Source organism: Hydra vulgaris, chromosome 12 (genome assembly GCF_038396675.1).
Source record: "Hydra vulgaris chromosome 12, alternate assembly HydraT2T_AEP".
NCBI classification, from domain to species: Eukaryota; Metazoa; Cnidaria; class Hydrozoa; order Anthoathecata; family Hydridae; genus Hydra; species Hydra vulgaris.
Window position 1 is genome coordinate 2,522,100 of NC_088931.1, and position 144,179 is coordinate 2,666,278.

The 144,179-nt window shown below is 28.0% G+C and overlaps 5 protein-coding genes across 6 annotated transcripts; 2 read left to right on the forward strand and 3 right to left on the reverse strand.

Annotated features, from left to right (window-relative positions):
* Positions 1–4,223: 4,223 nt before the first annotated feature.
* LOC136087768 (uncharacterized) lies at positions 4,224–20,049 on the reverse strand. Its single transcript, XM_065811234.1, has 2 exons — positions 15,627–20,049; positions 4,224–6,719 (listed from the first exon to the last, which is right to left on the reverse strand). Exon 1 carries the CDS (start codon positions 19,915–19,917, stop codon positions 18,886–18,888), a length of 1,032 nt encoding a protein of 343 aa, XP_065667306.1. The 5' UTR covers positions 19,918–20,049; the 3' UTR covers positions 4,224–6,719; positions 15,627–18,885.
* Positions 20,050–28,898: 8,849 nt separating this feature from the next.
* LOC136087873 (uncharacterized) lies at positions 28,899–29,839 on the forward strand. The gene is made up of 2 exons (XM_065811489.1): positions 28,899–29,212; positions 29,305–29,839. The coding sequence occupies exons 1-2, from the start codon at positions 28,899–28,901 to the stop codon at positions 29,837–29,839; spliced, it is 849 nt and encodes a 282-aa protein (XP_065667561.1).
* Positions 29,840–30,372: 533 nt separating this feature from the next.
* LOC136087874 (uncharacterized) lies at positions 30,373–31,655 on the forward strand. The gene is made up of 2 exons (XM_065811490.1): positions 30,373–30,824; positions 30,959–31,655. The coding sequence occupies exons 1-2, from the start codon at positions 30,373–30,375 to the stop codon at positions 31,653–31,655; spliced, it is 1,149 nt and encodes a 382-aa protein (XP_065667562.1).
* Positions 31,656–44,591: 12,936 nt separating this feature from the next.
* Positions 44,592–94,738, reverse strand: LOC100215348 (MATH and LRR domain-containing protein PFE0570w). Of its 2 annotated transcripts, none has more exons than XM_065811235.1 (17): positions 94,584–94,738; positions 83,681–87,435; positions 70,162–70,748; positions 69,972–70,049; positions 68,212–68,394; positions 67,629–67,838; positions 64,405–64,825; positions 57,849–57,961; positions 57,632–57,756; positions 50,615–50,706; positions 49,124–49,197; positions 48,593–49,004; positions 48,300–48,513; positions 46,759–46,845; positions 46,438–46,657; positions 45,797–45,971; positions 44,592–45,634 (listed from the first exon to the last, which is right to left on the reverse strand). In XM_065811235.1, the coding sequence occupies exons 2-17, from the start codon at positions 87,426–87,428 to the stop codon at positions 45,174–45,176; spliced, it is 7,200 nt and encodes a 2,399-aa protein (XP_065667307.1). In that variant the 5' UTR covers positions 87,429–87,435; positions 94,584–94,738; the 3' UTR covers positions 44,592–45,173. The 2 variants fall into 2 exon arrangements, with proteins under 2 accessions (XP_065667307.1, XP_065667308.1); XM_065811236.1 differs by lacking the exon at positions 94,584–94,738 and adding an exon at positions 89,159–89,206.
* Positions 94,739–123,007: 28,269 nt separating this feature from the next.
* LOC124808305 (class A basic helix-loop-helix protein 15) lies at positions 123,008–123,436 on the reverse strand. Its single transcript, XM_065811491.1, has one exon. The coding sequence runs from the start codon at positions 123,434–123,436 to the stop codon at positions 123,008–123,010; it is 429 nt and encodes a 142-aa protein (XP_065667563.1).
* Positions 123,437–144,179: the final 20,743 nt, after the last annotated feature.

A 144,179-nucleotide genomic window follows, 5' to 3' on the forward strand; every position in this document is an offset into this window, starting at 1 on the left:
CTTTCTATTCATTTTTTTGAATTTGATGAAAAATAGTTGTAAAAACCTTAAAATACTTTTTTATGAACACTTATTTTTATGAACACTTATTTTTATGAACACTCATTTTTATGAACACTCATTTTTATGATAACACTTATTTTTATGAACACTTATTTTTATGAACACTTATTTCTATGAACACTCATTTTTATGATAACACTTATTTTTATGAACACTTATTTTTATGAACACTTATTTTTATGAACACTCATTTTTATGAGAACTTATTTTTATGAACACTTATTTTTATGAACACTTATTTTTATGGACACTTATTTTTATGAACACTTATTTTTATGAACACTCATTTTTATATAACACTTATTTTTATGAAAACTTATTTTTATGAACACTTATTTTTATGAACACTTATTTTTATGAACACTCATTTTTATGAACACTCATTTTTATGAGCACTTATTTTTATGAACACTTATTTTTATGAACACTCATTTTTATGAGCACTTATTTTTATGAACACTTATTTTTATGAACACTTATTTTTATGAACACTTATTTTTATGAACACTTATTTTTATGATAACACTTATTATCAAAATAAATCGCAAAGCGTTATTTGCAAAAATTAGGGAAAAAAGACTTTACAAGGCAAACGAAATTTGCCTAAAACGAGAGCATTTACTTTGTTGTAGTTAAAAAATCTTTTTAAGTAATTTTTTTTCTTCTCTAATGGGAATTAAAAAAAAAAAATTTTAATATCTTTGCGGGAGTTAAATTCATTTAGTTAAGTGTTTTATAGTTAAGTTTATTAGAATTTTATTCATTTTGTTTTTTTAACTATATTTTAAAAAATTCATTTATTAAAAGTCTTTTAGATAATATTTTTTGAAAGAATTTTAGTTTCTTTTTTTTTTAATATATAAACGGGTACACAAACGCGCACAAACCCCAAACGCGCAAAACTACCGTCAAACGATTGCTGTACGCGCCAAACGCGTACATATGGTCACTTTAATTGATATAAAAAATCTGAAACCATACTTTAAACATCCAGTAAGTGAAGTATTTTTAATTCTTGATGCTTGCCATATGTTAAAATTAGTTAGAAATTGCTTTGGTGAAAAGAAATTGCTAAAAGACAGTAATAATGGCATTATTAATTATGGTTTCATTGAACAATTGTACGAGCTTGAATCAAAAGAAAGAATTCATGCTGCTAATAAACTGAAAAAATACCATATTAAATGGAAACAACAAAAAATAAAAGTGAAATTGAAAGTGAAATTAAAAGTAAAATTGAAAGTGAAATTGAAAGTGAAATTAAAAGTAAAATTGAAAGTGAAATTGAAAGTGAAATTGAAAATAAAAATGAAAGCACAAACCTTAATTCAAAGTGTTACAGATGCTCTTAATTTTTGTGCAAACAAGTTAAAATTAAAAGAGTTTCAAGATTGTGGACCAACTATCAATTTTATTCAGCTAATAGACAAAAGTTTTGATTTATTAAACAGTCGGAATTTTATTGGTAAAAATTATAAAGCTCCTATCTCTTTAAGCAATTTGGAAAACTGTACAAATTTTGTCAATATGATATGTCAGTACTTGTCCACTTTGACAGACAGTGCTGATAACTTAATTTATAAAACAAACCGAAAAACTGGCTTCATTGGATTTATTTTTAGCCTCCAATCAGTAATTCAACTTAGCCGATACTTGATTTTAACTCCAGAGAGCCAATTTAAATTCTTGTTGACATACAAACTGAGTCAAGATCATATTGAAATGTTCTTTAGTGCTGTTAGAAGTCAAGGTGGTTTCAATAACAATCTATCAGCAAAACAGTTTTTGACAACATATCGGCGTTTGTTAGTACATCACTCATTACGAAACATAAAAACTGGTAATTGTTTAGCTCAGGATGCTACAGAAATACTTTCTGTAACAAAAGGAATTGTGAATCATCAAGAATGTAAACCAAATGACAATGATTCAACTGTGTTTATAGCTAGTGAGGATATTACACCAGTAAGTATTATGGAACCATCGCAATTGTCTGAATATTCTGAAGAAGTAGTGAAGTATATAGGTGGATTTGTTAGTCGAAAACTAAAAAGATCTATTAAATGTAAAGCCTGTACTGCATCTCTAACGGATGATAATTCACAAAGTTTACTTGTTGATCAAAAAAGCAGAGGTGGTCTACTTCATCCATCAAAAGATATTATTGTAATTTGTTGTTTTGTTGAAAAGTTTATAATACACGGCATTCCAGACAAATCAAAAATCAAAGAACTACAACTTTTATGGAATCTATTCCACATTTAAAATTGACTATCCGCCGACATTTATTTTCTAAAGCAATTTTTAAATGACTTACAAATCACATTCAGGAACATCCAGCGGAAGATAATCATTCGGTTAAACAACTTGATTATAAAGGGCTATTTAGATGTACGTTTATACCCTGTCTCATCCTGTGCAACAAGTTATATAAAAGGACCACAAGTTCGAAACAAACTAACCAAACTTATGTTGTTCAAAAATCAGTGAAAGAATATAATATCTACATTATATATATATATATATATATATATATATATATATATATATATATATATATATATATATATATATTATAAAATAACATATAGTATTTTTATTTTAAAAAAAACACTGAAAAAAAACAACCTTGATCCAACAAAATAAGTACTTTGTCAATACGCGATATTCGAAACATGTATTTTATACATAAATATAGGTAGGGTAGATTAGGGTAATATGAGCACCTTAAGCAAAAATTGGAATAATTTCAAAAATAATTAGGCTGGATCCAAAATTTTTGCGAATAAACAATATTAAGGGATCCCTTCTCATAATCCACCTAGACATTTGGGCATCCGAAATTTTTTCTTAAAAACACAGAGGTTTTAAAAAAGTCACAAAAATGCTCATATTACCCAGACCACTTGGTAATATGAGCACTTTAAATTAGCTCACAAAAAAACATTAATTTTGTAAAAAAAATACCAACCTGACAATTAGAACTAATTTTTGGAATATAATGATACGTTATTAACAAAACTTATCATTAAAAGACCATATTTTAAGCCACTTTTTGTTGAAACAATACTACTATGTTTTCCGCAAAAAAAAAAAAAAAAAAAAGTTCGTTATTTTTTTAATTTTATCAACTTAAACCTTTGAACGATAAAAATTCAATTTTTTTGAATTTAAATTACAGAAAAATATTTAGTATTGTTAAATTATAAAAAGTTTTACTTTATTTTATTTTTATTCAAAAAATCAATTAAAACCACTGCTTTTTAGGACTTTAAATTAGGTAATTTCAATGAAAATCACTGGGTAATTTGAGCATGCTCATATTACACAAAAATGGCATCTTTAAATAAATTTAAAACTAACTAGTTCTATGCATTGATTTTCAAGCCAAAAAGCATTGGATTTTTAGCTAACATATTTTTCTTTATGAAAAAATCAATTTCATTATTTTAGCACCAAAATTTCGCGCCACAGATTTATTCATGCGTGATGATATTCTTTTAAAAACGCAAAAAATTTAACAGCGTTTTACTTAGATGATACCTGCTAATTACTGCATATAGATTTACGCTAATTGTACTGATTCCTGTAATCACCACATAAAGTTGATTCGAAAAATACATAGCAGCTTTAACTTCACTGCTTACATCTAAGAAATCTTTAAGTATGCTCATATTACCAAGGTGCTCATATTACCCTAATCTACCCTATATATTATGATAAATATAATATACATAGACATAGATGTAAATAAAAATGATTAGTTAGTCTTCAGAAAACAACATTTTTTTGAAACCAAGTTAATATTCAATAAAAGTATAAAGTTAAAATGTAGACTGTATATTTTATTTGCTAGAACAACTTCACTCTAATAACTGTTTATTATCAAATCCTCAGGTGTCTTGACTCAAGTGCTGCTGATAAATTGTTTAAAGCCTCAATTCATGAGCCTCATAATTAAAATTATACAAGCTCATTAAAAAAATTCTCTTGAAACTTATTAATACATATTACTTTTAATAAACTTTTTGTAACAGTAGCTTCATAATACATGTATTATATTTCATATTACTTTTATTAAACGACTATTTACGAATTTGTAAAAAATTGTTTTTCCTCACTCTACATCACTTTTTTAACGATAGCTCGGCTTCAAAATATTTTCCAAAATTATATGGTCAGGCATGCTTATGCCGTATCCAGTAGTTTATATATCTATGGCTTTAACGATCGCTTTAAACCGTTTTTACGCCGCTTAAGTGCAGGATAACCTCTTGCGATATTTCCACTAACATAAATTATTCACTATATATATTATTAGCTTAGCACCTCTTCACTCTATCAACTTTCTTTTTGTTATTCTTCTTCCCAAGACGGCACTCTTTTAGATGAAATTTCTGATCAGATTGATCATGCCCTTTCTCTTTACCCCTCTTCCAATATGGTTGCTATTAGAGACTTTGATGCTCATTACACTGAATGACTTGGCTCTAAAACCACTGACTCTGCTGGCAATAAAGCTCCTAACTTCTGCATTTCTCAATCTCTTACTCAGAATATTAACTTTGTGACTCGTTTTCCTAAACACTTACCTTCATTTCTTGGTTTACGTCTTGTCTCTGAGCCTAGTTTATGTTTAGTTTCTCCTTTTTTTCCCCTTAGGTGGTTCTAACCATGCAAGGATATCTATAAATCTTTCATTTCTTTGGACTCTACCATTGCACTACTTATTACTTCATTAAAACTGACTGGGATTCTTTTCGTGATTTTCTTACTGATGGTTCTTGGGCTGATGTTTTTTCAGATGATAAATGCGCCTCCTGCATAACCTCCAGGATTCCGGAAGAAATGGAAGCTTTTATTCCTTCTAGTCTGTTCCAAGTCTAGCCTCATTCTACTCCATAGTTTTCACCCTCTTGTGCAGCTGCTAGATCTAATCGTAATCACTTTTTTCATCTTTTTCAAAAGAATAACTTTCTTGAGAACAAATGCCTATTTATTATTGTACGAAATCGATGCAAAAAAAAATGCTGTCTGTTGCTAAGCTCCACTATTTCCAGTTCACTAAATCTTGTATTTTATTTCAGAAATTAGGTTTATTATCAAACTGTTTATTACTAAAGCTTAGTCTAACATTCCATCTCTAATTCATGGGACAAAAAAAGAAAGAACTTATTTTCTAATTTGAATCTTAAATCTTATGGTCATACCCTTCCTGCCATTCCATTAACTCATTGTTACACATTTAAATCATTCAATTATTTCTCAATTAAAATTTTTCTACGGCTTGTGGTCCAGACAACATTCTTGTCATAGTCTTATATAATTGTTCTTCAGAACTCTCTTCAATTCTCTCTATACTTTTTAATAAGTGATTGACTGATTCTTGTTTTCCTCACTGCTGGAAAATGGTGTCTGTTGTTCCAATTTTCAAAAAAATCCTAAACATTCTAACCTCTCCAATTATCACCCGATCAGTCTTCTTTCTGTTATTAGCAAAATCTTTGAGTCTTCAATCAACAAATTTCTCACACCGCATCTTGAGTCAAACAACTTACTGTCAGATAATCAATAGAGTTTTTAATCCTCTTGCTCTACGGTTGATTCGCTTACTGCTGTGACTGAAAAATTTTATTGTGCATTAAATGGGTGGAGAGTCTAGGGCTATTGCTATTGACTTATTTAAAGCTTTAGACAAAGCTTGGCATGCTGGTCATCTTCATAAGCTTGTTTTTTATGGTGTATCTGGGTAAATTTTTGAGATTATCAAATTGTTTCTTTCTAACTAATTTATAAATGCCATCCTCGAAGATCAACACTCTTCTTTTTTTCCAATAACATCTGGGGTTCCTCAAGGTTATACCCTTGGTCCTGTTTTGTTTCTTATCTATAATGAATTTTCTAACAACCTTACATTTTAATTGGTTCCCTTTGCTGACTCAACTTTTTACGGGAGAGGGAAAGTAAAGAGAAAAATAATCACGTGGGCATGCGTAGAATAAGTTTCAATTTTTCCGAAGGAAAACTACGCATGCTTACGTGATTATTTTTGTCTTGACACAAAGTCTTCTCTTTTAAACCCCTCAGAACAGGCAGCCAATCTTGAAACTGAGATCACTTCTGTAACAGATTAAGAACAACAAGTTTTAACTCCAATAAAACTCAGGTATTTACTGCAAACAACTATCCCAATACTGTCGACATATCTATTTTTTGAAAGCGGACGGCTTTTTTAAGGATTCGTTCCTCTTCATTTTAACCTTAAAATGCCGCTGTACATATCATTTAAAAATGTGCAATTCTTGTCAACAATTAATGATTATTATATAAAACGCAACAATAAAAATGTAAGGTGTGACTTTGGTCAATAATTAGCTGATTAATGATGCAAATTAAAATCATGTCTTTTAAGTTCGTTTCGGAAGGTTTAAATAGTGTCGAATCGTACTCGTCATCAATTGTTAGATCTTCTTTTTTGTTTTTACGACAATGCTGCGACGAATGAAATTTTGTGATAACGTATGCCCGTTGACTTTGATCTTAGCCATTAGACCATTATGCAGTGCCACTATACTTCTTTTCAACCACCGTTGTGTACGCAGCATCATATGCTCGAGGTTTATAACCACTTTATCGTCAATTTTCCATCCTTTAAACTTAAAAAAAATATATATATATATTTATTTTGATTTTAGTGAAATATAAAAAGAAATTTTAACAGTAATCCAAAAAAATAAATAACTAAGCTCAAAAACGTAAACTTTTCAAGTCTTTAAACGTAAACTTTTCAAGTCAAGTTTCTATGGTTGTTTATTTTGAGATCTCTATATAAAGTTTACAACTAGAGTATTAGAAAAGGTTTTAATGTAATAGCAAGACCATAGACAAACTTTTTTGATATTTGAGTTAAGCAACTTTGAAATATGAAGAAAACTCCATATTTAAGTATGTTTATATATATGAGGAATGAGGATGCAATGTAAAAAATTGCGGTGATTGGAAACTGGGAACAACAAAAACACTAAAACGTTAGCCCCCCAGCCCCAAATAGGAGGGCAATGAGTCAAATTTATTATTTTTTTTTTACAGTCTTAAACTTAATTTATATTCACCAACGAATTTCAAATTTGATTCAATAATCACTTGAATCCCAGTTGTTTTTAAAGATTTTTCAAATAGAGTATAAATTTTTGAAAGTACCAATAGCTAATAACTGCCAAAAAATCCTATTTTTTTATAATGATCAAATTTTAATCAACACTGTAAGAAAAAAACCGTTATACTTTTAAAAAACATAACGCTTGATTTCGTATTTTATAACGAATTTCCATTATAGCCTTTACAATTACTCTGACTTCAACATAGCTTTTATTAGGGTCCAACAAATATACCAACCTTTAATTTTTGCCACAGATAGCTTTGAAAATATGAGACGAATTTTTACCATAGAAACCCAGACCAAGAAAACCAGAACCTTTATGGATATACAACATGGGATATAACCCAATTTCTTAAACTTTTTAAAGCTAAGCAAATTACAGTTTGCAGTTTTTATAAACAGACTTCTTGTATTTTTTTAGTAGTTCATGACATCACAAAATGTTTTCATTACTCTTTTAAGTTTTTCTGAAATCACCACAAACATTCGATTTGAATTTAGAATAATTAATTTTTTCAAAAAGTTCTTTTATCTTATTATTGTCTTATTTCTTCTGTACCAAATATGCAATAGGCAAAGATGGGTATTTAACTCCGTTGTGGATTAACAAAATGTTTTCTTTAAGCTAAGTATAAACAGTCGTCATTGTGTAGGCTCATGCTTGAGAGAATAAATAAATAAATAAATAACATAGATCATTTCACAAGCAATAGTAAATTTCAAATTCTTTATGTTATTTCCACGAATGTTCTGCAGGCTTCGCCGAGTAGATTTTCATTCCATCAGCCTTGATGAAGGCTAAATGCGTATTAGTTACGTAATTAGAGTAGCTAAAGGTGTTTTAAAAACAAATTACTTTAGTCTTGAGCGTAAACTTTCAATACGTAGTTGATAACAGGCGTATGCGGAAACGTATACCTTCGTGTTTAAGGTTCCTATTTATGACGTATTTCTCTGTCTACAATATAGGTAACCCACTATTTTATCTTGGTTGTGAGAGAAGCACGCTAACAAATTCTCATAAAATGTTTTGTGAGGTACTAACAATGTATGGGCGCTCAGTGCCGGTTGGCGATGAAAAAGTTAGAACTTTAAAGCGGTCAATAATCCAAAAATTATTTTTACATATTTGGAATTAGCATTAGCATTAATAAATTAATTAATAATGGATTTGGTAAAAATTTATATCATTGTGTTTTCTTTGTTTAAAGTAACTGATATGGGTGTGATGCTAATTTCTGTTTTTATATAAAGTATTATCTTAAGTATCATCTTGATTGATATAATTGCGAACGCCAACAACAAAAAGTTCAAATCAAAGTATATCCTTACGCCTTTTGGTTTTTTTTGTAGTTGTAGTGCCAAAATGTAAAAATGTTTTTTTTTTATTAAAGGCAAATTTGTTTCTTGACGAGAATTATTTCTTCCAACGATAAAACTTTTTAGATCACCAGTACTGCTTCTAGAGTTATAGAAACTTTTAGACTTTAATATAAAATTGTATAAAATTGACAGTAAAATTGTTGAATAATGGAACTTTTCACTTTGTATACGATAATCAAAATTTACATTTAGGATTTGATTTGGTTGGAAGATATTCCAATTTAGTTCCGAAATTTATTCTTTTACTTTCACGAACTTTAGCGTTTTGGAACGATTTTTATGTTTTCCTGGTTAATACAAAATACAGTTTTTAAAGTCATCTTAATTATTTTTGTTATTCTTCTTTTTCTTTATTATTTTTGTTTATCTCCATTTTCTGTTTACTTACAACTTACTTGGTAGTTTAGAGTAAATGTTTCGTTTTAAAAACATTTACTCTCTTCAAGGTAAATGCAAAGTTGTAAATGTAAAATTGTTTTAAAAAAAATCTCTTTTTTAAGAATTGACGTTGCAAAAAATCTTTTATGCAATTTTAAGCAATTTATTGTTAAAAGGTTTTGTTTATTTACATTCAACATCATCTTTTAATACTGCAAATTATTTATAACCGAATCTTTTAGAACCTTGTAGCCGAATACGTTACATGCGTTTTGTGCTAATTTTGAATAACTATTACAGACTTGAGTTGGAAACTCTTTGATATATTTAAATCTAGCTGTAGTTTGTTTGAAGCTGAAGCATCATTAGTATGAGCAATGATTTTGCAACCATCAGCATACAATTTACAAGGGAAGTAATTGAAACTGATGACAATTCGTTTATATAAATAATAAACAAAAGTATTCGTAAAAGACTACACTGTGGCCAAGGGCAGATCCATTTGTGGGCATTTTAGATAATTTGAAAATAATTTTTCTGTAAACTTATATATGGAAAATGGAAGTAAATTAGTAAGACTGTTTAAATGTGATAAAAACTTTTGTTTGTGTGGTGCAAAAAACAAAAAAAATTGGAGTATTGGGATAAGGATATATAACGTAATTTCATATTTAAATAGATTAAAATAGTGAAAGGCTAATATTCTAAAAAAATTATTTAAATAACCTAAAAACCATTTCCCCCTACTTTACCATATAGTTTGGATCAACCATATCAAACCCCTCCACCTCCTCATTCTTTCCTAAATGGTCTGGACGGACCGAATTGAAAAAATTTTAAAATTGTGCCCTCTACAGCACTAGTTACGTCAGCCCACTTGGACTCGCCAAGAATAACACTCTGCTTTCTATTAGTTAGAAAGTCACCGATCCAGTAAAGCAGTTTTCCAGTGATACAAAATACTTCAAGTTTAGGCATAAGAAAATATTTTTTCTTATGCCTAAATATAATTCGCAGCACAGAACAGTGTCAAAAGCCTTAGAAAAGTCAAAAAGATTATATCGGCTCATTGTTTATGTGTCAAAGATGTAGAAATAATATCCATGAATTTCAAAAAGTTAATGACGCATGATTTTTTTCTAGCAAAATTTTGTTTTGCAAAATGGATGGGTGCTCATCATTTTCACCTGGAACTTTATTTTGTACAAGTTTGCCAAGATTTGCAATTACTTTTTCTAAATGAACTTGAGCATCTGAAATATTAGTTAAATGAATCAACTAAAATTGTAGTTTGATCACCAAATTTCGGTGTTGGAGAAAAAAGATCTTTGTTAACTAGAACAGATTTAACTTATATGTTTAGAATATTACTTAGCTCGGGACCTCAAGTAATAGTATCACTATTGAAATCATTCATAGCTCTGATTTGCTTTTTCTTTTTTTGCTTTGATTTTATGTAACTAAAAGCAAAGCAAACTTGAATTGTTGTAAACTATTTTATTTTCAAAGTTTCTGATGCATTGCTTAGTGTTATTCTATTATATAGATATACGAGAACATGATTTATACGAGAACCTGCTATATTTATCAAGAAATGGCATAATTCGGGATCTGGTTTTTTACGATAAGTATTCATTTATTGCATAAATAATTGTACTTATTAAGAAAATTTTTGTAACATTGTGTTGTGTTCTTAAAAATAAACAAAATATCCAGTTAACTTTTTTGATATCAAGATTCATATTTATATTTCATATATTCATAACTTTTATACTTGCTGTTGAAATTTTACCCTTTGGAAAATATGATGATCTTTAAGTATATACACAAACTGATGATCTAATAAAGTTAATTTATCAAAAATACAACTTTATCAGATAAATAAATCTAAAAAAGTTGCCCATATTATCTTTTTAATATTGAAATCTCTGGCTGTGAAAATAATACTAAATATTTATTTTGACTTCATCAGATGCCAAAACTAACGATGCAAACATTGCTTGCTCAAGGTTTAAGCGCGTGATCTATTTAAGGTGTGTCATCGTTGTGTTTAGGAGGTGCTCTATAAATACACCCAAGCAAAATTTTGTCTGCTTTTAATGTTACAGTATGTACATGTTACTAAACTTGTTAGACAGCTTTACAATTTAACTGATGCTTATTTACTTTAAACGATTTTAGTTTGCCATTTACCCAGATTGTAACACCACCTCTGTTATTGTAGTAACAGAGGTGATGTTACAATCAATAGCCATACAAGTGCAGTGTACTATTGATACTAGCCAAAATTTCAGTTATAAAAGTATTTGTTAGAGCTTCAAGTGAATACAATTTGTTAAATATTATGATTAACATTATTTTTTACTGATTGGTTTTGAGAATGCAGGGCAAAATTATATCCAATAGTTTGCTATTTCAGGAACACAATAAACAACCTTTTTTCATTTTACGTTTAATCGTTACAATTGTTTTCATAATTATGTTTTCTGGAGTTCACGCCATCTCTGTTATGCAATCTTTAGTTGTTTTTTTTTTAATTTTGTTTTCCTTACAAAAAGGCTCATTTCAATCAACAAAATTTTATATTAGAAAATCTTCAACAAAGTATTCTATATCTGTTTAAAAACAATGATAGCCAATATGATTATGAAAATAATGAAGTGAAGTGAACTTATTTATGCGAACAATTAAAATGGTTTTTTTTTATTTATGTGAACAATTAAAATGGTTTTTTCCAAAATAATAATCGTTTTAAAAAATTTTTAATTTTATTGCATGTATCTTTTTCATTGTTTAGATTAGCGCTTTCATACTTTTTTATTTTGAAAAATATTTCAGAATATTATTTTTAAGGCTCTAAAATATCGTCTTTTGTTTTAATATTTATCATATAAATGTAGCCGTTTGAAAAAACATAAATAGAATTAAAAAAAACAACCGAGAAAAAATGTAAATTCCGAGTAAAAATATTTTATTTTGCAGACTTGAATGTCATAAAAGTTTCTATACTATTCTCACGGCTTGTAGATTTGGGGTCTTAATATCAATGAAAAACCCTATGAAAATCCTTTTAGTTGGTAATAGTACATGTCTATGGGAGTTCATATTGAGGTGTTTTGAAACCCTCATTAACATCCAAATGGAAATTTGTATCTCTAAGTATTTATAAACTAAATGATCTATATTCAGACTTTGCTAATTTCATACAGTAAACATGCTCTGTGAAAAAAATTAATAAAGTAAGAAATGTTGCCAATCAAATATTTAAGTTTTCTTATTTTTATAAATATTTTCAAAATTTGATTTATTACATTGATTCAAGAGCATTTTTGAAAGCTTGAACCTTGCGTCCGTATCCAGAGTTTTTTCCGGAAGATGAAGTTGTACAAAACAAAGAAAATTGTAAACAAAGCTTTTGTGAATATATTTGTTAATTTTGAAGATGCCAACGTTTGCAAAGACCCATGAAGAATACAAAAAATCTGTTTGTGTCATTTGCATGGAAAAAGGTGACCAAGAGCTGATTGAAAACTACAAATCAAAAATCCTTCAACAAATCCAGAAAGATCTCAATTTCAATGATGAGAGAGTGCCTTTGGCAACTTGTATCTCATGCCGATCTCAGATTGGAAAGCTTTGTAATGGGAAAACAACCGTTGTGTCAAAACTTTACCACATTGAGACAATTTTAATCAAACCTGCAACTCGTTTTTCTAATGTTTGTAAGTGTTTACTCTGCCAAATTGCCAAGCTCAAGGGAGAAGAAAAGCATCCATTCAGTAAATTTTAAGACTCAGAGCCTAAACTCCCACAGCAGGCTTCTCAAAGTGCTGAAAAACGTTGTACAAAGTGCTGGTCAATTATTGGGCGTGGGCTTCCTCACAACTGCACTTTAGGAACTCGCCATAAAAATCTGAGGAAATTTGCAGCTGCAGATCCCGTAGGAGCAGAGCAAGTTGCATCAGCAGTTTTGGCTTTCAAAAGAGCCTCTCCAAATGGAACCATCAGGCTTAGTCAACCAAGTGGAAAGATGTTGTCTTTGAGAAGAGGCATGCTGTACTAATTTTATATTGTTAATTTAATTTAAAAAAACGTTTGAACTCGTCAATCCAATATTTTAATAGGGTTAAATAGGGAGAGGCAAAATTGAAGTAAATTAAAAATGCTTCTTCAATATTCTTAAATGATTCTAATTTAATTTACTTAAAAAATATTCTTATTATATTTTGTTCTAAATTATATTCTCCAATCTTTATCTAATTTAATCACTTGATTGATTTTGAACTTTCTATTTTTTTTGTTTAGGTATCATCAGCTCAGCAAATCTTTAAAGAACCTCTTACAACGGAAAATATGGTTCAAATACAATAGAATACTGGACTGTCCAACAATGAAATGCGAAAACTTGGCTCAACCCTGAATCAAGTTAGTCCTTTAAGATTGGTGGAGCCAAGTTTCCCGCTAAAGTTTGCTCAAGCTGACCAAAAGCTTCATGATCAGTTTATTGTCAGCAGCATACCTCTGGCAGAAAATAAGGAATCATGCCAGGTGGTTCATTGCCAAAGTCTTAGCAGTCTCAGTGAAGCCTTTAAATCAGCTCGAAAATTAAGAGAATCTGCCATTTTGAAGTTGGGAATTGATGGAGGAGGCTCCTTTCTGAAAGTAATCTTCACTCACATTGTTTTGGAGGAGGATGAAACGCCACCAAACAGCCCAGTTCAAAAAACTATCAAACTGATGTCTCAACCTTCAACCAAAGCAACAAATGTAAAGCAACAAATACTGATTGCACTTGCAAAATACACTTCAGAAAGCTACCATAATGTGAAGGCTATTTTGAATCTCATTCAAGTTCAAGAATAATGTCAGAAAGATTCTCTCATCATTTATTGCAACCTCAAGCTAGCAAACATTTTATGTGGAATACAGTCTCACAGCAGCAAGCCTCCAAGTTGTTGGTGTGATGCCTTATCACCAAATCTCCAAAACTGTGGCCATCTCAGAACTTTTGGTGAGATCAGAAAACAACTTTCCGAATTCATCAGAGCAGGATGAGATTTTAGAAAATCAAAGGACTTCAAAAATGTTGTTCAATTGCCAATACTCAATTTTCCAGATGAAAAGTTCGTCCTTGAGGCTATCCCACCCATTTCTTCATTTGCTACTTGGTGTGGTAAATCACTTGATCAAAACTCTTTCTGATCTTTGGCCCAAAGTCATGGAATAGCCCTTATCACTTCACATTCCCATCCAGCTTTTCCATGGTGGTCATTTCAATGGGAATGACTGAATGAAGCTCTTGAGAGGTGTGAGCAAACTCCAACTGCATTCAGAAAATGAAAACTTTGCTCACGCTCATGGCTTTATTCAAACACGCTATTCAAGGATGTTGTGACTTCTTGCTTTGGCCAGAATTTGGCCTGACTACGAATCCAAGATTGCTCAATTCCAACAGAGCTACATTAAACTTCCGATTTCAGTTACCCCTTAAACACATGCAGTGTTTTTCCATGTGCCTCAGTTCATCAAGACGAAAAAAATGGGATTGGACCTCTTCAGTGAGCAGGCAACAGAAGCTTTGCACTCAAACTTCAAGGTTCATTGGGATAGGTAGAAACGCAATTCTTCCCACCCTGATTATGCCAAGCATCTCCTAAAATGTGTATAATAGCAAGAAAATCTAAACTCTGCACTAGAAAGATTTTTTACATAAATTATTTCAGAAAAAAAAGTTTGAAACATTTGCTTTCTCATGTGTCTTTCCTTGAAGAGTATTCTAATCAATTATCAGAAAGAAAACTATTATTTATCTCGTAAGTGAAGTCTTGTAGAAAATAAATGAATAAAAATAAAAAGTCTTTATTTTTACAGATCATGTCTTATAAAAATTTTACGATAACAAATATTTTGGACATAAAAGTTATCTATAGCGTATATGAAAGGAACACTTTTAATTAAAAACTTAAATACCAAATAAGTCCGTTGGATTTTAATGCAGGATTACTCATTTTGTGCTACAATTAGTATACACAATTACCACCTAAAAGGATTTTCATAGGGTATTTCATTGATATTAGGACCCCAAATCTATTACCCGTGTTCTATTCTAAACAGACTTAAAGTATAAACATTGTTACAAAATTTCTTAGATATAGTTGTGTTACCATTTTTTGTCTATGTTACATTTTTAGTTGTGTTACCTTAATTTTTTCATTAAGTTATAGTTTATGCATAGATTATAATTAGAAAAAAACTTTCGATTTGCAATAAGAGAGAATTTTTAAACAAATTATATAAAGTTGATTTATAATCAAATTATTCACATAAAATAGTAGAAAAAAGTTTCAAAAACCAAGATAGTTTCATAATAAGTAACTTTTTGACATGTCCATAGTTTCAAATGTTTAATATAAGTTAGAAACTCAAATATAAGAAAGTATGGGATATTATAACTTTTTCCTTATTGAGCAAAACAAACAAATACAAACGCTTTTAACAACATTTCAAATATTCAAAAATTTAAACTTTTTAAATTTTTAAGAGCGGAAAATATTTTAAAAAGAGCTATTTTGAGCAAATTCGCTAAAAAAAATTTAAAATATTTTATTTGGAACCTGGTAAAATAGAAATACCTCGAAATTACCTAGTGCAGCTATATTATGAATAGTTTGCGGTTTCCCAACTTTTTTAGACGTCATCTTTTGCTACCTGGTTGAAGTAAGTTTTAAGTAGACCTAAAATTAATTTTTCTAGTAGTCATTGTAACTGGCATTTAAATGACGCTTCACCATGATGACATCATTCTTCTTTGCTAAATGTATTGCAATACAGACTTTTGTGGTTATTATGTTGCACATTGGTGAGGTAATCCTTAAAAGATCAATATAATTTATGAAAAGTGCTTTATTAAGATTACAAATGTTGTTTAATTAGACCACCCCGACAGATTTACAGCATTTACATATGGTGCTACTACAACTAGCATGTTACCATGTGCTACTACAACTAGCATGTTACCATGCTTCTTTGTTTATAAAAAAGAATCTTTTCATAATACATTGGTTACCATGCTTCTTTGTTTATAAAAAAGAATCTTTTCATAATACATTGGCTACCATGCTTCTTTGTTTATAAAAAAGAATCTTTTCATAATACATTGGTTGTAATAGCAACTTAGGGTAGTTTTGGGTGCACTAAAACAGCACTAAAAAGTTTTTACTTTTTTCCTTGACAAATTTTATTGCAGTCCCTAATATCGTCTAATATTGTGTAAAACTAATTTATTCTTACCTTTACTTTGTAGCATCTTAGCATTATCAAAAAATAAAATATTTTTTATTATTTAAAATTAAAAGCATATATTTTGAAACTACAAGTAAATGTAGCTGTTCAAGGTACAGCATATGTGTTGTACCTCAGCCATGTACATTGGGCATGTAATCTAGGGTAGTGATCAAGCGAAACCTGTTTCGGTATCGGTTTCGGCCAAAATTTCAATTTGAACCAATACCGAAATTTTGGTTTTGGTACTTTTTATAAATTCGGTAAAAACCGAAATTTCGGTTAAAAACATAATACCGAAAACCGATACTTATCTTATTTAGAAAAACAGCTATTTTTTTAAAATTTTCACAAAATATTTTTAGAATTTTTACAAAAATATGAGAAATTTTCACAAAATACCTCGAAAAAATCTTGTTTTGCGGAGAAAATTTGCCAGTTGTTAAATTTCGCTATTAACTTATATCGCCGACTTATGCATTAAATCTCAATTTGGGATACACGTGTAATTAATTTTAAGATAATACGAGATAAAAAAACAAAAACATGTAAAATTACATTTTTAAACAAATTTTGCTATTAAAATAAATATTGACGAGCCAAAATTTCGGTATCGGTTTCGATAAAATATTTGCCGAAATTTCGGTTTCGTTTTCGGGATCAAGTTTGAGTACCCGAAATTCGCTTTCTTTTGGTTTCAGCTTTTTTTCTGTTTCGGTCGATCACTAATCTAAAGAATATAAGGTAAAACAAAACTTTTATTTTAAAGGTCTTGTAAATTAATGTAAAAATAAATTATTCGGATTTTGTAGTTATCTATTAACAGATTACAAAAAATAGTAAATATAAAGAGTGAATGCCGTTAGAATAGAGTTCTTTTAGTTTTAAATTAAAGAACTGATTAAGGTGCTGTTAGACGTCTCCTCATTTTCAAATTTTTCATTGCACAAGCTTAGTGGTTTAAACAAATAACAGTCTATTGGCGCTTAGCTGGGCAAACAAAGTGGTTAGGTAAGTGAAGCAAAAAAGTCAACACTTTCCAGCCATGCTCCAAAAAGTTCTGTTGTGTCATTTTTTCAATGTAAGGCGTTATTATGTCAAAATTAAACTTAATTGTGCTCTGGGAATTCTTTAAATTTTCTAATTTATGCTTGTCGAGTTGAACTCAGTATGTTGCTGCTGTAGTTGTAGAGTTAGCCAGAAGCAAGTCCCAGTAAACGTCCAATCAAACTGAAAGCAACATCTTTTCAATGTGTAGGTTGAGTTTCAGAACTGATTTTGGAGGTTGTCTTTGCCCAAGTTACCGGTCTTTTCTAGTGTGGTTTAACAAAAAACAAAACCAAGATTCAATTGCATATATACCGACACAAGGAATCGAATGCGATTGAATATGTGAGGATGAAAAGACTAATACAATATAAATTTGAGCCAACAGTCGCACGTGTAACTCATAGAAACTTATAGAGCGGACAGAGAAGTATATGATCTTTATTGTTATTTGTATTTCGTGATATGCAGAAGTTATAATGTAGAAATTTTATTGACTTTTATAAGCCAATTTCCAACACACCCCTCCTAATCATGCATACTAAAATTCTAGAAACCTTCTAAAGCTTCTAGAACTATCTGCAAATTTTTAAAATTACTCGTTACTGTTTATTAACCCAACACATATAGCCTTTTGAAAATTTAAAAAAAAAGATTTGTTTTTTAAATTGTTTGCAATTATTTAAATAAACAAATATACATAAATATATATTTTTAAATAAAGACATATTGGTTAATTATGGCTATTGCAATGGATCAAGTAAAAAAAAACGGTACAAAAACTGTTTAAAGAATTTAAGAACGAAATAGACGAAATGATGAAGCAACAGGAAAAAAACGTATTAAACATATTAAGCGCAAACACGAAAATTATATACTATAGGTTAGATAAAGTACATCTAAAGGTTAATCATCATGCATAACAAATAAAGATAATAGAAAAAGACGTAGAAGAAATCAAAAGCAGCTTAAATTTATACGAACACCTTTTTGAAGAAAAAATTAAGACAGCTATTACTTCTCAGGAAAAAAACAAACATCTCACATCGAAAAGCAAAATCATAATTCCGACTATCTTAAAATAAAAAGTAAACTAAGAGAGATGGAGGATAGATCTCGCAGAAACAATTTAAGGGTTGACGGGTTAAAAGAAAACGAAGGTGAAACGTGGATTGACAGTGAATTAAAAGTCAGTAAAGTTTTTGAAGAGCATTTGGGGTTAACAAATATTAGGATTGAAAGAGCTCATAGACCTGGTCAGAGAGATTTGAGCAAACCAAGTACCAGGGCCGGATTAGGCCTTTTTAGTGCCCAAGGCACAAACCCACATCGGTGCCTCTTTCTGCCCGGGGCCCCTGGTTTTTTGCTGACTGTGACCGCTGGTATGTTTAATATTATGCAAAGAAAACAGTTGTTAACAAATATGTTTGTAGTTTGTACTACTATCACTCATATAAAACCTACAATAAAGTATTTCTGTATTAAAATTAATAGTTAATAAATTTTGAAATAATAATAGACAAACTGTATTTTTTTATTAGATAAAAAATCAAAAAGATATTGTCATTTACATTTTAAAGTTTTTTTTTTCTAGATTTGCATCTACCAAAGTCTTTGAGTATATCGTCAAAGTTAATTTTGCGCAACATATCTGCCTCAATCATAAGCAGAGATAAGGGATCGAGCCTTTCTTGTTTCATTGTTGATCTATTTGGATTTTTTGTACGTTTCAGCTGAGAAAAAGAACACTTAGTTGAACAGTTAAAAACCATTAATGTTAAAAATATGCGGAAGGCGATTTCAACATTTGGAAAGGCACACTCAATATTGTCTCTAATTATTACTTGGTATAATTCTCCATGATTGAACGTGTTGTTTTCCGATTTTGATGCAGCTGGAAACTTGTGTCGAATATATGAATGAAACTGTTGTAGTTCAGTATATAAATTATTGTTTAGATCTTTAGGATAAGCATTTATTAGTTCTTTACAACACTGAGATGTTTGTGATAATGATCCATCGACCAAACAAGAAAAGCGAACTGTTACATCATTATATACTTGTCCTCGTCTAATCATTTCTGCCTCAAGTTTGTCAACAATGGCGTAGAATGCAGATATAAGAAACTTGTCTCTGGCATTCAGAGATACTTCAGGGGCATCACCATCATTGAACACTGTCTTTCGATTACGATTACGGGTCAAAGTTGACTTATAATCTACACCTGGTGTCATTATTTTTGCAGCTTCTTCAAATCTTTCAAATTCATTCCTAGATTTATGCAAGTGATCTGCTAGTGAAGAATACAAATCAGTACACGTTTTTAAGTTCACATGCTCTTTTTGGAGAGCCTGACTAACCCTGTGAAAATGCTGTAATATCTCTTTCCAAAAAACAAGCATGAAAGCAAATTCTAATTCTTGCATCTTCTTTGCAATGTTTTCTGCTTCTCTTCTGGTGTCTCCTTTCTGTGACTGATCTTCTTGTATACATTCGAATGCTTTTAAAATCTGAGGATGAGACTTTAGGATAGTTTCAGTTGCAACAGCATGTGCATCCCATCTGGTATCGGAAAGAGACTTTACCAGCCTTCCAGAATCTTCCATCTGTTGGTTGAAGCTGAGAAAAAAGTATAGATCAGCTGCACTGTATGGAAGAAGTTTACTGCCTCTAAACAGGAGTCAACGGCACTTCTGCCTACAAGATTTAGTGAATGGACAGCACAGGGTATGTATATAGCAAACTCATTTTCCTCTAGAATTTTTTTTTGCATGCCCTTGTAGCACCCGGACATATTAGCTACATTACTGTAGGCTTGACCTCTGCATTTCGAAAAATCAATATTGCAAACTTCACGTAAGTACTGCAGCACTTGCTTAGCCATACCTTCACCATTGTGATTTTGAAACTCCAATAACTGAAATAACCGGAAGCCTTTACTTCATCTACAATTACTTCACGGACTTTTTTGGACATAATTTCAATCAGTTTTTCACATATAGCTTTGGATAAATAAGAAGTATTTCCCTTTCCAGAATTTCCATACTTCGCAATGTGTGATACTAAAAATGGATCAAACTGACTAACCAACTCTAGCAGCCCTAAATAATTTCCAGTTTGTAAAGATCCAAATTTGTTCCTCTGAAAGCCTGACCACGCTCGGCTATAGTGCAAATAACCGCTATTGCTCGCCTCAAAACATGTTCCCAGTAACTATACTCTTCATTTATTTGCTCTTCTAGCATTTGTAGTACACCGGAGCAGTTGCATGCAGTTTTTATGAGTAGCGCTTTGTTCGTGATTTTCAACATAAATGTTATTTTTTCAGTCACTGAACCCGTTTTTATCAGCAAAATTTGTGGAACCTGTTGGTGCAAAAAGTTTACAAACAAAGCAGTACACAAATCCCGTGGATGGTGAATACAATAACCACTCTCTCCTGTACTGCTCACCATTTGCTTTTGTGCCATAGAAAAGTTTTTAGGAACAATATCTTGTTATTTTTCCTCCAGCATAAATACGGCAAGGTTTATCAAAGAGACCAAAATGATGCTGACAGTTAGTAGGCCCACAGTCAACCCAGTAAGCCACATCATAAGCGGAAAATTCAATCCACAGTCCTGGATCTATTGCTTGATTAATTTTATCATTTTCATCTTTATCATCATTTTCAGCAGATTGAAGAGGGTTACACTTACAACAAATTTCATTATCAAGCTCTATTGCAGTGTCTGGATTTGCAAAGCAGCCTATAGTAGACTTATCAAGAGGGCCGATAGTGTCAGTAAAATCCTTTTTTGCCTGTTGCTGATCTAAAACTAAATAACTTGTTAATTTTCTGCTCCTAGCTTTCACAAAAGAAATAGTGTGCTTTTTTTCTTTAGCTTTCTTCTCTTTTGTGCACAACTTAACTAAACGCGTTTCGTTTTGGGGTCTGAAATTGAAAAAAGTATGCGAAAAAATGTAAATGAAAATGATTAAATGATATAAAACGAAAATATTACAAATTATTAAAAATTTACATAAAAATTAAAAAATTATGCAAAATAAGGCTAAAAAACAACAAACTTAAGGTGTAAGTTCCTATAAATAATTCCTTAATATCAGAATCAATAAAAATAATAAAACAAATGATAAAACAGCTTTAATAATAGTTTCACGCTTTTAATAAAAAAATATCTTTAAGTGAAGTCGTTAAAGCGCAAAAAAAAAAAGTCATTAAAGCGCGAAAAAAATAATTAGTTTAAAAAAAAGCTAAATAGAAAAAACCGGCTCATTCAAAGCTTAATTTTTAAGCATTCAAGATTTTACCAAACTTAAATGTGAATTTTTATTATAATGTATTTCTTCATTTTCATTGCACTTGTTCTATTTTCAGTTGTTTCTGGACTTAAATTTGTTTAAAAAAAATATTTTTTGAGGACTTAAGGTGCCCCCAAACGCTTGGTGCCCAAGGCAAATAGTAGTAGAGAAATGTATGTTCTGGCCCATTTTTATTTTCGACCATTTATCCAGCCACAATTTTATATATATTTTAAGATATAAAATTGAACACAACTTTTATGAGTCTTTCAGACTTACTCTGCATGGGTTCGAAGAACCTACTTCTTATGGATCTGAAAGATCTATCAATTCTTTATTGTCAACCCATGAGTTAAACGATTCAGGATATCCATACCACTTTACTAGTGATTTATTTTTGAGTTTGCAAATCACTTTTTCAATTCTAAATATTTCTTGATTCGTTTTTTGCAGTTCTTGTTCATAAAAAGTTCCTTGTATTTCTTCACCATTATTGTCAGTTATTTTATAAGTTGGAGGATCTGTGTACTGAATTTGTGATATAGTAAAAACTTCTTCAATCCATCTTGGTGTGTATCCTTTTTCAAATGTTGTCTTCTTTTTAGTTATCCTGACTCTATCATTAATTGAAAACTTTGGTCTTACAGACTCTGATCGTGCATTTCCGTTCAAGTTTAACCAAACAATATTCTTATTCTTTTCATCACTAGCTTTAACTGGTGTCATTTTAATTGAAGAATGTCTTGTGTTGTTGTATTTATTTACCATTTCATCTAAGACGTCAATATATTTTCTAGTAGAATTAGCTGAAAAGTATTTGAACATTTTCTCTTTCATTGTTCTATTCCAACATTCAACTACACAAATTTTTTCTTCATTTTCAGTTGAGTATAACTCAATACCTAGAGCTTTAATATGCTTATTATAAAATTCTCGACCTTTATCTACCCACAATTTTCTGCACTTTCGTTCTTTAAATAAAATATTTAAAGCATTTGCAACATCAACTCCAGTTTTATTCTTGGAACAATCCATCCATACTTTGAAAATACATCTATTACTATGAGTAAGTATTTTATACCGTTGTTGAATTTAGAGAAAGATTGCATGTCGACTAAATCAGCAGCCCATATTTCATCGATTCCATTTGCAATTACTTTCTTTTTCTGAAATGTTTTATAACGGGTCTATGAAGTTCGTTCGCAAGTTCGTCAGACCATTTCACTTTTTTTTTTTGACTTTTTCGCTGATCGATTGTAGTTTTTTTGAATACCGACTTTGCATGGGTCTTTCAGAACGATTCCAAACTTTGCTTTAGAAGCGATGATGGTTTTATAATGCCTCTTTCAATTTTTTTGCGTGTAGTTGGATTTTTTTATAGCGTCCATTTCTTCAATCATTATTCTGTCGGCTAAGTTTCTATTTGCAGTATCTGTAAAATGTTGATATGCAAGATCATGATGATAAGCAGCATTATCAACTCTATCTATAGGTTTACTCCATTCTTTATATGCGTCAGTAGAAGTGAGTCTCTCATCTAAATTAATACCAGGACCAGCAAAGTTCATTCCAGGTAAGTGCATCTCACCTGGGAATTTTGCCCATGGTAATTTTAATTTTTTAGTTATTGAATTAATAGAGTTGACTAAGTCCTCATTTCTTAGTGGATCTGACAAAACTAATAGAGTTGACAAAGATCCTCCTTTCTTAGTGGATCTGACAAATTGAGTTTTTGTTGTTCCGCAAATGTCGCAAGTTCCGCGAATCATATTTCTATTGTTTTTGCTGACAAAGTTTTGTTGATTTAGTGTATTTGTATTTTTTTTGCATTTGACACAGTACATTATTTTATATATAAAAAATAATTATATATAAAAATGGATGTTGTCGATTTATCATGGAACGTAAAAAGAAATAAACAAAATAATAGTAAGTTGTTACCTAAAAGTATAAGAGGAATTATTGTTGGAAAGTCAGGTTGTGGAAAAACTACTTTATTATTAAATTTACTTTTAAGACCTGGTTGGTTAGATTATAATAATTTACAAGTTTTTGGAAAATCTCTATTTCAGCCTGAATACAAAATATTAAAAAGATCTTTTGAAGAAAAATTACCAAAAGAAGTTATTCTTAATTTGTTTAAGTATCAGGACAAAATAGAAAATCCTGAAGAAGTTATTGAAGAAGTTTCAAAAACGTTTAATGAGAAAAATAGTTAAGTTGATATGGAGTGTAAATTTTTTGAGACAGCAGATGATGTACCAGATCCTGAAGATCTCGATGCTAGTAATAATAATTTAATGATATTTGATGATTTGCAACTGACAAAGCAAAATAAATGTGAGAAGTATTATATAAGAGGGAGGCATAGTAATGTAGATTGTTTCTATCTTGCACAAAATTATTTTATGTTGCCTAGACAGACTATAAGAGAAAATGCAAATTTTATTTGTTTATTTCCACAAGATTCAAAGAATTTAAATCATATTTTAAAGATCATGTAACGAGTGATATGTCAGAGAATGAGTTTAAAAAGTTATGTAGAACTGCATGGAAGAAAAAGCATGGATTTGTTGTAATAGATTTATCTTCTGAAAAATATGATGGAAAGTATAAAAGTGGATTTGATAATTTTTATATTACATCTGACTATTTTAAAGATCCTTAAGATCTATAGAAAGTTCTTTGATTTTTTTAAGATTCTCAATAAATAAATTTTTTGATAAATAAAAATGCCTTACATATATGTTAACGGAAACAGTAATGAAATAATAACTAAATTTAGTTATAGTATTGAACTGGATAAAAATAAACAATATGAAATGGCTCTTGTTGGTTTAGAGACATATTATAGTTTTCCAAATATTGATTTATCAAATAACAATTTTAGATTCAGTCCTGATAATGGGATGACTTGTTTTGATGTTCTACTTCCAGTAGGAGCATATGAGATTGATGATATAAATAAGTATATTGAATTATTTTTAATTAAAAACGGTGATGTAATATCAGGAGTTCCAGCTATAACAATTGGAGATAATAACAATACATTACGTTCAACTTTAAATATTCAGACAGGATATAAAGTAGATTTTACAACTACAAACTCAATTAGGACTAACGGGTGATGCGGAAGTTATCGGACAAAATAAAAACGTCAATAACTTATTTATAAATAAAAAAAACAAACTACTATTATATTTTTTTTAAATACAGCATTTATCTTTTAATAAAAATATATTATTTTTTATATGAAAAAACACCACCATCTACAATTGATCTCAATTTTGCTCTGACGCCTTTCATATGCGACAGTAAAAAGTTTAAATCAATTTCTTGTAGTTTTAGTTTAACGCGATCAATCAAAACTTGCTCTGTTGAAGCTTGCCAATCTCCCTCGTAAACCTTCTGTGCCAAATGTCTTCAAAAATTTTCAATTGGTCGTGCTTGAGGCACATTTGGGGGATTGGATTCTTTATCAACGTAATAGACATATCGGTCCATCCAATTTAGAGAATTTTTTGAATAATGAGAACTTGCTAAATCTGGCCTTAACAAATAGTTAAAGTCTCCATGATACTAGTGAATAAATGGAAGAAGTCGTTTTTCTAAACATTCATTAATATAGATTGATGAATTGATCGCTACAGCCTTGGAAGTGCGAAACAATGGCTCGGACATACCACGGTCAGATATGGCTATCCACATTAATAATTTTTTTGGAAATTTCTCTTTTCCTATAAAACGAAAACTTTCTGGGCATGTCTTTTTGTTGTTTGTGTAGTATCCAGAATTTCCAGGCATGTTGTCCCCTGCAAAACAAAAGTATTTTTCGTCATCGATGACTAGAAGCGATTTTGTGTTATAGAGTTGGGTAACTAGTTTCCTGCTTCTTTTTTTTGCCTTTATTTGTTGTTCTATAGTGTATTTTGGAGTCTTTTCACGTTTTCTATATTTAATATTCATTTTTTTTAACTGACGTCCAATTGTCGATTGATTTACACCGAATTTAATACCTATTTTTCTCTGACTGACCCCTTTTCGATTGTTGACAAGTCTCGTTAATTCGGCTTTCTTTACTCTAGTCCAGGATGTCGGACGACCAGGGTGCTTTCTATCAGAAAACGATTGAAAAGTTTCAAGTCTTTTTAGGTTATCGTATATTGTACTTCGAGCAAATCTTTCCTTTTCAAAATGATTTACGATTTTTTTTTTATATATTAGGTTTATTTACAAAAAACATTTTTAGTCGCTTTCGAAAATATTCTCGTTCAGCTGCATTTAACCTCATTTTAAATTATTGTGTTTCAAATAATAAAGTTTATATTTTAAAGAACGTTTATGTCTACGCATAAAACCACAAAAACTAATTATTATGCTCAAATAATGAAATTAGGATTTGTCCGATAACTTCCGCATCACCCGTTATTTTTGGTTTTAGTTATCAAATATATTCAACAGGTTATTATGAACCTGAAAGTATTGTGAAAATATTAAAAGGGAATACTATACACGTTACATCTAGTATAGTAGAAGATTCATATGTTGATGGAAAAACAAAAAAAATTATATATTCATTTTTTCCAAATGTCGGTCCTGGATATAAAATTGTTCAAGAACCGAATAATTTAATATATCAACGTGTATTGTTAGATTCGATTTCAAAATTAGTAAATCCAATAGTTGATCAAGATGGAAATCAAATTAATTTAAGAGGTGAAAAAATTCCTATTAGATTTCACATAAGAGAAAAAAAATAATCTTATAATAAAATGACAAATTATACTAATGTTAAAATACATCTTTCAGAAGGACAATTGAAAAAAATTAAAAAAGCAATCAGTGAAAAGACTGGAGTTAGTATTGAATTATCACATTCAGATTTTAATGGAGAACATGCATTAGCTGTAACAAATACACAGATTAATAAAATTTCAAAAGCATATGAAGATGGTAAAGGAGTAATGTTAAAATTAAGCAAAAAACAACTCATGTACAATGCTAAAATAAAGAAGGGAGGATTTCTAGGAGCACTTTTACCTTTCTGAAGGAGGATCAGTTGGAAGTTTTTTAGCATCAAAAGTAATACCGTCTCTAGCAACAGGACTTCTTACAGGTGTAGGAGCTGCATCTGGGAACAATCTGATTAATAAAATTGCTGGAAATGGTATTGGTAAAAAAAGATTTTATAAAGTTAGAAATGGAGAAGGAATTAAGTTCACTAAAATGGGAGGTGGATTATTGATGAGTCCATGGAAAAATGGAGGATCATTTGGAGATGGACTATACTTAAGTGCTGGAAATGGTTATGTGAGAACTGGAGCAGGTCTATTATTAGGGCCTAATTCACCATTTGCTAATATACCTTTTTTGAATTTGATTTTGTAAAAAAAGAATTTAAAAAATCAAAGATTTTTCATGAATTTAAAAAAAATCTTGATATATAAAAATGGTATATCATCCTCCGATACATAAATTTATAAATAAAAGACAAAGAGCTTTTTGGTATGAGAGGCCACTTCCAAGTTGTATTATTAATACTCCTAATTATGGATTAGTAGATACTAGTTCGCCTTGTACTGTTATAAAAGACCCAAAATCTTATTTTGTATTTAATAACACTTTTGATAATAAGCAGGAATTAATAGTTGATGGGTCTAAATGTAAAACATTTGCACAGGAAGATATTAAATTAGCATTTATGTCACATAAAGTTATATCTTTGCAAATAGGTGTAAAAATTGATGATCCTAGTTTTGTATTAATTTCTTTAGAAAATAGTCTAAAATTAAAAATGCCAAGTTTAGATAACAATATTGTATCAGAATCAGTTGATGATATTGTTGTGATTATTAAAAACAATAACTCAATTGAAGTAACAATTAAAAAAGGTGATGTATTATGCTATGTTATTTTAGTAAAATAAATAATTTTATTTTGCTTTATAAAATGGAGTATTTAAATAATTCAAATATGAATAAATTATATCCGACTTTACCAAATAAATATACTGAAATACAGCAGATAGATCCTATTGCTTACCGTCTGAATAAGATTAGTGAAATTCAAAAAGAAATAGAAATTGAGAGAGAAAAGAGATTAAAATTAAGTAAAAAGTATCATAAGGCAATAAAAGTAATTTCTGCAGTTGATGTAGCATTAATTGGAAGTACAATGGCGCTAGAAACTGTTGGAATTGGTTTTTTAGCCACAATAGTAGCAACTCCAATTGCTATTGCATGTGAAAGTGCAGCATTAGCGATTGGAGCTCTTTCATTGATAGCAGGTCAAGTGAATAAAAAATTAAATTTAAAAGCAGAAAAGCATGAAAGCATTAAAATACATGCTAGTTCAAAATTGAATACGATAAGCGATCATATTTCTAAAGCTTTAGTAGATGGGAAAATAGATGATAAAGAATTTGAGCTGATACTTAGCGAATTTGAAAAGTTTAAAGTTATGCTTGAAGATATTAGGACAAAAATTAAAAAAGATATTGATGAACAAACTAAGATATCCTTGATTAACCAAGGATGAGAGGACGCAATTAATTTATTACAAATGAGGTTTAATAAATCCGAAGGACGAAGTAAATCTGAAAATATTATTAAAAAAAAAATAATAACTTAAATTAATTCATACTTGTTAATAAATACGTTTTATCCTTTTTTTTTAGAATTTAGTAAGCGTGAAGAAGATAAGAATAAAAAAATATATTTAGAACTTTTAGGATTTGGAAAAGCAGGAGCTATTATTAAATCCGAAAGATTAATGCGAAGTAAATCATGTGTTACTGATTTACTTCGCATAGGTCCTTTGGATTTAAGGTATGATTCAAAATGTCAATATAATTATAATCTTATTACTGAAAAAGGTAATTTTCAAATACCAGATACTTATAGTGATGGTCAAAGAAATAAACTTTATAAACTTATTTGGAATAAAGATACTGATTTTTATAAAGATACTGATTTTTAAAAAGTAGAAAGTGAAATTAAAGATCATAATAAACAATAGAGTAATGTTAAAAAGAATTATAAATTGAGAAAAAAGATAAATATGTACTTCAGTTAGAGCGTGACTTTAAAGAAAAAAAATTAATAAAAAGTATTTTATCAATTCCAGTACTAACAGGATTATTAGAATCAGATGAAGTCACTTATAAAGACTATGAAATTAAAAATATAATTTATATTGAAAAATATAAATAAAAACATAGAATTTTATGTTAACATAACATAAAATTCTATGTTGTGTTATGCTTTTTTATTTTTGCATATTAAAAATGTCGTTTTTAAAAATTACTGATCCTGAAAAGAGAAATCAAGCTATTGAAGAATACAAAGCTTTGAAAAAAATAGTACAACAAAATGCTCTTAATGAAAAGATTGATGAATCTAATTTTAATCAAGACTTGCCAAAGTTGTATAGTCCACTCATTGAGAGTCAATCTGGTATAAGTAAAGGAATATCAAAGTTGAAAGATCAATTAGCACTTACTTTTCCAAATACTGAGATACTCCGTATGGATCAAAAGGATCTACTCCGTATGGATCAAAAGGATTCTTATGCATCTAAGATTGGTTTTGATAGTTCAAAGTTATTAAAGTTAGGAAAAATTGCAACGGATTATCTTAGATTATATACATCAAGCAAAAGTCTACAGATACAGTATTTAGAATACATTCTAGAGATGGAGAGTTATACATTGGTAAAAAGCCAATAACTATTGATGAAAATAATATAAATATTGATGGAAAAGAATATATTGGTACAAAACGTCTGTGGGAATTGATAACAAAATTTAAACCAAATAAAGAAGTATATAATGATGAAGATATTAAAAACTATAGAGATATATTACTACAAACAGATGCAATTACTTCTTGTAATCCAAACAAACCAAAGTCGTCAAGAAGTGAAAAATACAATGAATTAATATCCCCAATTTGGAAGGATATTAAGGAAGCAAGGAGAAAACTAGAGTATGAGAGAAAAGAAAGTGGAGTTGGAGATAAGAGAAGAAATAAAACTGTAATTCAAACTGTAATTCTTCCAAGCGATCCTAACGTATTAGTTGAAATGTTAGGATTGCGAATAGCTGCTTGGGAGGCTGGTAATAATTCATCAAGAAATGAAGCTGTAGCAATTAGCGATGAATTACTAAGGCAGGGTATATTAAATAGTGAAGAATATAAAGCAATACAAAATATTCTAGCAGTATGAATAAAAAAAAATTGTGTTTATAAAAATGATCATCAATAAAAATAAGAGATATATTAAGAAGCATGTTATTGGAGGAAGTGGACTTTTCGATACTCTAAGAGAGATGTTTAGACAAGCAGCAGCATCAAATGTAACTAAAGTATCATCAGGTATGGTTAAAAAGCTTGCAGCTACTGATTTAGGAAAAAGTGCATTAACTGCTGCTAAATCAGCAGGAAAAGAACTATCATTATCAGCAATAGAAGCTGCTAAAAATACTGCAATAGAAAAAGGAAAAAAATTAATTGATAAAGTATCTAAACCAAATCTTGATAAAAAAGTGAAAAGCTATTATCAAACTTAATTAGATCTGGAACACAAAGTAATGAAGCAAATCTTAGTAATTTAGCATATAGATCTTCAATAAAACCAAAGAAATCAATTCGAAGTGAAAATGCTATTAGAATTAAAGAATTAGTTAAAAAAGGGAATGGGCTCAGATTATTTTAAAAATTCATTATCAGATAAAAAAAAATTTTTATTTTATATAAAAAATGACAACTTCTCAAGTATTTAATTATGATGAGCCAATGAAAGATGTAGGCATTAAAAGATGTCATTATTATGCCTATAATCCGATAATTGGTACAAATCTAAATAGCGGAGACATAAGAATTATAATTGATCAAACTGATTTATATACACTACCATGTAAAGCTTATATTTTAGTTGAAGGGACACTTCTTAAAAATGATGGGACAGCTTATGCTAATACAGATGTAATATTTTTAATAAATAATGGTATCATGTATCTATTCGATAGGATATCATATAAATTATCATCTACAGATGTAGAGACAATTGATAATCCAGGTGTAGCTACAACAATGCTTGGATTGTTAAAATATTCTAACAACTTTCAAGTTTCAAAGGGATTAAATCAATTATGGTATAAAGATTTCTCAACAACAGCATCGCTAACAGATAACGTTGGATTTGCAATTAGGCAAGGAGTAATAATACAAAAACCAACTACAAAGGGAGCATTTTCATTTCGTATACCTTTAAACCACATTTTTGGTTTCTGCGATGATTATGACAAATTTGTTTTTGGATTTATACAAAATTAACTCTTACTAGAGGAAGTGACAATAATGCCATATTTAGAGCTAATAATGTAGTTGCTGGTAAAGTAGTTCTTGATAAAGTAGCATTATACATTCCACAATTAGATCCATCATTTGAACAAGAATCTAAACTTCTCAGTATGATATCATCAAAAGTAACTATCCAATCAGCTTACAGAGGGCGTCGTCTTAATAGTATGGCAGTACCACAAACTACATCATTTAATTGGCAACTTGGTCCAAAGGCATCTTCTGAAAGACCTAGATATGTCATTGTTGGATTTCAAACAAATAAGTTATTAGATCAAACAACAAATCCTTCATTATTCGATCATTGCGACTTGCAAAATATGCAATTTGTTGTTAGTAATAAAAGTTATCCTGAACTTAACTATAATCTATCATTTCCAAATATGAAGTATTCATTAGCTTATGGTACTGCATCTGATTTTAGTGAAAAATTTTATGGAACTAGTGACTTAATTACAAACGGAAACATTCTATATACTGAATATAGAGATTTATTTCCAATTATGGTTTTTGATGTTAGTAATCAAAGAGAAAGATTAGATTCATCAATAGTAAATACATCAATTAATGCAACATTTAATACTGCAGTACCAGCAAATACTATGGCATATGCTCTTGTAATATCAGATAAATTATTAAACTTTCAATCAGACGGAAACAGGCTTACTCAAATTCATTAATTTTATATAAAAATGAATTAAATTTTTTTTTTCTTTATATAATAAAAATGTATTATACTAGAAAAGATTTACAAAATCTATTGAGAGAAAATAATATAACAAAAACATCAGACAATTATGTAACATTATTAATGCTAGCTATAGATAATAAGTTGATAGATAAAGATAAAATAATGTCAAAAGCAGTAGAATCAACTGATGAAAAAAGGCCTGCTGGTCGTCCTAGAATTCATGAAGTAAAAGGAGAAAATGTAGATAAAAGACCTGTTGGTCGTCCTAGAATACATGAGATAATAGAAAAGAAAAAAGAAATAGATCCAAAATATGAAAGATTGAGATCAATTAAGAAAAAGCCAGTCACTATTAAATTAACAAACGTAGATACAGGGGAAGAAATAGTATACAAATCATTATATAGAGCTATGAAAGAAACTAAACATGGATATGAATATTTTGAATCGCGTGATGGAAAGGTTATAATGGATATAAGATTGAAGTATTCAATTCTGAAAAGTTAAAAAAAATGTAAAAAAATTCTACATTGTAAAAATATATTTTTTTAAATTAAATAAAATATTTTATATATAAAAATAATGGCATTTATAACAATTGAATCATTTGATATTAAAAATTTATTTGTAAAAGATATATTCAAAGCTGATAAGCCAGTTCCATATCAAAAATTATAACTTGCATTTAATTATCCGACAGGTGCTGGTCCTGTTCTCATTAAAACATTACCTTCTTTTTCCTATGGTGTGTGTGAAAATAGAGATTTTAAAATTGATAAACTTAATGGTTATTCAATGTCATTTGTATGTGATAAAGAAAAATCTGATGAACAAGAAAAGTTTATTGTAATGATTGAATCTATTGAAAAATTTTGTAGAGATAAAATTGAAGTATATAAAAATAAGATAAAAAAATCTAAAGTTAATCTTGCTAATTTAAAAATTTTAAGATATAATACAGATAAACCTCCAATAATATATGGAAAGTTTTTTACATGTAATAAAGATTTAGAAATAACTACAGTTTTCCGTCGTAGAAAAACTAAAAGTGAAGTAAATCCTTCGGATCAATGCAAAGTAAATCCGAAGGATACTGTAAAATCACTTGTTATAGCTTCACCTAATGATTATATCAAACAAAGATGTGAAGCTATTGGATGCTTAAAGATTGAAGGTATTTTTATTGGTTCAATGATAGAGTCAATACAAGTTAAACTTCAAGAAGTAGTTATTGTTAAAAAGATTTCTAATTTTACTAGTATAATGAAAGATTTAGATTTAGGAAGTAAATCAGATGATGAGTTGTAAAATATTTAATAATCTAAGGATTTAAAAAATATATAAAAATGGGAGATAAAGCTATGGAATTTTATAGAATGTATAAGCCTACAACATGCCGTTTGTATTGGAAAAGAGAAGAAATAAATAATAATTTAAAAGATTTAAAAAAGTCTTGCTATATAAAAAATGGAAAACATAATTCTTATGAGTCTGAAAGACCTACTTCGCATGGGTCTGAAAGACCTACTTGACGAACCGATTCTATACATATCATCAGAAATATTAACTCCTGAACCTTTTTTATATAGAATAACAACTGTTCAAAATGAGAGACAACTTGAAAAACTGCGAACAGTAGAATATTACTGTAGAGTTAGAGGATGGGGGTGTGTATAATATTTTATATGAAATTTATCATATGAAATATTTTAACAAGAAAAAAATTTTGAAAAATGATATAAATAAATTTTTTATAATAAAAAATATCTTTCAGATATAAAATGGAAAACGATATGAATAGCAAAAATGTAAAAGAATTAAAAAAACCCGCTAAAGAGCGAAAAATTAAATATTATTATGATATGCGAAAAAGTGATCTTATTAATGCATTATCTCAGAGACCAGTTAATGAACCGAGACAATCGCATGTGACTAATATACTTGATGAACCAATTCCATTATCAGTTCAAGCACCCTTTTTAGTTCCTGGACTATTTTCAAAGTTGACAACAGCTGCAAAAAATGTATCGCCTTATGTCGTCAACAGTTATAATGATGTCTTAAAGTGGGTTAAACCATATATTCCAAATCTAATTAAGAAGAAAGTAGAAGATACAGGATCTGATATTAAAAGAAAAATAGAATCAATAAAATCTATAGTTTTTAATACAGTAGACAAAAAACAAATAGAATTTGAATTGTCACAATCAGCAGTTAAAAATGTGACAAAACAATTTACAGTTAAAGGTATAGATGGATTTGATGTTTCTTCATTCATTAAAGATGATAAGAAAAATGCAATTAAAGTACTAAATAAAAATAGAGGATCGAAAGTGATCACTTGTGAAATGGAGAAGACGAGTATTACAACAGGAGAAACTATAACTGCAGATGTGCCGTTTACAACTAAGAGTTTAAGAGTATTAGAATCTACAAATTTAGATGAGTTTTATGAAGAAGCAAAGTCTAAAATTTTAGAAAACTTATCATCATTTCAACAGTTAGGATCAAATTGGAGATTTGTTTCTATTATAAAGATGGATATAAATATGATAGAGTATAATCCTATTAAAGCTAAATCATATATTCCACTTGATGAAAATTTAGCAACTAAAAAAGCAATAATTAATATAAAAAATGAAGATGATCAATGTTTTAAGTGGTGTATCGCAAGAGCATTAAATCCAACAGATAATCATCATGAAAGAGTAGATAAAGAAATAATCCTCAATGAGTAATCCTCAAAGAGTAGATAAAGATCTTAAAGATCAAGCTGAAAATATAAACTGGGATAAAATAGATTTTCCAGTATCTTTAAATCAAATTACACTATTTGAGAAAAATAATCATGATATCAGTGTTAATGTATATGGATATGAAAAGGACTATAAATACGAGAATTCAGTTTACCCTTTGCGCATTTCAAAAGATAATGATCGCAAACATTTAGTAGATTTATTATTAATTTCAGATGGAGAAACGAATCATTACTGTTTAATAAAAAATTTAAGCAGATTACTTTCATCACAAACATCAAAAAGAACAAATGTTAAACACTGTTGTAGAAATTGCTTACTTGGATATAACTCTGAAGAATCACTATCTAAACATAAATTGTGTTGTAATACACATGATTCAGTTAGAATTGAACTTCCTAAATCAGGTTCAACAATGCAATTTGTCCATTATAATAGATCAATGAGAGTTCCATTTGTAATGTATGCAGACTTTGAAAGTTTTATTAAACCTATTAAGACTTGCGCGCCCAATCTAAATGAATCCTATACTAAGCAATACCAAAAACATTTACCTAGCTCTTTTTGCTACTATATTAAATGTTTTGATGAGAGTTATTATCAAGGTAAATTAGAAACATTTACCGCAAATAATGAAGAAGATGATGTTGCGCAAATATTTGTTGACAGATTAGAAGAAGATATTAAAAATGTTTTTAATAGGATCAACTTTGAAAAGGACATGATATATACTCATGAAAATAAGAAAGACTTTAATGAAGCAACTGAATGTCACATTTGTGGAGAAGATTTAGGAGAAGACAAGGTGTGAGATCATTGTCACATTACTGGAAAATATAGAGGTGCTGCACATAATAGTTGTAATTTAAAATATAAAATTCCAAAATTCATTCCAGTACTATTTCAAAATTTATCAGGTTATGATAGTCACTTATTTATAAAGAAGTTTTCTGGAGGAAAATTAAGTTGCCTCCCTAACAATGAAGAAAAGTATATTAGCTTTTCTAGAGAGATTAAAATTGGAGAATTTACTAATAAAGAAGGTAAGAATGTTGAAATTAAGCGTGAATGATATGATACTAATGATAAAAAATAGTATAAGAGGCGGAATCAGTATGATATCAAATAGATTAGGAACGTCTAATAATAAGTATATGGATAACTATGATAAAACAAAACCACCTACATTCATACAATATTTAGACGCTAATAATTTATATGGATGGGCAATGAGTAAACCACTTCCAACACATGGTTTTAAATGGATGGACGAAAATGAAATAGAAAACTGGAAATTAATTCCATGTATACTAGAAGTAGATTTAGATTACCCTGAACATCTACATGATGATCATAATGACTACCCACTTGCTTCTGAAAAGGTGAAATAGGATAAAGTCGATAAATTAATTCCAAATTTAAATCATAAGAAAAGTTATGTGATACATTATGAAAATCTAAAATTGTATGAATTAGGATTAGTTATTACAAAAATTCATAGAGGAGTCATGTTTGAAGAAAGCGCTTGGTTGAGCAAATACATTGAACTAAATACTAATCTTAGAACTAAAGCAACAAACGAATTTGAAAAAGACTTTTTTAAACTGATGAATAATTCAGTCTTTGGTAAAACAATGGAAAATATTGAAAACAGAGTCGATGTTAGATTAGTAACGAACAGAGATGAAGCTGTTAAGTTAGCATCAAGACCAAACTATGAAAGTAGAACAAAATTTGACAAAATTTTAATAGCGAATCACATGAAAAGAACCAAATTAATGTATAATAAACCGATTTACTTAGGAATGTGCATATTAGATTTGAGTAAAACTTTAATGTATAAATTCCATTACGATTACATAAAGAAAAAATATTCAGATAAAGCAAAACTATTATTCACAGATACTGATTCATTAGCATATGAAATAAAAACAGAAGATTTCTACAATAATATTAAAAATGATATTGAAAGAAAATTTGATACAAGTGAATTTGATCCAAAACATCCATCAATAAATAATGGATTTAAAATTGATTGAAATAAAAAAGTAATTGGAATGTTCAAAGATGAAGCAGGTGGAGCACAAATTGAAGAATTTATCGGACTCAGATCCAAGTTGTATTCATACAAAATTCATAGAAAAGAAAATAAAAAATGTAAAGGAATAAAAAAGAATGTTGTTAAAAAGTATATAACACATGAAGATTATAAGCATTGTTTATTAAATAAAGTAGATCAAGTTAGGAAAATGAATGTAATAAGATCCCATTCACATGAAGTATATACTGAAGAAATAAATAAAATTGCATTAAGTGCAGACGATGATAAAAGAGTTATTTTAGAAGACGGAATTCACACTTTAGCATACGGACATTATAAATTAAGACGATAGGCATTAAGACGATAGGCATTAAGACGATAGGCATTAAAGAAACACCCCCTCCCTTCACTCAAAGTCATACTAAACAAGATACAAAAAATGACATAAATATTTTTTATTTATTTAAAATGAGAATAAATAAAAAACGAAAAGTAACATTAAAAACTTTATTATTAGGCGATCATAAATTAAAATTAATAAAGATATATACAAATAATATTAAAGAAATTAATCAAGAAATAATAAAAGCTGTAAAACAATATTACAAATACTTCGGTGAAGAATGTATTAATAATGTTGATATTTCAATCTATTTCATACAAAACACTGATAAATATGATCCATTTTTAAACTAGTATAATATTATAGAAGTGTACATATAAATTTACAAAAAATTTTTTAAAAAAAAATGATATAAATAATTTTCTTGCGTATATAAAATGGAAAATAGAGAATTAAAATTAAAAACTCTTTTACTTAGTAAAAATAAAATAATTATATTTGCTAATAGAGCTGATAAAGATTTAATAAACAAAGACATAAAAGATATAGTAAAAGACGCTTACTGTAATAATGATAACGTAAACTTGGAAATCCATTACATAAACATTGATAAATATGACTTAATTTCATATTATGATGATATTATAATATATAAAACTTGACGTATTAGTAAATATAAAATAGTTCGTAAAGAATATGAAGAAGAAATAGAAAAGTCAGATGAAAAGTCAGATGAAGAGTCAGATGAAGAGTCAGATGAAGAGATTGAAGAGACTGATAATACTAATGTGATTATGAATATTGTAATTAATTCTAAGAAACTAAAGAATCTCACAATTAATCATTAATATATATAATATAAAGTTTATTATATATAAAATGGACAAGTTTATTAATGTTGAAGGATTAGTCTTACCAAATGAACCTCTAACTAATTTTCAATTGATAGAAGCCGCAAAAAAACTGAAAATAAAAAATTTTAGAGGTGTATTTTTTAGAGATCAATTACCAAATAGAACAATAAAAAAAGAATAAGGAATATTAAATACATGAGATTCAAGTACTAATGGATTTCATTGGAATTGTTGGCATACAGACGATAAAGTAAATTACACTTTTGACTCTTATAGCCAACCTCCACCATCGGAACTTGTTGAATACTTACGCTATCCTGTTTATTATAATAGTGAAAGAGTTCAATTTAGAAATACTTCTTATTGCGGCCACTTGTGTCTTTACTTTTTAAAGAAATTAGATGAAGGATACGATTTTCAAGATATTATTGAAAACTTATTGAATACAAAAATATAAAAAATCTTTCAGATTCATGAAAGATTTAAAAAAATCTTTCATATATAAAATGCCTGTCGATATATTCGGAAGAACTTCAAACTCAAATACTCAATCAATAATAAACGGATTAACAATGTCTCAAGCTAATAACACATTTCTTAGAAGAGATGGACTAAATAATATGACTGATAAACTTAATATAAATGGTAATACAATAGAAAATGTGCCAGCTCCTATACATCCAAATGATGTTGCTACAAAAGATTATGTTGACCATATAGTACCTACTTCTCACATTTTAAAAATAGTACCAGATTCAAGTTTAACATGTCTTGGATCGAAAAATCAATCTCTTCCACCAAGTACAGGTGATAAGGGAACAGATGCATATATTATATCATTTAATAACAATAACAGTGGTATCCTAAGAAAACTATGGCTAGCATTATATAAATCTATTACTACTGGACCACCTGTAGCAGGTAACGTATTTCTTAAAATATATGCAGATGGCGAACTTCGCATAGGAAATTTAGCTTATACTACAACTAATACTGGAATGGATACTAATGGTCTAGCCTGCAATTTTTTGTGTTCTCCACTTGGTGGCCCATTTTATGCTAACTCTTTGCAAGGATGTAATATGCATACTCCTACTCAATTTGGAGGATATTTTACATTTGATATGCCATTTAAACAAACTTTAAAAATTGATCTTTATAACGCTACTGGAGTAGTTCTTAACTATTGGATACAACCTTTTGTTGCTAGAAATCCATCATTACCACCTTACATCGCAGATCTTACTTTACGATCTGATGTATTTAGATATACTAACACATCTTACAGTAGTGAATATATATTGATAGATACTGCAGGAAAGGGTAATGGGGTTTATTTAAAATATATTAGAATGCACATTATTGGCATATCTGGAAATTGGTGGGAATCAAGAGTACGAATGTATGAGCGTAGCGCTCCTCCTAAACATGCTAACAATACTATAACACCTTGGACTCCATACAACTATGGTAATTATTCATTATCTAGTGGATATGTAGATGCAAATAATCAGTCTTGTAATAGTACATGTATTTTCATGTCATCTGGATTAGAAGATTTTTATCTTACATTGTGGAATAATACTAATCTTACTTCATTTAATAATGAAGAATCTGGATTATTAGCTCAAATAAACTCTAATGGTACTACAGCACCATCAATTGATTCAGCAACTACTATCTCATTTTACAGAAATTTTAAAGATTCTATGCCTAGTGTTGGTTCAGGAAGAAGATTGGTAGTCACATTAAACTCTGGTGATGAACAAGTTGGACAATCTGGAAGTTTTCATGTCATTGGTGTAGCTTACTATTACAGTTAAAATCGATCATAAAAATTGTGGTCAGTTTTATATCTTAAAATATATATATATATATAAAATTGTGGCTGGATAAATAGTCGAAAATAAAAATGGGCCAGAACATACATTTCTCTACTACTGCAAATGCCTTGTTTGCCTAGTGGTTAATCCAGGCCTGCCAAGAACAATTGTATTAAAACTGTTAGATTATAAAGATAAAGTTGAAATTCTAAAAAAAACATCTTAATTTAAAGGTAAAAATATTTATATTAATGAAGATTTTTGTGTCGAAACTGTCACAATTAGGAAAGCTCTACGGGATCAGATGAAAGTTGAACGAGCAGCTGGAAAATATGCATTCATCTCTTACGATAAGTTGATTATTCGGGATTGGGCTGCGAACAAAAGTAAAATATTATTTTCGTAACATATTTATATATACTACAATTTTATTTTACTTTCTATATAATACTTTGTTTAGTTAATTATTTTAAATTTTGCTTATAAAAATGGAAGTCAAATTTTCATTCAATTTTAATGATGAGAATGCTAGTGATGATAACTATTTTAATGGAAAAAATTTAGAAAGCGAGTATTATTCAATTTTTGAATCTACTCAATATCTCTGTCAGAACAAAAATAACTTTTCTATATTAAATGTAAACATTCGAAGTAATAACAAAATTTTGAAAATCTTAAACTCTAATTGTATCAACTAAACCACGAATTTCAAATAATTTGTATTACGAAAACTTGGCTTAAAACAAATGGAAAAAATTCAAATTTTGAATTAAGTAATTACGTATCAGTTCACCAACCGCGTTTTAACTACGCTGCTGGTGGTGTTAGTATTTTTGTCCACAAATCAATTAACTTTATTTTACGTAATGGTCTTAATGTTAATGAAACAGATTGTTAGTCGTTACGCATAGAAATTATAAACAAAGCCACTAAAAATATTGTAATTAATTCTATTTATAGACAACCATCTGGTAGTTTAAGAAAATTTAAAACTTATTTAAACAGTTTTTAAAAAAAAACTAGTTTAACACGGAAACATGTTTATTTAGCTGGTGATATTAACTTAAATTTGCTTAATTATGCTTCAAATAAAAATGCTCAATACTTTTTAGATACTCTAACCCAATATAACCTGATATCAACAATACATAAGTCAACGAGAATAACTAAGACTACATCGTCTTTACTTGATAATATAGTTATTAACAACTTTCAAAACTGTCGTTTCGGAACGGGCATAATCAAAACTGATTTAACAGATCACTTTCTAATATTCTTATTTACTGATAACATTACCCGAAATAAATTCCCCTCGTACTCTACAATTATAACGCGACAGATCAATGAAAACTCCTAATTGTATTTTTGAACTCTATTATCAGAAAATATCGATTTGAATCTTATTTTACAATCCCATGAAGTCAATAATGCATATGAACTATTTTTAGCGCAATTCTGTAAACAGTATGATAGCATTTTCTGTTAAAAAAATAATTATAAATTCCCAGTCTCTTTTAAACCCCTGGATGACCAAGGGACTAATAAAATCGACTAAGAAAAGACAAAAACTTTATTTTAAATATTTAAGGCATAAAACATATAAAAATGAAATAAACTACAAAAACTATAAAAAATTATTTGAAAAAACAAAAAAACACTCCAAGAAAATTTAATATGTAAAGTTGTTGGAAAAAATCAACGGCGACACTAAAAAAACGTGGAATATAATTAAACAAATAATTGGTAAAAATAAATGTGTAAAAAAAAATTTCCCCTAAAAGCTTTTAATTGACGGGGAAATGATTTATGATAAAAAAAAATAGCTGAAAAACTAAATTCATTTTTTTTTGAAGTAGGGCCAAACTTGGCGAGTAAAATTCCGCCAAGTACCGTAAAGTTTGAATCTTATATTAAACCGTGTAATACTATTATGGAAGAATCTAATTTAAATCTAAGCGAGTTAAGGAATGCTTTTAATAGTCTTAAAAGTAATAAAAGTGCGGACATTGAAAAAATTAGTGTAAATGTTGTTAAGTCAGTTTTCGATATCATTGAATCGTCATTATTTCATATTTTTGACCTTTCATTGGAACAAATTATGTACAACAGACTTTATAACTATTTGATGTTAAACAGTTTGCTGTACAGTAAACAACTTGGGTTTAAAAAAGATAATTCAACTAACCATGCGGTAATCGAACTGATTAATCATATATCAGATGCATTCAATAATGACTATTTTACATTAGGAGTTTTTACTGATCTGTCAAAAGCCTTTGACACTGTTAACCATAAGATACTTATAAAAAAACTGGAACTCTATGGAGTAGAAAATAAAAATTTAGTTTGGTGTGAAGATTACCTGGCGAACTGGTCACAATGTACTATTTATAAAAAACACATTACATGTGGTGTGCCCCAAGGTTCAATCTTAGGACCATTATCATTTTTATTGTATATAGATGATTCAAACTTAGCATCAAATATTTTAAATGTTATATTGTTTGCAGACGACTCCAATCTTTTTTATTCCAACAAAAACATAAAAGTTCTTTTTAATATATTTAATGAAGAACTATTAAAAATAAGCTAGTGGTTTACAAGTAATAGGCTTTCGTTAAATGTAGAAAAAACTAAACTTATTTTATTCTCCAAACCTAGTAAAGGTGATGATGTTCCTCTAAAATTAACTAATCTTTTAATCAATAAAACATTTGTTAAAAGTAAACCAATCGTTAATTTTTTAGGAGTAATACTAGATGAAAGTTTGTCATGGAAACCACATAAAAAATACATAGAAAATAAAATCTCAATAAATATTTCCATATTATATAAAACTAAACCATATCTTAACACTGCTTCCTTGAAAAAAATATACTTTTCATTTATTCATTATAGTAAATTAAAAAACTTTATAGTAAACAAAAACACGCATGCAGGATTGTGTTTGGTGCACACAGAAATTTTGATTGCGAATCTCTTTTAAGGAAGCTTGGTGCCCTAAGTATCTATAAACTTAATATACATCAATTTCTACAATTCATATTTAAAATAAAACACGGGCTTTCTCCTATTATATTTTAGTCTAACTTTAGTGAAATCTCGCACAAGTATCCTCCTAAATTTTCAATTACCAACTTTACTGTACTAAAAACTAATTTAAAACTAAGTTCTGACCAAATCCAATACCGTGGACCGTTTCTATAGAAACATTTTTCAAAATTTATTACAAAATAAAATAATATTTAAAACATCTCTTTGGAACAATTCAGGAATAAACTCAAGAGTCTCTTATTACAAAATAACTTTGATTTAAAATATCTCTTTTAGAATAAATACATAAATAATATAAATTATCTAAAAAAATAGTTATTGACACTAGTTCTCTTTTGTTGCAGTTTTATTTCTATTTAATTTTTTGTTGAAAAACTTTAACACTTTTTTATTGTTGTTCATTCAAATGCTATGTCATTTTTTGATAAAAATTGCGTTTATTATTATCTGGGAAAGAAGTACTCTAAAGAGTAGTACTTAGCATTACCTAAATATGAGGGAAATTGGTTTTTCGAAATAGAAAACTTTTGCCTTAAATAAGAATAAAATTTATGGGTCAGGGTAATAGCATCAGTTTTCGCTGTCTAAAACGTATGTCCATCAACATCTGTAAATACACTGAGGTATAATAAAATCTGTCCAACCACATCTGAAATTTCATTGATGTATAATAACATCTGTGTAAAAAGTATATGATTACTACATGTAGTAATAATTTACTTTTTGATGTAGTTACATCTTTTAAATTATAATAAAAACAGCTACAGGATTTTATAAAATTATTAAATTATAATGCGTTATTTTAACCAGATGCAGTAACATGGTCTCTTTCAGATGTAGTTTTATCCGGAAAAATTAAATATACATGCATAATTTTAATCAGATGTAGTTAAATATTTTTTTTCATATGTAGTTACATCTGGAGGAAATTTTTTCAGATGTTATTTTAGTGAAAAATTACCAGATGTAGTTACATCTTTCTAAAGATGTTGTTAGGGGTCATTGAATTTCCAGATGATATTGGACAGATGTTAGAGTAAAAAAAAAAAAAAAAACAGATGATCTTGGCCAAAAGTGTACAGATGATCTTGGACTACTCTACAGATGTTGTTGGACAGAAGTAGTAACCTTTTACCAAATTTATAAATATATATGAAATTTCTTAAAAAAATTATTTACAACTTTTGTTTGCTACTACATAAGTAAAAACGCAGTATTAACAAAAAATTAAAAATATTTGTATCAAGCGTTTACTAAGTATACGTCGTATTACATTTGGACGCTGTCAAACACAGAGTTTACGGACAGAACATAAAACGTTAAGTTTAAGTTTATATAAAACGTTAAGTTTACGGACAGTACATAAAACGTTAAGGTAGCATATTTCAAAAGTTTTGCTGTTTATTGCATTTTTCTTTAGGGGGACGTATATAATTAATCATCTTAAAATTTGTTAGAATCTAGAGTTTATTAAATTTTGGAAAATTAATTTTAAATCACTAACACTTTTCTTTTTAAAATTCCTGATTTCAAAATACAGTAAAGCAGAGACTCAAAAGAAAATACAATGAAATTAAATAATAATAACAAAAAGTAATTAATTTCATGGTGGGGTAAACCTAATAATGCATCGAGCAAAAAAAGTGATCATTAAATCTTCAAAATAAAATAATAAAACACAAGATAAAAGTTTAAGTTATATACCATAACTTTAAAACTTACAGTTATAAGCCAGAAACAACCTTTCATTAAAATATTGATTACATTTGCATCCTACAACATAAGTTCTGGAAACAAATATGAAGGGGGGATTTTTACAAGAAAATTTTATAGCTAAAGAACGAACTTTTATAGCTAAATCAAACATTTTACAGCTAAAAGTTCGATTTACCTTGTAATACCAGAAGAAAAAAAAATCTGTAACTGTTTCAAGTAATACAGAAAATCTCACAATAATGCAATTATATGATATAGGTTCTTAATTAAACAATATGGTTAACCAAGAACTTATTACACTATTTGTTTTTATTTAATCCAAATTAATAACCCAGATATAAGGTATATATAATTTATTAAGTACATATAACAAAGTATATATAATTTATTAAGTATATACAATTTTACAGCAAAAAAGTTATGAAAACTGATTTTATAAAAATGAGTAAAACACGTCTAGTCAATAGGTGGCATATGATTGTCATAGTAACGAGCGGTTTACAGTATTCTCGTAGCTATTACTCAGATAAAAAAATAAAAAATTTAAAAAAGAGAAAAATATTAGTTAGAATTTATTTTTAATATTTACATAGTATTTATAAACATATATCAACAATCACTCATTATGCGCACGCACTTATCTTGATTTCATTTACAGTTTTATAAAAATAATTTTTGAAAATAGTTTTGCTTTAATTTCAAAATAATTATAAAAAATATTGCAGTACAAAACAATAAAAGCCTACAAGAATGTAGAACTTCAATGTTTACAAAAACCAACATTTTTTTGAGATAAAAAATCAAAGATGAGCGCAGTGTTATAAATAATTTCTATTAAAAAATTTATTAATTTAAGCACTTCTATGCAATAAATCGCATTTTGAAAAATGTATGACGTAGCCATTTTAAAACATTATGAATCATACTCGCCATATAAGTAAATGGTTCGTACTATCGTCACGACCAACTGTTTCGGATTGTTGACTATATCTAAAATCTTCATAGCCATCGCCACCACTTACGACTAGAGTCAAAACTCCACTCGTATTATTATCGTTACGTAAACTTTTAGTCGATTCACGCCGGCTTGTACCTAGCCAAGGTGAGCTTTTCGAATTGTCTTTATTACTTTCTACTGTTTTAAATTGTGATTTAGCTACCTCAACTAAAGTTAAAAACCGAACATGCCCTGTGTGTCCATAAGGTGATCCTGTAGGACTTAAACTGTTTCTTAATACGGAGGTACTAGCAGTTATTGAAGGCAAAGGATTGGTTAATATAACGCCTGCGCTGGTACCAATCCAAAGCAAGTCTTTACAAATTAACATGGATGTTACACGAAGACATGCTGATTTATGTTGACGAATAATGGCGTCTGCTCCTTTATATGAAAATATAATAAATACTGCAAAAACACTTTTATTCCTAACTTAAAAACTAAAAAATCTTATGGCCAACATTAAAAATTATTGCTAATTTTAAAATAAAACAAGAAGAAACAATTTTAAAATAAAACAAGAAACAATTTTAAAATAAAATTTACCAGCCAACATTTTGTTAACAGCTGGCGTAACATCAATTTCTGTAACATTTTCGTATGTGGTTCCATGATATAGTCGTACAGTTGCGCTATTCTGCATTGATACCCATACTCCTAACCCAGAGCTCACAATCTTATGAACAACCTTAGTGTGGTCAGAGCTAACTGTGAATGTATTCTAAATAAATATATACACAATTATTATATTATGTAAACCATTGTAATTGTAACAAAAATTCATAAATAATTTCAAAAAATTTTTTTTTTGCGAACCATTATTCATTAAATAATATTTATCGAAATTTAATATTTATCATAATCTAATTTATTATCACAGGGCGTTATCCAGAAATAAACTTTATACCGCGTTTTTGCCGTATTGGGAATTTTTATTGTTGTTGTTCTAGAAAATGTTGGGAATTTTCTAGAAAAGGTCCTAAAAAACTCAAAAGAAAACACTCAAAAAAAAAAAAAAGGTCATTGACTTTTGGGAATTTTAAGCCCAATGGGAATTCCGCGTTATACGCGGCACCATTGGGCTAGCTAACACCTTGTATCAATATTATTAGATTTTAGTAGCTTATAAAACAAAATGCTTTTCACAATATTTTATGTAGTTGTGCACTAAATAAAATATAACAAACCTCATGGTCTAATGTAGCAGCATTTACAAGTACAATAGTATTCTGACAACCACACCATATTCGACCAGCAACCGCTGTAATACAAGAAATTGGGGATCCTGAAATGCTAACATTTATTTTTTCTGGTTTTGATGTTTGCCACACATTTGTAGCTTGGTCTCTAGTGTATACACATAACTCGCCACTTCCGAGTGCAACAAAAACACGGCTTTCAAAGTATCTAAATTACAAAATTGAAAATATCTAAAACTTGTAAGAATACTTTCAAATTTATTTCATTAAACTATTTATTTAAATGAACTTTTAGATAATTACACTTACAAAATTGCTGTTACTGGAGCTCCGTGTTGCAACTTGGTCTTAGTTTTTCGCTGTGCTATAACATCTGATGCATTATAAACATAAATACTAAACAAAATAATATATATTTGAAAATATGAAATACAAATATTTATTAAAAAAAATATTAGTCTAATAATTCCATTATTTATGGCTAAGAATAACTTAAAATATCTTAACAAATTTGTATTTTATTAATATATGCTCTTATCATTATTTTATTTATTTTATTGTATTTATTAAACTTTATATATTATACTTATTATATTTGTAATATATTATTTTATAAAGAGTTAATAACTAAAAATTTAAAACAAACTTAGTAATTAAGACAAGTTAAAAATTAAAAGTTCTAGTAACAAAATATCATGATCACATGACCAAGTAAACATATCATGATCACATGACCATGTAAATATATCATCACATAACCAAGTAAACATATCACCACATGACCAAGTAAACATATTATCATCACATGACCATGTAAACTTATCATCACATGACAAAGTAAACTTATCATCACATGACCATGTAAAATATCATCACATGACCAAGTAAATTCATCACATGACCATGTAAAATCATCAATAAAACATGCTGTGTTAACATTAAAAAAAATTTTAAAAAATTTAAGCTAAATTATTTGATTAAAACTAAATAATAAATGTATATCAATAAAAAATTAAGTTTGTCATTTTAGTCAAAGCCTTCTCCATTCTACTCTGTATCTTGAAGTCTTAATAACATATGGCACAACCTTAAAACCGTATAATTTATTTCAAGCGTAGTAATTTATTGATAATTCATTGAACTTGTAGAAGTTTTAGTATATGACATAACATTTCAAATTTTGTTTTATTATGAGCTTTAACAATAATGTAAACTATTTACATCATCATTTACATAAAGGCTTTTCATAAAAAAATGTTTTAAAAGTTATGAAATGAAGAGACCTCTGTAGATATAATAAATGGAAGGAGAAAATGAAAGCAAGAACACAACAAACACAAAGAGATAATTAGAAATGTTGATGAAAGTTGCTTTTTGTATAAGTTTTTACTGTATGTTTTTTTTTTCAGTAAGCTTTAAGTACTACAATTATTTTTGACACAATCTTTCATAAATGACATTTACTAAAAAGTAGGTCCTAATTTTGCAATTGTTTTCTATAGAGGATAGTATTGAAAGATAATCCAAAAATTTTAAAAATAAAGAATATCATTAAAGTTTTAAAAAGTTTAGCAGTAAATAACTGAGCTTCAAAATTAAGGGAATTAACTTTAGATTTAAACGTTTAATTTAAGAAGTTATCAGCAAAGTTGCTAGTTGCTAGGTATAACTGTATTTAGTTGCTAGGTATAATTTTATTAAGTACATCCACAAAATTTAATTGCTAGGTTGTACTTAACATTGATCTGTTAAATTAAATGTGTGTCATATACCTGATCTTAAGACTTTAGTTTTTATTTTTATAAAAAAAATTCATTAATTAAAAGAACAAATCTAGACAAAATATTTACTTTCCATCTTCAGTTCCTAACCACATATTGATTTGATCATTTACTTCAGATGAAAGATTGCTGTATTCTCTTCTTAAATCTTTTCTAGTTGAATCTTCTTCATCACTTATTGTGTTATTATAATCATCGCTGCTATCAGGATCTCCTTCTTGACTTTCAACAGTCCCTAGACTGCTGCCATCAGGGCTCATTCGACCATCAAATGATAAGGAGCCTTGAAAATAAAATTTATAATAATTATAAAGCAATTTATTTAAATGATTTTTATAAAAAAAATCTAAATATGTTTTTACCCATATATGGTGATTCCATTTCTTCGTCATCACTGCTATCAAACGCCATAATATTTGCAGCATTGTTATGAAGATCATCATCATCTGATTCACTTGGTAAGGATTTTTTGATAGAACCATTCCTGGATCTTATTTTTTTTGGATTAAAATCAATGGCATTAGATTTACTTTGATTACTTGAATTTCTATATTTATTTAGAAGGCGCCCCCCAGGAACAGCAGCCAAACATAAAATCCTTACAGAGCACACAGAAAGTGAAGCTTTTGACTGAGCTTCAGGAACCATAGAAATTAAACAAACCTGACCAACATAACCATCACTATTACACACCCAGACCTCTCCATTGATAGATTGTTGTGGAGACATGTCAGAATAATTTCCAATTGTTTGATTAGGTGAAGCACAGGTAAACTAAAATTTTTAAACTTTGGTAACTATGGTAACACAAGTAAACTAAAAATTTAAATCAAAATTTTTGCTGCTATCAAGCAATAAACATTTATTAATTATAAGTATAAATTTTATTTAACCTGCATCCCACTTCTGGTTTTAGTTATTGGTACTGGATATTGGAACTCTGGGGGTATAGAATTTGCAGAATAAACTAAATAAAAAGGTTAAATAAAATAAATATAAACTATACAAAAATATACTATAATAAAAGAGTACAACACAGTTACTGTAGAAGTCTGCATTTGTTATCTAGTACAAGGAGCCTATGAATACAAGATACTTAGCCAGTTTGGGTAAAATTAAAAAAGATTCAACATAATTTATGCCTGCACAAAACTTTTTAAAAATTGCAAAAACTCTAAAAAAAATTTAAGCATTAACAACTATTCACAGTTATTTTAAAGAGAGTTTATTTTTAAATTTTTCAGTTATAATATTTATTGAAAGACATAATTTAAAAATTTTTTTTTTTTTTAAAAACTGATTTAAACAACTTCAATTACATTTAATTACATTTAACCCCATGAAAAAGGCACTTAGTAAAAAAAAAAATTAGTGAAGAAAAATTTAAATAAGAAAAAAAAATTTAAAAGATAAAAAATTAAAAATTACAAAATCTAAAACATTAGGGCGATTCAATGTAAAAGTAGTATAAAAAATTAAAACTTTCATAGATTTTCGTTGAATTTTTATCAGCGCTACCTATCATTGAAATATTGAAAAAAAGCAAGTTTTCACAAAATCTTTTTATGGAAGAATATGGTTAAAAGTTGGTACCTAACTACTTTTGATGAATCTAAAAATATAGAGAGAATTAAAATTATTTGATGATCATTATTTTGATTTTGAAAACTTCTGTTCCATTACCAATAAAAACTTTTTGTCATAACTTCAAAATACACTTGAAATTTCGATAAAAAATTCTGTGTTTGAGTTCATATTTTTTATATAGAATTTTGTATCAAGAATTTTTTTTCTAGAATTTATATTATTCATTAATAAAACCATATTGTATCTATAATGCAAAATGTGAACCCAAGACTGAAAACTGGTACCTTGCCATTTTTGAAATAACTGAAGAAGAAAAGAAAATAACTTCAAAAATTTTGACCATCATTTTTTGATTAAAAAAAAAAAAAAATGTTTTGTTACCTTGAGTTAAAAAGTTGCAGTTAAAAAGTAAAAATCAAATATAAATAATTTCATAAAAATTAATGAAAAACTTAATTATGTTAAAAAAAGCCATAAGAAATGAAACATATCGATATCTTAATTTTAGCATTAACAAATTGAAAAATGATATCATCACTAAAGCCTACTATTTCATTTTTTACTATTCTGTATTCAACCAAATATAGAGAGCTTAACCTTCGGTATATAAACAAATTTACAATAACATTAAAAAATTGAATTTTGAACAGTAAAAGCATCAAAATCAACCACAATGGTGAAGATAACAAAAAATTATGACTATTTTACTTTAGAAAACTAAAGAAAATAAAGAAACAGTTAAAACAAAAATAACAAGTATTATTTATCAAAATTGAAAGAAAATTAAAATAACTTACCTAACTTTTGTTTTGTTTCTTCAAAAAAACTTAACCACGATGCCTTGCATTCAGGAGAAAGAAAGTTAAATGTATACTCTTTTAGTCCATCTCTAGAAATTTAATATTATTAATTCAGTCTTATATTATGTTGTTTTATATTGTTAAAAGAAGGTTTTTTAGACAATACTTTTGTGTTGTTTAAAAGTCAAAACCATTAAATAAACATTTTTTAAATTATCGCAAGAATGGAAACTTAATTAACTTGAATCTTTTCTTTTTAATGTAGAATGTTGTCTTTATTTTTTTAATGTTTTATACTGTTTTTATTTTCAATTATATTTTATTTATTAATTTTTTTTAGTGTACATACATCGACTCAAATAGGTAGAATATACTAGGAGTGCATACATTGACTCAGGGTTTTGGCTAGTGCAGGCAATCCTTTTATTTAAAAAAAAAAATCTGATCTTGGTTTTTAACTTATGGCGTTATCTCAACAAAATGTGGTAAAACTTCCATCCAATCTCAGGGTTTGATATATATATATTTTTAAACATCTTCGCTTCCAACAAGGCTGCAAGCAGCCACTAATTAAAGTTGGAAGTTACTGAAAGAGAAAAGATGAAGATTGTAGAGCAAGATAACAATTGACGGACAACTTATAGGATTGCAAATTATATGAATCAGGAAAGCAAGCTGAAGGATGCAAATTCCAAAGAGCTGATGTTCGAGGAAAAAAACTAGACGAATAAGCGTTTTTGGAGCACTTAGGAACAGTCACAGAAAAAGGATGACACTTAATTGAATGACGAGTAACACGAGAATGAATTTTAGTAGATGTACACAAGAGACGCTAGCTCTTTAGAGCAGTGCCCATTATAGTATTTGTAGAAAAGAGAAAGAGAAGCAACATTACGATGATGTGATAATGGTTGGAGGTTAGCTGCTAGAGCAGGTTCAACTATGTTTACAATGCGTTTTTGCACCTTGTCTTAAAGAGAAAAGGCATCATTAGAAGATCCACCTCAGATATGGCAACAGTATTTCATACAAGGTCGGATTTGAGATTTATAGAGATAAAGAATAGAATCCGAAGTAAGAAAGTGACGAGCTCGATAAAGAGATGCAACCTTAGCAGATGCTAATTTTGCAACTGATTTCCATATTTGCATTATGCATATTGCATTATGCATATATTGCATTATGCATATATTGCATTATGCAAATATGCATATTGCATATGCATATTTGCATTATGCATATGCGATTTGCATATGGTTTCCAAGAAAGATTGGAAGTAAGAATTAATCCTTGAAGATGAATAGTAGTTGACTTATCGAGTACATCACCGTTCATAAATATAGGAAGATCTAAATTATTGCAATAACGATTGGCTGAAAAAAATTGAGTTTTATCTGAATTAAAATTCACCAGCCACTGTGAGCCACATGCTGTAGCAGAAGTGAGATCCTTTTCAAGCTCTAATGCCCTCTCCAAGCCTCCGAGGGTGTTGGTTTCTTATCATGACAAGATAAATGGTAGTATCATCAGCAAACAATGCTACCTTAAATGTGAGAATATCTGGAAGATCGTTAATGTAAATTAAAAAGAGTATAGGGCCAAGGCTAGAACTTTGAGGAACCCCTGAAGTTACAGAATAAGAAGAAGAGTGTTGTCCAGCGAGGACAACTTTTATGCTAAGTTTGGAAAGGAAGGATTTAATCATCTTAAAGATGTTGCCGGATACACCATAAGAAGAAAGCTTATGGAGAAGACCAGCATGCCAAACTTTATCAAAAGCTTTTGAAATGTCAAGAGCGATGGCCTTAACCTCTCCACCTTCATCTTATGCACAATAAAACCTGTCAGTTATTACTGTTAGCAAATCAGCTGTAGAACAAGAAGATCAAAATCCATATTGATGGTCAGAAAGTAAGTTATTAGATTCAAGATGAGAAATTATATATATATATATATATATATATATATATATATATATATATATATATATATATATATATATATATATATATATATATATATATATATATATATATATATACAGTTTTATTTTGTAATGTTGAATTAGTTTTTAATTTGCAAGAACTAATAAAATAAAATTTTAGTGCGAAAATTGTTGCTAAAGTACTTGAGAGACAAAAAGTTGCAATTTTAGAGGGAACAAAAAAAGTCTTTTTAAAAAAAAAAAAAAAAAAAGCTTTACGGCTTTAACAGTTGATAATTTATAAAAAATTTCACAGAAAGACTTTACAAGTACAAGAAGATTCATTCAAGAAAGTAAACATCCTTAACCTAAAAAATTACGAAATTAAAAAAGACTTACAACTAAATATGACTGGAATCCACTGGGAGCTAGTGGGTTGCTCTTGTTTAGTCTCACTGAGAGGGTTGCCATTCATTAAGATAGGAATGTCAACAGCGTTGCAATAGTTGTTTGGAGTAAACAACTGAGTTTTGTGGGAGTTAAAATTTTCCGGTTGAAAGAAAGCGAGAATGAAAGTTTAAGAAATGGTACAGCAAAGATATTAAAGTTTTCTGAAGAAACACTTTGATAAGTTATAAAAATTGAATTGAAACATAAGACTGGAGATGTTAAATCAGAACTATAGTTATAAAATTACTGAACTAAAAAGACAGGGTATTGGGAAAAGACAGAGCAAATGGGAAGATAGGGTAAATAGGAAAAATGTTCATAAACAAGGATTATTGCTTTCGAACATTATTACACACAAAAAAATAGATTATATAATAATTAGAGGACAACCTCTTATATAATTAGAGGACAACATCTTATATAATAATTAGAGGACAACCTCTTATACAATAATTATATAATCCTTAGTGATAATGAATCGTTAATTACAATAATTAAATCATCATAGAACATGAATACTATTTAATACCTTTATGAGAATAAAAATAGATTTTCAATTTTGCATATTAATATTCGAAATATGAACAAAAATTTAAAAACATTAAATCTTGTTCAGATTGGGCTTCTCTCAAAAATTTAAAAACATTAAATCTTGTTCAGATTGGGCTTCTCTCAAATCAACAGTATGCATATAATAATTCAATGAATTTCATATGCAAATTTATGTTGATTGGAATCTTAAATTATAATCACACAAGATAAATAATGATTATGATTTGTTCTTAAACCTATTTTGTAAAATTTTAAAGATATTTTTAAGCCCATGGATGACAAAAAGGCAAACCATTGAGATAAAAAAAAATTATATGAAATATATTGAACATAAAACCTGTAAGAATAAAATTAATTACAAAAATTAATTAAAAAAACTTTTATAATTTATTTGGAAAAACTCATTATCTAATTTAAAAACAAGTTTTTTTAGATAAAAAAAATTAATGTAAAAAAACTTGTTTTTAAATACTCAAAAAACATGGAGGAACTAATATTATAAAGATCAAATTGGAAGAAAATTCCAAAAAAAAACTTGCCACAAAAACCTTTTATAGATGGAAAACTTATAATAAATGGAAAACTAAATAACTCATAATAATCATAAAAAAATTATTGAGAAACTAAGAATACTATTGCTTAGCAAAAAGATTCTATTTGGTAAAATAAGTTTTAACTCATATCTTACAACAACTGATTCCACTCATATCTTACAACAACTGATTTGACTCATATCTTACAACTGACTCGACTCATATCTTACAACAACTGATTCGACTCATATCTAACAACAACTGATTCCATTCATATCTTACAATAATTGATTTTATTATGGATGAAGTTAATTTAAACAAAAAAGAACTGTGTAATGCTTTCATTAATTTGAAAAATAAATAAAAATGAAAGTGTAGTAATCAATGTATTAGTATTAATGGATTTAAATCTGTTTTTGGTATTATCTACGCTTCATTATTTCATATTTTCAAGTCTCTAGCCTAAATCAAGTTATATTCCAGATATATCAAAAATTGCTAAAACTGCAGGTTCTATTTTGGGATCACAAAATATTTAATTAAACTTAAAGAATTAGAAAAAATAAATGAGTGGTTTTTAAGTAACTTTAGAAAACTAACTTAATCCTATTCCATAAACATAATAAAACTGAAAATATTTCTCTAAAATAAAATAAAATTAAATTATACAATCTTTTAAGAAAAAGCATAATAATTAAAGAAGAATTCGCTTCTTTTGAGACCGAACATAACATACTTTTAAAGAACTTTTTTTGTTTGATAATATTAGGGAACTGTTTGATGTTTAAGGGACCTGAGCTACCTCTAAAAAAATTTTTTTAAAAACTTTTTAATTCCAGTATGATTTTATTATATAGAATACATTTAGAGGGTTTGAGCAGATATTTTTAAAAAATGTTGTTTTTAGGGACTCCCTAATATATATATATATATATATGTATATATATAGGGGCTCCCTAATATATATATATATATATATATATATGTATATATATTTCAAATACTATGATCATATAAAGTTTTAATCCTCTTCAATTCGAGGGGGCTGTAAACAATGCAGGGTCATAAAAGCTGAACACTAAGAGATTATTGCATGAAACTTGAAATTTGTTGATGAATATGAATTTAGATAAAAATAGTAAAGAAAATATTTTATAAACTCGTTGCTATATACATATATATCCATATTGCATGAATATGCAAATAAAAGGGTATTTTTACAATAAAAACGCAAGGCTCCAAATATGCAGGGGCCAAAAATTGAGGTACCATAAAACTTTTTTATTATTATCGATTAAATATGTTCTTTGTATACATAATTATTTTCAAAGATTATTGCTACAATAATATATATATATATATATATATATATATATATATATATATATATATATATATATATATACACTGCCGCTCACGGAAGTTAGGACAAAAAATATTTTTTCAAAAGAGCAATATTAAAATGTAATTGCGTTATACATTATTTACTTATATTAGTAAAATTTATGTTTATATAAAAATAAATCAAGTTAAATAAAATTTGTATCCAAAAAATTCTAAATTAAGTTATTTTAATGTAAATATATTAAAATAACTAACATTTAAAATAACATAAATTGTACTCACAAGTAAAAGTCTTATCATTGTAAATAAATAAACAGAGAACGCAGAAACATATTAGAGGTCACATATAAACCTGTATTTTACATTATCAACTCAAATCTTTTAAGTTTGTCATTTAACAAGTATTTCTATTGTTTTCTGTGTTTTTGCAGATATTTTGTGTTAGTGTTTTAAAAATTTCAAGTGCAGAAGTTCAAAGGTAAAATTAAAAATTATTTTTTTAGTGTAAATTCAAAATATTGAAAAAAAAAGCCTAATGGTAAGCCAATAAGTGTTGAAAAAAGGACAGCAATACTCACTTTGCTTCAAGAAGGCTATACAGTTAGAAAAATAGCTGAAAAATTAAATCTGAGTAAATCAACAGTTAGCTATACGATTCGTCTATATCGAGAATCTGGAAGTTTGGAAGACAGAAATCTTCCAGGTCCTTCTCGCATAACAACAAAAACTGATGACCGACGTATAAAAATCATCAGTAAGCGTAATCGAATGTTAACTGCTCCACAAATAACAGCTATTTTCAACTGTGATTGAGAAAAAAAAGTTTCTGCCATTACAATCAAACGAAGATTGCAAAAAGCTAATTTGCATGGTCGTGTTGCTATCCGAAAACCATATCTACGAAAAGTTAATCGACAGAAGAGATTGACTGTTGAGCACAGCTCCACAAAAATTGGACAATGGATGAATGGAAACAAGTACTCTGGATCGATGAGTCAAAATTTGAAGTTTTCAGAAATAAGCGAAGAGTTTACGTTAGAAGATCTGCTGAAGAAAAAATGCTAACTCAATGTCTGGTTCCAACAGTATAAAATGGTGAAGGCTCTGTGATAGTTTGGGGTTGTTTCTCTCTGGATGGAGTGAGATATTTGCATAAAATCGATGGTATAATGAGAGCAAAACATTATAGTGATATCCTGGAAACAAGTGCAATTCCTTCGGGACTTCGATTAATCGAAGATAATTTTATTCTAATGCATGATAATGTTCCTAAACATACTGCATTATTATATAGAAATTATTTAGAATCAAAAAAAGCTGAAAATGTATTACGTGTAATGACCTGGCCTCCCCAAAGCCCAGACCTCAACCCCATTGAGTTACTATGGGATGAACTGGATAGAAAAATTAGAACTGTATGTCCAACATCAAAATCTCATTTATGGAACATTATAGAACAGGAATGGAATAATATTCAAAACGAAACAATTAGAAAATTAATTGAAAAAATGCCGAGAATAGCTAAAGCAGTTATTAAATCAAAGGGTGGTTTTTTTGATGAAAATTAAATTTAATTATTATAATGGTTTTTGTACATTTTTATTACATAAAACTGACTAATAATATTTTTTATATTGAAAATGTATAAAAAATATAATTTTTATTAATATAAATTAAAAATTCTATAACGTAATTATATATTAACTTTGCTTTTTCGAAAAAATCTCCACTGTCCTAACTTCCATGAGCGGCAGTGTATATATATATATATATATATATATATATATATATATATATATATATATATATATATATATATATATATATATATATATATATATATATATACATACACACAATAAAATTAATTCCTGTGTTCTAGAGTTAAAAGTTTAAAAAATTGAAAAGTCGCTCCTCGACTAAAATAAAATGCTAAAATACCCTCTCTGGTTACAGCCTTAGGGAAGTGAATTTAAATTAAAAAAAAGAGAAAAAAACTGCTTATACAGTTATTTAGCTGTGGCCACAAAAAGGTTGTTAAAATCTCCATATTTAGTTAGAGCTATGGTCACAGTCACTTACTAATTATAACTAATGCATTATAGTTACTTTTAGTTAATGCATTATAATTTGTGCATAAAAAAAAGATATTTAAAAGAAATTTATTTAAAAAATACTCTCATAAATAATCACTCAATTTCACTATCTTACTCTGTTAATGCTTGTAGATCGATTCTTGCCTTATATGGAGTTTGAGATTGCATAGCTATATACTGCTGTTCCTGAATTCGTTGTCTCACATCATTTGTTAACTCTCTAATGGATCCTTCTACATTCTAATAAAGAATAAATAAATTATTTCAGACTATCAATAGTTGGACTATGTTAAAAAAATACTGTTGAGAAATGTTAGGAAAAATTTGCTTACATGATGAGGTGTATATAGTGTTTCAATATTTGCCAAAATTATTTTCAGTTTATGGAGATCTTCCTCTAGCTTGTCAATTTCACTGTTATTAATTATAGCCTGTGAATTAGTCGCTACACAAATTAAAAAATACATGGTAAAACATATTATACAAAATGATTGCTACATAAATTAAAAGATAAATGGTAAAATATTTTATACAAATTGATACAATAAACATGATTTAAAATTTCACACACTTTATATATCGATAAGATAAACAATATCAATAAAATCAAAATTTATGTAATATAATAATGATAATAAATATTACTACTGCTAAAACAGCATAACTAGGAAAGACAGAGAAACTAACAAGAAGAAACTAAAAGGTCTTTATTATCAAAGTAACAAAAGAAGAAAAAACTCTGCTGAAATTTTTTTTTTTTTAATTCAAATTACTCTTGATTTAAATATAATAAAAATCAACAAAAGTTAGTGATAATTATTGTAAGAAATTAAAAATTTTATAAAGCCACAACACCACATATGACACCAAATAAGTAAAGCAATGACACCACATATAACACCAAGTAAGTAAAGCAAAGACACTACATATGATACCAAGTAAATAAAGCAGAAACACCACATATGACACCAAGTAAATAAAGCAATGACACCACATATAACACCAAGTAAGTAAAGCAAAGACACTACATATGATACCAAGTAAATTAAGCAGAAACACCACATATGACACCAAGTAAGTAAAGCAATGACACCACATATAACACCAAGTAAGTAAAGCAAAGACACTACATATGATACCAAGTAAATAAAGCAGAAACACCACATATGACACCAAGTAAGTAAAGCAATGACACCACATATAACACCAAGTAAGTAAAGCAAAGACACTACGTATGATACCAAGTAAGTAAAGCAGAAACACCACATATGACACCAAGTAAGTAAAGCAATGACACCACATATGACACCAAATAAAGAAGTACAACAAAAATTATCAAGAATATTAAATAAATATTGAAATCCCAAAAACAAAAAAAACAAAAAAAAAGAGAACAAAATTCCAAAATGTTAGAAAAAAACTGTGTTAGATAAAAAGATACTTTTTATTGCAAAAAGTGAAAGAATATTAAAAAAAATATTTTAAAAACAATCACAAACAAAATTGAAAAAAAATAAATAACATTACCTCTCAGAATTAGAAAAAATTAGATTGGCGCATATTTTTAACACAAATGTTTCACAATACAGGGCTGATGACAGGTTTCAAAGTGGAGGGGCACAATTGCCAATTTTTTGAAATAGTCCTCTATATCTAGAATTTTCTTTAAAAAAAAAAAGTCCTTTAGAAAAAAAGTGGGCCCGTATGTAGAAACAAGGCTGCAAATACGTAGAAACAAGGCTGCAAAAAACTACTGATCTCAGACATCTTTAGGCCAGCAGAGTGAAATACCAACTCTATTTTCAAGGCTGATTACGTATAATTCTATATTCATATATTATAATGTATATTTAAAAATATATTCATCTATTTGGTACATGGAGTAAGTGAGTGTACTTTTTGTCACTACTTCATGTCACTTTTACTTAAACTTTATTTAAATAAAAAAGTATTGAGAAATAATATAACATGTAATACTGTTAACCTATATAGAAGAAATTCTTCAATTAGGAAGATGTATACATTACTTTTGTTTGATTAAATTTTGTGATGGTAAAAGCCTTTTAAGGTGCCACAATTTAAAAGTAAGGCTGCAAGCAACCACTAATTAAAGTTGGAAGTTACTGAAAGAGAAAAGATGAAGGTTGTTGAGCAAGATAACGATTGACGGACAACTTATAGGATTGCAAATTATATGAATCAGGAAAGCAAGCTGAAGGATGCAAATTCCAAAGAGCTGATGTTCAAGGAAAAAAAACTAGACGAATAAGCGTTTTTGGAGCACTTAGTAACAGTCACAGAAAAAGGATGACACTTAATTGAATGACAAGTAACACGAGAATGAATTTTAGTAGATGGCACAAGAGACACTAGCTCTTTAGTGCAGTTCCCATTATAGTATTTGTAGAAAAGAGAAAGAGAAACAACATTATGACGATATGATAATGGTTGGAGGTTGGCTGCTAGAGCAGGACCAACTATGTTTACAATGCGTTTTTGCACCTTGTCTTAAAGAGAAAAGGCATCATTAGAAGATCCACCTCAGATATGGCAACAGTATTTCATACAAGGTCGGATTTGAGATTTATAGAGATGGAGAATAGAATCCGAAGTAAGAAAGTGTCGAACTCGATAAAGAGAAATTTTGCAACTGATTTGATATATGGTTTCCAAGAAAGATTGGAAGTAAGAGTTAATCCTAGAAGATGAAGAGTAGATGACTCATCGAGTACATCACCGTTCATAAATATAGGAAGATCTAAATTATTGCGATAATGAAAAAAATTGAGTTTTATCTGTATTGAAGTTCACTAGTCACTGTGAGTCCCATGCTGTAGCAGAAGTGAGATCCTTTTCAAGCTCAAATGCCCCCTCCAAGCAATCAGAGAGTGTTGGTTTCTTATCACGACAAGATAAATGGTAGTATCATCAGCAAACAATGCCACCTTAGATGTGAGAATATCTGGAAGATCGTTAATGTAAATTAAAAAGAGTATAGTGCCAAGGATAGAACCTTGAGGAACCACTGAAGCCCAGAAAAAGAAGAAGAGTGCTGTCCATTGAGGAAAACTTTCATACTACGATTGGAAAGTAAGGATTCAATAATTTTAAAGGTGTTGCCAGATACACCATAAGAAGAAAGCTTATGGAGAAGACCGGCATGCCAAACTTTATCAAAAGCTTTTGAAATGTCAAGAGCGACGACCTTAACCTCTCCACCTTAATGCATGATAAAACCTATCAGTTATTACTGTTAGCAAATCAGCTGTAGAACAAGAAGATCGAAATCCATATTGATGGTCAGAAAGTAAGTTATTAGACTCAAGATGAGAAATTAAGTGTTTGTTAATTAAAGATTCAAAAACCATGCTTATGATAGGAAGAAGACTAATGGGACGGTAGTTAGACGAATCAGATCGCTCTTCAGAATTTTTAAAGATAGGGATAACAGATGCCGCTTTCCAGCAGGCTGGAAAACTCTGATAACCACTTGTTGAATAGTTTTGAGAGTATAGATGACAGCTCCGGAGAACACTTCTGCAAGACTATAACAGGTATGTAAGCTGTAGAAGAGTCTAGGCAAGAAATCACTTTACAGATGCAGAAGCTGGAGTGATACGAATGTCAAGCAATGGATCAACCTGTTTGTTGGCACTATCAGGAAAAACGCAACTAGTGGAATCAAGAGATATTGATGAAAAGTTTTTAGCAAAGAATTCAGCTTTGTCTTTAGGTGAGGTGACAAAGTCTGAACCATACAAGAGAGATGGAATTAAAGATTTGCCCTTATTATTAATACTATTAAAGATTCTCCAGAAGTCACAAGCGCCTAAATTTTGAGATGATACAAGATTTCATAACCTGAGAATAGCGGGCTTTGGTGTTAGATAAAACCTTTTTACAATGGTTTCTAACAGTAATAAACAGACGACTGATTTCTGGAGAATTGTTTTGCTGATAAATATGGAAGTAACAGTTTCGATTGGCAATCGCAACAGCACAGTGTGAGGAAAACCATGGAGGAGAGTGAGGCTTGACCTGGAATCATCGAGAGGGAACAAAAGATTCAATGCCAGCCTTAATCCACAAAGTTATGTAAGAAGCACATTTGTCGACAGGAAGACAAAAGATTTCCACCCAAGGGCCATCACCAAAAGAATCCCAGTCAGCTTTACTGTAGTTGTAAGAGGTTCGATAATAGGGGGATTCAGGTGATGAAGAAGAATGAGATATTAGTTTTGGAGAGATCAAACTGTGATCAGAAGCACCTAAGGGTGAATGTGGAGAAATTGAGCACTGACTAGGATCAGAAACAAGACATAAGTTGAGTAGAGAAGATAAATGATTCGGGTTGTCTGGAAAGCGAGTTGGAAAGTTGACTATTTGAGTTAGGGATTGAGAAAGGCAAAAGTTGTGGGCTTTAATGCCTGCAGAATCACTGACACTAGAGCCAAGCCATTCAGAGTGGTGAGCCATTGTTGAGCCAAGTGGTGAACCAAGCCTTTCAGAGTGGTGATTTTCCGGTTGGTTATCCTTTTGCTATAATTTTTTTACATTGTTCTTCTTTGTATGATACAGAGTTTTTCACAAAGATAATATCTTTTTCTTCAATTTTGAACTTTTTTCTCTTAGCCATGTTGTTTTCTCTTTTAAAGTAATTAACTATATTGGTGTAATTGATAATGTCATTATTAGTTATTATGATGTTAGTTTTATTTCAATAAAAAAGTTTGAGTATTTATAATCAGGGCTGTGGAATGGAGTTGCAACATTTTTAGCGCAGTTGGGGTCGCGAAACAAATTCGTGACTCTGACTTCAATAGTAAAGCTTCTCAGTATTGCTTGTGCATGTACAAAATATAATTACAGAACTTGTAAATTATGTGTATATTATATTCTTGTCATTTTATTGACAATAGGTGTACTTGAAAGTTCTATTTAGAATAAATTAAAGGTTTAAGCTTTAATTATTGTTATTTTATTTATTATATCAAGATTTGGTGTAACTAGTTATAAACAGTATTTTTTATAACACAAGATTTCATAAAAATTTTTAAATTAAATTTTAAATTTATTTGCTTATGTTTAATTATTTTCATACATTAATTTGGACCCCAACATAATTAATTTCATTCTCTGACCTCTTGTCATTAGATTTGAAAACTGGTCGATTATACAATTTTACACAGTTAACTTTTGAATTCAGATTTCTTTTATATTTTCTTTTATACGTCGATTATACAATTTTACACAACTTTCAAATATCTGAATCAAAGCTCCTCTTTTATATCTTTTTTCCAATGTTGTTGATCCAATTACTTTCAGTCTTTCTTTTCATGCCATATTTTTAAATTGAAGATACAGTAGTGGTGTAGTGGTAGAGCGCTTGCCTCTAAGCTATAAGGTCCGAGTTTGATCCCCACCACATCCCTGGTAGTACCGTGCTCAACTTGTTTCTCCGCACAGCGACCTTGTTCATCGAGGTTCGTGTTTCAGAGTTATAGAGTTGAGAGAGGGTTATAACCACAAAAAAAAGGTTAAAACCTCCTTGACTGTAGTGGCCCTCACGGCCTTGGGGAGGTGAATAATTAAAAAAAAAAAAGATCATTCTTGTGAAAATAGGGATACCACATGCTGAATGCTTTCTAATAATTTTATTTCAGTTTTTCTAATAATTTTATTTCAGCTTATGTAAATGGTAACCAAACTGAAACAGAGAACTCAATTAGAGGACTAAGATATACTGTGTACAAAATTTTCAAAAACTTTGGGCCAAAACCTACAAACATGTCTTTATTATACCAATAATAGATTACTTAAATACTAATTAAACCAATAATACATGACTTATTTCACAAAATTTCAAAATTCTACTAAAATTTCAACTGGGAGTCATCAGCACTGATAGTGTAAAAGATGAAAACTAAAGTCCTTAACAAATAAGTTTATGCTGGCATACACTGGCAAAACAATTTGTGTAGCATTCTGTCACATTGCCAATAAGTTCAGATAACTTGGCTGTGTAGATACCACAACTTTTTTCTCAATCAAACAAAGCTACAGTACTTTTGTTGCAGCCGGATCAAAACCTAATATGGCAAAAGACTACTCTAACATTATTCATCCTCCATTGGTCAAATTACAAGATTCCTGCCTCATACCTCCATATGAGATTAGTATTTATGATTTTTAAAAAAAATAAGCATAAAAGTAAGTTCTTTGAAAAAAATATTTTCTGTTTAAATAAAAAGAACATGTTCATTTTGTTTTTGAAATTAAAAAAAATGTCTTGGATGTAAGAGTAGAATTTTGTGAAATAAGTCCATTGATGAGAACAATATCTTTTTAAGGATATCTTTTTCATATGAGATTTGATTTTTTAAAAGGGTTGATTGCATTTTTTAAATGAAAAGAACAATATACATATTGATTTAAGCTAGATATTGATTACCCTGGTAAAATATTGACCCTTAGTGGAAATTATTCTTAGAATATATTGATTATCCTAGAAAAACAAGCTAAAAAAATCTACAAATTAATAAATGATAGAGAGTGTGGCAAGGCATCCAAAAATTACATAAGTTTAAACTTACTAAAATATTATTTGTTCCTTTAGGTGCAGTATTTAAGTATATCACATCTGCAAATGAAAATATAATTTTTTTTTCTTCCACCAGGCTCTGATTAAAGATGGGGTATCTAAGGGGGTAAAGATCCATAGCCTATTAGTTTTTAACTTTCTTTTTAAATTTTACACCAGTAACATGAAAAAAGAACACCAATGCCCTCTGACTAATGCAACTTAAGCTGAATTTGATTACTACTGCATAAAAAAATAAAAAAAGTCCTAAATATACAGATTAATTTTAAATTCAATAAAAAAAAAACCTTTTGAAATTTCCACATCATCAAGATGAACCTTCCATAAAAACTTGTATCGATTCATATCTGCTGCAGATTGTCCTGTAAATAGCCCTAATGAACCCCTTCTTAAGGCATTATTTTTACGCCTCTGAGTTGTACATATTAAAAGATCAGAAAATAAAAATAAGCAGCGATCTTTCTTTGTTTGTGCGCCTTCTTTTTCTGCAACAAGATCTTGTCTAACAAACCGTCTTGATGCTGTCACAAGATCTTGAACTCCCTCAATTGTATTTTCAATGTCTCTTAACCGTTCTATATCTCGCTCAGCCTGATCAGCATCCATTTCACCTTTATTCATTCTGTCAGCAAGAGCTTCAATCTCTTCAATGGCTAAATGTATATTTTCATAATCGGGGTGATTCTCAGGTGTGTATTTTAACATATCCTAAAATATAAGTTATCACTATTAAGATATTAAAAAAGAGTATATAAGGTATTTATAATATTTAACAAAACTAAAAATTAATGATTGCTGTTTTTTAAAGTGCAATTGTGGTTATTATTATAAATTTTTTAAACTTTCCATTGAGGCTTGCTTTAGAGCTTTAAAACCGATATACAATTTAGCTTAGAAACTGATACACTTAATTTGAGCTTTAGAGCTCGAATTAAGCGTATTGCTTTTCACTCCTTTATTTTTAGTACTATTTTTTGTTATTCATTTATTTTTTTCTAATATAGAATTTTTTTTGGCAATTCTTAAAAGTATAGAATGTTTTAGTCTAAGTTTTTTAATAGGGGTCATAAAGTACATGACACTAAATTTATCTTTTGCTCTCTTGAGCAGAGATTTTCATTCACCATAAAACACTTTTGAACTTATATTACTTTAAAGCCAATTTTAAAATTATAATTAGTTTGATTTACTTGATGGATAAAGTACATCACAATAAATTTACCTATAAACTTAATCAAAATAACCAGTTACTACAGTTTAGTTACTCAACTATTAAATTTATTTAACATACTAAAAGGCTTGCAAAAGTTTGCAATACAAATGTTTCAATTTATATTTTGTAAGTTAACACATAATAAGTTTCAAACTAAAAATTATTTTAACAAGAAATCTCAAATAGAATATAAAAAATGCAATACCATTTTTTTTACATTTTCATTTTGTTTAAAGCAATATCAAAATTAAACATTTTCTATAAATGCACAAGTTGTTTTAAAAAATTTTTCTTAAAAAAAGAAATCTACTTAACAAAAAAAATTTTAGTCTTCTAAAATTCAGTTATTCAAATAATTTTGCAATTGAAATTTGAAATTAAGAAAGAAAATTTAAAAGAATTTTAATGCTCAATAAATATAAATTCAATTGTTATTTTGCACGAAAATTAAATTGAACTAGTACACAAGAATAAAACACCCTGAGCTCTAAACAGACCACTATAACAATTTTAAAAAAAGTGCTAACACTCTACCCAATACAAATTCATGTTATAATGATGCGCAAAATAAATGGTTATTATATTAATAACAGAAACAATGCAAATCACAATGTTTGCCGAAAATCGGCAATAATTTCTTGCAAAAAAAAAAAGAATTTGCCATAACAAACATTAAAAAAAGGCCCTCAATTTTTTATTTAGGCAGCGCCCAAATACAGTTGACCATGTCAAAAACAGTCTAGAATAGCCCCTGATATATATATACATATATATGTAAATAGATACAAATCTATATATATATATATATATATATATATATATATATATATATATATATATATATATATATATATATATATATATATATATATATATATATATATATATATATATATATATATAAATAAATGTGGCAACTTTAAGTCCCATGTAAAATAAAAATAATAAAAGGTGGCAGCACTTTCCAGGGGAGCATTTTTGCTGCCTTCATCATCTCCTTTAACCATCATCATCCAAGACATTACTTGAATAAAAGGGCTAGAGAAAAAAACCAAAACCCAAATCTCTCCCAAAATTATGCCAAATCTCTCCCAAAATTATGCCAAACCTCTCCCAAAATTATGCCAAATCTCTCCCAAAATTATGCCAAATTTCTCCTGAAATTATGCAAAACTAATATTTTGAGGAAAAATGAGAGGAAAAATAAACAACACATGAATACACAATGACAAGAACATGTAAAACACGGCATAATAAAATAATGAGAAAATAGAAAATAAAATTAAAAAAAGATAAGAAAGATAACTTTAAAACTGATAGCTGCATCTGAAAGATAATAAACTTATCGTTATAAAACAAAAGTGTCACGAAAACAATAAAAATAATAGATAAAGATTTAAACAACAATAAAAACAATATAATATACATTAATATATAATAAATTATAAAAGCAAAGATTTAATTCATAACAAGATAAGAAAAAAATAAAAAATTTACTATATAAGTTTTCTATTTTGTATATTCTGTACAAACAACAATTCAAGATACAAACAATATATTACAGTGAGATAACAGGGAGACTAATAAATAATGTTTTAAAACAAAAGCTAAACAGGGTTACTAACAAAATATAATAGAGGATCATACAGGGATCATACATACAGGGAAAACTTAATATAATAGAGGATCATACAGGGAAAGTTAAAAGCAGAGGATCATACAGGGAAACTTAAAAAAAAACTCAATAAAAAAAAAAATTGTTTCTAAAACAATAATTATAGAAATTAAAAAACAGAAACCATTTTCATGATTTGTTGCATATTGTAAAAATTATAATTATTATATAAATACATCAATAAATGTAGATACTAAAATTTCATCCAAAGGCTTCAGTATATTTAGCAACTGAGAATTCCAATTTGGGCAGCTATCCATGTACGTATAAAGGACATTTAATACAACAACAAAAATATTTTTTTAAATTTTTATCTCCGTTATTTATTATTTTTATCTCCTTTTTATTTTTTGTCTGCATTATTCTTTATTCTTTGTTTTTTTCTTTTTCTGAAAAACTATCTGAATCTAAGTCAGCATTTTTAAACTTTAAGTGTGCAAATATATTGAGACAAATATGCTAATACTGATCTAAATATGCTAGGATAACAATAAATATATATATATATATATATATATATATATATATATATATATATATATATATATATATATATATATATATATATATATGTACATATACAAAATAAAATAACAAAATATTTGCAATTTACTAAAACTTACTAAAAGAAGTAGTTTGTATCGAGGTATTCTTTGTACAGGCATTATAAGCAAGTCAGAAAGAGTAAGTTTTTCACGATTTTCTCGTGTACATTGTTCCAAAAAGCGTGCAAACTGAGGACGAGAATTTACAGCCTGTCTAATAGCAGCTTTTGCTTGTATGAAATTGTTAATAAAATTACTGTAGGCATCCATTAAATACGTCTTTGTAAACTATGTATAAAGAGTATTTTTATTTTTAGTTTTAAATTATAACAATATTTGTATAAATAAAATTATATATATATATATATATATATATATATATATATATATATCATTAAAATATTTAAATATATATCATTAAAATATTGAAATATATATATCATTAAAATATTGAAATATATATCATTAAAATATTGAAATATATATCATTAAAATATTGAAATATATATCATTAAAATATTGAAATATATATCATCAAAATATTTAAATATATATCATTAAGATATTTAAATATAACAATATAAAATTTTAAACAAATGTTGATGCTGAGAAAAAGAAATGTCTATGAAACAAAATAATTATGTAAAAATTATCAAAGTACCGATGTAACAAATAAGTCACCAACAACTTGATTGTTATCCCACGCATTTACTCGGTCAGTTAACTGGCTTAAAAATATTTCATGATGCTCAAGGATTTCAGGAATTTGATAAAATATTTCATCCACAACATTTGGCTCAATAACGCTACTGTTTTCTGGTCTTTTTAAAGGTTCTGAGAATTTCTAAATATTTATTCTAAATTTTAGATGAATATCTATATTAAACCTAAAAAAAAATCTAAACATTAAAAACTTAGCATAAATAATTAAATGGTAAACAATATGGTTCATTTTTAGCAAACAATATGGTTTAATTTTGCTTTTCTTTGAATGAAGAGAAGGGAGGGAAGAGACGACTGGGGAGGGAGAGGCAAGGGTTGGGGGAGGGGGATTAAAAGTAGCAATTACATTTGTTTCATTTTCACAAATATTTAAAAAATTTTTGTAATGAATTTATCTTTTTTTACAAAAAGATAAATTCAATGATCAAAATTAACTAAATAGAATAAATATATAAAAATTTAAGAAAAATGCACATTAAATAAACTTATTTATTTTTATAAATTTTTAAAATTATATATGTATATATATATGTATATATATATATATATATATATATATATATATATATATATATATATATATATATATATATATATATATATTCTATAGCTAGTTTTAGATGAGCATTTGCTCACTATTTTTGTTTATATAGCATACCGCATTTTTAGAAAAAGAAAAAACGAAGAATGATAAAAAATAAAATAACAAACAAAAAAATAAAGAATAAAAAAGAAAAGATTGCTGTCCCATCCTAAACCCTCAGTTTATGTAGCAGCACTCTGTCGCGAGTCAGGCTATTTGATTTGACAGTCGATGTGTTCACTGAAGCCCACAGCAGCAGGCTATTTCAGTGTAACATTAGAGTGCTCATCTAAACTAGCAATTTAAATTATATACATATAAATATACATATATATATATATATATGCATATATATATACATATATATATATATATATATACATATATATAATATACATATAATATACATATATATAATATACACATACATAATATATATATATATATATATGTATATATATATACGTACATATATATATATATATATATATACGTACATATATATATGTATATATATATATATATATAAATATATATATATATATATATATATATATATATATATATATATATATATATATATATATATATATGTAGAGAGATACAACTACTTGGTTGTGGGACCGATATAAGACCGAATAAGAATTATTAAGAGAAAATATTTGCTGTGCCAATTGAGAAAATCATATTTTATTTTGTTGAGCGTACCTGTGTAATATTAACTTGTTTTTTTATGTATCAGCATTGTTTAAGATTCATGTTTTGGAGGGTTGTATTTTTAATTATTAAATCTTGGTATGCAATCCCATAAGACACACTCAAATATTTATGATGGGAAGTTTCAAGGTGGAACCCTAAACCAAGAAATAGACTTGTGCCTTCAAACAAAAACAATGTTGAAACAATAATATTGCATTGTACACTAAAAGCACCCACAAGAACCCAATCCACACAAAACATAGCAATGTTAACCTGATATTTTGTAACATAGCAACCTGATATTTTGTGACTGCAGATAAAATTAGTTGCTCAAAAATCAGTGCAGAGTTCAGAAAACTTTATTACTAGCCTGAAAATCTAAAAACTTTTTTTATAGTTGAAATAACAATACTTACAGTTATCATTGTACTTAAACTTTGGACGTATGATTGCTCAGTTTCTAGTAAGTTATTCACAACATAATTTCTCATTTCCTAAAAGAAGTATTTTTAAAATCATTTTAATAAACAAATGAGCAACCTTATAACTTGAATCAAAATTCATTAACTACCTAGTTTTTTGACATTATTTGTTTTAGAAACTTACTACTTTCGGTGTTTTCTTTTTTTCAGCAGATAATGAAGCCTTCGAACCAATTACTTCATTATTTTCTATAGCTGTTATGGCTTGTGGGTTTAGGGATGACGATGAAGAAGATTTCAAGAGAACATTTGACAATGAAGGATCACTTAGACTACTTGTAATTATTTTAGGAGTTCTTATATCAGGATGCTTAGTATTTTCTTCACATGTTATTGTTGGGAGTGAAGTTAAGCTCTTTGCTCGATTATCTTCAAGCATCTTGCAATCAGAAGAAAGATTTTCAAGACTTAAATGTTTTTCATTTGTAAGCTTATTATCACAATAAGATTCAGTTTTATCTATTGCAGTTTCACTGTCATTGTCACTTGATTCTTCATTAATAGTGTACTCAGGAAATATTCCACTTAAAACTGTCTTATTGACTCTGTGTCGATTGTTGCGGTGTTCTTCAGGAATACCAGTAAGAAAAGGCTGAGGAAAACTAGTTCTAGAACGGGTTTTGTCTGCGTTTTCAACTATTTTACTGAAATCTGGTAAAGTTTCATCATCATCAGAATCAAGCTGTTCAGTTGAAGGAGGATTGGTATCAACTAAATAAAGTTAAAATAAGAAAGTTAAACATTTTTAGTTCATGTTGGTATAATTATTATTCCTTATTAGTGATATACCGATGACATAAGCCAACTGTGGCTAATATTAGGAATAAATAGTAAATATAATAATAAAAGGTATGTAATATGCATATAGTATGACACTGCACCAGTAGTGGTTTGGCCTATTAGTCAATGGGAATGCATTGTCCAATGCTGATTAATCAATGTCATAAGTTGATTAATTGGCCGATGGTTAAGCAAATTAAATGACCGATGGTTAATTCCTGATAGGTACTTCTTATATATTTATTTTACATCCTTAATGTTATCATATTACCTATTAGTAGTTATCGGTACATCACTATTCCTAAATAATAAAAACATAATAGACTGTATGATGGAATTCAACACCATTCTGATTAATAACTGGAAAACTTATGCCATAGGCATGACCATTATACCATGTAATTACCACTTTTACAAAAACAGAAGCATATAGGTACATTTTTCTGGTGTATATATATATATATATATATATATATATATATATATATATATATATATATATATATATATATATATATATATATATATATATATATATATATATATATATATATATATATATATATATATATATATATATATATATGGTACACGTTGAAGTATTGTGCCAAACATTTTAACAAACTGTTTTAAAATCAAGTCCCAGAGTTATATTAATCTTCAAATGATACACTTTCTTTTTTTCTTTTTTTGCAAATGTTGTAAAGTTGCAAAAACAAATTTGTTTGATGTTAATATTAAGATAATGTTAGTTGCAACCCCCACCACCACCACCACCACTATAATATGTTATATATATACCACCACCACTATAATAGAAAAAAAAATGTGACACTAAATTTTAAAAATTAAATATAACTATTATAAAAATATTTTTAGGGACTTCTTTCAACCCTTGATAACTGAAAGGGTTCCTAAAATGTTGAAAAGAAAATTGCTTTCCAAATATAAGTCAACCTGGGTCTCAAAAGAAACATAAATGCATAAGCATTTCAAAAAATTTTATAAAAAACAAAAAATCTAGAACTTAATCAAAATAATACAAATTTTTACATTTTTTTAAACAAATTTTCTTTTATTAGAATTTAAAGGATTTATTTACATCACAAATGATCCTTTTATTTAATATACTTATTTAATTCAACCTTTTGAAATTAAGGTTAACCAATTTTAAAAAAAACCTCTTAGTTTTAGAATGATTAAGGATCCTTACAAAAATCAAGAGTCGGTAGCGTATTTAAGAAACATTCTAAAGACTTATATGATATTAATAAAATAAAATTATTAACAAATTTATTTATAAAAGAATTTTTTTCTAAATTAAAAACATCTAATTAAATAAGCCTGAAAGGCTTATTTAATTAGATGTTTTTAATTTAGATGAAAATTAATTAAATTTTTTAATGGGGTGGTCCAAAATCCATTTTTTATAGATTTTATGTAATTAAACCACTTTTTCTTAGTTAATTTTTAATGTTGATTTCGAATTACTTTTTTTTTTTCCTTTCTGTTGTTAGTATTTAGCTTTCTACTCCAATTTCATTTAAAGTGATTATTTTGACAATAAGTCAATTGTTAAATTAAATGAAACCATTATTATTAATAAAGTGGAACCCATATTAAATATTTCTCTTTTCATTTTATCAATAAAATGCATAACTATTGTGTGGTTATAAATAAAACAAAAAATTAGGATTATACATAAATTTAGTCAATATAAAGAATTATTTGTAACAAGTCAAAACCAAAATTACTTTATCTCAGCCATGGTTGGAGTTTTTGCTAAGAATCAAGAGGTCTGGTATTCAATGTCGATTCAATAGATAAGCGATATGACCAGATAAGCGATATGGGTAAGGAAGTATGAAATTCCAGTTTCAATTGCTCTTCTGTGGTGCTTTGTGATAAGACCCTTAGTTCTTAATAAAGTATCTTAAAAACTAAATTTAAAAAAAAAAGTAATTGTAGGTGATTGTGGATTGTTGTGAGCAATTTCCAAGTAGAAACTTTAAATTATTAGCTTATTCCTTTAAATGTCTTGAACGTGAGACATTTTTTGTATTTTTATTAATAATTATGATTTTAAATAAAGTGGATTTTCATGGCAATGACTTGAATCCTTCAAAAAATAAATTCTTCAATCGTTTTGACATTAAACAGATTCTCTTTTTCAATATATTCATTGACAACTGGTTCACAAATAAATAAGCCGCCTTGTAATTTTAAACAAGCTAAGATAGAATTTCTCTTGGAGGCTTGATGTAAAGCTGTATTTTTTGCTAACCTGTTCTGCCTTAATTGTAACTGTCACAAGTTCAAACTGTATTTTATATTTTCAAATTTTTTAACAATGGGACACATTTCTCTATACATTTCTCTTACCCGAATTTTCATTTCTCAAATGGTTTTGATATTTAGTATATTACCATGAGAAATGGCAATTAAATTGACGATATTTTGTTAATTTCAGCCATTTGCAATGAGTGTCTCACTGATGCTTAAGTTCATTGTTATTTGTAATTTTTTTATCAACTCCAAAAAGTTGATTAAAAACATAATATTAATCAGTTATTCCAACATTGTATCTTTTTCTTTTTTTTCCATCATTATATCTTTTTCCAAACCCATAATACATTCTTCTTTTCTGTTGAAAATTAGAAATATTTTGCAAAACTATTTGCTAGATTGATACAATCATCCAGGTTCTTTGATATGTATTTATGAACTGTTTCTACAACTACTGAGCAGCTCTCTTATTTAATGAAAGTTTCAAAAGATAATTTGTTGTTGATTTCATTGAAGACAAGTACAAGAACAACCTTGAGTAAAGGCAAATTTGTATTATAAAATTCATCAGCTACTAGGAGATTTCTATAGAAGTTTATTAATTTTGATTAAAAACTAGTTTTTTACTTATTTTTGCAATATTTTTCACTTTAATCAGTATCTAAATTTAGTTTACAAAATTAATAGCAAAGTATTTTCTAGTAAAATAAAGCAAAAGCAAATTTTTACACTAGATAAAACTTTTATTCATTTTAATTCATATTTATCCAATCAAATTTTTAATTGAATAAGTCTTTACATAAAGTTGCATAACTTTACATGCAAAGAATGCACTGCAAAGATTTCTATTAAGTTTTTTAAAATCTTAAAAATGTTATAAATAGAAGTATAAGACCAACCACAAATAAATAGCAAAAACTGAATTGTTTTTTGAGGTGTTAAAACTTTTTACTGTAACTGTTCCTTCATGCTTGAAAAACCTTTACATCATCTTTCTTAAATATAAGTGTTTTGGAATTCTGTTCCATCATGATCACAAATCTTCTAATCATCTTGTTTTGCTCTTTAGTATTTTTGTGACTCATTTGTGAACAACATTTTTTAAAGACTTTTGCCAACCACATTCTTGCTTGCAGACATTGAAAGTATCATCAGTAATTAAAACCACTTTAGAGGTACAATTGTCAGAAAGATTATTAATATTGATGGTTCTTATAAATAAAAATATAAAATTATGAAAAATTTATTTATTGACAAAAATCTTAGTTATGATTATTTTCAGTTATAGAACAATATTTTTTTACTGTAAATATTTTATCAAAACATTTATAGTAAAAAAAGAAATTATTTATCAATTTAAAGATTTTTAACAAATAATGTAAATCAAGTTAAAATTGTATATTAAAAAATAGAAATAAGTACTCTTTGCTGGCAGTTTACATACGCATTGCAGCAGTGAAGTAGCATTCGGTAGCAATTAAGTAGCAAATTTAAATTAGACATATAGCAAATAGTAGTAGTACTACATAGCATAAAAAATAGAAAATGCTACAAGGCACCAAAATTAGTATAACTTAACTTCTTAAATTTGTATTTTAAATTAATAATTTAGTAATTGTATGAAATCCAGACAACTAATTCACAGAAAGCATCATTAAAACTTGTTAATTTATTTCATTTATAAAGATGATTTATACTAACTTACAAAAAAGAGTAAAAGAAATTTTTAATAACTTTTACTCATAAATTTTTTCACAATTATATTATTTTAAATATAAACAATACCAACTTGTTTCTCCGCGCAGCTAGTAAGTGACCCGGGTCCCATCCCCGTCTGAAAATTAGACTTTTTGCAAACCTGGCTCCAGCCCTGGCCCTGGCAAATAAATAAGATTTAGAAGGGGTTGATAGCCGCGGCTAGAAAAAAAAATTATAATACTTTATATATTATAACTTTATGCTTACATTTACTATTTATTAAATACTAGCTTACAATTATATATTTATATTTAAAAAAAAATAATGATAATAAATAAAATATTCTACTATTCTACTTTAACATAGTTGATTACAAAAGACTTTGGTATAAGAAGTTTTCATATAAATTACAAGTCAATGTTGTTATTAAAATTTGTTGTTACAAATTACCCAACATTATGTCATTCTAAATATTATTACTAATGCTGTTAAAATAGATGTATAAACTAAATTATTAAAAATTACTAATAAAATATTACAATATTTACAATATTACAATAGAAAATATAAGATTTATAGGTGATCTTAAATTAAAAAATCATGTCCTTGATTTAGATGTCAACAATTATATAGTTTAACATCTAAGAAACTATTTTAAAAAATATACTAATTAACAGAATTAAACTATACCTAAATAGTAACTAATTGAAATACTTTTTACATAAACTTCATTAATGTTTACAGCGACTTGAAACATCACACTTAACAAATAACCGTTAAAAAATATTACTTAACAAACCACATTCTTACATTCTTATGATGGTAGCTTACATATGATGGTATGCTGAGAAGGATAAATTTATTTATCAATCTAGCTATTTCTATATATTATTGCCGAACTTAATAGTAGTGCTGTTAGTAGCAGTGCCCTTTTGAGAGTGTTTGACACAGCACACTTGGCAGCCATTGCAACCGAGGTAATGGCAAGAAACAGTCGCAGCACATTTTTATAAAAAAACGTCAGCAAAAGTGTATGCAAAATCTAACTTACATAAACATTAAATTGTGTAATGTTAAAACATACTAAAACTTTTTAAGTGAAAATAAAACCATTTTATAGTTTTATTTTCACTTAAAAATTGTGGCAACATATCCTTAAATTCGATCTATAGCATTTATTACTGTTTTATAAAGTTTTCTATTCATTATCAGTTATAAAATTTTCTTAAGACAATATGCCTGCATGGCCAAATGGTTAGCTCGCAAAACTTCTGAACAAAAAAGCCGTGGTTCGAATCCTACCACTGGCAACTTTTTTTAAATTCTTTTCGATTTTTTCAAAATAAAAAATAAAACACTTATGAAGTTTTATAGATATTGCATACATAACATATGTAAAGATATTATACACTTAACAAAAGAATTTTTTTTAAATTTTAGAAAAGCTAAAAATTCTAAAAACATCAAAACACTAGGAGAAATTTGTTGCGTATGTGTCATGATTGAGATACTTATGCTATTAATGTGCTCAGGTAATTATTTCTAATAAGCTGCTGATGGTCTGATAAAATAATTATTTTCTGAAACCTAATAAAGAAAAAATTTAATACCACAGTCTTGCTACTCCAGAAGGTGCTGCTGTGGAGGCAAAAAAAAAAAAAAAAAAAAAAGCCTGTAGCAAAAAGAAACTTTAAATTTTATTTTAATAATATCAAGTCTTTCTAGCTATATATATATTTTTTCCTATAAATATCTATATATATATATGGCCAGATTGAAAAAATTAAAAATATATCGTGTTAAGGGGCGGATTGAAACCTTCGCAAAATGACACTGCATTAAACCACTGATCTATCAAATTTATGCATGTAATTAAAAAACAAATCATTTAAGAAACTTTTATACAGATTGTAATTAATCACGCTTTTCAAGCGGGTTCTCTAATAAGCGCAGCTTTATTTCATAGAAATAAAGTTGCACCTATATATAAACAACATATATAAACATATTTTATATGCAAATGTAAAAAATCCATTTAGATATTGTTTTTTTCAGGATCGTGAGTAATATAAGATAACTTTTCTAATAATTACAAGTCTTTTTTGCTCAAGGTGTTTTGTTTTAAACTTTTGTATTTATGGTATTGTATTTGAAAAAATTGAAAATACGCAAAACATATTATCTCATCCAAGCGAAAAATATGAAACTTCGATTTAAGATTGGCCCCTCACTCTTGATAATTTCGGATTGCTAAAATTACATTATCTTCTTCTTAGCACAGTCGTTTAGATATTAGAAAAAAGCAGCAAGTTTTTGTTTAAAATGTTTTGGCCTAATTAGACCATTAAATAGAAAAGACGCGGCTTTTTCAAAAATTGTTGAAGCCAAAATTTTTTGCATATGTGATGTCACATTGTGACAAAAACTAACTAGAAATTTTGTTTAAATTTTTTAGAAAAGTTCCTTTTATAAAAAATATATTTTTTATGGGATATATTTTAATAAAAACTAATTATAGTAATTACAATGTTCTTTAAAACTATTTATTTTTATAAATATTTTTATACTTTATTTTTATTATTATTTTTATACTTTATAATTTATTTTTATACTATTATTATTTATTTTTTATGGGATATATTTTAATAAAAACTAATTATAGTAATTACAATGTTCTTTAAATTTTATTTATCTTTATTTATTTATTACTATTGTAATAAATACAAACACTTATCTGTGAAATGATTTATCTGTAACAGTTTTATATATTTTTGTGCAATTGTATGCACCATAACCAAAAAATGGAAAACCAAACTAGACATTTAAAAGTTTTTTTTACCACAAACTGACGTCACTATATGAAGTTTTTTTGGCTCAACTTTTAGATGAGCGTTTTATAGCGAAGGCCGCCGTCTATTGTTTTTAAAAGATTTTTCTAAGATCTTTTTAGTTATGCAATTTTTATAGCGTTAAGTACAAATGTCTGTAAGTGTAAACGTCTTTAGAAAATGAGAAAACTTTAAAACTTTATTTTAACAATTAGAAATCTTTTTTGCTATATTATTATTTTTTTGCTATAAAAATATAAGGTTGAAAAAATTTAAAAAATTATTATGCTAAGAGGTCTCAACTCTCCCAAAATGACAGTGATGACAGCAAAATAAACCACTGAGCTATCAATGATATATGTTTAGGAAAAAAACAAACCCAATTATAAATCTCTTATAAGCTCTATGTATACGCAAAAAAATTAACATGCGCACTGAATGTTAATTATTTTTCTCTTAAGCAACTTTTCAGAATGAATTACTTGACTAAAAAATATCAAAAAGTAAAAAATATCAAAAAGACTAAAAAAGTAAAAAAGGAATAGGTATAGAAATGATTGGTGTGGAATAGATAAATATAGAAATAGTAGGTTTGGTAAATACCCACATTTTATAGGTCCGGAAAGCTAGGATATATATATATATATATATATACATATATATATATATATATATATATATATATATATATATATATATATATATATATATATATATATATATATAGCGCCGTGCTGTAACTTTTGGGGGCCCTGTGCAGAAACTAAAAAAAAATTTTTTTTCCTTTAATTCGTAGTAATTTATGGAAGTTTTTCTAATTTATTTAATAGGGGGCCCAGTGTGATTGCACTTGTTGCACTTGCGATAGTACGGCGCTGTATATATATACATATATAAATATATATATATATATATATATATATATATATATATATATATATATATATACACACACATATATATGTATACACACACACACACACACGCGCGCGCACACACACACACATATATATATATTTATAGATGCACGCCTTGTACGTCACGCTAAAAGTAATTTTTTTAGACAACTTGACCATGTTTTCATTTGGTAAGCATTTTAAGAAATCGCGGCAAAATAAAGCTGTAAGAAACTAGAGAATAAACCAGCAATACTCGAAGAAAAGAACCAAAGACTATACGAAATATAAATTCTGAATAAAATAAGCAAATAAAAAGTTATTAATAAAAAAAAAAGAAAATTATTGTCAAAAAAATAATATACCTATATATTAACTGTTTTTGTTTTCTTATTTTTAGAGTGTTTTTCTTATTTTTAGAGTGAAACAATGCATCAAATGCAGTAAATTTATTAAAGAAACTATATTATTCTTTTATTTAACTTATTCCATCATTAACAGCATTTTTTAATCAAATAATATTTTTTACAAATAAATAAAAATTAAATTTATTTTCTTATTTTCCTATTATATAAGTATTGAGAAAAAACATTAAATACAATAAAAACTTTTTTAAAAGCGAAAAGACATAAAAACAAATTAAAGAAAGAAAAAAAATTAACAAAATTTCTTATAGATCTAGCGTACATAGCAAATTAGTTTCTTAATTATATGGACTGATAATAATTGTGAATAAATTGCATATCAAAACTTTCAATTGTTGTTAAATTGTTATAAAAGATAATGTTTTTTCAACAACGACTCTAAAAAAAGAATACAAAAGTTGTATAAAAATTTTACAAGAAATTTTTTTTTTATTTACTTTTTTTAATTATTAAATTTTTATTTTATTTAATCAAACTTGATAATTTGTTACAATTTTTTCTTTATTTAAAAAAATTTTTTTTCTTAGTAAATAAGATTAGCTTTTTGCCGCAAAATATTTAAATGCTTTTTAAGTTAAAAGAACTGCCATGGTCAGTTAGCTTTAAAAATTTAATTTAAACGTGGACAAACAAGGCGTGCGACCGCATGCGCTACCCAGGAAGGCTTGATATATATATATATACCCAACTAAAATGAACAGAATATAACTTGTATGTTAGTCTTTTTTGTATGGTGTTTATGGTAAACAATGTGGTAACTATGATGATTGATAATTATTCATTTAAATTTTTCAACAGGTATTGCTTTTTTAGTTTTAATTTTTTTTTATATACTTACTTACTTTTTTATATATTTACTCCCAACCAGGCTGCAAGCAACTACTATTAAATTAGGAATTACTAGAAAATAAAGAATAATGTTAAAGAGCAAGGAAACAGGCGATAGAAAACTTGAAAAGTTTTCTATCACCTGGTTGCATTAGGCAGGATTGTATGAAGCAGGAAGACATGAAGATGGGATTAAGTACTAAAGTATTGATTTGTGTGAAAAAAAAACTAGATGAATAAAAGTTTTTAGAGCATGATGGGACAGATACTATAAAAGGATGAATATTTGTTGAATGAGTTTTGGTCAATGAAACTAGAGTTAATATTCTTTGAGCAGCAACCATGATAGTATTTGTAGAAAAGAGAAAGGGATGCAACCTTGGAATTATGGGAGAGTGGCTTGATAGCATTAGAAGAACCGGTCCAAAGTTTTTAGAGGTAGAGAATGGAATCAGTAGTAGGATAACAAGCATGATAAACAGAAGCAACTTTAGTAAATGACAACTTTGCAATGGATTACATATATGGTTTCGATGAAAGGTTAGTAGCAAATGATCCAAGAAGACGTTAATAAGAAGACTCAACAAGAGGGCTGCCAACCATAGCTAAGAAGACAAAATGCGAAATTCAAAAACCACTGCAAACCCCAGGCAGTTGCAGAAGAGTGATTAGATTTAAATTTTAACATCTGTCAAAGTGTTTCAGTCTTTGACTACATAGTTGATGAAAACTTGATGCCTGACATTGCAGTCACATTGACCTTCTCAATTTTCTTTATGTCACCAAAAAGGTGACATAAAGAAAATCGAAAAGTTTTTAAAATAACAGGTTCAGTTCTTAACAATGTATAAAAAAGCAGTGCTTTTTGATACATTGTTAAGGACTGAACCTGTTATTTTAAAAAGAACATTACTCCATTAAAGCTTTTTAGGATCAACAAAAATATGTTCCTTATGAAAAAAAAAATGTCTATGGTGCAAAAGAAACTAAACATAGGAGGAGATAAATAAAAAATATAAAGTTTTAGTAAGTTTTATTAGTAAAAAGGTAGAAAAAAAAAGAGGTAAATGAAGAAAAGGAAAATCAAATTTTATTTTGAAATTAGAAGAATAAAAAAACAGCAACAAAGTCAAAACAAAATCAAACAACTTAAGTAAATAAAATGACTAAAGTGAAAAGAGAACAGGAAAGAATTTATGTACATTGTTCATACTGTTTGCGTATTGTTTAAATTGTCTTGTATTTTTGTACATTGTTTATTTTATTATTTATTTTTGTGTGCTGCCAGCATTGTGCGATGCCAGCATTTGTATCCCCAAAAATCATATTCATTCAAAAATTCTTAAAGTCCTTCAAAAATTGTCTCTGATTTTCCATTCTTTAATACCATTGGCTTTAGCCTAACCTCCTTTTTATTTTTCTTTATCACGACTACTTGATGTTCCACCCCAGCTTTCACTTTTTCATCAAAAACATCAATTCTCAACCTTCAGTTCTTTTCTCAATTTATCTTGTAACTTTTCACCTTCTCTGATGATTGTTATTGCTGAATTGAAGTTGATGGCAACTTCAGAATTGAAGTTGATGGCATCGATGGAGCGTTTCCAATTTTAATTATCTTTGAAAGATGTATTTTTTAAGATCATCAGGCTTCATTGTAGTATATACCACTCTAGCAGATGTCTCTAATTGCTTTAAATAAAGATTTTTATATTCAGAATGCAACCAAAGTCCATCCTTTTCTGTTATATCTAATGAACCATCAAAACTATAACTACCTGGTTTTTTGATTTCTATTTGTTTTTTTTTTAAATAAATTTTTCTATTATTCTTGGCACTGATCTTTTGTCTATTGTTGGAAAATTCAAATTAGCCCATAGTTCTAAACATTCATCTGAAATTTTCTTTATTCGTTCTTTCACATTTTTCCAGTCTGATGCTAAGCTGGTGTATCAGTTAATAATTTGCCAATTTGTTGGCATTTTACATATTGATTCTCATGATTCTTGAGATTTACTTTTATGTAATCTTTTACTTTTCTCAAAGAGAATCAAATTATTTTTCCATACATCTCCTAATATTTTGGTTGCAGTAGAATTTTCGTTTGACATATTCAATGGTTGTGTAATAACTGAACTTAAAATGCCTTATACAATTAATTATTTGATAAGATTAGGCAAAACTAAATTTCACTAATAAAGAAAACAAAAAAGTTTTCTATCGCAGAGACAATCCCTTAGGAACTATAATTCATTTGGTGTGTTTTAAAAGGATGTAACTTAAAATTATTGTTATTTTTTCAAAATATAAAAGCTCATAACTAGGTAACATGTTCATTTGAAAATCTTAAAATTATTTTTTATTTTATACCCCTAGTGTGTATGCATGTGTATATATCTATATATCTACATATGCATGTTTGTGAATGCACCTAAAGCTTAATTGTTTTCCTTTATTTTATTTTCATTTTTTATTATGATTCTCTTAGTTTTTTTTTTTTTTTGGTTACTTCTTTTAATATTAAATATATTTTCTTGTTTTTAATCATCTTAAAACAATTATTATTTTAATCATTGTCATTAGATATTTACTTAACATTAGTAGTTTTAATATTTGTAAGCAACCTTAAAATGTAATGCCAAATTTTTCAGAAATATATTGATTGATTGATTGTTAAAAACATTAGGCAACTTGATGCTGACCAAAAAAAGTTTTTAGATCAGCAAAAAATTGCTAATCCTAATTTTTCTAATTATGAAGGCTTCCTTTATTATCCAGGTTTGCAGCAATTTAACAATACAGTGAATCCTAACTAGTTATATCAATCTAATCTGAAGTTAAGTATGCAAGTACTATTGTTACTTGATCCAATATAAAAGATTGTAGTTGATAATATATATTTGAAGCTTTTGCAACAGTCTAATACATGAAACTTTGTCAAATAGCTTTGCAAAGTTAAAAAAATTAGGTCAACTGGTTCCTTTGAATCAAAATTCAATTGTTTCTAAAATACTTTTGACATAAATTTTGTTTAAAAAGAACCCATGTTGGGATTTGGAAAGCATTGTCTTATTATTTAAAATTTTTTTTATTGATATAAAATTATTTTCATTAATAAAAAAATTCATTCTAACCATAATAACAAAGAGCAATCTAAAAATACAGAACATTTTTGCTCATATCTAACATTTATAAAATTACTCAAAAAAAATTCAAAAAGTAAAGAAAGGGTGGAACATTTGAATCTTAATTGCATAAACAGAATACAATCAGCAAACAACTTTGTGAGATATTTTGTCAAATCTTAATAATTATAATAAATATTATCAAATATTTATAATATTAAGATTTAAATTAATATTTATGCAAAAAAACATTTAATACTGATATATGATGTTAATAATAATAATAATAATAATAATAATAATAATAATAATAATAATAATAATAATAATAATAATAATAATAATAATAATAATAATAATAATAATAATAATAATAATATATATATAAAGGAAATAGAAAAAATAATGCTAAAGTTTTTATTGAGAATTAACTTTTTAATTAAATCCCATAATAATTCATGTCTACATTTAAAGGTAACAAGAAAAAAACTTTTATGAAATAAATTGTATGGAATAATGCATTTCATAGAATTTTTTTTTAAGCTACTCAAATATCTTTTGATTTTGCTTGCACAAACATCATTTTTTACTCAAAGAATTTTCAACAGCAAAATTTTTTACAAATTCATGAAAGTAATCATTTAATAAAAATTGTCACAATAATCTCAGTCACACTAATAAAGAAAGGTCTCTAAAGGTAAGGAAAGTCTAAAACGAAGTCATTTTAATCAATGTATTGTAAAAAGAAAAATAGAGACTAAAAAATGTAAAAATCACCTGCTTTAACTATATTATCATCTTTGTTAACTTGATTTTCTTGAGTTTTAGTTAAACTTTCTGCTACATTTAAGCAAGAAAAATAATCATTATTGGCGTTATGATATGATGGACGTCTTCGAGGGCAAACTGGTTTTGAAGCTGATGAATCTGTATTTGTATTAATTTCATCAACATTTGAACAATTTATTGATTTTATATTAAGAGGCGGTCTAGTTTTCACCTTTGGATTACTACTAATATCTTTTTTATGTTCATCTTGAGTCATAGTACTGTTTGACTCGAGCATTTCATTACGTTTATCTCTAAAACTGTAAAGAGTATTTTCTGAATCATTGTCAAGATCAGTATAATTTTCATTTTTTAGCCCTAATGGAGATTTTTCTTGCATTCTTTTAGTATCTTCTGAAAATCGTTTAATGAGAGCAAATGGTGAACTAGGTAAATTTTCTAAAAGTTTTGCGGCACATACTGATTCTTCTTCTTCTGATGGGGTCCTTTGTTTAGATGCAGACGAAAAAGGATTTTTATCAATATCAAAACTATTTTTTAACCACATATTTCGAGGCAAAGATTTACTTACAGGGTTTATAAGTTGATCATCATTTGATTTATTACTTTCTGAATTTTTACATTTTCCTATACTCATTGAAAAAGGGTTTGTTTGTATTATATTATGCTGTCCCTCAGAAATTTCAGTTAATCCAGGATTCTCAGTTGTACTATTAGATCTCCTTGGTAATGGTGGGCTAAACATTGGATTCTTTGCTACAAAAGACTGAAGTTTTAAAGTTGAAACTTTTGAAATACTTGTAAAACTACTCAATGGTCCTTGCTTTAAATTCTTTATATTTTCAAATTTCTCGATACCATCCCTGGTTTGGTTTTTGTTTTCTAATCCACCCATGTCAGAGGTTGAAAAAGAATGTAAACTTTGTGGTAATCTATTTGAAATAGCAGTCATTGAAGAACTTTTTATATTTTTAATAATTTCATGTGATTCGATTGTTTCAGATTTATTACAACAATTTATTTCAGTGAACAAATTTTCATTACTATTAATTGCTATGGATGACTGAACAATACTTTCTTCCTCTGAATGTAAACTTTGTTTTATTCTGCTGTCATTTGCAGCATCAAGAGCGCTATAATCCGTAATATCGTTTAATTTATCAGATAAACATGTGTCTATATCTCCACTCTTAGAACTTTCATCGGAAAAATTATTACATTCCAATTCATTGTCGTTTTTTGTTTCAGCTAGATGGTTCTTAGAAAAAACTTCTTCTGCTTTTCGTGCACGCCTTTTTACGAGTTTTTTTCGATTATTTAACTCACCGGTTTCTTCTGTTGATGAGGTAGAAAGTTTATTCAAATTTGAGCTAGTGTCGGAATCTGAAAATGAACAGGTAGAATTATGCTCTTTTTCAACGATATCATTCGATTCAGCTTTATCACTAAACGCATAAATTATATCTGACTTAGGGTTTTGTCTATCGGTGTTTATTTGAACTTCTTCCGCGATATATTTAAGTTCTCCATCGTTGAAATTATTTTTGTTTAAGTTTATTTCGCTGTCAGTAAGCTGAGAATTTATAATGGAATCAAATTCGTTAACATTAGTGTTTTTTTGTAAATTTTCATATTCACCTATATTATTTTGTTTGTCGATATAATTCGGTTTTGCAATTTCTTCACTTATTTTTGCATTGTTTATTGAGTAATTTTCTTCATCTGTTTTTGCATATTCGTGCGGTATGACCTCTGATGGAGAATCGTTATCCAAATCGTTAACTTCAGTAGGCATTGTATCTGAATTACTTGTTAAAAATCTATCCGACTTTATATCATAAATAGTTATATCAGGAGAACAGCTGTCAATTTGGATTAATTCAGAATTCTCTAATTTATCTTCCGTGACAGAGGCATTGTTAGTAATTACATGATTATTGTTTGTTAATTGATACTCAATTAGAAGTGAATTATCTTTGATAGTGCACTTTTCCGAATCGGTAAGACTTTGAAGAGAATTAGATTTTTCGTTTTCTTTACTTAAGCTAAAAGACGTAGGTATTGTGATAATTTCTGAAGTAATATCGCACGGTGTCTCAGTCATATGTTTTTCTTTATTGACAATACAATCGATAGAGCAAGATGAACTTTCAGATGATTTTTTTTTAATAATTGTTTGATTTTTTTTAATCATACCTTGTTGATCTGTTGAATGCTTTTCTAATTCGAGAAATTTGTTTCTGGCTGAATTAATGTTTAATGGAGGTGATACACCCTTAATATTTTTAACGGTATTTGCAAGTTTTTCTTCCTTGTTAAGTTTGATAATTGTATTGGCAGCCGCTTTTAGACTCACAAAATGATTTTCTGCGTGTCCGTTACCACTGTGAAGCCCCGCTTTTAAACCGTTTAAATTTAAACGGTCTGAAGATTTCGACGTCAGAGTTGAATGAGTATTTGAATCTAATCTTTTTTTATTTGTAATGACACTGTTTTCTTTGTTTTGATTTTTTGGAGGAGCTTCTGATAATTGCATATCGAATGAACTTTTATGAAAATTTTCTTGCTTTACTATGTTGCTTTGAGATAATAAAATTAGGTTTTCCCCATTTGTTGTTTGTGAAGCAACTGCAACCTCATTTTTTTGCAGATTAATTGTTTTTTCATTGTCTGACAAAAAATTATCTGTAGGTTTTACTTTTTTTTCTATTGATTTAATACTTGGTTTTTCGATAAGCTTGATATGCCCTGCCTTTTCGTTAGATTCGTTATTTTTTTCCAAAGATTTGATATGCGCAAGTTTTTCTTCCTTTTTAATTTTGATAATTGTATTAGCAGCTGCTTTAAGACTTACAGAATGATTTTCTGCGCGTCCTTCGTTACCACTGTAAAGTCCTGCTTTTTCGTTATTTTGAGAACCGACATATTTAGTGCTACAATCTGGACTAGCAGATTTTTCAATAGTTTGCCTAATGATAGATTTATCGTCGCTAGTTTGCTGATTTTTTTGATTTCTCTGATAATTGACAAATTTCTCGCTGTTTTGTGTGCTAACAATCTTTTCGTTATTTTCTGGACTATCGGCTTCCTCGATACTTTGTAGGTGGTTTGTTTTAATGGTATTTTCTGAAGAGACTGGTTTCACGTTTTGCAAACTTTGCATTTTTTCATTAGTTTTATCAACACTATCGTTATTGTGCACATTTTTTTCTATATGTTTTGGGATACTAGCTGCTGTTTCATTAGATAGTTGGTTTGTTTTTTCATTATTTTCTGAAGTTAATGTTTTCTCTTTATTTTTTTCAGAAATGTTATTTTCATTTCTTATTGAATTTATCTCGTTATTTTGTAGACTTAACAAATTCTCATTATTTTGTCGACTAATTACACTGTTATTATTTTGTTGATTAACTACGTCACTATTACTTATTTGTCGACTGTTATCATTACTTTGCAAGTTGAGAATTTTTCCATAATCGGGCGATGTAGCAGTACTTATTCTTCTTCGAGGAGTAGAAACTATCTCGTTATTGTTTAGCTCTAACGGCTTTCCGGTTGCCGTACCATTTTCTGTGGATTTTCCGTACTGAAGGATGCGATCGTTTATGCTAGATGGTCCGTTAACGTTAGATCTTGGCCTTCCAATACCACCAATTATTCTTTGTCTATCGTTTAAATCAACTCTAACGCTCTTTTTCCGACGGTATACCTCAGGTTCAGACTCTACAAACGCCATACTTGATCTAAATTATGATAAACTATCTTTATAATCATTATTATTATTGTTGTTATTATTTTTATTAATTTTATTATTATCATTACAACAAAATATAATGTTTTTATTTTTATTGAACATTCATGCGTACACTCTTAGCAATTGAAAATGTAATTTATAAGTTTTAATTATTTTTAACGCCTTTTAAGCTTTTTGTACACTACACGCATTATTTTTGATAGTAAGTTTAAAAAACTAGAACTCAACTGAATCTTAAAATTTTTTCTTTCCTTCTTTTTAATAATTTTTTTTTTCTTAATGCAAGTTATACCGTTTATGCTTTGTTAGATGCGGCTGCACTCGTTAGGAATTATTATATAGAGACAATTACGTTTAAAGCCTTTTTAAGTGTGGCATAGATTTTCAAAAGTATTAGTTATTTGAGCAGCAGGTAACAATTTAATAATCCTTTTTTTTATGTGTTTATTTTTTTCATCCTTTTTTTGTGTGTTTTATCGTATCCCGTATAGAAAATGATTACAAGTATGTTAAGTTGAAAGAGTATAAGAATGAATACGCTTTTAAGTTATTAATCTAAATAGTTGCTTATAAAAATTAATTACTTTATATTATACGATCATTGTTATTTACTGCGTGTGAGGGGAAGGAGGGAAGCGACAACAGGTAAAACTCGCTAACTCGCTAAATATTAAAATGTTACATCTAAATACTAAATTATTATTAGTTAAATAGCAACAACAACAACAAAAATTCATTTGTTTAACTTAAGAATGTTTTTTAAACAACCATAAAAAGGAGAATTTTATGAATGAAAAACATATCACGTGTCACTGGCAGGATAAATGCCAAAATTATGGGAAAAGGCGCTGCTTCAATAACAAACAATATTTATAGTAAAGTTTTTCATAAATATTGTTTATTAATTTTTATTTTCGAATCAGCATAAACGTTTGTACTCTAGTCCCTAATTAATTTGTATTCTATTACGGTTTACCTAAAAAAAGAAAGATCATTTGGCGCAATGTAACTTAGTATTAAACTTAACTAAATGTGTTAATAAATTAAAGTAAGTAGTGCGTGAGTAAATTAAACTAAACAATGTGTGAGTAAATTAAACTAAATAAAGTGTGAGTAAATTAAATTAAATAATGTGTGAGTAAATTAAACTAGATGATATGTTCACGTAATCCAAAAGTTAAAACTAAACTAACAAAATGTCAAAAACTTATTTAAACAATGATCTTATTTATAAACAACAGTTTCCTGATTTTTAGAAATATTTCGCAACGTTATCTTAAAAATTTCATCGATTAAAGGCTTGATTTAAAGTTTTGGTATTTATTTCATTTCATAAATAAATTTTTTGTTTGTTTTCAATTTACTTAAATTTGGTATAAAATAGATTTTAAAATAATGTGCATTATTTTAAAATCTATTTTTTTTAATTTTATTTAATTCATTTTATTTTATCGTTTATGTTTTAATTTTATGGATACAAATTTATCGGTAACCGGTAATATTGATAAAATATAAGTTTTATGAGTATCAAAAAATAGCTTCAGAAGTGTTGATAAGATTGGTTTTTATCATAGCACAAGTGACCAGGTAAAGATCTTGATTGTATTTGCTTTATTTCTTTTTATCTATTTCAGAATTTTTAATTCATATTTTATTTCATATTTCCATTAAATTAGAAAAAAATATTTTTTTTAGTTTTCTTCCTGGTGTACCATTTTAAGAAGATTCTTGACTTGTAATCTCTCTCACAAAATTGATCCTGTAAAAAAATTGTAAAAAATTAGTTTTTGAAAAAAAACTTTTTTTTGTTTTTATTTCAGAAAATTTAAATTTACAATTTAATTAATTGAAACTTATTGTAAATAAATAACTTTTTCCTTATTAAAACTTATTGTCTTATTTGAATTTTGCAGCAAAAAAAAAAAAAAAAAATTTGAAAAAATAAAAAAGTTGAAAGTTTTTTGCATTTTAGGAAATTTAAAGCATTTTAAATGAATGTTAAATGAAGTTTACAAAAATAGAAATTTTCTTTGAACTTCCCTGTGCCTACTAGAATTACCTGAACTTAGAAGGAAAAAAAAAGAACATTTATCTAAGTTTGAATTTTTTTTATTTTATAAAAGAAACCTATACAAAACTGTTTTAAACATATGAAAAATAATATATTAAATATAGTTTGTATTACTTAAAACTGGACGTTGATTATTTAATAATTTATTCATTGGTAGTTTCTTTTTTGTTATTCACCTCCTCAAGGCCAAGAAGGCCACTTTGATGAGGAGACTACTTAATAGTGGTTATAACCCTCTCTCAACTCTATAACTCCGAAACACAAACCTCGTCGAACAAGGCTGCTGCGTGGAGAAACAAGTTGAGCGCGGTACTACCAGGGACGTGGTGGGGATCGAACTCGGAACCTCTCGCTTATGAAGCGATCGCTTTACCACTACACCACTACCGCATTTATTTACCACATTTATTTACCGCATTATTAACACCACTACCGCAGTAGTTGATGCGTTAATGGCGAGGAAAAAGAAAGTGTTAATGACGAGGAAAAAGAAAGTGTTAATAGCAAGGAAAAAGAAAAGCCAAAGCGAAAAAAACTTTTGACTTTTGAAAAAATTTTCTCTGACGGATTTTTAAGCAACATGTAATGGTATTTACTTGCATCTTTAGAAAGTAAGAGTGGTATTAATTTGTCTGAATATTTCTGTACATAAAAGCAGGGAAATTCTAGGAATGAGGGGAAAGGGTGGAGGAGGGTGGGTGGAGGAGGGTGGGTATGGGGAACCTTACAAACTTCCGACTGCTGGGCAAGTGAAAAGTCTGTTTTTGCAAAAGGAAAAACCTTTGTAAACTAAATTTGAAATTAAAGAAAAACTAAAAATGTTAGGATGGGGCCCATAATACCTTACACGCTACCTATAAATACCTATTTAGTTTCAGGTAAAGATATTGTGTGTGGAATATTAAACTTTTTGTTATAACCGGAACAAACCTATCGTTCACTCCGTGACACAAGTTTTGAATGCCTTTAACTGAAAATTTTGAATTCTATTAACATTGTTATAGAATTTATTTATAGGTAGTATGTAATGTATAATTGCCCCTTTCTAAACGTTTTTATTTTTTTTCCAATTTCCAATTTAGTTTACAAAAGTTATTCCTTCCGAAAAACAAGACTTTTCAATCCTGCCTTGTTTCTAAAAAAAAAAAGACGTTCTTAAAACTAAAAAAATTAACTGACTAAGTTCATTAAAAAGACCAACTATATTCTTAAAAAAATTGACTATAACTTTAATATCGTCTTTTTTGAGGGGTGAGGTGTAACATTTTCCCCTTTCACAAACACACAAACACACACACACACACACATACACACACACACACACACACACACACACACACACACACACACACACACACACGCCCAATCGTACAGTCGCCTTTGCATAAAAAAAGGAATTGCAGACAGGAATTAAAATTTTTTCTTCACAGCTCTAGTTAAAACATATTCATTAAGACAAGTAAAACCTATTAGGTGCATAATCTAATCAATAATTTAAAGTTTTAGTAATAGTAACATGAGAACAAATTTTTTTTCGTTAAACTTTACAGTAAAACATATAAAGCTTGCAGAGTAACTTTATTTGAATAAAATTTTCATTTAATTTTGTAACAGCTAATCCCTCCACACACACACACACACACACACACACACACACACACACACACACACACACACACACACACACACACACACACACACACACACACACACACACACGCCCAATCGTACAGTCGCCTTTGCATAAAAAAGGAATTGCGAATTGCAGACAGGAAAAAAATATAACTAAATAATATGTTCATCAATCCAAAAGTTAAAACTTAACTAAAATAATGTCAAAAACTTATTTAAATAATAATTTTTTTTTTTACTGAACAAAAACGTTAGAAAGCCCTAAAATAATATACTATGTTTTAATAAAACTAAAACACAGCATTGAAAAGCCCTTACAACAAATCACTCAGTTCAGGTAAACGTTTATGTAAACACTTATATCATTTTTTTATTGTTTCAGAAGATAATGAGTAATAACTTCATATATATATATATATATATATATATATATATATATATATATATATATATATATATATATATATATATATATATATATATATATATATATATATATATTGAAATAAATAAAAAAAATTATATATATATATATAATTTTTTTTATTTATTTCAAAATTAGTATTTGTCCATATAAATACAATTGTTTATATTGAAGAATAGAAGAAAAATTCTATATACATGTTGTAGTGTAAACAGTACTGTGGACATTTTGTAGTGTAAATGTAATTTAAAACCAATGAGGAGGAGCTACATCAGGCTCCTCTATGTTGATCCAGTTAAGCTGCAGAAATCAGCTAGTCAAGAAAGTAACACATTTATTTATATACATTATCACATAAATATGCTGATAATATATATAAATATATATATATATATATATATATATATATATATATATATATATATATATATATATATATATATATATGTATATATATATATATATATATATATATATATATATATATATATGTATATATATATATATATATATATATATATATATATATATATATATATATATATATATATATATATATATATATATATATATATATATATATATATATATATATATATATATATATATATATGGTTATCTCATTCAAAGCTCAATTTTCTTCATATCAAAAAAGTAAGGTTTAGCATTCTAAAGCATAAACGATATTTGACATATACAAGAGAAACAACCCAATTTAAAGTGTTGAGAAAATACGTATTTTTTGAAGGAAATTATGACAAAAAGATGCGGAAAATATAGCAGAATAATGCGGAAATTACTAAAATCAATACTTTTGAAGAAACAATTATAAAATTTTTAGGAACAAATGCACAACTGGTGAAAGACATTGACATGGTTTTTAGTTTGGAACAAACGCACAACTGGTAAAAGACATTGACATTTTTTATATGACAAAAATAAGAGTTTTCGGTATTGATTGATTTTGGTATTAATTGATTGGTTTTAGTACTGGTGGTATTTGGCAGAATCTTGTATGCATCCGAGGATATTAGTCTTTTCTTTTTTATTTAAATTATGTTGCGTACATAACATGACAGAAATTATACGACATTAAGGTTTATTACGGACACCGTTATATACCGGTACCAGTGGCGGTAGGGTTGCAGATTAGCAGTTATATCTGCAATATTGCTTAAGCTATTCTTATAAAGCTCTAAATAAAAAATAAAACAAATAAATCAATAATTAACGAACTTTCTTCTTTTTTTTATTAATCTTTAACTAAAATGAATTATTTTATTAAATTAAATTTGAACAATTTTAAAATAAACTAGGTTTTATGCTAATTAGTGTTAAATGCTAAAATTTCTAAAGCAATGTGAATGGCGTGTAGGAAAAAAACAAAAAATACAGTTGAACTAATGCAGAGACTGTAATATTGTAACTTTTGTAATATTACGAACAGTGTAGGAACCAAGGCAGACTGGATGAAAACTTGTGAAAGTACTGGGTCAGAACTTGAAAGAAAACTGGGTAAGAAAATGGGGAAAAACTACTCTGATAGTAGAGGAGAATATTGTTTATTTAAAGCTTTATATTTTAAACCTTTTTTAAATCTACAGTTTTTACGTCTTCGATTTTTACGATGACGACGATCTTAACGATTGTTTAAAGCTTAAATCAACTTCAACAAAAAATCAACAAAAAAAAACAAAAAACGTTGGTAACAGTATTTAAAATGTCAATATTCCGGGTCAATTTAGTTTCAGCATTTTCTAGTATTAACTTAATTTTTATCTTTAATTGACAACTTTCTTAAAGCAAATTGTTTAATGCAAATTAATTTCTTTAGTCTAAAAGAAACTCGATGTTGTTGAAACATCGAGTCGATAAAATATTGTGTCAAAGTTTTTTTAAACTTTAGAAATTTTGATTTGCGGAAAATTAAATTAACTTCAAATACGTATTAAAAAATAATCCGTAACTGATCGATACACAGTATTTGATTTTAAAGTTAATTGTTTTTTAAACCTTTATAAATAAAAAATCAATAAAATTCTTTGTTATAATATTTTCTTATAAAAAGACAGTTTAAAGCGCTTTTATAGTTCCATTAAAAAAAAACCGAACACCTGATTAATAAAATTGCTGTAACGTAAAATGTTCTGAGATTTCCTGTTTATATTTTATGTTTTGAAACTTTGTAGTAGCGATCTAGAAACTTTAACTTCATTTATTGAATTTTAGTACAACGTTTAACAGCCTTTGCATTAATTTTTCATAAATACAAAACACTTTTTTTATTTTTCTAAAAACTAATTTAATGTTCTGCTCTTAAAAAGAATGAAAATGTTTCTCTTCAAGTTTTGAAGTTTTTTAAATATTTTAATAACAAAAAGAATAAAAGCGATTAAACAAATTATTAATTTAACGTTGATAAATTTTAATCAACAACCTTCATTGCAATCTAATAACAGTCTAAATGGTCCTCGATTATGTTAACCAACTTTCATGGCAATGAAAATATAATCCTCATAAATTACTCTCAAGAAACGATTAAATACTTACAAAAGCCCTTATTAAAGATATCTACTATAAGGTAAATCTAAGTTATGTTACAAGCAACTATTACTTTTTTCAAAGAGTCGATACTTAATAAGTGACTACTTAATAAGTAAAATAAAAAATGAGTTTTTTTATAAATGTGTTACAAAACAAAGCTTCTTTTTACATATAAAAAATTTTTAGAACGAAAATTGTTCTATGACATATGTGTTCGAGTATTTTATTAATATCTTTAAGTGAAAACTTGAACGATAATATTTAATTACTTTAATTGGACCATTATATTTCATTAGAGAAGTTAAATGTTTTAATTTTAAAAAACAACAACCGTTTATAAAACAATATTTCTTATCGGTTTAGAAATAATTAAAAATTTGAAATAATTAAGAACAAAAATGTAATTTCAATCACTATTAGAGTTAAGCATGAAATTTCACTTTTCGCAAATATAAACATAACCTACCGTGCTTACAGTCGTTAACTTGCAAACTTATGTTTTTTACGGCAATTAATTTTCCCCGCTCAAATCAGTTATACCATTATATTCCACTAGGTTATTGTCGTAAAAAGTTATTCGGAATTTTTTAAAAAACGCACTGAAGCATTGGTATTAAAAACAGGATGGTTAAGGAATTCATTTATGTAAGAATTAACGATAATTGTCTTCCTTGTTTTCAAGATTAAAATTACTCAATGGAATTATAGTTTTGTTTAAAATTTTCAAATAGCAAATTTAATTCACTTTGTTGAAATGACCACAACAAAGTAGTATAAAACTTTTCTTGGTTTTGTGATTAACTTGGTTTAAGTGATTGACTTAATAAAAATGGGAAATTTTGTAAATATTTTAAAACGAAAGCCTAAAGAGTAACAACTAACTAGTTTACTAGAAAAGAATTTATTGAGCAACTTCTCGATTGATTTGATATTGAACAGTGTTTTAGCTCAGGTTTTAGCATTTTAAAATGTGTTTTACATTCTATTCTATTTGCCAAAGATACCATTTGCAGTTCCAAACCTTATATACAAACATTTTAAAATGTACACAAGCACTATCGGTAATTTTGCAATATTAGTACAGTTTTATTTAGCACGGCACAGGTAAAATAAAACTGATCCTATATAGGGGAGTTGCAGTTTGGCGTCACATTCCAATTGCCTTTAGAGTCCTTTGTCCCAATAAAAGTTGTCTTAAAAATGCTTCATTAAAATGTTTTGTAAAAAAACGACAGTTTTTTTAATAAAAGCAGTTTTTTATAGCTTACAATTAAACCTCTTTGTAAAAAAGTTTTTATTTTTTTCTCTTTTTTCTTAATAAATGGTTTAAATTTACAAAACAACACTTAAAAACTTCACACTTGGCACAAAATAAAATTGTTTAAAAGAAAAAAATTATTAAATCTAAAGATCTTTGTTTAGGAGCGCCTATAACAAAATTGTAACCTTTTTTCTTTTTTTTTAATTCGATTTGAATAATATGCTGTAATTTATTATACAATATACTTATATCCAAAGATACTGTTGACTTAACATGGGAAACAAATAATCATAAAGATACTGTTGACTTAACATGGGAAACAAATAATCATAAAGATACTGTTGACTTAACATGGGAAACAAATAATCATAAAGATACTGTTGACTTAACATGGGAAACAAATAATCATAAAGATACTGTTGACTTAACATGGGAAACAAATAATCATAAAGATACTGTTGACTTAACATGGGAAACAAATAATCACAAAGATACTGTTGACTTAACATGGGAAACAAATAATCATAAAGATACTGTTGACTTAACATGGGAAACAAATAATCATAAAGATACTGTTGACTTAACATGGGAAACAAATAATCATAAAGATACTGTTGACTTAACATGGGAAACAAATAATCATAAAGATACTGTTGACTTAACATGGGAAACAAATAATCATAAAGATACTGTTGACTTAACATGGGAAACAAATAATCATAAAGATACTGTTGACTTAACATGGGAAACAAATAATCATAAAGATACTGTTGACTTAACATGGGAAACAAATAATCATAAAGATACTGTTGACTTAACATGGGAAACAAATAATCATAAAGATACTGTTGTCATGGAAACATGGGAAACAAATAAAGACAATAAGCAGCTGCTCAAATGTCAAACACGGGAGAACTTCAAAGCTTTTCATAAGTAAAGCTAAAACCAAAGTTGTCTAACCAATTTGTTTTGTTTAACTATTTCCCTTTTTAATAATACATGTATAGGGCTGTTCACAGTGAAAAAATCTGTTCATCACGACAAACGTTTTGCAATAATAGCTTTGTCACGGTTGTCGTGGATTCTGATAATGCCAATCGTTGAACGGGTTCTAATAATGCCAACCCTAACACGCCACTTATATGGAAAGTTTACACATCAAGGTACCATGTGATGTTTACTTTAAAATCTTTTGAATTTGTCAGTGAAAAAAATAATTTAAATGTTCAATTTGGCTCAAAATATAGCCAATGAGCGCACCGAACTCTGGATAGAGTTTCAGTCTGACTAGTAAATTGGTTTAGGATTTACGGCAGTTTTTTGCTACTTATACCTCAAAATGTTACCGATTACTGTGATATTCGGTCGCTATTTCAAAATAATAGTTAAACGAGTGTTCTACTATATAATACCAATTACATAGTAGAACAGTCAAGTAATTAATATTTACAAGTTTGATTAATACATGTACCATTTTAATTTTTTATAAACCAAAATATTAATTTGCTATTTAAAGTATGGTTTGACTCGGCTTATGCATAGCGTGAATAAATCAACATTTCCTAAGGTATAAACTTAGCCATAATGTAAAAAAGTACTAAAAAAAAGTGCAAAACCTGGTCAAAAGACCAGCAGTTGGTAAAACAAAAAAATGTTTGCGTTAACAAATTTTTAATTGACTCTTGAAACCTTTTTCAAATCATTTACTTTCAAAATTAAGTGAAAAATTAACTATTTAAACCCAATTTTTTTACAATGTATTAACATTAGATCAAAGGCGGATCCATAGGGGTTTGGGAAGGGGGGAGTTGGGGGTAATGTAGGCGATTAACCCTCCTTACATGATTTGAAAAAGCTTTTTTTTGTAACTAATATTTGGCGTTTGCATCCCTTTATAAAAAAAAGCATGCAATGTTAACTAAAATATTAAAGTATCTTGAAGTAATTTAAATTTATTGAAACACAAGTATTTGACAAAGATTAGAGAGTCTAGTTGTTTGACTAAATACGCATTTAAAACCTTGATTTGTTGATTATTTTAAAAAACCATATTACAAGTTTTAATTTACAATTTGTCGACAAAACGGTAAATTTTGTTTTTAACATTTACTGGAATTTCTCTTTACACATTAAGTAAAACCAACCAGACTTGTTTGTTTACTGTCATTCGTGTTCTCAGTTTTTGACTTTGTTGAGAAGCTACGTTCAACACTGGCCACACTCACAGGAAATGACTTGATAATTTGAAACAACTTGTGAATGATTGATTATTGCACCTTATAAACAAAATCGACAGAGATATAAGTAGACAGTGATGTGGTACCTCCCTCATCCCTTTTTCCTTATGCATTTGCGCTGCCATAGTTTAACTTTCGATGTAAATTCAGTTACAGGTAAGTTTTGGATACTAGCCAAAGAATGACGTCATAGACATAACTGATTGCAGAAACAGTATCAGCAATATCTATATGATTCAATGTAATAATATTTTTTGACATCAAAAAAAAGATTTGATAATATTACAAATTTTCATTAAAAAAACTTTTATATGCTCACAGCTAAAAAAAAGAAAATTAGCTCTAAGAGATCAAGATCTAAGTGATCAAGATCTAAGTGATCAAGATCTAAGTGATCAAGATCTAAGTGATCAAGATCTAAGTGATCAAGATCTAAGTGATCAAGATCTAAGTGATCAAGATCTAAGTGATTAAGATCTAAGTGATCAAGATCTAAGTGATCAAGATCTAAGTGATCAAGATCTAAGTGATCAAGATCTAAGTGATCAAGAAATAGAAAAAATCATCGAGAAAAGTGCGAGTGAGTCAAGTAGCTCAGAAGTCAAAGTTTTCACTCCCTTTCAGCAAAAACGGAAAACAGATTGTCAACCGTTGCTATTTAAATCGATTCTACAACGTTAACAAAATTATTCACTGATGTCTCCGATTGATTAGGTCTCAGCGTAAGAAATCAAATGGTTGCAAAAGCAAAAGTCGTCAAAGTTTGCGGTGGTTCGTTACACCATTTTCCGATTTCGCAATCATTAGTTTACCGTTACTGTAGGGTAGAATGAGAAAAACAATGTGCCCAAATAAAGGAGAAATATCTGGAAATGCGTCCTCTTCATCCATCCGGTCACTGGGATTAAAAACTTGTTCCGACACTTACTGATAAATGGGTGATCAGTTTATTAATTGCTTACTGTTTTAAGTGTTTGGAAATGCAAATATTGAAAAATACTAAAATATTTAAAAACAAAATTTTTTTATATATAGGAAAGAAAGAGAAGCATGTTGCTAATCTGGCTAATGGTTGGGATGGGTCAAAAAAGTTCTAGAAATCCCTGTAATTATCAACTCTACTGATCACGCCCAGAAAGATGCATTTATTAAGTGTTTTTCTTCCTGGAAACTGTTAGATTTTAATTGCCTTAGTTTTTGACACCACTTCTAGTAACACTGGATGAAAAGCTGGATGTGCAGTACTCGTGGAGAAAGAAGTAAGTCGTGCACTGTTGTGGATAGCTTGTCGCCATCATGTTTACGAACTGCATATTCGTCACGTCTGGGATGCAGTTAATGGAAGTCATGACAGACCTATTGAGCCAATTTTGAAAATATTTCAAGATATTTGGGATTTTATTTATCTCGAGTTTACAGATATAACAAAATTTAAGTGGCCGGAAGAGAAACATCTTATTCATCGGCAGGCAATACTCGTTCTGAACTGGGCTAGTAGGTGCCTTATGGAGAATATCTTTCCGAGGGCCAATTATCAAGAACTGATTAAATTGACAGTTCATTATCTTGGAGCTGACTTACCAAAAGGTTAGATGTTTAACTTCAAAAAACTGGGTGCACATCATTGTGCAAAATTTATGCACAATGAGCTGTACATCTTGAAACTTGCCAAGTTAGATCAACAGAATGCATCGCTCAACCCGGATCAATGTCATAAGTTGAAAAGAATAGCTAATTTTATCACTTTGTTTTACACAAGATTTTTTTTACAAATTTGCATCTCAGTTATTGCACCGAAAGTTGATTGTCAGTACATTGCCAATATGCAGTGGTATCGCGATACAGACAAAATTGCTTCTGATGCAGCCATTCAGTCTTGCAACAGACATTTTTGGCATTTAACTGAAGAGTTTGTTATCTTCGCGATGTCTGATGAGGATATTTCGCCTGTTTAAAGATCTGCTATGGCATTGAAGTTGTACGACACCCAAAGAAGTGAAGAAACGAAGCCTGGAAAACCGCCTTTCCCGAAAGTGGATGGCATCCCCTTCCTTTGTCTTTTTAATTATTCCACGTTTCTGGCTACTACTTAACTTAATCAAGGTGACTACAAACAAGGTAGATTGGATGCAATTGCCTGTCGAGCGCTGGATAAAGATGAAAGATTACAACTATGTGAAAAATGTTGTTAAGTACTGTCATTTTGGGAATGACTGCGCCGAGAGAGGTGTAAAACTTATAGAAGTCTTTAAAAATAAAGTCAAAGACCCCGCGCAGCTTTAATTACTACTTCAAATAGTGGAGAACCATCGTAAACGAGCTTCTCTTCAAGAACGACAAGAAAATTTAATAGATATTTGATCTTTTTTTTTTAAATAGTGCTAATTGTATCAATCTTTCATTAACAGAAGTTAAAATGCTCAAAACAACTTGACTATTTAAATCGGGGCAACCCTTAAAATAATTTTTTTGAAGTTAAATTTTTTATACAATATAAATTAGATAGTCAATAATACTGTGTGAAAAGTTGAAGTTGTTTAGGAATATATATGTTAACATTTTAAGCAAAATTACTCAAAAAAACCGGTGAAAAAAGGATTTTTCAACTTTTTCTGTGTGGGGGGACCCTTAAATTTTTATATTTTTTCAAAATACTTTGTAAATATTATTTTTTTCTTAGCCTTATTGCTAATAGGACACCATAAGACTACATATAAATAAAAAAATAAATGGTTAAAATATTATTTATACAAAAATACAATCACTTTGATACAAAACAAAAGTTTAAAATGTTTCGCAGCATTTAAAAAAAAAAATTAAATTTTTTTTTTTTATAAATTTGTAAGACTTTCAATAATAAACCAAATTAGAATTTTTTAATAAATCAGTTTTACCAATCTTGGATTACTATTATTAAACTAATAAACTACTATCCTAAGGGATTAGTAATCTTAAAACAAAAAAAGCAGCATAATTTTTATTTATTTTATATTTACATCAGATTACATGGTCAAGTTTTTTTTTAACGAAGTTACGAGTATTGATAGTTATTAGTTCTTCATTTTTAGAAATGCACTGAGCAATACGTAATTGTACAATTCTATAGTTTTTTGCAGTACTCTGGATGACCCAAATTTTGTTTGTGAGTCCTTTTTCCGATGACCTTATTAAATATACATTATTTCGAATGTTTGCTCAATGCAAAATTTCTACTCATGCCTTTTACCCTGGTTGTCTGTATAATTAGGTATGTGCTTAATCGTAGCATAAAATTTAGATGTAATTAAAGCTCCAACGGCTTTTTTATGCTCTCACAAAAGAAAATGTAGAATCTCTGTAGTGGAAATTGAGGACATTCCCATAGTATGTCTATTTGATTGCATTGAATGTTTTAAATGCAGCAATACTTTTTCCACCTTCCAATTCAATTTTATTATTTTTAAGCGATTCTTCTAAAATTTAAACATTGTTTAAGAGATGTCTACATCTCTTGTCTATTAGGTTCTACCCAGTGGACACGTGACATTGAAAAGACGTCTTTTGAATGTCTTCTAAACATATCGAACGTCTTTTGTGTAAATCATTAATGTAAATTAAAAACAAAAGTTTTCTTAATATGGATCCTTGAGGAACTACTCAAGAGGTTATCTTTATGTAGTTTTTACCACCATCTTATGTGAACGTACTATTTTCTACCAGGTAAGTAGCTTTTAAATTAAACTATATTTGTAATTTAATTCCGTAATTTTAATTTTTTTTTAATTTATGATGCACATCTCAGTGAAAGAAGGTTCAAACCAAAAAAAATGTCTCTGGGTCACGTCATACTTTTTTGGATCCGTACTGGCCTTTACTTTTAGAAATTAGCACGAGGGAAAAAAAAATTTGACCCAAGAAAAAAAAATACATTTTTCTAGACACACCAAAAGGCCAGTGTTTTTCCTTACCTGTACAACAAATATTTTATTTGACCAAGAATTATTCCAGGACTATGAGAAATTTTAAAAGCTTTAAAATATTTACAATAAGCAGAGCTTTTATTTGATAAGTATTATGTCCTCAATTATGGTTATTAAATTATCAATTATGGTTATTAAATTATTGAACAAATATTTTCAAACAATTTTATTCCTTAATGTAAAAAAAACTATACTAATGCATTGGTCAAGCTCAATATCTTCATCATGACGTTTAAAAATGATGAGATATTTATGAGATATTTTAAAAAGCTATTTAATTATTTCTTTTGACAAATAAAACCAAATTGAAACTTGCTATATGAATGCACTATTATTTACATATATATGAATTTACATATATATGAATTTACATATATATGAATTTACATATATATGAATTACAAATATAAGATTAAAAATATGTAGTGTGCCCAGCATCACAAACATTTTAAGCAAAATTGATAATTTTTTGTTTTTCTAGTTAATTAAAATGTTGCCGTTCCGAATCTGTTGGTAATAAAAAATTCCGACGCGTGGTTCGATTTATAAAGGGCCTTCAAAATTGCTTCATATCTTTTTTAAAATTATAAATTTAAAAAAGATATGAAGCAATCTTTTAATAAAAGTACTGTCGTTTTAGGCCAAAAAACTGTAAAATATTATTAGTATTGTTTAAATAAAAAAGTCTGTTGTTAGCGAAATTAAATGTCAATTGACAATTGTTGGAATGGACATTTGTTGGACAATGGACATTGGAATGGACATTTGTTGGACAATAGACATTGGAATGGACATTTTTTGGACAATGGATTGTTGTTAATTAAATTACAAAACTTTTAGCTTTTTTGATAATTTAAAAAATATTAAATTCATAAAGTTATTGGAAATAAGTTCAAAAAAGGAAGTAAGCAAACTTGAATTAATTTACTAAGAATTAGTTCAAAAAAATTTAAATAAAATTATAAATGAAGCACTAACTTCGATTTTAATCAATTAGATTAATTTTAAATTTATGCTAATTTTCCTATAAGATTTTATTTCATTTCCACATTTAAAATATTTTTTTATGATATATTTATAACTCATATCTGCTTTATAGTCAATTATAGTTCTAAAAAAACGATCACAAAGTTTATCGTTGACTACATTTTTCGTAATTTTTTTCTTTCTCAAGCAGTCTTTGTTCCACGAACATTCCATAATTACTTTGATCATTGATTTTTCAGTTGAGCCCAAAACATTTCTATTGGGTTGAGCTCACAATGAAACTTAGGAATAAAGATCATTTTACGTCCATCTTACACTTTTTATTGTGCTCTTGAACTAACTCATCTAACTTTGATCTTTTCGTAAAAGCTTAATGAGACGATGCTTTTATTCTTAAGTCAGCAAGAAGAATGTCTGAGGTTTTCATGTGTAAGTCAATAATTTCCAATTCTTTGTCTTTTCGACACCTTCATCGAGCCATTTTAGTTGCTTTATTGAACAAGTTGTACCGGTGTTTTACCAAACATACTCACATCTAATAACGCTTTTGTAAGTGTGGTTGCATTGTCGAAGAGAATATCAATTTGCAAATTTACTGACTTCATTAATACGCTATATCTCAGTAGAGTTAGAAGTCGAGTGAACTTAGTAAGAATTGCTTCATTGTCAAAGTTAGAGTCTTTTCTGGGCGTAATGATGTTCGAGGGAAAAAATTCAACTCAGTTTTTTTTATTAATTGCGGTTCCTCGTTTACAGCTTTTTTCATTCACATTCATTTAAAGAAAAGGTTGTTAATTTTGGATGGTACACTATAAAATCACTTAACATTCGACTGATTTCTTTTCCTTTATTAAACATTTCACTAAAGAAACCATGAAACCATTTAAATGATTGAGTATCACCCGAGCGTACCGTACTTTCATCATGAGCCATAACTATTCGCGCAGCTTGAACTTCAAGAATATTCCATATGTATTCAGAAGTTGCTGTTTTCAAAAATATCCAATAGTTTTTTATGTTGTCGGCAAAATAATTAACGAAGATTTTTCTGTAAACTACAATGTCTTCTCTTTCATGCCCATTAACAAATGGACGAGCTTTGTTATTTGACCAAAAAATCCCTAACTAAATAGTAAGTTTTGAATTGCTTTCTAGCTTCCACAATATTGTGATATTTTCCTTTTTTTGGTTTAATTTTTACCGTCAGAAAATCTTTTGATTTTTACCCTTCTAAAAATGCATCAACTTTTTCTTGAATAATATCAATGCTAAATGGACTATTTTTCTGAGAAACTTTATCAATGATGAAAGCTTGAATATGTTTTTTTAAATTTAAATTATATTCAAACATTGAGTGGCAATGGTGTTAACCTCGATTGATAGAAAATAAAATGTCTTCTTCATTAATCAATTCAAAACAGTGTTTGTGTGCAGTTGGATTAGTTAATGCTCCTAAACTCGACATGGTTCTACTTATTGGATTCGTTGGATTTTTGCAAGTGTAAGAGCCATAAAAATTGCAAGACTAAATAATCGTTCCATTTTAAATCCCCAATTTCTTTCTCGCATAACATTTGTAACCATATCGAGATAAAAGTTCGCTCAAATCTTCAATATTGTGTTCTTCTTTCTTCAAATCAAAAACCTTTCTATTACATTTTTTAAGCATTTTTTTTTTTGACATCGACCTTATCTTCTGAACTCTAATTTGAGTAAGACTCTTTATTTTCATTTCATTAAGATGTTGATTATTTAAAATATAATTTAAAGACAAATGGTTTTTTTTTTAAATGCTGACTATACTAAAAATCCAATCAAGAAAATATATTCACATAGTTTGAAATTTGCACATATATTATATATTCGACAAAAATCTTATATTTATAATCTTATTATTTTCAACAACTTGCATTTTGCATTATAGCAAGTGTTTATTTAAATGTGTGTTCAACCTGGTCTTTAAGCTTAAAAGCGTAGTTTTAGGTTTATCCGGAAGTTGTAACTGCTTTGTTAAGTCGTTATCTTTTGGATGTATTTTTTCAGGTCTGAATATTAATATATCTTTTAAATTAAATTAAATTAAATGGAGAATTAATTATAAATAAAGCTTGATTTTTTGAAACTCTTGATTATTTAAGTCTTAAAATACTCAAATAGTTCTCGGAATAATTTTAAAATTAAAAGCGAATTTTAAAATAGGAATAATGTTTTACAGCTTTTTGGTCTCTTAAAAAAAATTATAATATTTTATTAAAAATTGCTTTATATCTTTTTTACTGGCACAATTACCGTCATTTTAAACTTATTTTAGATATTTTTGGAAATACCTGGCGGTCCCTTATACCCACGAGGCAAAATATATCAAATAATTACTTTTTCTTCTATTTCTTCTAAAAATGCATAAAAATTAAAAATAAATTTTTGGTAAAGTAATTTTTATAGAAAAGAAAACAAGAATAAAATTTAAAAAAATTTAATCGCAATTTTTTATTATTATTAATTCAATTTTACAGGTTTTTGGCCATACAATAGGAAATAAAAGTTTTTATGTAAAAACCGCTTCATAACTTTTTTTGCAAGTGCCATTGCAGTCATTTTAAACTTATTTTGAAGATTTTCATAAATATCTAGCGGTCTCGAATACACTCAAGGTGAGCCACTGCCCCAAAATTGCTTTTCTTTATAATTGTTGAAAAAATGCATGGTTTTTTTTTTTTAAACGCAACTCCTAAAAAAAAAAAATAGAAAACAAAATAAAAACAAAAAACTTTAATAAGTGATATGTATTTTTTTTGGAAAAAAGATTTTTTTATGGGTGCTCTTTTGGGCCCTTTATAAATCAAACCACGCGTCAGAATTTGTTATGATTCAGAACGGCAGCATTTTAATTGACAAGAAAACAAAAAATTATCAATTTTGCTTAATATGTGAAATTATGATGCTGTGCACTCTATAAACCTATTAAACTTGGAATTTTGTATCCTTGCTCATAAAACTGTTTGTAGTTGTAATGAACAGATTTAAAAGCCTATTCTGACCAAAAAACCCAGAATTTTTCCAAGGAATTCGTCAGGCATTGGTTTAAAAAAGCTGGTACATGGATGACTAGAGCATGTACTTTTGGGGATACTTTTTGTTCAATTCCGTATATGCTTGTTTATAGGCGTTATTTGATCTTTGTAAGATGTCTAAACATAGACTAAAACAAGTTTCCATGACGTTATTTAGCGCTTTTATTGCACGAATAAAGTTTTTCAAATCATTTGGCACAACTTTAAATTTGGATTTAAGAATATTGTCTAATGTTTGTATGTTTTCCAATAGCTTTGAACACTCTCCTTGAACTGAACGCTGTGCAATCTCTATCATATGCTTAATGTTTTGTTGGTTCTCTTTAACATTTTCAACAATGGCAAGGGCACGGTTAAGTTCTTATTGGCCTGCCGGCACTTTAGGCCTTCTGGCCTCTGTTAGTCTCTTAGTATTCAAATTTAACTGCGGTTTAAAATAAAAAAATCTTTGCAGTTAATGTAAGCAGAGTTTGTGTTTCCTAGGTTACATTATCGGTAGACCTTTTTTCAATTTGTTGTCGATAGCAAGTCCTTAAATTTTAGTGTAGACGTTTCATTGATAATTCTTTTATAACATAAGATTTTTGAATAACCAATTTTTGTGGAAACTTATGACAAAGAGAAGTAATTAGAAAGTGATCTGAAATATCTGTTTTTATTATTCCTGAGTTTAGAGAAATATCTTGTATTTAGTTTAAGCGTAACTCCCATAATGTTAAACATAACGGGAATTACCCTTTATGTTCAATGTATAATTCGTATGAACAAAAAATGGCATTTGATGTTATGTTTATTTTATTCAAATTATATATTGGACGTAACGGTAATTACCCGTTATAAAACAGGAATCTAGCGTTAAGTTTTAAAAAAAAATAACAAGTATTTTTCTACTGTGCATAAATCTATAAAATACTAAAGCATTAGTACTTGAAACATACTTCCTCCCTTATGAACTAAAAGTTTTTAAGGAAGGAAATATCCTTTAAGACTTCAGTTTTTAACCTTTAAAAATGGTTTATTTCACTTCTTATTTTTTTTATCTTTATTATATACAGCTAGACGGGCCCCAAAAACCACATGATTTTTTCTTTTGCTGTATCTTTTGTACAAAACAAATAATTTAACTTTATTTTGCTTTTTTATATGCTTTTGTATGGTTCTTCCCAGGGGTTTAGAAGTATTTTGGTATTTTTTGTTTGCTTTTTTTTTCCAGTAAAGTTTCGCTATATTTTAGTAGGGGACCTCAAAAACCGTATGGCTTAAATTGTTTATAACTTTTATGAATTTAGTTGCAACTTTTCAATTTTTTGGAATAGCTTGTTCTATTAAAATCCCCTTCATATGGTAGTTTGATTGCAAACTTATATTTTAGGGAAGTACCTAAATCGCTACAAAAAACACATGCTTGGGACCCCAAAAACCACATTAATTATATTATTTTTAACAAAAATATAAGTGATATTACAAAAATTCATGATTTAAAGTTGATTTATAGTAGTTGTAACTATCTTTTTGATGATAATGAATTTATATAGAGATTTTATTTTATGCTCCTGCTTAGAGGATAGTTTTAGTTCAGTTTGCAGTATGTGAATTTGCGATATTAGTTTATTTGTAAGCATATAAATAGACATGAGTAACAGCAACAAAAAATTCAAAACTCGCTTGCAAATGAAGTCACTAAATCCAAGTTCTAATGCTGCAGCACTAATTAAAAGAAAAGCTATATTAGAAAAAACAAACAACTTAAAGCTGCTGTTTAATGGTGTAAAGAAAACAATGTAAGAGAACATGCTGCAATTAAAACAAGACAATATCCACTTATTAAAGATCATGAAACAATAAACCGTAGACTTGATTGGAAAATAGTCAATGGTCTTGAAAGACAGTACTGTGCAATTCTCTTGGAGGAAGAAGAGATGTCAATTGTTTCATACATTAAGAATAAAAATCGAGCAATGCAAGGCATAAACAAAGCAGAACTAACAAAAGTTGTCCTTAATGTTCTGAAAGTTAGACAATACACAAATAAAAGATTGAAAGGTGGCAGAAAATTCATAGCATTATCTGCAAATCCAAAAAATGCTTTGAAAAAAACAAGTATTTATGTTTCTTATATATATTTTTAAAAGGTAGTAATAGTCAACATGTTAAGATATAAAGAGATTGTTTGTAGTTCCAGGAGTTGAAGTTTTGTAAGAGAAGCTTTTTTAGTTAATTTTTTATTTTTGTTTTAAACACAGGTTAGGTAAATCGTTTTGGATGCGCTTTAAAGTTAAGAATCCAAGCTTAAAACTCAAGCGACAAGGAAATGTGTCAATAAATAGAGCTCTCAATTGCACGAGGGAAATGGCATGTTTCCAACTTGGTATGAGTAAACATTGAGTTTTTTATTATATTTCATAGTATACACAAGCTTCATTTAAAATTTAACTCAGAGCTACACCTTTTTATTAGTTTATGTATTGCTACTGTACATTTGTGAAAAATAGTTCTACCAAAACTGAGTTACTAATTGATTTTCATGGTTGCCTTTAGACGCTCTTGCAGAAAAATTGATTGAAACTGGCATTACGACTAAAGCAGCACAAAAGGGGACAGGAGTTTGGTCTGGAAATATTGATACATGCAGAATATTTAATCATGACGAAACACCACAGTTCATCAATTTTGGTGTTGATGGTACTTCTGCTGGTCTTGTTTTTGCTGCAAAAGGGGAAACATGTTGTAAAATGATCAGAGAGAACCGTGAATGCGTCACCATACATCCTCTAGTATCATTTTCAGGTAGTTATTGCCTCATCACTTTTTTGATAAATATTTATAATATGGATTGAAAAGATGATATATATTATCTTTCTTTGTAATTGTAGGAGACCTTTGTGTCTGTCAAGTAATCTTTGGTACCGTTGGAATAACTTATCAAATGGCTCCAAAGGAAGCTGTTGTAAATATTCCGCATCTTCTGATAACAACTTGCAACCATGGTGTATCTGATCACAATTCGTTATTAGATATGTTTAAAGAGTTTGATGAATATCTTACTGAAAAAAAAGTGGCACGACCCGTAGTTTTGCTTTCTGATGGGCATTGTTTACGCTTTAATTTTAATGTCTTAAGGTTTTTACAATCAAAAAACGCACGTATGTTCTTAACTCCACCAGATACCACTGGTGTGACACAGCTTTTAGACCAACTCAACAAAAACCTTCATCATGAGTATCGTGGTATGAAAGAAAACATTTTTACTGATTTCAATTCACTAAGTAAAGAAGCTTTTATGATGATTTTAGGACGTACTTGGAACAACTGGGCCCCAAGACAATCTATAATCAAAGCTGCAAGACGTGTAGGAGTAACTTCCACATCATTAAACGTCAATGACATGCAACAGGACAAGTTTGCACGAGCTGCTTTATGTATTGATTTTCCAAAAATTGATACACCCAGTACAACAACTCCTGAAAGATATACTATTAAATCTCCTGGTAAAAGAAAAATTCAGCTCAGTATTGGAAAGAAAAGTTTGAGCGTTCTCAAGAGCTTATTCAAGAGCTGAGCGAAAAAAGCATTCAACATGAAGAAATTCCTGGCTTACTGACAGTACAGAAAGTTAAGCCGAAAGTTTCCAAACTTACTACAAGGGTTACGCAGGTTCACGGATCAATGAAAGGAAAAAATGTGTAGGACTTAGTGAAGGTAATTCAAGATAATAAAAATCAAGAAATAAAAGAAAAGGAAGAAAAAAGATGGAACAAAGAAAAACAAAAAGAAGCATTTTTACGGTGTAAAAATGAATGCAACTGTGGAGAAGGTGTGTACCATGCCACAAAGCTACAGCAATGCTCTTCTTGCCACAATGTACAAAAATCTGTCTGTAGAAAGTTATCTTGTAAAGTGGATGGAAAAAAACCAATTATGTTTTTAGCTGCTGCAGTAACCAACAACTCACTCAAACGTAAGGTTATTGAGCAAGAAAGTGATGAAGATACAAGAAGTTAGAAAGATACACCAAGTAAGTGACCTTACAGTGATAAGGAGATAATTCCATTATTCTTAGTCAATTAGTTGATCAACTTATTAAAGAGTCAATAATTTCAAAGATGTATAAAAACACTTTTAAATTGTCTTAAAGACTAATAGAGCAACATTTCAATTTTTCAACATTAAAATTTTTTTTATTGTTTTTAGTATAATTTTCAAAAAATAATGCTATTTTGGTTATTTTTAACAGTTTCTTTTCAAAAAACTATCTTGTCAAATAAAAAAAATTATTTTGCTGCTTGATAAAGCTTTATCTATGAGTTACAGGTACTAATGTGAGCGTGTGGCTTTTGGGGTCCATGAGTTTTTGGGGCCCGTCTCCCTGTATTTCAATTCACCTCACCAAAGCTATGAAAGTCGAGGAGGCTTCTTTTATTTGTGGTCACAACCCTCTCTCAACTCTATAACTCCGAAACACGAACCTTGACAAACAAGGTCGCTGCGCGGAAAAATAAGTTGAGCGCGGTACTACCAGGGACACGTTGGGGATCGAATATATCTTGTTGTACGTGAATATATATATGTATATATAGTTAAAACATGAAGCATAAAACAACAGCTGCTTCCTAACTAAATTTTTCTTTATAATATATTTATATATATATATATATATATATATATATATATATATATATATATATATATTAGTAGTAGAAAATCACTTAACAAAAATTTTTTCCATTTAACACTGTGTTTCATCAACAAAGATTCATCAGAAATTGATTATAAAATTAATAAAACTTCAATTTATGTATAAATTGAAGTTTTATTAAGTTTTATTAAGTTTTATTAAGTTTTATTAAGTTTTATTAGTTTTATTAAGTTTTATTAATTTGATCATCCATTTCTGATGAATCTTTGTTGATGAAACACAGTGTTAAATGGAAAAAAGTTTTGTTAAGTGATTTTCTACTACTAATATAATTGCTCTGTTCTTTTAAGAACATTGAGCACTCTATTGTGTAGAATACTTCTTAAAGTTGTTTAAATATATATATACATATATATATATATATATATATATATATATATATATATATATATATATATATATATATATATATATATATATATATATATATATATATATATATATATATATATATATATATATATATATATACAGTGGCGATGTTAGGGTAGGGCCTGGTTGGGCGATGGCCCAGGGCGCTAATTATAACTAATTGGTTATTTTAGCCTTTGCCTTTTTGAATGGGGCTAAATTGAGCTAGGGGCGCCGTAGAAATCTCGCCCAGGGCGCTGGTAGTGCTAAAACCGGCACTGTATATATATATATATATATTATATATGTATAAATATATATAAAAAACGTAACATTATATAATATAAAACGTTTTTTAAAAGACTGTATAAATAAAAATCATAGGTCTTAATGTCCTACATTAACTTTTTCTTTTTGTATCGCTTCAAAAAAATTTTATATACAAAGATAAAATATTTAGTACAGTAGTCTCTCGCTTAATTGCGCACCCAATTAGTTGCGCATCCCAGTTAATTGCGCGTTTAGGCCCAAAATATTTGTGTTTCAATTTTTTACTGAGTTTTTTGTTGAAAGTGTAATTAGATCAGAAAACGTAACTATTATTTTCCTGTGTTAAGTTAAAAACTAGTTTTTATTATAAATATTTTGAGATAATGATTTTATCAGAATGTAAAAAGATAAATAATTCGAATTCGAATCGAAGTAAATGATAAATCTTGTTTTAAAAGATAATAATAAGTTTTAACGATTTATCATTCGAGTCTCATTGAAAAACTTTAATAAAAAAACTTCATTTTAAATTTAGCCGTCTATTCACAGTTTTCTTATTCCAACTTTTTTATCCTTACTTCTTATGGCTAAAGGCAAAGGAAAAAGATTATCAGAAGATCAGCGAGTCGAAATTATAGCTAAACTTAAAAAAAGTGATGCGCCAAGCAAACGAGCGATTGCAAGAGAATATAATGTAACTGAAAATTCAATTCGATCTCTCTGGAATAATCGAGATCAAATAAGAAGTTTACTAACGACAGAAGAAGCTAAAAAAAAGTATTTCGATTATCGTCTGGAAAATTTGAAGCAATAGGAAATGAGCTATTCGAGGCTTAAAATTGATGCATCTCTTTGGAGAAGGAGCTGAAGTTGACAAAGATGATCTGTTCTTCTTCAGCAACTTGAGGACCTTTACGCAGTTATTAAAATGTACAGACCCGAAGATGTATATAATATGGACGAAACTAGACTTTTTTTTTGCTTGCTGCCTATATATTTTCTGTTAATGCCTACTGAAAGCTTAGTAACTACAAGAGGTAAAAAAAAAAACTAAAGAAAGAGTGACTTAAGTTGTTTGGTCCAACGCAACAGAATCTCACAAAATATCCTGTTCTATAATTGGAAAAGCTACACGACCTGCTTGTATAGTCGGTAGAACATGGCCTGTACCGTATTTTTGTCAGAAAAATGCATGGATGGATGTCTCTAAATGTTGGAAATGGTTCAATGAAGTCTTTTATCTTGAAGTTAAACGCAAAACTGGCTTGCCTGTTCTTTTATTATTAGACAATGCACCTTGACATTTTGAGGCGTTTGAGCAAAATCTTATAAAAGTTGTTTTCTTCCCTCCAAATTGCACAAGTTGGAAGCAACCATGTGATATAGGGATTATTGTGGCACTCAAGAAGCGATATATGTATCTATATCTCTCAGACATATTGTCATATTACAAACTCGATCTAAAAACAAAGGAATGTCTGAAAGAAAGTAGTCTTTTGTGCAAAAGAGGTGCAGCAGGAGTTGAATACGGGAAGCCCACACATCTTCTTGACGCTGCTAAGTATGTCAATTTGGCTTGGAAATCAATTCAACCTTTATCTCTCAAAATTTGCTTCGACAAGGCAGAATTATTTCATATTTCCAGTCCCGTTAACACTGAACTATGCTCTATGACTGACTTCGCATCTTTTAATATGCTCTTGCTGCTGAACGAAATTGAAGGAATAAGGAATATGATCAGTTCGGAAGATATTAAAAATTTTGAAAATAATGATAATGCAGTTGCTATGGATAACAATTCTGATGAAGAAGAAGCTAATAATGATGAGATAGACGATGGTACAGACTTCTTTGGTATTGAATTTATACATTTATCTCTGATCGATATTGGCAAGCAATTAAAATGTCAAAAAGCTAAAGCAATTTTAAAAGACGACAACGATAAATTAATGAATAGCTACGAACAACTATCATCAAACATACGGTCAGTAATTATGAAAATTAAACGAGAAAAGCTGCAGAATGTATATCAGCCTTCAATTCATGACTTTTTCCGTCATGCATAATTTATTTCTTAATAAAGATTTGTTTATAATTTTGTTAAAGTATAGTTAATAATTTTGTTGGCTAAATTTTTTCTTATCTTTTTCTTATTTGCGCACTCCTAGTTAATTGCGCACCGCAGTGCCTGTTTCAATTTGCGCAATTAAGCGAGAGACTACTGTATAATAAAAACTATATTACTAAAAAGCATGCAGGCAAATACGCATAATAGAACTGAAGCAATAACAAGTGACATGATTCTTTTTAAGATCATCAAACTAATGATGACAACTAAACTAACTAATAAAATCTCCATTAACTTGGTAAGTTTATCCGTCGCAACCAAAAAAAGGTGTTCACCTTTTTCTGAAGTATTAATCGTTGTTACGTCGTTCATCAAGAGTTTTTCAATTCATTCTTAAAATCATTAAACGTTGCAATGCCTTTTAAGTTAATTAGGTAATATTTTATTTCATGATTTGGGAATCTGAAAAACGACCTACATTGGAAATGATTCCATGCTTTTGTTTATTAAATAGTTTAATTAGAGCAGCACGCTAGGCTCTGGGATAAAAATACAGTCTAGCTTTCAAATGAAAATAGTCTTCAGCTTTATAACATTTAAGTACTATAATAATAGTTTATGTTTGAAGTCATATTTGTTAAATTTACCGCGTTTTGTGTTAAAGTGTTCCATGGTTTGACCCGACGGTTGGTGAAGAAGTTATTTCTTTTTCGAACAAGTTGTGTTTTGAGTTTTTTGGTGTGTCTGCGAGCTCGAAAACTGTACTTTGATGACGTTGAGTTTGGTTGCCGTTGAAGGACCGCAAAGTACATTATGTTATATTTTTTGTAAAGTTAAATAAGATCTGCTCTAGCTCGTAGTTCGGTTAACGTTGTCAGGTTTCAGCTTGATAGCCGCTGAGTGTAGGGTAAGTGCTTTATGGTATAAATGTGTTACGTGGCTCGGTGTTGAACTTACTTGAGTTTGGCTATATCTTGAGCTAGATATGGTGATCATATCTTGTAATGCGAATTCCAAGTGTGGGAGAACGTATGAAATATACAATATGCGCAATAGAATAAAACTACGACCTCGAAAAGTAATTTTAGGCATGTCAAGCATTGAAAACTTGTTTACTTTAAATCATTAGTTATTACAACGCTAGATCACCTTTAGACGTTGAGCACGATAGCTGGTTCAGTTAACCGACAGCGCCTTTATTGTGTATATAGCAGTAAATATTTTATTGTTGTTTTTTTTTTTTTTATTTTTTTTTTTTTTTTACAACCTACTGTAAATATTTTTACAAAGTAAAAGTAAAAAGTTGTTTAAAGTTTGAAAGGAAGAATAGAAATCATTTTGTAATGTTTTCTTCTAAAGTTTGCTTGAAAATATTTCTCTGTTCTTTTACGTTCTACCAATCTAATGAGTATTTCAATGTTTTCTCAATATCTTTCTTTTTTTATCCCCCACCACCACAAAACGTATTCAATTTTTTCATTCCTTAACTTTTCAAAACTTAGTCTACTAATATGGTAAACCTGCTGGACATTATCTGCAAAATATTGTTTTACCGTGAGATTGTTTAGCTGAGATTCAATAGTATCATTCGTCGATTTGTTATCCAAAAGAAAAATAAATAAGTTCAGTTAATTCTGAAGAACGCATTTTGATATGTATTAAATTTTAATTAACGAGTGTAAATAATTTTTGCTATGTTTTGAAAGGTTGAAAAGCAATTTTAATGCGCTCCTTCCGATTCTGTCTACGTTTTGCATTGTTACGTCATTGGTTTTACAAATTTCCAGACCGTAAGTTAATGTTGGTACTACTAAGGTTTGATATAATTTTGTGATTTTGGATGAGCAAAACGGATTCCAGATTGAACAAGAGTTTGGACAGCTTCCCGAAAATTAGGTATTTTTTCAGCAATGTTTACCCGATCAAGTGAGGCAAATGTAGAGTGCTATTGTTGTTGCAACCGATGGTGTGACTACACATGATGATGTGATTTGATGATGTCGTCTTGGAGTTTCATAGAGTTTTCGTTCGATTTGATCAATTAATTGTTTTACAGTCGTCTGCATACATTTTGAAACGGCTTAGTATTTTATTTTATCTATTTAACTTTATTTAACATTGGTAGATTTTACAAATATATTTTATAAACTAAGTTACAGTAAAACTTATTTTTTATTACCAAAAGTTACACATTGTAGGTGGTTAACCGTTTACAATGTGTAACTTTTGGTAATAACAAATCTGAATGGAAAACAATCTCCAGTGATGTCCCGTTAACGAAAGTTCGTTAGCCAGCTCTTGATCCATTTGTGCAAGCTGTCAGCCACTCCGTACGATCTCAGTTCATACAGAAATTTAGGACGGATTGGTTTTGGGCGCAAATAGGTACAAAAGTGCCGAGCTGTTACTCATATAAATATATAATTTGTTATTTATTAACCATAATTTGTTAATTATGTATAAACTTCAAAATGAAAAAATTCCAAAATACTTTTATAAAAATTTTTCTCTAATTATTTATAAGTATGAAAAAAGACACTTAATAAGTAATTTCTACATTCCACTAACATCGCTAAAAAAGTCTGACTTCTCAATTACACGTCGGGGACCTCGCTAGTGGAACTCTGTTTTGACGAAAATATGAAAAAAATTAAATCTATTGATAGAGGAAGGTTGCGTATGTTGAGCACACAACAGGAACAGTGTACTGTTTTTTTGCAGCCGAAATATTATAATACTTATATTTATTTTTGCAAATTATAATAATTTAATCTTTCCTCTTAAAGAATATAATTGAATAGTTCATTAAAAAAAAAATTGTGTTATTTTCAACACACCCAATCATCTTATAAAAAAAAAAAATCACAAAAAAATGTTAAATAAAACTGTATCTTCAAGGACTATACTTAAGTAAAAAGTAATTATCTTAACCATAAAAAAAACAATAATAAATCTTTCCTACCTCTAAAAAAGTTAGCGATACTATTTTTTGAAAAAACTTTTGCTCTCGAAATAACAAAATAAAGCTCCGCGGAAAATAACTTTAAAAAACGCGCTTTGTGTAATAAAGAGCCGCATCTCATCTTAGGCATCTAAAAACGTATCATCTTAAGCAACTTCACCAAGTACTATCATAATTTAAATAGCATGACAACAGCTTATGCATTATCTCATGTAACCATGGAATTTGCAGTCAATAAGGATAAAATATTATTATATTTTTTATTATTCAATATAAATACATTGAATAATAAAAAATTATAACGGGGATAGAAAATTTTTTTAAACACGTTTGCTGCCGAGCTATTTTAAACTATAGTTTATTTCTTTGCTGATCCATAATGTCTGCAATGATTAATTTTTGCCGAGGCTATTTTGCGCGGTTTCATTCTTATTGCCAAGGCTAGATATCAACATTTCAATAAATAAAATATTTTAATCTAAAATAGTTCTATAGCATTTTTTATTCTGAATATAACTGACAAAAAATAAGCACTACGAGTATACTCGTACTACGAAACTTTTTTCTCCATTGCCAAAACAACGAGTTTACTCGTATCACCGTACTGAGTATAACTCATTTCGGTGACTATTAATGTAGCTTATTTGATGCATTATTATTATGTTATATTATATATTAACGTTATTATTATGTTATATTATATAACATTATTATTATGTTATATTATATAATAACTGATTGCTACGCAACGCAAGAAATAAATAAGTAGCGTCCCCTCAGAAGAAGCTCACGTTTTAAAGATTAGAAATCAATAAATTCAGAAGATATGCGGCAGTTCCTTGGAGTTCTTTTTCATATAGGGTGTGTCAAAATGCCATCTTTAGAACACTATTGATATAAGAATAGCCTCTATAGATTTCTCTTATTTTCTAGAATAATGCCACGAAATAAATTCCAACTGATGTTACGGTTTTGGCATTTTATTAACTATGAAGATTTGAGTAGTGAACGCTTGTGTAAAATTACCGGACTTCTTGATCACTTGAATAATAATATGGATGACATCTACTGTTCTAATAAAAATATATCAATCGATTAGTCAATAATGCTTTGGAAAGGACGTCTTGTATTCAGGCAGTATGTCAAAAATAAAAGACAAGTATGGTATCAAGTTCTATGAGCTTTGCGAATCAGATGGTATTGTGCTAAAAGTAAAAATCTTTTCTGGCGAGGTTACTCTTGATAAACATTTGTTGGGTCAAACGGGAGCTACTGCTATAGATTTAATGGAAAACTTTTTCGGAAAAGGTTATCACTTGTACACGGATAACTTTTACAATTCCTTTAAACTACCAAAGCGCATGATAAATTAAAAAAACATACATTTGTGGTACTTTAAGAACTGACCAAAAGTCAATTCCAAAAGAATGTACAAAAGCAAAACTGAAACAGGGAGACGTTATTAGCAGAAGCAGAAAGGGTGAAGTGGTTGCTAAATGGAAAGACAAAAGAGACGTGCTAATGATTAACAACTTGCATTCGTTGCAAATGATTGAAGTGACAAACAGGAGAGGAGAGAAGAAAATGAAACCCAACATTATTAAAGATTAGAATCAATGTATGTCAGGAGTAGATAAGAAGGATCAAATGGTATCATATTATAATTGCCTAAGAAAGACAATTAGATGGTATAAAAAAGTAGCACTTGATTTCTTTGATACTTTTTTGTATAATGCTTACTGTCTAAACAGCAAATATAGAGTAGATAAAACAACTTTCTTGCTAAAGTTTAGAGAACTAGTTGTTACGAATTTATTGGGTGAGCGTTTCAATGAAATTGTGCCTCGAATCACCAATAATAGCTTCCACTACTACTCTTCAATACCACCGAATGAAAAGAAAAAATTCCCAACAAAACTATGTTGAGTCTGCTTATAAATAAAACGTAAAGAAACACGATATGAATGTGCTGTTTGTGAAAACAGACCTCTTTTATGTATTGGCGAATGTTTCTGAATGTATCATTGAAAAGAATAGTTTTACACTTTAATTTTCATGAAATAAAATTAAAAATATATAAATATTTTACTTTTGTCTGTTTTAAGCTATTTCTGTCTTTACCCGCATTTAAATTAGGTTCCCTAGATTAGAGAACGAGTATTGTTGAAAACCATACCCTAAGCAAACCCTCACCCTGAAACTTATAGTTAGGTTCCGGGTTTGGTTTAGGTTTGGCTGTAGGTTTGGTTTGGGTATGGCTTTCAATAAAATAAATTTTATTTTTGGGTACAGGGTTAGAGTATAATTTTCAATAAATGTTATGCGTAAAATGTGACTCGTTTTTTACGGACTTACTAAAGGGGTTGCCTGAAATACATGTCCGCCATTAAAAATTAGGAGTTAGAAATAAAAGTTAGTTAAAAATAGTAATGAAATTATTATCAGCTTCAACATATACGGACATTAAAACTTTTCTCACTCAAAGCTCTAAAGCCTTAAAAGAAGGACTTTCTCGTTATTCTTCAGATCATGTAATATCATAAGCTTTTTAATAGTTTATCAGATGCTGTAAAATTTTTTTATTTAAAAAAACCGAAGTTTCTCAAACAAGAATGATGAAAAATATAAGTCATTGGAATGTTTAAATAAAAACGGCAGTATATTAACTGTAGAATGTAAATGCGTAACCGGTAATGGAGAAAGCTGTAAACATATATTTGCTTTGTCATTGATTTTACAATTAAAAGAAAATGTATCTTGTTACATCTTATTGATTTTTTACTTGATTTTCTTATTAAACATGTTCTTCAACAATCAGTTAAGTAAAAGTAGAACACAGAAGAAAAAATTAAATTAGCCAGAAAATTTCTTTTTTCAAATGCAACTAAAAACAAACCACTACTACCTACTATAGAGAAATTTGTAGTTCAAATAGAACGTTTTAAATAAAACATTTCAGATAGAACGTTTCAGATAGAACGTTTCAGATAGAACGTTTCAGATAGAACGTTTCAGATAGAACGTTATAAGAATGAATTTTTTGCATTTAAATGTAAAAAAATTTTCGGAGCGTTTTTAACAACACAAATCTCAGAACTAATAAAAGAAGCTACAATATATCAATCATAAAAATTTGAAATCTTTTAGATTTGGAACAATATCATCATCTGCTGCTCATGGTGTCATAACAAAATTTTATGTTGACTTAGTAGGGAAAATAATACGGGCAATAACAAGTTCATGTGCTCAACTTTTAGGTTATAAAATTAATGCTTACAGTAAATCAATTCAAAGGGTAACACAATTGAGACCTATGCCAGAAAAAGATATATCAGGGGAATAAAAAAAGTTCATAAAATTTTAGATGTTGCTAAACCGGGTTGATACTATCGATGGAAAAACTTTACCTCGAAGCAAGCCCAGAGGATGTAAGAAGTTGTACAAGCTGTGGGTTTTGCTTGAAAAAATGTTTCTAAGTGCATTCAAGCAAAAAAAATCTGCAAACATGATCAAAGTACATTATGTTTATTAAAAAAAATTCTTTTGTTAACACATACACACTTAAATGTGGCCATCAATATAGCATACAAATACAACACCAGTTATTTATTAGTGGTTATTTGTTATTTATAGTTAGATTTCTCCGTATTTTTAGCAAGTGATCAAAACTGTGAAAGAATTTACTCTGATCCTAGCTATTTTACAAATGATAATTTAAAAGAAATAAAGAAATGCATCAACGATTCATAAAGATCTCAAAGCGAAATGCATTAGCTCTTTGAAAAATTAGCAAATGACAACAAAAAATCTTAAGCAACAAAAAATGTGACAATGTGCTGAACATATTTTGAAAGCATCAATATTTTGTAATTTTTTTTGTTGTATAAAAAAATATCAGTAATAAAAAGGAATTAAAAAAATTAGGTCAACCTTTCATTTTTATTAACATTTTATGATCATAACGTATATCCACAGAGTTTATTTAATAATGGTCTTTGATCAGAGGCAATTCTACAAAAAAAAATGACGGGGGTGAATTCTTAAAAAGTACCGACTGGCTCCTTAAAACAAAAAAAAAAAAAAATAAGGTCCTCCAATCTAAAATTTACCCGAATAAATTGTGTCAAATACCCGACTAAATTCGTCAAAAAGCCGACTATAACTTGAAAATCACCTTCTTTGGGGTGGGGGTGGGATTGGTTTGTTCCGCTGCTCTCCCGACCCTTTGTAAAATCGCCTCAGTCTTTGATAATTTATTTATCTGGATTTCTTCAATCGTTGTTGCAGTTATGAACGACGTAATAATCACTGCAACTCATGAATACTGTTTTTTTTTGTTTTATGTACTTTTTTTCGTAACTTATTTTTTTTTTTTTTTATTGTTAAAAATTATGTTTTTATTTGTTCGCGCTTTAGTTATACCATAATGCTTTACCCATGAAGTTTGATAAATTAAAAGCATAATGGGCTCCTTTTTTTTTTTTTTTGCAAGAATATGTACATGGTAAATTTACATCGAATATATTACCGGCAGGATTTCTAGAAGATCAAAAGATCTTACCATGAAGCCATTAAAATATATATCACAAAAAAAAATGACAACACTCTTATATTTTTTACAATTTATATAACAAACAAAATAAAGTGTAAATCAAAACAACTAAAGTACTAAAAGTAGATATCTTGTGTTGAAAAGATAATTTCTTTTATTCTCCGTTCAAAAAAAGAATAAGACCATTTTTAAAAAAATCAAAATTACGTAAAACTATTTTATTTCAAAGAAAAGGAACTCGACAACCCTGACCTCGATAAGAAATACAAAACTAATCATGTTTAGTTTAGAAAAATGGCTCTCGGATATTTTTACCAACACGAAGAACATATTTGTTTTTAGGTTTTAAATTATAAATATTTATAAATACACTAGGTGATATATTTTCTTTACATTTAAACATAAAACATAAAATATTCATAACATTTCGTAAATATTTAAAGTTTTCATTTCTTTAAGAAGCGGTGTTGAGGTTGAAAAACGATTTGTAAAATTAATTATGCGAGCTGCGTGTTTCTGATGTCGATAGAGAGATTTAAGTTTGGTTTTGTGAGCGATTCCCCATATAATAGTTGCATCATTTAAACGGCAATGAATAAATGAAAAATATATTCTAGTTGTGTTAATTTGTGTTTATTTAACATCTAACTTTATGTAGAACTCTAAGGCTTTTAGTCAATTTCGTGGAAATATTGTCAATTTATTATTTTTACATATATATACAATGTAAGTACTTCTATATTATACAATGTAACAAAGATTCATTCCTAAATAATAAATTGATGGTATAGATGTATAAAAAAATCAACATTTTATGCATGAAGTCTAAAATATACAAGTATTTTTTTACCTCCAAGATAAGTTTCCTTAAGTTACAAAATAACTTGGAACTTTGTAACTTTCTCTTTTTTTAAGATAGCGTATTCAGTAGAATACCGTATTCAGTAGAACTGTCAGGCTACTGGCTTTTGACTACATTTGACAGGCTACTTTTGACTACATATTAAAATGCAATTTATATATTAAATTAAACTATATTAATCAAAATATATTTTGTATATAAAAACATGCTATATGTATTAAAATTTATTTTATATGTTAAATATATTTATATATTTAAAAATACTTGCACTTGCATATGAATATTTTTTATAAATTTTTTAAATATATTTGATGTCTTCTGATACGCCACATTACGCTTCACTAAGCGGAATTAAGATTTTTCTGACATTTTTTAAAGGTTTTTTCAATTAAAATCAAAAAAATTTAGAAAACGAAAATTTAGGTTAGTATACCAACCTATAGTTCCTAATTAAAAAAACTAATGTTATTTTAATTTTGGTTTTTAAGATACGTGTTTTTGATAAATTTCTAAATTGCTTACGATAAAAATCAAATTTCTTATACTTAAATATTTTTAACATAAAAAAATTAAAAATCAAATTTCTGCATTATACTTAAATATTTTTAACATAAAAAAATTAAAAATCAAATTTCTGCATTATACTTAAATATTTTTAACATAAAAAAATTAAAAATCAAATTTCTGCATTATACTTAAATATTTTTAACATAAAAAAATTAAAAATCAAATTTCTGCATTATACTTAAATATTTTTAACATAAAAAAATTAAAAATCAAATTTCTGCATTATACTTAAATATTTTTAACATAAAAAAATTAAAAATCAAATTTCTGCATTATACTTAAATATTTTTAACATAAAAAAATTAAAAATCAAATTTCTGCATTATACTTAAATATTTTTAACATAAAAAAATTTTAAATCAATTAAAAACCATGAAAAGCACAAAAAAAAAAACGTTTTTGCATAATAGTTTTTTGTGTTTAGTTCCAGTCCTCGAAGAATTGTTGATCAAATAATATTACTAAAGGAGTAGCCAGATTTTTATTTGAATTTTATGCAAAAACTTTTTATACGTAAGAAAATATTCTGGCATTCTTTGTAGTGAGATATTTCGATTCATTTTTACGGTTATGAACTGTATAAAAACAGACTTAGAATATTCTTCAACAACTTATGCTATATTCGCTACTTTTTAAAAAGTTGAAACTTATTTAAAATTTTAATTTAGTTTCAAAAAAATTGTTTTAAGAAAATGGCTAATAAAGTTTATTTTGACTGCTTCTATGTTATGAAAATAACTTGATTTGCAAATAAATGTATACTAATGGAAAAATGACACAAAAAAAAGTTACTTAAAAAATGATAAAAAAAAAAAAGCTTTTTATAAACATTTTAAAATATTTATAATATAAATTACAAATTCAATTAGTTTACAAAAATTTATAAAACCCGTTATTTATTATAAAAACAAGCATCTATTGTAAGCAAACAAAGTTCATTCCCATTCCTCTTTTATTAATTAGCTTAGTGAGCTGTTTATAATCTGAAGGATGAGTTTTAGATTTTTTTGACGTTTTTAAAGTGTAAAGATTCGTCAACATGATCTTTTAGGTTGATTCTTTATGGTCTAAAAGCTCTTTAAGACTTGCTATATAATATTTTGCGAGACGTAATGTTTCTATTTGGGTCAGTTTTTGTCCACTTTTACATGGAGTAAGATGATTTGGAATCATTTTTCTTAAAACATCAAAGGCATTATTTATTCGATTTTGTCTTGCCCTTTCCCGTTCGTTGCGTTTCATTTGACGGTATTTTTTGGTTTGCGGTGATACATCACGTTCTCGTTTTATTTTTTTAATATCGTTTTTGTTTCCTCGTTCTAAATTGAAGCTTTCTTCAAAAAAACTTGTTTCAAACGAATCTGTTAATGGATTAAAATATGGTAATTCTAAATATTGTTCGTCAACTGCATTATTTCTTTCCGATAGAAAATCTTCAAAAGTATGTGTTTGTATATTGTTACTTACTAAATACATTTTAACTTTTTTCCAGTTGATGATCGTGATGTACTTTGCTGCACTATTTATAAGAAGTATTTGAAATCCCAATAACATTTCTAAAACGTGTCGAAATAAAAATAAAATACTGATATTTTTGCAAAAAAAAAAACGTGTTTAAAAAAATAAAAAAGTAATTGAAAAAAAACTTTCCGTAAAAAATGTTGTCCACACTAACATGTTGCACCCTTGAACATGTTGTCCATACCAACATGTTGCACCCTAGAACATGTTGCACCAACGAGCTTACTCTGTTTAATTAGAACGGAAAATCTTTTGATTGTTTAAATGCATTTAACTTTGCTCTTTTGTTTTGGTCGCAGTTGGCTCTTTAAACACTTAGAATTAGCAAAAAATTGATCTTGTCTCATGTCTCATGAAATTAATTATTAAAAATTAGTTGCGATCTTTGGCCGATGTTTTATTTCGATGAAATGACGAATTAGTTGCGACCTCTAACCGATGTTTTATAAGGAAGATTAAAAAATGACGATTTACTAAACCTTCATTATAACTACATCATTGAAAGTCTCATAAAGTAATTGATAAGACAAAAAATGGTAAAAAAAAAACATTCGAAGAATTATAATACTTTACTTTAGATTTAAGTTGCTTTGTCAACTGGTAAATTTGAAAAATAATAAATATTCTTTTGCGCAACTCTTGAAGCGTGTGCAGTCGCATCGTTGTGTGTTTTCGAAAATATTTTATTGTCGGTTATCAACTTCAATTAAACCAGACGATTCGAGAAAATTTATAAAAAACTAGATGGCAAACAAAGCTGGCAAAAATAAAGTTTTGCTCTAGCAAAATATTAATTTATTTTGTTTTACTACATTTTCTAAAAAATATAATTTAAAGGCCTAATTTAAAGCAAAAAAAAATTTAATTTTTTTCTCTTTTATTCTTTTTTTTTTTCATTTAGATTTTGCACGAGCGTGACTCGCGACCTTTTATGTTCCTAAAAACGCGTTCAGTAAAATGTTCAGACTTGAAAATAATGTCTTTGTTATAGATTGATGAAACTAAGAATCGAAGTTGTACAACTGGAAGCGATATAAAATATTAATACAATATAAATTGATAATGGTGAATTTTATTAATGGGCGTGCGCAGCTCGCGTGCTGTATATTATTTTTGAAAATATCTTTTTGATAATTTTTGGCGAGCGGAAAAAAAGATGTAACACGTTCCGAAATCAAAAAAAGGTTCATTTCTTTATAAACATTTTATAATGTTTATAAAGAAATGAACCTTTTTTGAAAAAATAAAATACATAATTTTATAAATTTCTATAAGATTAAATTTTGTGCATAATTTAAAAAATGCTATACTTAACCCCAAAAAATATTGTTCGGAAAATTTTTGTCTCCTGATCTCACTTTTTAATAACAAACCTTTTTATCATAAATTGTAAAGCTATCTCCGTCTGGGTAAAATATTTTATTTAACAACAACTTGTTTAATTTAGGCATGTTTAATAACAGCACGGGCCTGAACCCACAAGCCTAAATTTTCTTGAATACATAAAATATAAAATAAACACAGTTCTATAAGAAACTTATTTCTGAGATATTCCGTTTTATCAGCTCTTTTAAGTATAGGAAACGAATTATAAACTTTAATGAAACAATACATATTTAAAAACTAAAAAAGGACACTTGCAGCAAGCTGTACATATTTCTACCATTCGGTTTAGTTGAAAAGGTTTTTACTTTTTAATTTTCATTTATTATAAAAAAAGGTAAAACCGTTTGTTGCAATATTTTACCGTTTGCACTTATGAAGATTCATAGTTATACATGTTTGCACTTCCAAAGATTTGTACTTATGAAAGTTTGAACTAAGGAAAACTTGTACTTATACATGTTTGCACTTACAAAGATTAGTACTTATACATGTTAATGTTTAAGTCATTATAACATAATACCTCTTAGTTAGTATGGTTTGGGGTCGTCCATAAAGTACGTACGCTTTTTTTCGTCCACCCCCACCTCCTTCCCGCATTTTGCAATACGCTTTTCTGAATACCCGCCACCTCCCTAAAAGTACCCATGCTTTTAACCTATTTATCTAATATTGTATGATATTTTTTTAATTTAGTGTCTCCTTTCTTTTACAATTAACCCACTGCCCTACCATCTCATATACGCTATTTGTAGACCCCCTCTTCCTCTCCAAGCGTACGCACTTTATGGATGATCCCTATCCTTAAAAAACGTTCTACGTATGCAAATCCTTAAGAATCTACTAACAATTAGAGTACGCACTCAACGATCATTTAATAACAAATGTTGTATCTATTTATCTATATCTACATACAATATTAGCACTTGCTCTAATGCATTAGAGTATTAGTTTTAACTACAAGTTGGATAATTATATTTTAGATTGGTCATCTAAGTGAAAAGAAGTTGAAGTAACTATGGAATTCCGCAAAAACCAAAAAAACACATAGCTAGAGTCATCAATGAAGCCAATACTAGAAGATATTAAATCCTAAAATGTTTTTAAAAGTCGATATCCTAGTATCTAAGTACGTGCATTTACCACTTGTAATAAGATCAACTATCAAATGTTGCTCTCCAGTTTGGTTGCCACACTAAACTATATTAACAAAGTCTATTTAAAATATTCTAATGAGATTCACCAAAAAAATTGATAATCTTAGTTGTTTATTATAGACGTTTACAGGTGCTTGATTTGGATTTTTATGAGCTCAGACGTATAAAACATGATTTAGTTTCGTTTTTAAAATTATGCATACTTTAGTTTGTACAGATAAAAATTCGTTTTTTGAGGTTAACAATAATAAAAATACCCTCCGTCATATTTATAAGATTCGCAAGCAACGATGTCAACTCGATAATCGTAAATATTGTTTTTTTCAAAGAGTTGTTAATATTTGGAACAATCTGGTATCAGAAGCTGTAAAGACAGAAAACATATATATGTTTAAAAATAAAATAAAATCTTTCGCTTTTAAAAAACACCGCTTCTATAACGCAAATGAATGAATAAAATCTCTAATGTTTATATTATAAACTATATATATTTTTTTAATGTACATTATTTTAAACTTATTAAGGAGCATACTGTCAATGTCCCATTTTTGGACCTGAATGCCTTTTAGAACATGTAAGTTTAATCTTGTGCTAATAAGTTTTATTTATCTATTTATGCTTGCACTTACGAAGATTGCACTTACGCCATTTTCAAAGTATACACTTCTATATTTCACTTATGCAGTTACCCCTTGTAAACCCACCAGTACGGGAGGCTAATACCACTTTATCAGCATTTGTACTAGATTCTCTACAGATTAGCAGATAATTTTTTTTTTACTGTTGCACATAAGTATATAGTTTTCTTTAAAAGTTATACTTTAGCTCAAATTATAAGATTAGATGAGATAAGATTTCTTTTGAAACTATAAAAATTAAATACAAATGAAGAAAATTTATCAACATTTTGTTTAGAGCGGAAATCGACTCAAAGTCACAACTTTAAGTGGATTTCCAAATAACTGCTACAGCGAAAATGTGGAACACCATAACTAAGAATTAGGCAACTTTGCTTAACAATTAGGAAAAGTTTTTGTGTAAAATTTAAAACAACACGAACAAGGTTTAATTAACAAAAAATATATTTAGATTATGGTGACAAGCTACTAATAGGCGATATATGGTGACTTATGGTGACAAGCTACTATCAGGTGACACATGGTAACTTATGGTGGCAAGCTAACATCAGGTGATTTATGATGACTTATGATGACAAGCTACTATCAGCTTTAGAGTTGATGTTGACACAAAACACATATAAAGTGCTTTAAATAAACGTAGTCTAACTCAATTATACTTATCCTTTATTCACTATCATTTAAACTATGCAAATATTGCTTGGTGAAGTGTCAATGAATCTAAACTGGAGATCTTTATCGTCAACAAAATTTTTTAATATTCTTTATGTTTTATGTACAAATTTAAAATCTACTATCTTCTCCTTAGTTTTTTCCGTATATATATATATATATATATATATATATATATATATATATATATATATATATATATATATATATATATATATATATATATATATATATATATATAATAGTTTTAATATTTTTTGATTAATTACCTAAAAATAAACATTACAATAACAAACAAGTTTAAACAAGTTTCTTATGATATGGTTAAAACAAAATATTTAAATAAAAATAATTAACAGTCAATTTTGCAATCTGTGAAGATAGTTGTGTACTTTAGCTAATTGAAGTTTTAAAAAATTAATATGGCGAGAAATAAATACAATATTTTTACAAGAAATTGTATAGTTAGTGATTATAATAAAGGCTTAACTCAAAAAGAATTAAGTGAAAAGTATAATACTAATAATAAATCTGTAATATCAAGATTAATAAAAAAATTTATTAATGTAGAAGTAAATCATAAGGGAGGCCGTCCACGAAAAACAACAACCCGTGAAGATAAATTAATTAATAAAAAAATATAAAAATTTCCTGCTATTTCATCCACTGAAGTTTTAAGGAACATAGAGTTAAATATAACAGACAGAACCATCAGAAATAGAGCTCTAGAGGCTAAATTACCTAGTCGGCGGCCAGCTTGTAAGCCAGTCATATCTAAAAAAAATCGACTAGCAAGGATAAATTTTGCCAAAACTTTTGGGAAATGGACTCTGCAACAATAGAAAACTGTACTTTTTTCCGACGAATCCATTTAATTTAATTCAATCTAATGGTATGACACATGTTAGACGACCAAGTGGGACAAGATTATTGCCTAAATAATGTAACTTGACAATAAAACATGGAGGTGGATCTGTGATGGCGTGGCATTGTTTTTTATGGGGTGGAGCAGGACCTATTGTGAAAGTAAATAATAAAATGGATCGTTTCCAATATAAAGAAAGTTTGGAAACAAAAATCTTACCATATGCTGAGAAGGAAATGCCCATTCGTTGGAGATTTCAACATGACCGGGATCCTAAGCATACATCAGCATTCGTGACAAAATGGATCGAAGATAAGAAAATTGAATTAATAAAGTGGCCTGCTCAATCCCCGGATTTATATCTGATAAAGAATTTATGGGAGACTGAAAAAAAAGATTAAGAGGGCGCAGATTTTCCAATAAAAATCAATTATTCGAGGCCATTGAAAGTGGATGTAGATTCCAAAAGAAACTATTAAGAACTTGATAAAATCAATGCCAAAACGTTGTGAAGATGTAATTAAAAACAAGGGTTACTCTATAAAATATTAATTTAATTTTTTTTTTTTTTATATAATGATTTAATTAATTTTATCTATTATAAAAAGTTGCTTTAGTTTTTTCCAGTTAATAACTGCTATCATTTAGAAAAAAATGTTATTGTTTTTTTTTAATTTATTTAATACATTATAAAAATTTAATAATTTTCAGATAACCTATGTTTTGTTAGAATAAGAATTAAATTGTTGCTTTAGCTTTTTCCAATACTGTATATATATATATATATATATATATATATTTATATATATATATATATATATATATATATATATATATATATATATATATATATATATATATATATATATATATATATATATATATATATATATATATATATATATATATATATATATATATATATATATACAGTCTTGGCCATAAGTTTGGAACCGATGAATTTTTTTCTCATAGGAACGTTTCTATGACGCGTACGGCATTTAACTGCTGCAGCATCGTGTTTATGCAGCATCAGTTGCATAGTTAAATGCCTTCGCGACTTCTTAATCGTTGCAAAACGTGAATCGTGTAACTTTACACCGCAGCAGAGCATCGTGAACAATATGACCCTCATTAAGCTGCATTATACACTGTTCAATGCCTAAACTATCGTTCCCTTGAACTAATGTTTACCTGAACTAATATTCGGTTGAACTAATGTTGAAATATACTTACTTATATTAACAAACTATACATTATATTTTAATCAATTAATTAGCTGATTTACATATATATTAACTGCATATCAGTGCGAAAGGTAAGGCTTAACTTCTTATAAGTATAAAATTAATTAATTTATCCTTTTATTGTTATATAAGAAGTAAAAATATGCAAATAAATCGCTTTATTTGTATAAATGTTTGCAAATTATCATTCAATAATATATACTATTCATAAAAATAGATCTATTAATTTATAATTATTTATATTATTAGCAGTAAGTATTCTACATTAACATGTACAGTGCGTAAAATGACTAGAAGTATTGAATTGTCGAAGGAGAAAAGGGCACAGATGATGATCCTACACCAGCAGAATTATTCTCACAGTAAAATAGCTGGTATACTGCACATATCTAAGTCTGCTGTCACCAAAGGCATTGCAAGAGCAAAGCAGTTGGGCACTCTGGAATCCAGAAAGAGGTCTGGACGACCTCGCATAACTTCTGCCACAACGGATCGGGTGATACATCGGCTTGCTGCTGCAAATCCAACATGGTCATCTCTCCAGATAGCAGTAAATTCATCACTTCCTGCCAGTACAAGAACAATCAGAAGACGCCTTTTGAAGGAATTCAAGCTGCCATCATGTCGTCCAGCAAAGAAAGCCATGTTAAGTAAAAAGAATATCCGTGACCGCTTGACATTCTGTCGCAAGTACAAAGACTGGACTGCACAAGACTGGAAAAAAACTATGTTTTCAGATGAGTCAACTTTTTCTCAGTTTGCCTCATATATCAGACATGTCAGGAGACCTGCAAAACAAAGATACAACATCAGGTATGTTGTTCCCACTGTGAAGCAGGCGCCTACCGTTATGGTGTGGGCAAGTTTCTCGGCATCAGGTCGAGGTGGCATATGGTTCATGCCAAAGAATACAACCATCAATGCTCAAGTTTACCTTGGGATATTAAAGGAAAAGTTGAACACTCACATGAACATTCTGAAATGTAAGGTATTTCAGCATGATGGTGCACCCTGCCACAGAGCAGCAGTTGTAACCAACTGGCTAAGACAGAAACATATCGAAGTCTTGGGTCCATGGCCTGGCTCAAGTCCTGACCTAAACCCAATAGAAAACATGTGGACAATGATTAAGCAGAAGGTTGCTGCCACAAATCCAACGTCAGAGAAGTCTCTGATTGATGCCATCAAGCGTGTATGGACAACTGCCATAACCCCAGAATACTGCGCGAAATTGTCCGATTCAATGCCAGCGAGAATAGCAGCAGTACTGGGTGCCAAAGGACATTATTCAAAATACTGATACCATTTTTTACATGACAGAATATTTACTTGTATATAATATTTAAAATAAAAATGATTTCAAAAGTTTTTGTTGATATTTTGGGTATAAAAAGTGTAATTATATCAAAAAACCTAATCGGTTCCAAACTTATGGCCAAGACTGTATATTGAAAATATATAAGAGACTTTGCTGTCTAAATATATTTGGCAACTAAAATGCAACTTCCTGGTTGCAAAATACTACAGTTATTACATAATTAATTATAACAATTACCAACTTCCTGTGAAATAATTTTTTTCTATAATTTGAAATTTTTTAATGTTTAGACATTCTTCCTGATGGAGAACCTACTGATGGAGAAACACTGTGTAGAAGAAAGATAAAATTAGATACGTGTTTTTACTAATTTATTATTGCTCTGTTCTTTAAGAACATTGAGCACTCTCTTTGTAGAATACACTAACATAATTTATATATATATATATATATATACAGAGGCGTAGAAAGAATTTTTTGGTGTTTGAGATAGGTAACTTCCAGACATGGAGCAAACTCCAAACATTTATATGTTTATACTTATGTCAAATAATGAGGGTTTGCAAAAAATTGCGATGATTGGAAGCTGGGAACAAAAAAGCCCCAAAATTTTCGCCCCCCCTGCCCCAAACGTGAGAGCAACAAGTTGATGAAGTATTTTTTGTACTATTCTTAACTAGACTTATATTCATCGATAAATTTTAAGTTTCATAGTATTATCTATTAGCGTTTAAAAATTGTTATCATATAAAATTTGCAACCCCCTCAAATTGAGGGGGGTTTAAACTTTATATGGTCATAATTTTTGAACGCTAAAATATTTGAAAATGAAATCTAAAATTTATCGATGAATATAAGTCTAGTTAAGAATAGTACAAAAAATACTTCATCAACTTGTTGCTCTCACGTTTGGGGCAGGGGGGCGAAATTTTTTCGGCTTTTTTGTTCCCAGCCTCCAATAATCGCAATTTTTTGCAAACCCTCATTATTTGACATAAGTATAAACATGTAAATGTTTGGAGTTTGCTCCATGTCTGGAAGTTACCTATCTTTAACACCAAAAAATTCTTTCTACGCCTCTGTATATATATATATATATATATATATATATATATATATATATATATATATATATATACGTATATATATATGTATATATGTATATATATATATACATATATATATATATATACATATATATATATATATATATATATATATATATATATATATATATATATATATATATATACATATATATATATATATATATATATATATATATATATATATATATATATATATATATATATATATATATATATATATATATATATATATATATATATATATATATATATATATATATATATATATATATATATATATAAAAGGCAATAAACAATTTTAAAATTGCATGTTTTCTTTTAGAAATAACACAGATCAACAAAAAGTTTATTAAATTATTACATAGATCAAAATGATAAAAAATGAAAGGAGGTCAACAAAAAATTTATTTCATTAATGTTGAAACTTACTTTAAATTATTTCGCTGAATTTAATTCTGACACCAGATTTTTATGGAAACAGATTTTTGGCAATAAACAATTTTTTTTTTCAAAGTTTAGGTAAATGACTAAATTTTCAAAGCATTTCTCTTAAGCAGATTTAAATTTCATTTATAAATGCATAGTTTGCATAATGGTATAGTTTAAATGATTTAATTTTTTTTTTATTTAAAATAAAAATAGAATACAGCTGATTATATTAACCCTATTATTACATATTTGTTTATTATATATATATATATATATATATATATATATATATATATATATATATATATATATATATATATATATATATATATATATATATATATATATAAATATAAATATATATATATATATATATATATATATATATATATATATATATATATATATATATATATATATATATATATTTACCCTGTTATTATATTATTAATATCATTAAACTTTTTTTTATACAATTCCTGTAAACTTTTGTTGATTTATAAAAAAATTATGTAAATTTTAGTTTTGAATATTGCCGACAATATTGTTTGATAAAGAATATTTATTCGAGAAGAAACTTTTGTTTGCTGCTCTTTCTTTTATAACCTTTTCCTAAATCAGCTCGATTGATGCTTCAACAGTAGCCTGCCATCATGTGTTTGTCCCAACATTCTTGGTAACAATCTTCAATTGTCTTAAGATCTTGATGGAAGTGTTCTCCTTGTTCTTCACTCACATTTCCAAGATTTTAAGGAAACTGATCAAGATGACTATTTATATAATGAAGTTTTTCATTTTACATCCAAGATACATAAAAGGCTTTTAACATTCTCTCAGTTAAATCTGCATAGTTTTTAGCTTTTCTATTTCCAAGAAACTTTAAAAAACATTCACAAACGACAAAAAATTTTACCATTGTTCAAAAGGCAATATTTGAGGCTTCACTTTGAGATAAACAGTCTTCATTTTGTTGGATTACATACATAAATAACTAACTGTAATAGAAGACCTGAAATATCATTACAGAAAACAAAAAAAGAGGAAATTTTAAGACAATGTTAGCAAATGTTTCCTCTCTTATTCTAAAGTAAAAAATTTTACTAAACTGTCAATAAGGTTTTTTCCTTTAATCGAGAGGTTAATAGTTCTGCTGCTTGGTAAGAAAGTCCTAAATCATGCTCTAAGTCATTTAGCTCTATCTTACTAGAACACTGGGGCAATTAAAACGTTTTGATTTAGAGAAGTCTTCCAAATCTGGTATAAATTCTTCTGTTTCTATAGCAGACATTCTTTGTTCATCATCTGACAAAATAAACTTTTAAAAATTGGAAACTATATCTTTTCAAAATGTTGAATTCGTTTAATAGCAGGAGGAATGTTAGGGTAAGCTATTTTTTGCCGCTTTATTTTTCCAATTCCAGAGTTATCGTTAATGCAAAAATAGCAGTCAATGGGGTTTTGTGGTTTTTCCTTTTGTTCATTCTCGAAGACTCTCTTTGCAAATATGGCAGACAGTTTGTGGTGCCCAGTTTTTATCTTGGTCACTAAGTTTTCATAAAAATGCTTACAAAAAACCTTAATTTTGAAAAATTGAAAAATTATAAATTGCAAAAAAACTAGAGCTTGCCAACAAAAAAAATGTTCAGATTTAAAATTAGCATTGGAAAATAAATAAAAATCAGTTTGAATATCTCATGCAGCAGAAAAAAAGTTTTTTTGTTGAATTTTTAAAAATTATAGAACTAATAACTATAACTTGATTAACAATAAAATAATTATTAAATAAAATAATTATTAACAATAAAAGAATTATTAAATAAAATAATTATTAACAATAAAAGAATTATTAAATAAAATAATTATTAACAATAAAATAATTATTAAATAAAATAATTGCTAACAATAAAAGAATTATTCTTATAAAAATCTCAAATGATTAAATAATTTTAGTACGCTTTTTTTTGTAATTTATATTCATCTGACAAAAATTTAATCCTATTTATTCATCTATCATTAATACAAGAGTATTTATAAACAATTTAAAACGAAAAGAAACAAACATAAACCAAAGATTTAATGTGATCCAATAAAAACAATAACAAATACTTTATTATAAAAAAATAAAGTTTATGTTATTTAACATTTAAGCAAGTTGAATGTTGAAAAATTAAATTTAAACATCATTCTAGAATCTTTTGACATGCTTTCTGCATTGTTTCGTCAACAAAGTTTGGTAAAGACACATTTTAGGATTGTAAATAATATTAAAACATATTAAATGCATTTTTTTTTTCTACCATTTTCTTTTACAAATTAACAAAAAGAAAATGCAATTATTTTTATGATTATGGAAACAAAAGCTAATGTTGAGTAGTTACCCGTTGATTGGAATTAACCAAAATCTCTAGGATTTAATGATTCTGTTTTTAATCTTTCTGTGTATATAGTACGGATTTTTCTTTAAAATTTAAACATTTTGCAAAAAAAAAATAACTTTTCTCGTTTATGCCAGCATAGTTAAACACTTTTGCAGTAAATAACTTTTGTTGTTGTTGCTTGCTAGGCTTTTTAAATCTCTTCTATTTTTGTAAGTTAAACCCAGACCATAATATGTACTAGCATGTAATAATGTAAACCTAAATTTTTTTGGTGGTTTTGTGGTGTATCTTTTCTGGTGTAACTGTTAAAATTCTTGATCTTCCTGTTTTTTACTATCTGCTGATGTTTTCTTACTTTGAGTTAATTTGGGGTATTGTCTAATCATTTCATGAGATAAAACTGGTTAACTGTAAATTTTTATTAAAGCTTTTAATAACTAATCAGTTTTGTTTTAGTGTAAAGTAATTGACTCATTGTTTGGCTTAATAGTAACTGTGGCTATTTGGCAAGTTATTGAAAAGTGAACTCAAAAAGTGAAAAAAAAATACACTTGTGTTTAAAATTAAACGACCTTCTAGTAGTTGTTTTCTGTAGATTGCAATTTACTTTGATGGATAAATACTCTTCCAGATTGATGGATAAGTACTCGTCCAGATTGATGGATAAATACACTTCAAGATTGATGCATAATTACTTATCCATCAATTTGGAAGAGTACTTATATTTAAAACACAGAATTTGTTTAAAAAATTATCAACATTAAAAAATTGTAGATAATTTTTTAAACAAATTCTGTGTTTTATACATAATGCCATATTTTGGTTTGATTACTCCGGCAGATATGTTCATTAAAAGTTAACTTTAAAAGTTCAGTTGGGTATTCTCTATTAAGTTTTATAAATTAATTTTCTGAAAATATTATTCAGAAAAAGAATATATTTGCCTATTTCAACACTTTACAAAATTTTGTTTGTCTAATACCATTTATGTAGATTTACAAGTTCCTGAATAAATGCATTTTTTAGTTTTGATTGTTTACATGTTGCGTAATATAAAAATTTAAGATCAAACTGATCAGCAGAATAAAAATTACAATATAAGTAGAATAAATAAAAATTACAATAGGGTAGATAAATAAGAATAACAATAGGGTAGATTAAGGTAACATGGGCAATAGGGTAGATTAAGGTAACATGAGCAATAGGGTGGATTAAGGTAACATGAGCAATAGGGTAGATTAAGGTAACATGAGCAATAGGGTAGATTAAGGTAGCATGAGCACCTTGGTAATATGAGTATACTTAAAGATTTCTTAGATGTAAGCATCTACCTATAGGAGAATAAATAAAAATTACAATATAAGTTGAATAAATAAAAATTACAATATAAGAATAATAAAAGATAACGCAATTAGTTTAAAACAAAGTAAACAATTAGTGGAAATAATAATGATTAAAAATAGTATATCGAAATATTTCAATACATTAACTGCTAAAAAAAATATTTTCTATCACCTAATTTTAAAAACTGCAAAAGAAATTGACAAATTAAAATTGGGCTGAACTTATTCCAAATATAAGGAGCTCGGTAAGTTATAAAAAATTGAATAAACTTTGTGCGACATAAGGGTTCGTTAAAATAGCTATTATTTTGCAAACTATATTTATTCTTTTCTTTAATTGTACATAGATCTTTAAAAAATTTTAACAATAGGTTATTCATACAGCAAAATTTAAAACATAAAGTATTATAAATATTAAGTTCATCAACTTTTAAAACAGTAATATCTTTAAATAAAATTTTCGTGTTTGAAAAAAGATTTTAAAAATATCATACGCGTATTACATGGTTCTAATGGTGATAAAGACGTTGTAACTTACTTTTAACTGTACTTCTCCAGGCAATATTGTTTCAACTTGTTTCACCGCGCTGCGGCCTTGTTCGTCAGGGTTCGTGTTTCGGAGTTATAGAGTTGAGAGAGGGTTATAACCACAATTAAGTAGATTCCTCGTCTGTAGTGACTTTCTCGGCCTTGGAGAGGTGAATTAACATAAATTATTAACAAAAAAAACAAAAAAAACATTAGTATTATAAAGTTTATAAACCTATAAATAAACGAATTGAAGAGTTGTTTTAAATTATGGTTATTTAAATAGTTTTTGGCCTTAATAGGATTACAATATTTTGTGCAACTTTTGTTATAATCAGTATGAGTTTTCCATGACAGATTTTCGTCAATATAAATACCAAGAAACTTAATTACGGAATCTTCTATAACTTTTACTCCATCAATAAAAAGTTTAGGCAAATCTTTTGTCGAAAGACATTTTTTTTGTTGAGAATGGAAAAGAATCCATTTTATATTATCAATATTTAAGGTTAATTTATTGTATTCGAACCAAGTAGAAACTTATATAAGTTTTTTATTTGTATTTAAAAAAAGTTCATAAAATTTAATAAATATTTGTCTGATAAAAAAAAGTTGGTATCTTCCGCAAACATAATGAATAAATTATTTGTAATCGTGTAGTTGTCGTATATAATTCTTTATAAAATTTTTGAAAACATCGAAACAACATATAATTTTTGTCGATAAATATTAACATTTGATTTTTCACCATCTTTGTGAATGCAGATAACTTTAGCAATTTTTATCTGATCAGGAAAAAACCGTTGTTTATAGTTTCTTTAAAAATTTTTAAATGAAATAATGTAACTTAATTAATGTAATTAATGTTAATTAATGTAACTTAATTAATGTAACTTAATTAATGTAACTTAAATAATGTAACTTAATTAATGTAACTTAATTAATGTAACTTAATTAATGTAACTTAATTAATGTAACTTAATTAACGTAACTTAATTATGAACTAATTCACTTTTTACTTTTCAGCAGGCATAAGTTTTTTTCAGCAAGCATAAGTTGTAAATTTTAAAACTTATGCAGTTTTGTTAATAAAAAATATATTAACAAAACTGTGTATATAACAAAGCCTTAAGAATTACATTTAAAAAAAAATCGATAGTTTATTGTATAAGAGTTAAGTTTTTCAAAAAATTTATTTTAAAATAACAAGTTAAAAATGCCTACTACATAAAACTTATTTTCAACTCATTCTTGTTAAGAAATAGTTATTCGGAATCATCACAACACTTATTTCTAGTTAAACAAAGACTTTGTTCATCAGCTTTACTTATTTTACACAAAAATTCAATAATTTTTACTTGTTATCAGCAAAAAACAAAAACAAAAAAAAAACAACAGAAAAAACAAAAAAAGTATGTTAATAAAAATGTATGATGATATAGAAGTCAAAGATTTTCTAAAATAAGTATTAGATTGCAAAACTTATTTTAGGAAATCTTTGAATACTGTATCATCATACATTTTCATTAATATACTTTTTTTTACAATGATTTGTTGTACTTAACTAAAAACACAAACATCATAAAATTAGTTCATAATATTATAATGAGTAAAAAACAGGTTTATAATAATGAGTAAAAAAACAGAATGAGAAAATATGAAATAAGGAAATGACAATGAAAACGTTTATTTTAAAAGCGCTTTTAAAATTAGGGTAACTTAATCTAACCTCGCCCAAATTCACACTAAAATTACAGTTGAAAGGCATTTTATAGACCTATACTGCTGCACAACACATCATTCGATAGCTTAGTCTTTCAGCTTCAAAACTATGCAGACTATTGTAGACTTTTTAAAAGTGTTTGACATTACCATTAAAAACTGTACTGTGTGTCAAAAGCACTGAATCTCGCCCACTTGAACTCAATCTTGCCATGTTGATTTAAAGTTGCCCACTGTGTACCTTTTAAAAAGAACTTATACTCGCCTAGGGTGACGTTGTATACAGGTTGGTGAGATTAAATCTCGGTAGGTAGTTTGTATGCTCAATTAAACTATTTTAATTAGAAAAGTAAAAAACCATGGGGTTTTTGTGAATGCGAACTTTCACCCCTCCCTAGATTCTGACCTGGATCTGGATGGGACTCGTAATACAAGGGTTGCGAGTTCGAATCCTGTTCGAAGCAATTATATGTTATCGGTTAGACTTGAAATGGGGAACCAACTCATTAAATGCTTATGTCCTAGTGGCGGTGCTTTGTGATAAGACCATTAGGTCTTATCACAAAATTAATAAGACCATTAGGTCTTAACGCACATAAGACCATTAGAGTATTCTTAAATAAAAATAATAAAAAAGTATACATATGTAATACGAAATTATTGTATGCATTTTTTATTATATGAAAAAGATTTTAAAATATTTAGTACATGTTAGTCAGTATTGTTCTCGGGACCAATCCATGGTTGCAATAAAGATGATATATGAATTGAACTTCTTTTTTTTTGTTGCTGAAGACTTGTTGGCACAATTTTCTAATTTTCTTTTCTCAGCCAATACTTTTTTTTCTTCTTTTTCTTTGAGTCGCTTAGCAGCATTGATAAGTTGCATTTGTTTTCTTTCGCATTTTTCTCTTTCCTGTTCGATTTTGTCCTGATGATGTTTCAGCTTTGCTGAGTATGCTTCTTGAAAAGTTAAAACGAAGCATTTTAGCTGACCTTGTCTGTTCGCTATCTTTTTCCTTGCGGTGGCCTTAGGGTATGCCAAGACATCATCATCTCCATCACCTGCACATATATAAAAACATATATTCAATAAAAGTACTAATATTTAAATAATTTAAAAGATTTTAAATTACTTTAAAATTTATTAAAAGTTGCATTGTTGCTATGAAAATATTGATCACTTCGTGAAATGATTGACTTACCAGGGTAGGATGAGTTTGCAAATGGAAAATCTGAAACTGTAGCAGATTTCAATTTATTGTTATAAGCGGTTCCGAGATTTCGTTTTCTTTTAGCTTAGTAAGAGTGTTACTAAAACTATTCACAATGAAATCAACATTTTTTTCTTCAACTGGATTGACCAAATATGCAAGCTGCTTATCAGGAACAACAATTTTACAATTTTACAGAACAACAATTTTACAATTTTACAGAACAACAATTTTACAATTTTACAGAACAACTGCTTCTAAAATAAAAGCGTTTCTTTGTAGCAAACTGTGAATTGCGTAATCTTCTTCATTTTGTAACTGTTCTAGAAGAGTAGCTTTCCAGCGTCCATAGAAGCATCGAAGTCTGAAAAATTATTTTCTTGAACAATTGATGATTGGAATTCCTAAGAAAATAATACTATTGAAATGCAAGTTAGTAAATTTTATACTTTATTCGAAATTTTTATCAAATTGTACATAAAATATGAGCTAACTATATACTAACTGAACAATGATTTTTACTGTATAGTAGTATTAGCAAAAATAAAACAGTCTAATACTAACCGAAGAACAATTGATTTCAGTAACTTTTGTTACTTTTGTTAATGCTTGATTTTGATGTTCAGATATTTTTTGACACGTTCAGATATTTTTTGATATGCTGTTGAGAACAATGCACAGAGGAAACATATTGTTTTGAAGGCAATCAAATATACATTAACGTAAATGTCATCAATTTTTTTCAAAGCAATTATCAAGTAAATTTGGGGTTCAATTTTACGATAATGCTAATGTTGAATTAAGGGTAACTAATTTATAAAGTAATTTCCTCAATAGTATATAGAATAAAAATACATATAAAATATTTTTGTAAGCAATCAAAAACATGATATCCTTAATATATATCTTTACAAAATTTTATGATTTTGAATTTCGATTATTTTTTAAATATGTCATCCCAATTTAATCAAAAAATAATCAGAGTCACGGCGAAAGGTTTTTTTTTTAAACTGCTGGTAGCGAAAGAGTTAAATCTCATAAATATGTCTTAATGTAACATGCTGCATCTATTCTCGCCCACCCGGGTGAGGTTGAATGCATTGGGCGATAATATATTTATTCTGTGGCGATAATATATTTATTCTGTGGGCGAGATTAAGTTAATTTGGGGGTGAGCAGAAAATAACTTTATGCATATTCTACTATTTCAAACGATTGTAAATGTTACTACAATTAGAAAATAAAATGTGGAGAACAAAATAAAATTATAATCTAAAATGCACAATAACTAATTAACTCGGTAGAGTTGCATTAGCTGGTTTAAATTTGGCAAATTAAGTAGCAAAAAACTTAGCAAAAATCAACAAATTTTCCTTAAGTGATAATTCTTTATTTATGGTTCCTTTGAGGTTGGTTGTTATGATGCTGATAAAGGTTGGCTTGCTGCTCTAAATAAATGTCTTTGTCATGATGTAGCGTTTGTGTTAACGGACGTATAAGCAATTAAAGATGGTGGGCGAGATTGAGTGATGGGCAAAATAACTAGGCCTGTAAATCGAGCCGAACGAGCCAAGCTTCACAGTGGGCCCAGAAGTGGAAATAGAGAAAAAATTTTTTTTGAGAAAGTCTATAAAAGTTATTTATTCAAAAAGTCAGATAAATTTGTGGATAAATAAAAAAAAAATTATGTTTCTAGCTAATTTCTAAGTGATAATATCCAATTTTGAAATTGATGAATTTTCAATTTTTTTGTGTATCTATAAAAGTTTAGTAAATTCCGTTAGTTTCCATTCAAAATGAATTTACTGACATCAAAATTGATAAAACACTTATGTAAAAGTTGTTTTTAGTTTGATATGGAATATATTTTTGAATAAATAAATTAAAAAAATGTTGTTTTTTTTATTTATTTTTTCTTTAAAGCTTTTAAAAACTAATTATGTTATTATGTTATATATTTATGTTGTTATTTTTTACAAAAAATCAGATTAAATCTTAAGGTTTTTTAAAAGTGCTAACTTGCCTCTACTGTGTCATACATTTTTAAAATATTTAACATTTCTTCTTTTCAAATATTTTAAGGAGAACTGAGGCAAGTTAGCACTTTTTTTTATTTACATGATTTAAAAAAGTTGAACAGTGATAATTATTTTTTCCTTAAAATATGTGAATATTTTACTTTTGGTTACAAATATGAACATTTTAAATTTTTTAATTGGTTATTTAATATGATTTTGTGTTTGTTTCAACAGAAGTAAAGCAAAATAAAAAATAAAAATGTAAAATACATCACAGAAATAGATTTACTCACACAATTTGTTAGAGCTGACAAAACTGTTTAGTCAAATTCAGTAACATATTCAGTCATTAAAGATATACTTTATAAAGATTTTGAACTATCAGTTAATTCATTAGAGTTCGAAAATGTGTGTGAAAAAACATAGAAACGTTATAAACGCCTGAAAGAGAAACATTTCAAGAAAAATGGATATGCATTTGTACTTTCACAAGCATTAAAAGATATCATTTATGAAGTAGAGGATGCTTGCATAACAGAACCATGTTTTTCAAAACAAAGAAAGTCTTTTACAGAACTGGGTGATAAGATGAAAAAGGTGAGGGCACAGGAACTTTTCAACTATATAAGCAAATTTATCACTAATGAGTGCCCAGAGTTGCATGTTAACCAGTTATTGGGTTACCTTTACATAGAGTTAACACACAAAATAATAAAAGTATTGCTCGTGTAGGAAATGCTATTTTTACAACCAAATGGAAACAATAGATAACTATAGTATAGATGAATCCATTGCTCTAATGCATTCCCTTACATTAAGTAAAGAGCAAATGAGAAAATTAAGAATTCTTTTTGCTTCAAAAGGCGAAAAAAATATATATTTTCCAACAACCAATGAACTGCTTAAAGGAAGAAAAAAATTGCACCTTACAATTAGTAATGTTTTGACTGGAAGAGGTGTTTCTGTTCAATACAAAGAGCTTGTAAAAATGACAATTGATTCTGTTTTGAATATTATTAAAGATTCTTTTATTCCAGTAGATGGCGATGTGTTTTAAGGATGGTTGTGATGGAGCAGGGCAACAGGTATTAATGAAATCAAAAGAAATGATTGAAAGCAAATCAAATATCTTTCGATATGGTCTTATTCCTCTGAAACTAATATGCCATCGAGATAGTAAAAATATGACCCTGTGGCAAAATTATTCACCAAATGCATCGAGATCATTACGTCCTGTGTTTTTGATAAGAAAAACAGACACTAATCAAGGTTTGCTAGATCTTATTGTCCCAACTACTGATAACGCACGAGAAGAGTTGAATGCTGAAGGAATGTGTTGTCTATTTAGCAAAAATTATATCAATGTCAAAATTTATATTCAAGATACAATGAAGGATTTAAAGTTTAAACGACTTATGAGTGGACTAGGAGGTGCAGATTGTATACTTTGCAAAACAAAAACTACTGAATGGAGAGATATTAGGAGAGTTAGTGAAGGATTTCCGATTGATCGATCATCAGAAGAAACTTGGATGCTGTACGAAAAGCTAGTTAACAAGGATGGTATCATTCCAACTTAAACTGGAGATTTTGCCACACAAAAAGGACTTATTAAAAAACCACAAACCAAATCTGATCAAAAAAGCATATGTATAACACATTCATATATAAACAGCACTACCTGGTTTTGAAAACTACTTTATGGTGTCATATAGATTATAGACTTTGGGTTACAAAAACTGGACCACTTGGTGAACCAATACGTAATGCAAAACTTTCCTATAACCAGCAAAAAAATATCTTTCTAAAAAGTTCTCAATGAGTTTTCTAGGATTTCTTAATCATTAGTTATGATCTTATTTCCAAAACTTATCATTCTGGGCCCACTGTGAGCTTGCCAGGGCTCGGCTTGGCTCGTTTACATATTAGGAGTGTTCAGGCTCGGCTCAAGCTTGTTTCGAACATGAGATTCTTTGTTCGAACTCGGCTCGTTAAGGATTAGTATTGTTTGGGCTCGGCTCGTTTTACATGTTGCTCGAGCTCGACTGGTTTAAAACTTGAAATAATTATTGTAACCTGTTAGTTTAAAGCTCGTTTAGTAAAAAAAAATGTTCGTTAAAGGCTCGTCTGTAAATAATGCAAGTCCAAATCAACAAACAATCCTACAGTCTATTAAACATGCAAACAAACAACATAATGAAATAAGATCCCACAAATCTAATAGTTCAAAATAAAAGTTAAATCTAATAGTTCAATGTTCAAACTTAATGTTCAAAGTTCAAACATAATGTAAACTCTCACAAACATAATAATTCCTATTAAACACTGCACTCTAATAGTTCAAATTACATTTATAACAAATATAAGTCTTGCTCTCATTGCATTGGATGAAACAAGATAAAAAGCCTTCCTCTAATTCTCATGAAGTTGAACCTCAAAAGTGCGCTGAAAATCTGAAATTTTACAACAAACTTGCATGAGAATGAATCTAGATAATTAAATACAAAAAATAATTGGAATTTGAAAGCAGATATCATGCTACATAAAAATATAATTAGAACCTTAATTGTTTGCCTTTTCATATAGTAGAATTAAGAACTGTTGGAATAACAACATTCAAATTTCCTTCTTCAAGATCAACCTACAAAATTAGTTGATATTAAAACTTGAATTAAAA

Bases quoted from the DNA above. Each gene is read 5' to 3' on its own strand.
- LOC136087768 (XM_065811234.1), bottom strand. From the start codon at position 19,917: ATGGAAGATTCTGGAAGGCTGGTAAAGTCTCTTTCCGATACCAGATGG.
- LOC136087873 (XM_065811489.1), top strand. From the start codon at position 28,899: ATGTCGTTTTTAAAAATTACTGATCCTGAAAAGAGAAATCAAGCTATT. The intron at 29,213-29,304 runs GTTATTAAAGTT...AATACATTCTAG, and splicing joins ATTGGTTTTGATAGTTCAAA to AGATGGAGAGTTATACATTG.
- LOC136087874 (XM_065811490.1), top strand. From the start codon at position 30,373: ATGACAACTTCTCAAGTATTTAATTATGATGAGCCAATGAAAGATGTA. The intron at 30,825-30,958 runs GCAAGGAGTAAT...AACTCTTACTAG, and splicing joins AACGTTGGATTTGCAATTAG to AGGAAGTGACAATAATGCCA.
- LOC124808305 (XM_065811491.1), bottom strand. From the start codon at position 123,436: ATGTATTTAGTAAGTAACAATATACAAACACATACTTTTGAAGATTTT.
- LOC100215348 (XM_065811235.1), bottom strand. From the start codon at position 87,428: ATGGCGTTTGTAGAGTCTGAACCTGAGGTATACCGTCGGAAAAAGAGC. The intron at 46,846-48,299 runs GTAAATATTTTG...TATTTTGTTTAG, and splicing joins TTAGGAACTGAAGATGGAAA to TATTTATGTTTATAATGCAT. The intron at 45,635-45,796 runs GTAAATTTTATT...TTTCATATAAAG, and splicing joins TGTTAACAAAATGTTGGCTG to GAGCAGACGCCATTATTCGT.